Genomic DNA, 144179 nt, shown 5'->3' with positions numbered 1-144179 from the left:
TGAGTTATGCAGAGAATTTCTAACATGCAAACAAGAGCCAGGATTTCATCCAGGAAGATTACTGTTTAATCCAGGACATTCCATGCTTTATGTATAAGGGTAGTTGCCTGACAACTGAGCTGTAGCTTAAAGAGGCCACTGCAATAGAAACCTCCCTTCAGCAACAGATGTGACATATTACCACTTCAGCACCTAAGATGACTCAACATATGACTAATAAAATGTGTTCTGATGCTTGCTGCCTCAGGGCCTAGGTGCCTTGTGATCATTGATGGAATAGTGAATTCTAATGTGGATCAAAACATTCTACAATAGAATGTAAGGACATCAGACCATAGCTTCAAGCTGAAGCTTCAAGTTGGGTGATACAGCATGACAACGACCCAAAGTACACAAGTAAATCAACTAAAGAATGGCTATGCATTTTGGATAGGCCAAGACAAGAATTTCGGACTTTAACCCCATTGAGATGCTGTGTCATGACTTGAAGAGGGCTCTGCATGCAAGGCATCCCAGAAATATTGATAAACTTAAACACATTTGCAGGGAGGAATGGTCTAATATGCTGTTACATTCGTGCAGAGTGCAGCCACAATGCCCTCCACGAACATTACCAACATGTCACACCATGATGCAATAATACCATAAAGGACCAACATATGCACATATAACATCACCAAAACAAGGGACACACCAAAAGACAGGAATGGAAATGCTATCCCTAACCAACATCAGCTTGGAAGTCCCTGCCTAAAAGCAGGGTGTTTCCCTTGATAGGAACAGCCCCACATCGGGAACCTAGCCGGTCTCTGAACGGAGGATAGGGAAAGATATACATATAATAGATGGAAATATTAAAGAGCTAGGAAAAGGTATATAACAGGCAGGAGTCCTCAGACACAACAAACATGGCATGATTCGGGTGCCCATACACCAATGGACGGAGAAAATTCAGGCTTCCGCACACCAAATGATAATTCAGACAGGGTGTGTGTGTATATATATATATATATATATATATATATATATATATACACACATACACACATACATATACATACACATATACATACATACATACACATATCAGATGTCCAGCCACCACCAGATGGAGGAAACAGAACTAAACTGAGGGGTCCGACCACCATTGGACAGGTGGAACAGACAAGACAGAACTCAGGTATCCAACACCAGGCAAATGTCTGAACAGCAAAATAACCAGCACTAAGGCTGCCTGTGGATGGGCGGAAATTCCACAGCGGGATTTCCCGCGGAATTTCTGCCCCTGGAAGCTGCCATAGGATTGCGTTAACAAACGCAATCCTATGCAGACGGCCACGATTTGGCCATGCGAAATCTCACGTGGCAAACAAATCGCGGCATGCTCTACATCACTCACCTGCCGCCGGCCCGCTTTGCTCTCTGCTGACGCTCGGGTCAAGTCCCGCTGCGAGAATTCTGCAGGCGGCCTAATGCTGGGGTGTCCCGGAATAAGTATGCACCAGTTATGGCTAATTGGCCAGCTAGGGGAAACACCTCCCTGTCGGCCAATCAGTCTACACACCACAGCAGATATTGAAGCAGAAAAGAACATTACACACCTGATTATTCCCAACAGAGGACTCCCAAGGGAACCTCTGCAATGATGGGATACACTGAGGGATTCCCAACAGACAACTCCCAAGGGAACCTCTGCAATGATGGGATACACTGAAGGATTCCAAAGAGATAACTCCCAAGGGAACCTCTGCAATGATGGGATACACTGAAGGATTCCAAAGAGATAACTCCCAAGGGAACCTCTGGAATAATGGGATACACTGAAGGATTCCCAACAGACAACTCCCAAGGGAACCTCTACAATGGTGGGATACACTGAGGGATTCCCAACAGACGACTACCAAGGGAACCTCTGCAATAAGGGGATACACTGAGGGATTCCCAACAGACGATTCCCAAGGGAACCTCTGCAATAATGGGATATACTGAGGGATTCCCAACAGATAACTCCCAAGGGAACCTCTACAATAATAGAATACACTGAGGGATTCCCAACAGACGACTCCCAAGGGAACCTCTGCAATCATGGGATACACAGAGGGATTCCCAACAGATGACTCCCAAGGGAACCTCTGCAATGATGGGATGCACTGAGGGATTTCCAACAGACGACTCCCAAGGAAACCTCTGCAATCATGGGATACACTGAGGGATTCGCAACAGACGACTCCCAAGGGAACCTCTGCAATGATGGGATACACTGAGGGATTCCAAACAGACAACTCCCAAGGGAACCTCTGCAATGATGGGATACACTGAGGGATTCCCAACAGATAACTCCCAAGGGAACCTCTGCAATAATGGGATACACTGAGGGATTCCCAACAGACAACTCCCAAGGGAACCTCTACAATGATGGGATACACTGAGGGATTCCCAACAGATGACTCCCAAGGGAACCTCTGCAATGATGGGATACACTGAGGGATTCCAAACAGATAACTTCCAAGGGAACCTCTGCAATAATGGGATACACTGAGGGATTCCCAACAGATGACTCCCAAGGGAACCTCTGCAATGATGGGATACACTGAGGGATTCCCAACAGACAACTCCCAAGGGAACCTCTACAATGATGGGATACACTGAGGGATTCCCAACAGATGACTCCCAAGGGAACCTCTGCAATGATGGGATACACTGAGGGATTCCCAACAGACGACTCCCAAGGGAACCTCTGCAATCATGGGATACACTGAGGGATTCCCAACAGACAACTCCCAAGGGAACCTCTGCAATGATGGGATACACTGAGGGATTCCCAACAGACAACTCCCAAGGGAACCTCTGCAATGACGGAATACACTGAGGGATTCCCAACAGACAACTCCCTGGGGGAACTTCTGCAATGATGGGATACACTGAGGGATTCCCGACAGACAACTCCCAAGGGAACCTCCGCAATGACAGGACACCCAGAGGGATTTCTGACAGACAATACCTAAAGGACCTTATGCAGTAACAGGAAAGAGGCATTCAAAAGTGCCCAAGGGGTGGTCATGTGATCCGAGCTGACGTAGAGATGCCATCTTGGTTCCACTTCCTGACTGCGGCTAACACGCTGCAACAGATTTCTCTTCAACGTTGTGCAAATCTTATTTGCAACTACAAGAAACCTTTGGTGGAGACAATTGCAGTTAAATAACAGGTTATTGGATTCAAAGTTTCATTTACATTTTCTCCCTGCATCGTGGTTGTTTAGGCCCCTGTACACGGGCGTTGCAAAGTCCCACAGCGAATTTCCGCCATGGGAGCCACTGCCCGGGAGCAGGAGCCTGCAGACGAATCTCCGCCGGTCAGCCTATCTGACAGATAAGCATGCGGCGAATTGTCGGCCACGAGTGGAGAATCGTAACGATTCTCCGCCCGTGGACACGGGGACGGCGCTATCCATAGCAACGCTATAGAAGGCTTCAGACGGCTTGATTCGTAAATCGCCAGTGAAATCACGCCCGTGGACAGGGGGCCTTACTCAACGTGCTGAAAAAAATGCATGGACAGTGCAATTGTATGTGTGTTATTAGATTAAGCCGAATGCACACGGCTGGGTCAGATTCTGCATGCGGGATCCCGCAGCGGAATCCGACCCAGTGCCAGGCCAGAGACCCTTGCTTACCTGTTCGGATCGCGCAGTTCCGTGCCGTCGCTAGGCGATGATGTGGATTCGGTGGCCAGTCCACAGTTTCAGCTGCGAACAAGCCATGCATCGGACAGCTTCGATTGACTTCAATGGAAGCCGGCCATGCGGAATCGGCACTCAAATAGAGCATGCTGCAATTTTCCATCCGTGACGGGAAAATCGCTTTTGGTTTCCACTCATGGACATGGAAAAGCAATTTTTAATAATATACTAAAAATCACAGAAAGTGGCCATACTTACTGATACAAGAGGGTAGGCATATAATCCACATATCCCTCAAACAGGCAGAGGCCAGACTGCTATATGGAGGAGCCAAAAGCAGACACATTTGAGGACACTGATTAGACAACCACTCACAACGCTCTTAATAATGTAAGCCCGCAACCCAAGTCACGGGTCCTCGCTTCTTGTGGGCCCCTACACTAACAGTATTCCAGCTAAATATTAGCTAATTCCTCGCATTTATAAGTGCTTATCTATAACATGCAGTGCGGCTTTGATTGAGAGAAAGTAGAATGGAACAATTTGCAGTTTTTCCGTATTTTGTACGCACTCCTGGTTTTGGCTCACAAAAAAGTGAACATAAAAACTGTTGTGTCAAAGCGCCGTAAGTATGGCCGCTCTCTGTGACTTCTGTAATTTTAATAGCATGCTATGGGCAGTATTCACTGCGGAATCCAGAAGCGGCCACCTGCTCCAGATTCTGCAATGCAAATACGCCCACGTGCATTAGGCCTTAGTTAGATTGTATTTGTCTATAGTTGTGACTTGGATAGCAATTAAATAACATCTTATTAGTCATCAATGCAGAAATCAAAGTCATTTCAAAGGATTCACTTACTTTTACTTGTAACTGTAAGGCTGGGTTCACACGGGGCGGATTTGCCGCGGAATTTCTATACGGAAATTTGCTGCGACGAATCCGCCTGTGGCCGCTATCCCAGGGTTAGCCAGCCATGTGGACGAGATTTGTCAAAGATCTTGTCCACACGAGGCGTTGAATCCGTCGCAGCACAGCCAGCAGAAGACAGCGCTGCGGCATGGATTCCCGGGATGCAGCATGTTCATTCTTTTTTTTTTTTCTGCTGCGGCCACGCTCTCCTCTGGGAATGCCGACCGCAACAGAAAAGCATGTGGCGAAGCCGCTGCAAAACCCGCAGCTAAGTCCACGGGTTTTGAAGCTGCGCTTTCCCGGTTCAAGTCTCACATTTTTTGAGAGCGTGAGATTTCCGCTGAGAATACGATCCGTGTGACCCCAGGGTATATGTTACACAGTTGTCAGGTACACAAAGTCTTGAGAATAAGCTTTACCCTGGGGAAAAAACAAGGTATCATGGGATAATGCTAAAATGAAGAATTCTAGTTAACAGAAAGAGGGGAATTTATCATCACAAGAATTTTTGCGCTACTTTTCTGATGTGCTGTTTTTCCCCCTCTCCAATGCAAAACGCGACCAATTTATCATATTGTCGTCTAATGTGATAGGTTTGTCACATCTTCATAGGAAACCTGTCAACCAGCTTTATGCTGCTGAAACCACAGGCGGAATGAACTCGGGACAGGTACAGTACTTTGTAAAAACTTTAGGAGTATTAGTGCATCTTGACGCCACCAGGTTAACCTGGTGGAGCCAAGACTGACCAGGGGGCGACGCCCCCTGCACCTGATTGGCTGTAGTGGCTGCTTGCCAGCAGGTCCTGCAAGCTAAGTAAAGAAGAAGCAGAAACATATTATACACCCGCCGCCAGCGCTGCATGGACGAAGCACCCCTCAGCAACTTCGTTATGTGGCGCTACAGCCGCCGGCAGAGCTGCATCAACCAACACCCCCTGAGCAAGTTACTTACCCGGCGGTGGTGGCACAGTAGCTGACAAGGCCGAAACCCCCCCTTTGACAGCAGACAAGGTGCGCCCTGTCTCCAAACTCACAGGCCGCCGTAATGGACATTACTGCCGCAGGACGCGAGGGAAATGCTGCAGGGAACTTAGTACTTGAGCGGCCACCATGCGACACTCGTGACACGGGCGGCGGCACGGAGACATCAGTGACACCGGCCGTGAGGGAGCCCACACTGAAAACGGAGAGGTAAGCGGATGGCCTTGTACACTGCATGGTACAATACCATCCAGGACGGAGGAAAGAGGCTACAGCGTCACCATACATTGTCTGAGCAGTGCAGTCTTTGCCTGAGGGTTCATATACTTCTTACGCTTACATTATCAGATGAAAATGCTGCCATCTTACAACTGTAACATTGCAGCATTTACAGGTAACGTAAGCTTAAGAACTTTTGTAACACTCAGCCCAAGGCATCAGCGCTGGGACAATGTATGTGCACTGTGCAGCTAGGACCTACCAGCATTGACCCTATCAGGAGCTGGGGGTGTGACAGGGGCGTTCCTCCTGTCAAACCCCTACCTTCTGGTGGCGTCAAGATACGCTAATACCAGTTTTAGGCAGGTGTGGAAAATTTCTAAAAAGTAAGAATGCTTTAAAAAAAAAAGAACAGTTAATAGTTTTTCATCAATTGACAAAATACAAAGTGAATGAAAAATCTAAATCAAATCAATATTTGGTGGGACGCCCTGAGCTTTCAAAACAGCATCAATTCTTCTTGGGACACTTATACTCAGTTTGTAGGAACTCGGCAGGGAGGTTGTTCCAAACATCTTGTAGAACTAACTGCAGATCTTCTGTGGATGTAGCTTGCTCAAATCCTTCTGTCTCTTCACGTAATCCCAGACATGATTGGATGATGATGAAGTCAGGGCTCTGTGGGGGCCATATCATCAATTCATCAGAATAGAATAAATAAGATGAAATCACGTATTTCCATAGCATGCTATGGGGCCAGTGTTTGCTGCAAATCCCAGGGGCAGACGCCCACTATGAACTCGGCAATGCAAATCTGCCCTCTTGCAGGAGGCCTTAGGCTTTAGGGCTCTTTCACACGGAGACTGCGATTTTTGTCTGGCTCTGTCATGGCCACAGTGCAACTGAAAATTACATGACTTGGTCACGGCTGCATCCCCTGTTTATGCGTCCTTTCAGACGTCCGAGTGCGGCGAGTATACGCTGCACCCGGAATACCATAAAGCGGAGGGAGACAGTTTAGCTCTGCTAAACTCACTCCCCCTCTCTGCCCCTTGCCGGCTGTCTGCAATGGGAGGGGGCGGGATGGTGCAGGAGCTAGTGTGTTAATATCCCACCCCCTCCCTTTGCCGACAGCCAGCAAGGGGCGGAGAGGGGAAGGGAGTTTAGCAGACACACTGCTAAACTCCCTACGACCTACCTTTTCTGGCAGCTCTCATAGGCTCACCTAGGAGTCTATGGACCGGCAATCATATTCCGTCCGGAAAAGAAAGATCCAGAACTATCTTTTCTGGCTAGCTTAGAAATGGCCGACCAGAATGCGCACTGTATTCGCTATCTTTGCCAGCCAGCCATTTTTACGCACCGGCAAAACGGCGATCTGAACTGAGGCATTGGAAACCATTGCCTCGGATGGGTAGCGTGTATCTGCGGTTTGTAAAAACATGGCCGATATATGCTCATGTGAATGAAGCCTTACTCACATGAGCATACATAAATAAGATTTTCAGCCGGCGTTTTATCATGGCAAAATCGCCACGATAAAACGTTCGCATAAGTGAAGCCTTATTCACACAAGCGGGGATTTCACCATGATAAAACATTGGCCGATAATCGCGACCATCTGAAGCTTTGGATTCCAATGTATTTGTCCAGACGGGCGATTTTCCAGTGTGTAAAATCAGCCAGTTGGAAAATATAGGTTTTGTCCTATCTTCTACCGGAATACGCCGGCCATTCCCAGAGACTCCTATAGGAGCCTATGAGAACCATTACAAAAGGGTAGCTTGAGGGAGTTTAGCAGCGGCTCGTGCTGTTAAAGTCCCACCCCTTGCCGGCAGCTCCCATAGGCTGCGGAGGGGAGGGAGTTCAGCATGACTAGCTTTGCTAAGCTCCCGCCCTTTCCCCTTGCTGGCAGCCATTAGGGGCCGGGGAGGAAAGAGAAGGGGGGAGGGAGTTTAGCAGAGCTTAACTCTCTCCCCCCGGCCGACGGTATTCCGGGTTGCGGTGTATATACGCTGCACTTGGCCATCTGAATAGGTGAGGAAACAGAAAATTAAGCAGAAACTGGGTTGTGGCTGCCTCTCATTCATGCAATTTTCAGCAGGGATTCGAGCGGCCAAAAATCGCAGTACCCTTGTGAAAGAGCCCTTAGGCTGCATTCACACTTGGCGTTTTTTTGTTGCATTTTTCAAATAGGGTGCATTCACACGGCATATGTATATTTCAGTTGGTGAATACTTAGCGTATTCACAGGTCAAATCGCATAAATATGCAGCGAATACGCAGGCCTCCTGTGTATTTGGTGCATATCTATACACACCCATTAATATCAGTGGAATCCTACTGCGCATAATCAGGATAGGACGTGCCGTGTATTTTTTTCACATCTGGAACTCATTTCAATCAGTGCGTCTTTAACGTGTCCTGTAGGCTCAAAAAGTACAGCAAAATACGTCTATGTGTGCACAAAAAAGTAAGTATGTTCTGCAAAAACGCTACGCTCAGGCTCTTGCAAATACAGCGCAAGAATCCGCTCTTTTCTCACCGTAGACACGCTAAAAACACTCACTGTTGTCCCCATCCACTCTCGGCTCGATTATTGCAACTTGTTGCTGATCAGCCTCCCGCGCGCCAGACTCTCCCCTCTCCAGTCCATCCTGAATGCGGCAGCCAGGCTTAACTTCCTGTCCAGTCGATTCTCGGACACCTCTGCCCTGTGCCGGTCACTGCACTGGCTGCCCGTCAAATACAAAATACAATTTAAACTCACTACCTTCATCCATAAAGCTCTCCACAGTGCAGCACCCCCCTATATTGCCTCCCTCATCTCAATCCATCACCCAGCCCGAGCTCTCCGCTCTGCTAACGAAACTAGACTGCGCGCCCCTCTAATAAGAACTTCTCATTCCAGCCTCCAAGACTTCTCCAGAGCAGCACCGGTCCTCTGGAATGCACTACCATAGGATACCCGGGCAATCCAGGACTCACAAAACATCAGATGTGCTCTAAAAACGCACCCCTTCAGGGAGGCATACCACATTCCCTAAACAAACCCGTCTGTACTCCGCCTGATAACATGCTCCCTGACCTACTGACTGCAATCCCTGCTAGCCATCATAAACCGCTCCTGCAGTCATACTGTTTCTGCCGTCACACGGCTAAATGTCTGACCATTGTCTATGTGTATAGAATATCTCACTCTCCACCTCGCCATACCGTGCACATCTCCAGGCCCTTTACCTTCTGTATCACCCCATTACTTGTAGTATGTAAGCTCGTTGGAGCAGGACCCTCACCCCTATTGTTTCCATCAACTGATTACTATGTAACCGTAGTTCTGTAAGTTTTGTCTTTCTGTATTCCCCCTGTCTTTGTAAGCTCTGCGAAATATGTTGGCGCTATACAAATAAAGATTATTATTATTAAATACGCCTACACTCGTGTGAAGGGGGCCTAAGAGTAACAGATTAGGGGCCCCAGCAGCTAAGACCAGGGTCCTCAAAATGTTAAAAAGTGAAAACCAGAGAACCATATTCAACCCTCAGCCAAAGTCAAACCGGTCAAAAGCAGAGCGGGTCTACATCTGCTGCGTGGCGTTATATTTATGCGTTTTTGATATTTCCGTATGATAACATATTATGTTGCAGTGTAATAAACCTACCTAGAAGCGTTCTGAATCCCGAACAACATTGTAAAGGAAGGGGTTAACCTTCCCACTGATGTTTCCACCTTCACCTCCTAGCAGAATGATCTTAGGAAACAATGTAATTATACTTCTGTCCACTTGATGCTACTGTTGCTCCAAATAAGAACATTTCTTTCCACTGAGGCAGCTTCCTCCCTTGTCCGGGCCTGGAGGTTTCACTGGCTGGTCTAATAATCCAGTAATCACCTCTTCGTAATGGAAGGGTTTTTTCCATCCAGATTGTCACTTGTGATTACTGTTCCTTGCAGCTCTTTACAATTCATTCATCCTGACAGGTGCTGCTCAAAATGTAACACCTGGAACGGTGCGAGGCACGGCTAGCCAAGTATATTACATGCAAGCTGCTGGAATTACCGCTGACAGCATATGCCAATTACCGTAGCGTGCATTCATTTCCACAGCAACAGCTCTGGCCAAATACAAGGTGCCAATTACACCTCTGTGCTATACTTTTAAAGGGTTTCTGTGGTTAGGACAAAAAATTTGCAGATTCCAAAGTCCCAGTTAACATGCTGATTGTGAGGGTCCCACTACTGGAGCCCCGACAGTCTTCAGGGGGACTATTTGTAAACGGTACTCAAAGAGCATTAAATATCCAGAGCCAAGATACAGAGACCTGATCAATTAGCTCAATATATCTTAATAGGATATCTACTAAGGCCCCTTTACACGCAAGGATTATCGCTCAAAAGTTGCTCAAAAGCCATCTTTTGAGCGATAATCATTGTGTGTTATAAGAATGAATCCCATTCCAGAAGATTTCACTGGTTTGCTCCAGATTGGTTACAATGATAAGCTTCATGCATGAATATATGTATTGGAACTGACGGATGTTATCCGTCAGCCCCCAATACTCTTCTGCTTTATTCAAAGGAAATACAATACAGATATACTGAATATGACACACCAATTACATGCACACCCCCCCCCCCCACATCATAACAACTCATGATTGGCGTAGTATGTAACAACGCTAATGATTAACATATGCCCTAGGTGTATGTCGCTATGTGCACACGTAATTCCTATATACCCAAGTAGCATAGACTTTATTAACCCTTTCCAATCCACTGTCTGACGTCTAAAGACATTCCGATTGAAGACTGCACAGCTTCCGATGTCGGAAAATATCCGGCAGGGTATTCTTACTGTATATTAGTGGCCGCTCTGTTGTCGGGGGCCTCTCCAGCATGTCCACTACCACAGTACTGGCTCTAGCTAGTAGGTGGTGCCATTGTATAATGGCAGAATGAGAAAACCCCCTAGGAAACCCTGAATCCAAAATTGGATTGCAAAGGGTCAATATTCCAATCTGCACCACAGGAACTTCTCATAGATAAGACGTTCCTCCCCTTGATAGCTAGCACTGAGAACCATACGTGGGAGGTTTAGCTTCAACTTGTACATACCAGGGTATAATATTGAGCTTGTTAACCATTTAACTGCTAGCTATTTCCTATGAAGGTGGATATATGAATATATATATATATATATGTTTGCCTAGACTGATTTAAGTAACACGTTTATATTATTATTACTACAACATGTGTAAATGTGTGCCCATCGTGCACTTTTCATCCATCGCTGCCTTCAGGTCAGCATGAAATCCATTGTCCCTGATAGGAGGGACCGCAAACCGAGTTCTCCATGGGCAGAGCTGATAACATTCTTCTTTAACAGATGCTGTCCTGCTGGAGAACAATAGTGATGTATTTAGAGAACAGACCACCTGCTGTTCTCTACATACATGCAAATGAAGTACTAAAAGCCTGATTAACCCATTAGTACCTAAGCAAAATGATCGCTAAAAACTGTTGAATTTCGAGCGATCATCTGTGTGTGTAAATGCACCTTAAGGCATTGGTTATACAACCACATCTGCTGGTCAGTGTAATAGTCAGTGTCCAGAGCATAGCAGATGCTTTGTAGTCAATGGTGCATACAGTGTCCAGTTTCTGTACCAAGTGAACACCACAGTTGTAATCACTGTTCTCATGCCCGATCTTTGGCGGTGTGGTTCATGTATGGTAGAGCGTGAAAGTTTTAAAAAAGTTAGAAAGGTGCAGCAGCCCGGGGTGTTGTTTTCAGTCTGCTTTGGACGAATGTCTGTGATTTCCTAGTAGTGAACATGCATGTGGGGAGATGCTGCCGGACGGTCCAAACCTGTGAAAACGGTTAAAATCTGGCATAGCTCTCCAAGTTGAAGTAGTAATAGGAGTATCATTTAAACTTCTATCGCCACTCCTTCTTGGCGCGCTGCCCCTGGTGTCAGATTGTAACCAGTTTCCACATGTCTGTACTGTAGAGGCAGCATCCCTGATCGTTGCAAAATAAGTTAGCATCAGGAAACCAATTGTCTTATGTAAAAGTTATGCAAGTTATCCAACTTTCAACCAAAGGATATAATTTACAGCAGTTTGCACATGGGTTCCACTTATCAAGGCGTTAAATGTATTCTTTAAAAGCAGCGATATCCTGAAGTCTCTGGTGATCAGCTGTAGTTGCTGGTAGAAGTTTTGTTGAGGCATACTTTGGGGGTATTTGTTAGGATTCTGGTCCCTGGCGTAACTATAAGGGATGCAGGGGATGCGGTTGCACCCGGGCCCAGAAGCCTTAGGGGGACATTAAGGCCTCTCTTCTGGGAGCCCAGTACTATGTATAAAGCATTATAGTTGGAGGCCCTGTTACAGGTTTTGCATTGGGGTCCAGGACCTTCAAATTACGCCTCTGCATTAACGGGTTAAGAGAAGGTGGGCAGCCCCAAGATAAACCTTTGCATCAGGGCCCATGAGCCTTTAGCGACGCCCCTGAACATGAGTTGAACCCACTGTGCCACTATCAGATTTAGCTCAGGGTTAAAGTGACAAAATTCAGTCTTGGGACCGGAGGAGGAGGTATATTAACTGCAGTTGATCTTCTCTGCCGTCCCTCTGATTCGCTGGTTCCAGCTCGTGATTTCAACCATAAAAGATGGCTCACATAATCTTCAGACTTCCTCAATTTCCACAGTGCATTCATTGGTAGAGTTGGACTACCAACGCACTATAGCTGTTTTCTGACTGGCCAGAGCTGTTCATGTGATCAGCCATTCAGAGAGCAGTGCATAGCGTGCACTAGGTAGTTAGAAAATTGCTGCAGCCATCTTGGACGGAAGAAAACGGATCTGAAGCTGGCAGATCGGAAGGATGGGAGTCAAGAACAACTGCAGGTAATATGCCACCCTTACCTTCCTGTCCAGGGACAGAATTTTATCTCGAAACTGGAGAGTCACTTTAAATCTGCAGGGAGGAGGGGGCAACACCTTAAAAGCATCCCTTATTTGCATAGGGATAGCAAGAGACTACAAGGAATCACCAGTAGAGATGAGCGAACGTACTCGTCCGAGCTTGATGCTCGTTCGAGTATTAGTGTGTTCGAGATGCTCGTTACTTGAGACGAGTACCACGCGATGTTCGAGTTACTTTCACTTTCATCTCTGAGACGTTAGCGCGCTTTTCTGGTCAATAGAAAGACAGGGAAGGCATTACAACTTCCCCCTGCGACGTTCAAGCCCTATACCACCCCCCTGCAGTGAGTGGCTGGCGAGATCAGGTGTCACCCGAGTATATAAATTGTCCCCTCCCGCGGCTCGCCACAGATGCATTCTGACAGAGATCAGGGAAAGTGCTGCTCATGCTGCTGCTGCTATAGGGAGAGCGTTAGGAGTTATTTTAGGCTTGAAGAACCCCAACAGTCCTTCTTAGGGCCACATCTGACCGTGTGCAGTACTGTTGAGGCTGCTTTTAGCAGTGTTGCACAATTTTTTTTTTTTGTATATTGGGCATGCAGAGCATTGCGTCCTCAGTCTGCAGTAATTTTACATAGTATAGGGCCAGTACTGGTGAGGCAGGGACAGTGGGAAAGGTGAAAGAGATATACTGTCTATATAGGCAGTGGGCTTTTTCAAACAAATTTGGGAAAAATACTATCTTTGGGCTGCCTGTGACCGTCTTGAGTGTACTGCGTGTTTGCTGGGGGTACTAGTCCTAATTAATACGCAGCTAAGTGTTACAGCAGGCTTGCGCAAAATTGTTTCCTGGCTCTGCGTTGCCCGTTACATCACCGCCGTCATCCCGTCCAGAGGGAAACAGTCTGCAGTAATTTTACATAGTATAGGGCCAGTACTGCAGAGGCAGGGACAGTGGGAAAGGTGAAAGAGATATACTGTCTATATAGGCAGTGGGCTTTTTCAAACAAATTTGGGAAAAATACTATCTTTGGGCTGCCTGTGACCGTCTTGAGTGTACTGCGTGTCTGCTGGGGGTAGTGGTCCTAATTAATACGCAGCTAAGTGTTACAGCAGGCTTGCGCAAAATTGTTTCCTGGCTCTGCGTTGCCCATTACATCACCGCCATCATCCCGTCCAGAGGGAAACAGTATACATATATACGCTGCCTACAGTATCTGTCTGCTGTATCAGCTCAGCCTTTAAAAAAATAGAAGCAAAATACTTAAGGCCTACTAGTGGCCTTTGGACACTTGACTACTTCTGTGCTGTGAATTCCACTAGCTCAGTCATACGCACCTACGTCTCACTACAGGCTTGCGCAAAATTCTTTCCTGGCTCTGCTGTGCGTTCCGTAAGCGAAGTCAGCCTCCAACCACAGGCCAATAAGCGGCACATTTAATTACAGCGTTCTGTTTCTGCACTACTGGTAATACACCATGCTGAGGGGTAGGGGTAGGCCTAGAGGACATGGACGCGGGCGAGGACGCGGAGGCCCAAGTCAGGGTGTGGGCACAGGCCGAGCTCCTGATCCAGGTGTATCGCAGCCGACTGCTGCGGGATTAGGAGAGAGGCACGTTTCTGGCGTCCCCAGATTAATCTCACAATTAATGGGTCCACACGGTAGACCTTTATTAGAAAATGAGCAGTGTGAGCAGGTCCTGTCGTGGATGGCAGAAAGTGCATCCAGCAATCTATCGACCACCCAGAGTTCTGCGCCGTCCACTGCTGCAACTCTGAATCCTCTGGCTGCTACTCCTCCTTCCTCCCAGCCTCCTCACTCCATTACAATGACACATTCTGAGGAGCAGGCAGACTCCCAGGAACTGTTCTCAGGCCCCTGCCCAGAATGGGCAGCAATGGTTCCTATCCCACTGGAGGAGTTTGTCGTGACCGATGCCCAACCTTTGGAAAGTTCCCGGGGTCCGGGGGATGAGGCTGGGGACTTCCGGCAACTGTCTCAAGAGCTTTCAGTGGGTGAGGAGGATGACGACGATGAGACACAGCTGTCTATCACTCAGGTAGTAGTAATTGCAGTAAGTCCGAGGAAGGAGCGCACAGAGGATTCGGAGGAAGAGCAGCAGGACGATGAGGTGACTGACCCCACCTGGTTTGCTAAGCCTACTGAGGACAGGTCTTCAGAGGGGGAGGCAAGTGCAGCAGCAGGGCAGGTTGGAAGAGGCAGTGCGGTGGCCAGGGGTAGAGGCAGGGCCAGACCGAATAATCCACCAACTGTTTCCCAAAGCGCCCCCTCGCGCCATGCCACCCTGCAGAGGCCGAGGTGCTCAAAGGTGTGGCAGGTTTTCACTCAGAGTGCAGACGACGGACGAACAGTGGTGTGCAACCTTTGTCGCGCCAAGATCAGCCGGGGAGCCACCACCACCAGCCTCACCACCACCAGCATGCGCAGGCATATGATGGCCAAGCACTCCACCAGGTGGGACGAAGGCCGTTCACCGCCTCCGGTTTGCACCACTGACTTTCCCCCTGTGCCCCAACCTGCCACTGAGATCCAACCCCCCTCTCAGGACACAGGCACGACCATTTCCCGGCCTGCACCCACACCCTCACCTCCGCTGTGCTCGGCCCCATCCACCAATGTCTCTTAGCGCACCGTCCAGCCGTTGCTAGCGCAAGTGTTTGAGCGCAAGTACGCTGCCACGCACCCGCACGCTCAAGCGTTAAACGTCCACATAGCCAAATTGATCAGCCTGGAGATGCTGCCGTATAGGCTTGTGGAAACGGAGGCTTTCAAAAACATGATGGCGGCGGCGGCCCCGCGCTATTCGGTTCCCAGTCGCCATTACTTTTCCCGATGTGCCGTCCCAGCCCTGCACGACCACGTCTCCCGCAACATTGTACGCGCCCTCACCAACGAGGTTACTGCCAAGGTCCACTTAACAACGGACACGTGGACAAGCACAGGCAGGCAGGGCCACTATATCTCCCTGACGGCACATTGGGTGAATTTAGTGGAGGCTGGGACCGAGTCAGAGCCTGGGACCGCTCATGTCCTACCCACCCCAAGAATTGCGGGCCCCAGCTCGGTGGTGGTATCTGCGGCGGTATATGCTTCCTCCACTAAACCCCCCTCCTCCTCCTCCTCCTCCTACGCAACCTCTGTCTCGCAATCAAGATGTGTCAGCAGCAGCACGTCGCCAGCAGTCGGTGTCGCGCGGCGTGGCAGCACAGCGGTGGGCAAGCGTCAGCAGGCCGTGCTGAAACTACTCAGCTTAGGAGAGAAGAGGCACACGGCCCACGAACTGCTGCAGGGTCTGACAGAGCAGACCGACCGCTGGCTTTCGCCGCTGAGCCTCCAACCGGGCATGGTCGTGTGTGACAACGGCTGTAACCTGGTGGCGGCTCTGCAGCCTCATGCACGTGCCATGCCTGGCCCACGTCTTTAATTTGGTGGTTCAGCGCTTTCTGAAAAGCTACCCTCGCTTGTCAGACCTGCTCGGAAAGGTGCGCCGGCTCAGCGCACATTTCCGCAAGTCCAACACGGACGCTGCCACCCTGCGCACCCTGCAACATCGGTTTAATCTGCCAGTGCACCGACTGCTGTGCGACGTGCCCACACGGTGGAACTCTACGCTCCACATGTTGGCCAGGCTGTATGAGCAGCGTAGAGCTATAGTGGAATACCAACTCCAACATGGGCAGCGTAGTGGGAGTCAGCCTCCTCAATTCTTTACAGAAGAGTGGGCCTGGTTGGCAGACATCTGCCAGGTCCTTGGAAACTTCAAGGAGTCTACCCAGATGGTGAGCGGCGATGCTGCAATCATTAGCGTCACCATTCCTCTGCTATGCATCTTGAGAAGTTCCCTGCAAACCATAAAGGCAGCCGCTTTGCGCTCGGAAACAGAGCCGGGGGAAGACAGTATGTCGCTGGATAGTCAGAGCACCCTCCTGTCTATTTCTCAGCGCGTACAGGAGGAGGAGGAGGAGCATGAGGAGGATGAGGAGGAGGGGGAAGAGACAGCTTGGCCCGCTGCTGACGGTACACCGGCTGATTGCCTGTCATCCTTTCAGCGTGTATGGCCTGAGGAGGAGGAGGAGGAGGAGGATCCTGAAAGTGATCTTCCTAGTGAAGACAGCCATGTGTTGCGTACAGGTACCCTGGCACACATGGCTGACTTCATGTTAGGATGCCTTTCTCGTGACCCTCGCGTTGCACGCATTCTGGCCACAACGGATTACTGGGTGTACACACTGCTCAACCCACGCTATAAGGAGAACCTTCCCAGTCTCATTCCCGAAGAGGAAAGGGGTTCGAGAGTGTTGCTATACCACAGGACCCTTGCGGACAAGCTGATGGTAAAATTCCCAGCCGACAGCGCTAGTGGCAGAAGGCGCAGTACCGAGGGCAAGGTAGCAGGGGAGGTGCAGAGATCAGGCAGCAAGTACAGCGCAGGCAGGGGACCATTATCCAAGGCCTTTGCCAGCTTTCTGGCTCCCCAGCAAGACTGTGTCACCGCTCCCCAGTCAAGGCTGAGTTGGCGGGAGCACTGTAAAAGGATGGTGAGGGAGTACGTAGCCGATCGCACGACCGTCCTCGGTGACGCCTCTGCCCCCTACAACTACTGGGTGTCGAAGCTGGACACGTGGCCTGAACTCGCGCTGTATGCCCTGGAGGTGCTTGCTTGTCCTGTGGCTAGCGTCTTGTCGGAGAGGGTGTTTAGTGCGGCTGGGGGAATCATCACGGATAAGCGTACCCGCCTGTCAACCGACAGTGCCGACAGGCTTACACTCATAAAGATGAACAAAGCCTGGATTTCCCCAGACTTCTCTTCTCCACCAGCGGACAACAGCGGTACCTAAACAATATGTAGGCTGCACCCGCGGATGGAAGCATTGTTTTCTATCACCATCAAAAACGGGGACCTTTTAGCTTCATCAATCTGTGTATTATATTCCTCCTCCTCCTGCTCCTCCTCCTGAAATCTCACGTAATCACGCCGAACGGGCAATTTTTCTTAGGCCCACAAGGCTCAGTCATATAACTTTTGTAAACAATGTTTATACGTTTCAATTCTCAATTCAATAAAGCGTTGAAACTTGCACCTGAACCAACTTTTATTTTAACTGGGCCGCCTACAGGCCTAGTTACAAATTAAGCCACATTAACCAAAGTGATTAATGGGTTTCACCTGCCCTCTTGGTTGGGCATGGGCAATTTTTCTGAAGTAGATTTGTACTGTTGGTACACCAATTTTTTTGGGCCCTCGCCTACATTGTAATCCTAGTAATTTTTAGCCCACCTGCATTAAAGCTGACGTTACCTCAGCTGTGCTGGGCACTGCAATGGGATATATTTATGTACCGCCGGTGGGTTCCAGGGAGCCACCCATGCTGTGTGTCCACAGGGACTTCACATTAAGGATTTGTACCTGCCAGTGTCTATGTATTAAAAACCCCGGTCAGACTGGGGCATGCAGTGTGGGCCGAAGACCACCTGCATGTAATCGGACGTTACCTCAGCTGTGATGGGCAATGCAATGGGATATATTTATGTATCGCCGGTGGCTTCCTGGGACCCACCCATGCTGTCGGTCCACACGGAGTTGTAACTCCATGTGTCCACTTCTAAAGAACCCCAGTCTGACTGGGGCATGCAGTGTGGGCCGAAGCCCACCTGCATTAAACCTGATGTTACCTCAGCTGTGATGGGCACTGCAATGGGATATATTTATGTACCGCCGGTGGGTTCCAGGGAGCCACCCATGCTGTGGGTGCACACAGAATTCCCATTGCGGAGTTGTACCTGCCTGTGACTATTTATAAAACCCCCCGGTCTGACTGGTGCATGCAGACACCTTTACAGAATGAATACTGTGTGGCACATGGGTTCCCCATTGCATGCCCACGTGTGCAGCTCCTGATGGAGGTGGCACAGGATTGGATTTCTCATTGCTTCTGTACAGCATTATGGGCTATCGCCCCGCCCCTTTTAAAGAGGGTCGCTGCCTGGCCCTGCCAACCCTCTGCAGTGTGTGCCTGCAGTTCCTCCTCATGGCAGATGCACTTATAAATAAACATGAGGGTGGTGTGGCTGTGAGGCCAGCGTGTGGCACGAGGGCAGCTGAAGGCTGCGCAGGGACACTTTTGTGTGCGCTGTGGACACTGGGTCGTGCGGGGGGGGGTTGGGCAGCATGTAACCCAGGAGAAGTGGCAGCGGAGTGTCATGCAGGCAGTGATTGTGCTTTGTTGGAGGTAGTGTGGTGCTTAGCTAAGGTATGCATTGCTAATGAGGGTTTTTCAGAAGTAAAAATTGTTGGGGGGGGGGCACTCTTGCCGCTATTGTGGCTTAATAGTGGGACCTGGGAACTTGAGATGCAGCCCAACATGTAGCCCCTCGCCTGGCCTATCCGTTGCTGTGTCGTCCCCATCACTTTCTTGAATTGCCCAGATTTTCACAAATGAAAACCTTAGCGAGCATCGGCGTTATACAAAAATGCTCGGGTCGCCCATTGACTTCAATGGGGTTCGTTACTCGAAACGAACCCTCGAGCATCGCGAAAATGTCGTCTCGAGTAACGAGCACCCGAGCATTTTGGTGCTCGCTCATCTCTAATCACTAGTAGTCTCCGATAGCAATGAATGACGGATTGCAGACTGTATTTCTGAAGCGTAATACAAAATTGTAAGGCAGAAGTGTGGTTGTACAAATCTGAAGTCAGGACAGGCAGAGTGCAATCAGTATGAATACACAGATATGTGTCAGGGCGGCCATCAGTAAGTCAAAGTCATATACAGTCTTGGTCAATCCCAGTGAAATCACATCTGTACAATCAAGTAGAGATCTTGAAACCTTAGGCAAGGTGAAGGTAGTACGGGCGAGTTTGAAGAGGACCTATCGTCCTTATATCAGCAGGACCGGCTCCATAACTTTAACTCACTGACTTCAACAATGTTTTTCTTTAATACAGATGGGTTATGCTTGACTCCATGCGTGACGTGATATCGGGGTAGTTCATTTACAGTTTGAGGAACTTTGCAATAAGTTTTGTTGTGTTACGATAAGAGAACAATTGGCTTCTAATGGGTAACGTTCTAAAAAGATAACTTTCTACTCTGTGATATCATAATCAAGGTAAAATGTGTCACATCTGCATACAAACCCCCTCATTCACCTGTATGAGCTCTAATTCAATTCGGCATTGTGAATGTGACAAGTAGGCAGTCCCCACAACTCACTGTCATTCAAGTCTAATGTCACCCATTGACTGTGAGAGGTGGGAATTGCTCAATTGACCCTGACACATTAACTCTGCAGGAAGCTGAAACTAAAGTCCCTTTTACACACAACGATTATCGCTGAAAATTCGCTCAAAAGCCGTCTTTTGAGCAATAATAGTTGCATGTAAATGTGCCCATCTTTCACTTTTCTGCTGAACGATGATCTTATGTTAGGCATAAAATCCATCGTTCGGCAGAAGCGCTGATAGCAGGGACTTCATGCTGTGTTCTCCGCGGGGAGCGCTGATAACATTGTCTCAGCTGTCAGCCCCATGGCAGAATAAAGGAAATGTATTCAGAGAACAGACCAGCCGCTGTTCTCTGAATATAGCTCCCGGCGGCTCACACACATTAAAAGCTACTAATTAGCATTAGTACCAATTAGTAGTTTATGCAAAATAATTGCTCAAAAGTCACCTTTTGAGTGATCATCTTTTTGTGCAAAAGGGCCTTAAAGCCCCATTTACACGCAAAGATGATCACTCAAATTTCGTTCAAAGGACAGCTTGAATGACAGTTTGAGCGATCATTTTACATAAACTACTAATGGACACTAATGCCAATTAGTAGCTTATTAGCTTGATTTGCATGTAAATGAAGCTCCCTTCGCTGCATGCAGATAACAGCAGGTGATCTGTTATCTGCATACAGCTCTATTGTTCTTTTGAGGGACAGCAGCTGAAAGCAATGTTATCAGCGCTCCCGGTTAGAATCCCAGCGTGCAGTCCCTGCTATCAGCTGGCTGTCCGAACGATGGTTTTTATGCTGAACTAAAAATCATCACTCGGCAGAAAAGCAAACGATGCCGGCATTTACACGCAACGATTATCACTCAGTAGACATCGTTTGAACAAATTTTGAGAGATAATTGTTGCTTGTAAATGGGTCTTAGGGAGAATGATGCAAAAGTAAAGCTGATTTCCTCATACATGAATTGACCTACAACAGCCAGAATGGCATGAAAAGATGGAAGAACTCTTTGCATTTTTAATGCACCTTCAAGATGTTTGATGTTGATGTTATTAGTGACACTAGACGACCTAAAACAGCGCATCTCCAATGTAATGGGATAGATAACAGAATATGCTGGGAATCATCTGGGCAGAACTGGACTGCCAACTAGATATCTGCCATATCACCAACAGCGCCCACATCAAACATCGGTAAGGAGCATAAAAAACTTGAAGAGTTCTTCTGTCTTTTCATGTCATTCTGTCTGCTGTATGTCAGGTAACGAATGAAGGAATCAGCTTTACTTTTGTAGCATTCCTATTGAATCCCCCTGTATAACATCCCGGAGAAAATCCCCAACAATCCCCCATAAAATGTAAGCAGTTCCTGGAGATAACTATGCACGGTTCATTTCATCAGGCAGCTATTTTTCTGGCATTTGAAAACATTAGAAGAATCTAGAATTTCGCAAAAAAAATATTTTGTTATTAAATTGGCCTGAGGCCAGAACACCTGATCATTGTCAGCCACTTTCTGAATATTGAAAAACACGGAGAACTCCCCGTATTGAGCAATTTGTTTTTGCCAAATTTTTCACTGCCCACTTACTGCCAGCTGCCAAATGTAAAACAGATTCACAGTCACATCTACTGAACATCACCTTTATTAATATCCCGATGTATTAGTCCTGACTAGAGATGAGCGAGCACCAAAATGCTCGGGTGCTCGTTACTCGGGATGAAAATTTCGCGATGCTCGAGGGTTCGTTTCAAGTAACGAACCCCATTGAAGTCAATGGGCGACCCGAGCATTTTTGTATTTCGCCGATGCTCGCTAAGGTTTCCATTTGTGAAAATCTGGGCAATTCAAGAAAGTGATGGGAACGACACAGCAACGGATAGGGCAGGCGAGGGGCTACATGTTGGGCTGCATCTCAAGTTTCCAGGTCCCACTATTAAGCCACAATAGCGGCAAGAGTGGGCCCCCCCCTCCCAACAATTTTTACTTCTGAAAAGCCCTCATTAGCAATGCATACCTTAGCTAAGCACCACACTACCTCCAACAAAGCACAATCACTGCCTGCATGACACTCCACTGCCACTTCTCCTGGGTTACATGCTGCCCAACCCCCCCCTGCACGACCCAGTGTCCACAGCACACACCAAATTGTCCCTGCGCAGCCTTCAGCTGCCCTCATGCCACGCCACCCTCATATCTATTTATAAGTGCGTCTGCCATGAGGAGGAACTGCAGGCACACACTGCAGAGGGTTGGCACGGCTAGGCTGCGACCCTCTTTAAAAGGGGCGGGGCGATAGCCCACAATGCTGTACAGAAGCAATGAGAAATATAATCCTGTGCCACCGCCATCAGGAGCTGCACACGTGGGCATAGCAATGGGGAACCTATGTGCCACACACTATTCATTCTGTCAAGGTGTCTGCATGCCCCAGTCAGACCGCGGTTTTTTATAAATAGTCACAGGCAGGTACAACTCCACAATGGGAATTCCGTGTGCACCCACAGCATGGGTGGCTCCCTGGAACCCACCGGCTGTACATAAATGTATCCCATTGCAGTGCCCTGGACAGCAGAGCTAACGTCAGATTAAATGCAGGTGGGCTTCGGCCCACACTGCATGTCCCAACCTGACCGGGGTTTTTAATTCATAGACACAGGCAGGTACAACTCACTATTGTGAAGTCCCTGTGGACCCACAGCATGGGTGGCTCCCTGGAACCCACCGGCGGTACGTAAATATATCCCATTGCAGTGCCCATCACAGCTGAGGTAATGTCATGTTTAATGCAGGTGGGCTTCGGCCCACACTGCATGCCCCAGTCAGACTGGGGTTCTTTAGAAGTGGACACATGCAGTTACAACTCCGTGTGGACCGACAGCATGGGTGGGTCCCAGGAAGCCACCGGCGGTACATAAATATATCCCATTGCAGTGCCCTGTACAGCAAAGCTAACGTCAGGTTTAATGCAGGTGGGCTTCGGCCCACACTGCATGCCCCAGTCAGACTGGGGTTCTTTAGAAGTAGACACATGCAGTTACAACTCCGTATGGACCGACAGCATGGGTGGGTCCCTGGAACCCACCGGCAGTACATAAATATATCCCATTGCAGTGCCCAGCACAGCTGAGGTAATGTCAGGTTTAATGCAGGTGGGCAAAAAATTAATTGGATTACACTGTAGGCGAGGGCCCCCAAAAATTGGTGTACCAACAGTACTAATGTACCTCAGAAAAATTGCCCATGCCCAACCAAGAGGGCAGGTGAAACCTATTAATTGCTTTGGTTAATGTGGCTTAATTTGTAACTAGGCCTGGAGGCAGCCCAGTTAAAATAAAAATTGGTTCAGGCGCAAGTTTCAACGCTTTAATGAGCATTGAAACGTATAAAAATTGTTTACAAAAATTATATGATTGAGCCTTGTCGGCCTAAGAAAAATTGCCCGTTCGGCGTGATTACGTCAGGTTTCAGGAGGAGGAGCAGGAGGAGGAGGAGGAATATAATACACAGATTGATGAAGCTAAAAGGTCCTTGTTTTTTATGGTGATAGAGAACGATTCTTCCATCCGAGGGTGCAGCCTACGTATTGTTTAGGTATCGCTGCTGTCCGCTGGTGGAGAAGAGAAGTCTGGGGAAATCCAGGCTTTGTTGATCTTTATGAGTGTAAGCCTGTCGGCACTGTCGGTTGACAGGCGGGTACGCTTATCCGTGATGATTCCCCCAGCCGCACTAAACACCCTCTCTGACAAGACGCTAGCCGCAGGACAAGCAAGCACCTCCAGGGCATACAGCGCGAGTTTAGGCCACGTGTCCAGCTTCGACACCCAGTAGTTGTAGGGGGCAGAGGCGTCACGAAGGACAGTCGTGCGATCGGCTACGTACTCCCTCACCATCCTTTTACGGTGCCCCCGCCAACTCAGCCTTGACTGGGGAGCGGTGACACAGTCTTGCTGGTGAGCCAGAAAGCTGTCAAAGGCCTTAGAGAGTGTTCCCCTGCCTGTGCTGTACATGCTGCCTGATCTTCGCGCCTCCCCTGCTACCAGGCCCTCGGAACTCTGCCTTCTGCCACTAGCGCTGTCGGATGGGAATTTTACCATCAACTTGTCCGCCAGGGTCCTGTGGTATAGCATCACTCTCGAACCCCTTTCCTCTTCGGGTATGAGAGTGGAAAGGTTCTCCTTATACCGTGGGTCGAGCAGTGTGTACACCCAGTAATCCGTAGTGGCCAGAATGCGTGTAACGCGAGGGTCACGAGAAAGGCATCCTAACATAAAGTCAGCCATGTGTGCCAGGGTACCTGTATGCAACACATGGCTGTCCTCACTAGGAAGATCACTTTCGGGATCCTCCTCCTCCTCCTCCTCAGGCCATACACGCTGAAAGGATGACAGACAAGCAGCATGGGTACCCTCAGCAGTGGGCCAAGCTGTCTCTTCCCCCTCCTCTTCATGCTCCTCCACCTCCTCCTCCTCAATGCGCTGAGATATAGACAGGAGGGTGCTCTGACTATCCAGCGACATACTGTCTTCCCCCGCCTCCGTTTCCGAGCGCAAAGCGTCTGCCTTTATGCTTTGCAGGGAACTTCTCAAGAGGCATAGCAGAGGAATGGTGACGCTAATGATTGCAGCATTGCCGCTCACCATCTGGGTAGACTCCTCAAAGTTTCCAAGGACCTGGCAGATTTCTGCCAACCAGGCGCACTCTTCTGTAACGAATTGCGGAGGCTGACTCCCACTACGCCACCCATGTTGGAGTTGGTATTCCACTATAGCTCTACGCTGCTCATAGAGCCTGGCCAACATGTGGAGCGTAGAGTTCCACCGTGTGGGCACGTCGCACAGCAGTTGGTGCACTGGCAGATTAAACCGATGTTGCAGGGTGCGCAGGGTGGCAGTGTCCGTGTGGGACTTGCGGAATTGTGCGCTGAGCCGGCGCACCTTTCCGAGCAGGTCTGACAAGCGTAGGTAGCTTTTCAGAAACCGCTGAACCACCAAATTAAAGACGTGGGCCAGGCATGGCACGTGCGTGAGGCTGCCGAGCTGCAGAGCCGCCACCCGGTTACGGCCGTTGTCACACACGACCATGCCCGGTTGGAGGCTCAGCGGCGCAAGCCAGCGGTCGGTCTGCTCTGTCAGACCCTGCAGCAGTTCATGGTTCGTGTGCCTCTTCTCTCCTAAGCTGAGTAGTTTCAGCACGGCCTGCTGACGCTTGCCCACCGCTGTGCTGCCACGCCGCGCGACACCGACTGCTGGCGGCGTGCTGCTGCTGACACATCTTGATTGCGAGACAGAGGTTGCGTAGGAGGAGGAGGAGGAGGAGGGTGGTTTAGTGGAGGAAGCATACACCGCCGCAGATACCAGAACCGAGCTGGGGCCCGCAATTCTGGGGGTGGGTAGGACGTGAGCGGTCCCAGGCTCTGACTCTGTCCCAGCCTCCACTAAATTCACCCAATGTGCCGTCAGGGAGATATAGTGGCCCTGCCCGCCTGTGCTTGTCCACGTGTCCGTTGTTAAGTGGACCTTGGCAGTAACCGCGTTGGTGAGGGCGCGTACAATGTTGCAGGAGACGTGGTCGTGCAGGGCTGGGACGGCACATCGGGAAAAGTAGTGGCGACTGGGAACCGAGTAGCGCGGGGCCGCCGCCGCCATCAAGCCTCCGTTTCCACAAGCCTATACGGCAGCATCTCCAGGCTGATCAATTTGGCTATGTGCACGTTTAACGCTTGAGCGTGCGGGTGCGTGGCGACGTACTTGCGCTTGCGCTCCAACACTTGCGCTAGCGACGGCTGGACGGTGCGCTGAAAGACATTGGTGGATGGGGCCGAGGACAGCGGAGGTGAGGGTGTGGGTGCAGGCCAGGAGACGGTAGTGCCTGTGCCCTGAGAGGGGTGTTGGATCTCAGTGGCAGGTTGGGGCACAGGGGGAGAGGCAGCGGTGCAAACCGGAGGCACTGAACGGCCTTCGTCCCACCTTGTGGGGTGCTTGGCCATCATATGTCTGCGCATGCTGGTGGTAGTGAGGCTGGTGGTGGCTCCCCGGCTGATCTTGGCGTGACAAAGGTTGCACACCACTGTTCTTTGGTCGTCTGCACTCTCAGTGAAAAACTGACAGACCTTTGAGCACCTCGGCCTCTGCAGGGTGGCATGGCGCGAGGGGGCGCTTTGGTAAACAGTTGGTAGATTATTTGGTCTGGCCCGGCCTCTACCCCTGGCCACCGCACTGCCTTTTCCAACCTGCCCTGCTGCTGCACTTGCCTCCCCCTCTGAAGACCTGTCCTCAGTAGGCTTAGCAAACCAGGTGGGGTCAGTCACCTCATCGTCCTGCTGCTCTTCCTCCGAATCCTCTTTGCGCTCCTCCCTCGGACTTACTGCAATTACTACTACCTGAGTGATAGACAACTGTGTCTCATCGTCGTCGTCCTCCTCACCCACTGAAAGCTCTTGAGACAGTTGCCGGAAGTCCCCAGCCTCAACCCCCGGAGCCCGGGAACTTTTCAAAGGTGGGGCATCGGTCACGACAAACTCCTCCGGTGGGATAGGAACCATTGCTGCCCATTCTGGGCAGGGGCCCGAGAACAGTTCCTGGGAGTCTGCCTGCTCCTCAGAATGTGTCATTGTAATGGAGTGAGGAGGCTGGGAGGAAGGAGGAGCAGCAGCCAGAGGATTCAGAGTTGCAGCAGTGGACGGCGCAGAACTCTGGGTGGTCGATAGATTGCTGGATGCACTTTCTGCCATCCACAACAGGACCTGCTCACACTGCTCATTTTCTAATAAAGGTCTACCGCGTGGACCCATTAATTGTGAGATTAATCTTGGGACGCCAGAAACGTGCCTCTCTCCTAATCCAACAGCAGTCAGCTGCGATACACCTGGATCAGGAGCTCGGCCTGTGCCCACACCCTGACTTGGGCCTCCGCGTCCTCGCCCACGTCCACGTCCTCTAGGCCTACCCCTACCCCTCAGCATGGTGTATTACCAGTAGTGCAGAAACAGAATGCTGTAATTAAATGTGCCGCTTATTGGCCTGTTGTTGGAGGCTGACTTCACTTACGGAACGCACAGCAGAGCCAGGAAAGAATTTTGCGCAAGCCTGTAGTGAGACATAGGTGCGTATGACTGAGCTAATGGAATTCACAGCGCAGAAGCAGTCAAGTGTCCAAAGGCCACTAGTAGGCCTTAAGTGTTTTGCTTCTATTTTTTTAAAGGCTGAGCTGAGACAGCAGACAGATACTGTAGGCAGCGTATATATGTATACTGTTTCCCTCTGGACGGGATGACGGCGGTGATGTAACGGGCAACGCAGAGCCAGGAAAGAATTTTGCGCAAGCCTGCTGTAACACTTAGCTGCGTATTAATTAGGACTACTACCCCCAGCAGACACGCAGTACACTGAGGACGGTCACAGGCAGCCCAAATATATTTTTTTTCCCCAAATTTTTTTGAAAAAGCCCACTGCCTATATAGACAGTATATCTCTTTCACCTTTCCCACTGTCCCTCCCTCACCACTACTGGCCCTATACTATGTAAAATTACTGCAGACTGTTTCCCTCTGGACGGGATGACGGCGGTGATGTAACGGGCAACGCAGAGCCAGGAAACGCTTTTGCGCAAGCCTGCTGTAACACTTAACTGCGTATTAATTAGGACCCAGCAGAGACGCAGTACACTGAGGACGGTCACAGGCAGCCGAAATATTTTATTTTTTTGAAAAAGCCCACTGCCTATATAGACAGTATATCTCTTTCACCTTTCCCACTGTCCCTGCCTCACCACTACTGGCCCTATACTATGTAAAATTATTGCAGACTGAGGACGCAATGCTCTGCACGGCCGATATACAAAAAAAAAAACTAAGTGTAACACTGCTAAAAGCAGCCTCAACAGTACTGCACACGGTCAGATGTGGCCCCAAGAAGGACCGTTGGGGTTCTTGAAGCCTAAAATAACTCCTAACACTCTCCCTATAGCAGCTCCAGCATCAGCAGCACTTTCCCTGATCTATGTCAGAATGCATCTGTGGCGAGCCGCGGGAGGGGCCGATTTAAATACTCGGGTGACACCTGATCTCGCCAGCCACTCACTGCAGGGGGGTGGTATAGGGCTTGAACGTCGCAGGGGGAAGTTGTAATGCCTTCCCTGTCTTTCCATTGGCCAGAAAAGCGCGCTAACGTCTCAGAGATGAAAGTGAAAGTAACTCGAACATCGCGTGGTGCTCGCCTCGAGTAACGAGCATCTCGAACACGCTAATACTCGAACGAGTATCAAGCTCGGACGAGTACGTTCGCTCATCTCTAGTCCTGACGGAGCTGAATCCACCTCTGCAGACCATTTCAGTTGTTATAGAGTATTGCATTTTCTTATGTTAATGACATCAAAGAATAAGGAGTTATCTTGGGGAGAGAGGAAAGATAGTTTACGTTAGTGTTCTTATTGTTGTGCATCTTAACCCTTTCCAATCCACTGTCTGACGTCTAAAGACATTATGATTTAGGACTGTACAGCTCCGATGTTGGAAGACGTCTGTCGGGGTTCTCTTACTGTATATTGCCAGCCTCTCTGCTGTCGGAGCCTATCCAATGTATCACCTCATGCAGTACTGGCTTTAGCCTGCAGATAGCGCTGTTGTATAACTGCAGAAAAAGAGTAAGCCCCCTAGGAAAATCAGAATACAAATTGGATTGGAAAGGGTTAAGAGCCTGTAGGCACAACATGTTTTCCAGTAAGATGCCGATTAGCCATTTTAAATGTAACAGAAATAGAGCCAGTACTCAATGGATACTCAAGCTTTTTCTAGAGGTAGCCAATAACATGAAGATGTATTGTGTGACACATTGACTGAAAACTACTTCAAGAAATATAATCTGACCCTGAGGACCAGGCGCTCTTTTCCACAATACCGACCATAGTCATCAGGCCCCTTGTGCCTGATGGGAAATCATAGCTCTGGTTGTGAATACTACTGCTTTTGATGACTACTAAAAGTGCGCATCTACAAGAGCAATCCCCTGACACTGTATAATTTATTACTATGGTCTATCAGCATACAATATAAATTGGATCCAGGATGACCATTATATGTTGAAAATATTGTATTTGTAAACCATAATTCTATGGAAAACCGGTAACTGGTTCCACAGCCCCTGAGATATCAATCGAAAGTAATACAAAATGAAGATTAAAGAAGATTAAGCAGGTAACCAATACTAATAAAACACATATAACAGTAACAGCTGCTGGAAGCTGTAAATCACTTTCTATGTGAGTACAGCAGCTTCTCCAGAGTCCGGTACAGCACAATGAGGGTACTGGAAAATTAATATGGAGCTGCCCTCACCTGGCGTCCAAAGGAGCAGCTCATCCTGGCACAGATAAAGCGAACTACAGGTAATATAGTACCAAACTATACTGTAGAAAGACACTACTAGACCACCAATCAGTGCACGCATTGCAGTAATACATGGGTTTTACCAGTGAAATGCCGATGCTGGAGGCTGCATTTTCCATCAAAGCGCATGTGCTATAGATCCAGACTGTCTGACATTGTATGTTGACTCTGGTTTCTAGTTATAATGGCCGAGAAGACCACTATATGTTGGAAATATTGTATCCTGTGGCCACTTTTATCTTGATGGATCACTGCATATATTTGTGTTGAGAAGTATAGATGGATGAACACATTTTTGCGTATTTGTTGTTTGCCCACTTCTGATCCAACACAACAGTTACTACAGAACAATATAGCTTGACTTGAAGTATTCTAGGACAGCTTGTAGATCATTTCCATTGATTTGAATATTTTCTAAACTATATGAATAATTTAAACCCTTAAAGGGGTTTTCCATGGAAATACTATCGATGACCTATCATCAGAATAGGTCATCAATAGTTGATCAGCTGAGGTCCGTCGCTTGGGACCCCGACCGATCAGCTATGCAGGCGCAAGCTGTCAGTGCCGTAATAACACAGGGGTTGGAGTGGAACCCTACGTGCCGACCTCTGTGTAGTGGCTGGCGCTTGTAACTGCAGGCACGGCTCTCATTGAAATAAAGTCCTAGCCGCTACACAGAGGCCAACCTCTGTGTTACTACGGCGCTGACAGCTTGCGCCCTCACAGCTGATCGGTCGGGTCCCGAGCGACCGACCCCAGCCGATCAACTATTGATGACCTATTTCCATGGAAAACCCCTTTAAACTTTATTCTATTTTTATCTATTTTTTATCATTACTTATGTTAACAGGGGACATGTTTGCCTTTTACGAAGCCTTGAAGGGAGTTCAGGGAATTAAAATTTCTATGGGCCTATTGTAATGCCATTTTCTCCCCTTCCGAAGTCTGTCTGGTCTGCCGTGACATAATTGCAATGGGCAAGTAGTATGGTACAGAGATGGTGCAGGGAATGTGCATGAACTAGGAACAGTGAAAAACAAAAAACCCAGTGCTGCTCAGAGACACAACCAGGTTGTAGAGATTTGTTCCAAAATTTCAGCAAAACCAGTATGGGAGATATGTGTCATCATCGGTCTTGACAAGCAGACTGCAATCCCAATACTTAGCATATTGGTGCTTGGGAGTCCATTGGGCTGTCCACACTAATACAGGGAAGGCTGTCAATCACTGAAAAGGACCACCCACTGGACTCCTAAATCCAGAATGAGCTGAGATTTAGCTCAATAAGTGATAAGTTACAATAAACCTTTTCTCACCAATCTATAAATCCCTCTGCTCACTTACTTCTGGTCTACAACCTACAACAGATAGGACTGCATGTACAACATGACAGGTTCTCTCTAAGCTGGCATCCACAATACACTTTCTGTTCTCGCGATATTCAGCAATATCATGTTAATAGGCAAGTAGAAAAACTTTTCTGAATGATTTAAACTTTCGGGTTCAGTCTAAAGGCATCCTCCTGCTTAATTATTAATGCTTGCATTAATCAAGATGGAAGGTGGGAGTTGTTGGTAACCTTTGCACACAACCAGATCTTCTTCATTCAGGTTATTAGAGCAGCCGGTCTTATTTATTGACCTCACGTCAGTGTGCAGGGAATTCTTCAAACAGATTTTCCATTACACCAGGGTCAGGATATGGAAGAGGAAGCAATGGATTTCTAATCAATATAAATTACCTTCTTGAAACTGTCATAATATTAAAAGTATTCAGATTCATTCGACATATATGGGAAACAGTCTATTATTACCCCTTCATTGTAAGAGATTGTATTTCCAGTAAGGTTCAGTTTTTACATTTTATGACCTCAGTAACCCTATATATTTCTACAGAATCTCTATAAGGTTAGGTTCACACTTGCCGTATTCCCATCGGAAATCTCGCGGTTTGGCCGCAGCAAAAACCGCGAGATTTCCGCCGGGAGAACCGCAGCGGATTAGCCGTCCCGTGTGGACGAGGTTTCTGAGAAACCTCGTCCACATGGCTGGCTAATCCCGAGATTAGCGGCCGCGGGCGGTTTTGCCGCGTGCGGATCTGCTGCAGCAGAACCATGGCAAATCCGCCCTGTGTGAACCTAGCCTTAGCCATTACTTACAGTGAGTCCGGAAAGTTTTTAGACCCTTTCACTTTCTTACATTTTGTTATGTTGTGGCTTGAAAATTAAAAAAAAAAGTTGTTCCCCATCATTCTACACTCAATAACCCATAATGACAGTAAAAGCACAACGTTAGACATCTTTGTACATATTTTAAAAATAAAAACTAACATTTTGCATTGACATAACTATTCAGACCCTTTGGTATAACAATGGAAATTTAGCTCTGGAGGCCTCCCATTTCTCTTGGTCATCATTGAAATGTTTCTACACCTTGGTTCCAGTCCACATGGGGTAAAATCAGTGGATTGCACATAATTTTAAAAGACACACCCCTGTCTATATAAGGACTCATGGCTTGGTTTTTGTCATATCAGAGCCGAAACCAAGCCATGAGGAGGATAGAACTGCCTGTAGAGCTCAGAGACAGGATTGTGTGGAGGCACAGATCTAGAGAAGGCTACAAAAGATTTCTGCTGCACCGAAAGTTCCAAGAGCCCAGTGGCCTCCATAATACTTAAATAGAAAAACCAGGACTTTTCCCAGAGCTGCCGACCCACCGAACTAAGTAATCAGAAGAGAAGGGACTTGGTAAGAGAGCTGACCAAGAACCCAATGTTGAGCTCTAAAGATCCTGTGCTTTCAGAAGGTTAACTATTACTGCAACACTCTGGGCTTTATGGTAGACTAGTCAATAAGAAGCATCTCCTCACTAAAATACACATGAAAGCCCTCCTGAAGCTTGTCAAAGAGCTCCTTAAGGATTGTCAGACTGTGAGAAATAGGATTCTCTAGTCTGATAAAACCAAGATTAAACTTTTCTGCCTCAATTCTAAGTATTATGTCTGAAGGAAACTGCTCATCACCTGCCCAATATCATCCCTATAATGAAGCATGGTGGTGGCAGCATCATGCTGTGGGGGTGTTTTTCAGTGACTGGGACAGGGAGACTGGTCAGGGTTGATGGAAAACTGAATGGAGCAAAGTACAGAAATATTCTTAAGGAAAACTTGATCCAGAGCATAAGGGATCTCAGACTGGTCAAAAGGTTCACCTTCCTGTAATACAATGACCCTAAGCACACAGCCAAGACAACACAGGAGTGACTTACGGACAACTCTGTGAATATCCTTGAGTGGCCCAGCCCGAGCCCTGATTTGAACTCAACACAACATCTCTAGAGAGACCTGAAAATGGCTTTCTACAGACAGCCCGCATCCAACCTGATTGAACTTAAGAGAATCTACAGCATCCGGTAGGGTGACCCCAGACATAGGGCATATATTGAGGAGTGGAGAAGGTAAGATGCTGGCTTGTCATGGCGGCAGTTACCATGCTCCCTCCTGGAGGGACGCAAGTAGCCATGGCCAGGGCAGCGCTGGGCCTCTTCCGGACACCTCTGGAGAGAGATGCCCAATAAATTGTAGAACAGGGATAGTAGTTGTCACGGGTGATGCCACCGTTCCGATACACACCAGAATGACCTTTGGTGGGTAATAAATGACCGGCTGACAGATATAACGTCCTCAGGTCCCTGGGAATGGTCAGGGCCTTAAACAACTTTACTTCAACTCCAGCAGTACAAGGCTAAGTAGACAACTTTCCAAGTGCAGGCATTTAGACAGAATTGATTAGGAGTACCTCCACACGGCGATCCCAGGCTTCAGGACGCTCGTGTGTGAACATTTGAAGACGCATACCACGACCCAGCGGTCGCAGACTTAAGGACACTTGGGCGTGAACAATTGAAGAAGAGTACCTTCACCCGGCGGTCCCAGACTTCAGGATGCTTGAGTGTGAACAATTGATGAGAGTACCTCTGCACTGGGCCTTGGGGAAAACTTCACTTACTTCTCTCTCACACTCCCTAATTGGGCCTCACTCCTCTCTCATTCTAGATCAGGCAATCAAGGTAACCTCTTCTCCTCTTCCATTCTTTACTACATGAGGGTTAAAGGTACCCTCATGTAGCTGGCACTCTTTATCAGAAACCCAGAAGACATGGACCTCTTCCTGCTCTCACACACTCCTATTTATAGCTTCACTCATACCACGTGACAGGGCATAAATTGATATATTCGCAGGCAATCTGCAGGCTCTTGCAAGCACTTAACCCATCACACGCTGCAGCTGTGCAATACACATAACAGAATGACTAGACAGATTTGCACAGCGCACCAACACAAGACATGACATGTATGACATTATAGAGGAAAGCATGTACTGTGCCACTACAGATCTACAGAGGAGAATGGCAGGATTTCCAAAACCTGGTGTCTGAACCTTGTGGCAACATACCCACGAAGACTGGAGGCTGTAATCACTGCCAAACATGCTTTAACTAAGTATTGTCTACGGGGTGTGAATACTTACATCAATGCAAAATGGTAGTCTTTCAAAAAAAAAAAAATGACAAAGATTTCTAACATGTTTTAACTTTGTCATTGTGGCTTATTAAGTGCAGAATGATGGGAGAAACTTGAAATTTGCACCAGACTACAACATAATGAAATGTAAAAAAATAAAAGGGTCTGAAGACTTTCCAGACCCATTGTACATACAGCATATGTGCATTAACTGTCTGCAGTGTTTTTCTTGTAAGCTTAGACCTTCAACAAGTGCTTCTTGTTGGCCATAACACCGCTAACATTTCTAAAGATAGGGAGAATGACAGTTTGAGTGATCATTTTGCATAAACTGCTAATTAGCGGCTTATTAGCTTCATTTGCATGTAAATGAGCCTCCTTTAGCTGTATGCAGAGAACAGCAGGTGATCTGTTATCTGCATACAGCCCCTTTGTTCTGACATGGGACTGCAGCTGAATACAATGTTATTAGCGCTCCCATGGAGAATCACACTGTGTGGTCCCTGTATCATCTCTCTGTCCGAACAATGGATTTTAAGCTCAACTAAAAATCCTCAAAGAAAAGCAGATGTTTATCAAATGGTCAAACATAGATCATGTCTCCCAACTGTCCTGGGTTTGGCAAGACAGTTTGAGATTTTGGAGGCTGTACGCCATCCCAAGAAACAAAAGACATCCCGCAGAGGCAGCCAGAAATGAAGTAAAATAAAAAAACAGTTTATACTCACCCCTTTCTGTTTCCTCACCACTTTGGTTCCCTGCTCATATTTGAGAAGCAAGATCACGTACCGTCAAGCGCATGATTGCTGTGCCAATTCACACATGTAATAAGTGGGGTGTGGAGCAATGCAGACCAGAGTGGTGGGGAAGCTTAAATGGTGAGTATAGACTTTTTAAAAAAAATTCTGTATAAAAGGAGGCAGCATTACTGAGGGGCTGCATGTATGGACATTATTAAGGTGGCTTCACACTGGCGAGGGAATCGCACGATTTCCCAGTGCTGCGAGGCTGTGAGAAATCGCAACATTATGAAGTGAATAGCTTCAAATAGCTCCATGCACATGTGCGATTTTTTTAACACTTGCAATGCAGCGTTGAAACAAAATCGCAGCATGTCCATTCTTTTTACAATTCTGCCCATTCATTTCAATGGGACCGGCAGCGGCAGCCCCATTGAAATGACGGGGAGATGCTCGCGGACCTCTGCCACTGCTGTGACAGCAGTGGCAGGGGACTTCCTGTGATGAGAATTTTTTTTGGGGGGGGGGGGCTTGAAATATAAGCCTCCCTCGAAAATAATACATGACTGTTGGGAAAAAAATACTAATACATCACTTGGGAAGCGCTGTCATCTCTGGCGCATCTTCTTGCAGGTGCTGGCACTCTTCTTCTCCTTGTCTTCTGGCTGGGGATTTAAAAATTCCCCGCCTCCTGAAAGCGCTGCCTCTGATTGGTTGAGCGCTGTGACCAATCAGAGGCAGTGCTCATTCAATGAATGACAGCTGTGCGCTGCCTCTGATTGGTCATAGCGCTCAGCCAATAAGAGGCAGTGCTTTAAGGGGGCGGGGATTTTTAAATCCCTGGCCAGAAGACAAGGAGAAGAAGAGTGCCGACACCTGAAAGAAAACGCACCAGAGATGAAAGCGCTTCCCAAGTGATGAATTAGTATTTTTTTTTCCAACAGTCATGTATTATTTTTAGGGGAGGCTTATATTTCGGGCCCACCCCCCCAAAAATTCTCACCACGGGGAGTCTCCTGCTACTGCTGTCACAGCAGTGGCAGAGGACCGCGAGTATCTCCCATTCATCTCAATAGGGCTGCCGCTGGCCCCACTGAAATGGTTGGGAGGAGATTACTATCTCCTACCGCAGATGTCACAGCCACGGCAGGAGATTCCTTCAGGATTGCGAGAGCGATATTGGGGCGTCAATCACATCCCGATATCGCTCTCGCCAGTGTGCAGGAGCCCTTACTCTGAGGGGGCTTTTGAGGGACACTATTATGGTAAGCAAATAACTAATGGACTCTACTAGTGTGAGGCGACAAAAAGGGCATGGCTTAGCATTAAAGGTATGTGGCTTACCATTAAAAATAAACCAACTGTGGCGCACTTCTCATCCCGCTAGAGTTGTCCCACTGTTCCCTCTTAAAACCCTGGAAGGCACACAACCTTACAAGTCTGTTGTCTGCACGTTAACACTCCTGGATCAATCTCCTCCTTTCAATGTTCCATTGCAGCTAATCACTGCAAGACAATTTTCCCATCTCTTTCGCAGGTAGGACCCAATAATTCTATGCCTGTAGGGGTCCTTTTACATCAAGAAATCATTCAAGTCATTTAAAATGAAGTCAGTTTGAACATGCAGATAATTATTTACATTTTATTATTCCCCCCCCCCCCCCCCTTCCCGAGCCTGCTCAGACGAGAATGCAGTTACTCGAGAAGAGTGATGCTGGCTCGAGTAACTACCTTATCTGAGCATGCTCACTCATCTCTAATTATAAGTAAAGACAAAAGCTAGCATGACATCATCAGAATTCTATACAGCCAATACAACATAAATTACAAATAAAGGCCCAAGCTGGTGTGACATCATCAGAATTCTATACAGCCAATACAACACAGGTTATAGAGGCACCAGCTAGTATGACATCATCAGAATTCTACATAGCCAATACAACATAGATTACAAATAAAGGCCCAAGCTAGTATGACATCATCAGAATTCTATACAGCCAATACAACACAGGTTATAGAGGCACCAGCTAGTGTGACATCATCAGAATTCTACATAGCCAATACAACACAGGTTATAAATAAAGGCACAAGCTGGTATGACATCATCAGAATTCTACACAGCAAATACAACACAGGTTATAAATGAAGGCACCAGCTAGTATAAAATCATAAGGATTCTATGCAGCAAATACAACAGAGGTTACAAATAAAGGCACAAGCTAGTATGACATTATCACAATTCTACAGAGCCAGTACAACACAGATTCTAAGTAAAGACACAAGCCAGTATGACATCATCGGAATTCTACACAGCAAATACAACACAGGTTACAAATAAAGGCACAAGCTAGTATGACATCATCAGAATTCTATACTGACAATACAATACAGGTTGCAAATAAAGGCACAAGATAGTATGACATCATCAGAATAGAACAATGATGTGAAATAAAGAGAAATGCTGTTGGGACACAATACAGCACACGTGAATAGAGTGTATAGCAATGACAGGCACACTATATGTAGCTGCAAAAATACCCCATAGGAAATGGGCCCAACATAATTGTAATTGCCAATTAAAATTCTTCCTTGTGTCTACTAGATTGCAGTTAAGGGATTGTTAAGGGATAATGCAGCGTGTTGACAATCGTGGTTGTAAATGCTACATCTGTACTTAGGGTGTATAGGCTGAATAGATCCAGAGAGCCTTGTAGACTCAACAGTTGGCAAAAGAGTGTCCTTCTGGCATCCACCAGGCTGGTATAGGTTGGTATACCATATAACGGAGTTGAAAAAAATTATTCAGAGCCGCATGCACCAAGGGTTTTCCGTATAAATGTCAATGTAGCCTAATAGCATTTCTAATACACTTTTGTGTGAATATGTATCATATTTGTGTCCCCATTTATACGTTGTGATGCAATAACCAATGCCAGTCAGCTGCTGCAAAGGCAAATAAAGTCTTGGGGTGCATTAAAAGAGGTATAGGGGCGAAGGACGAGAACATTATCCTCCCACTATATAAGGCACTTGTCAGGCCACACATGGAATACTGCGTACAGTTCTGCGTACTGCGCTCAGGAAAGATGTCACAGTGCTGGAGGGGGTTCAAAGAAGGGCAACTAAACTAATACATGGAATGAAGAGACTGGAATACCCAGAGAGGCATCAAAATTGGGACTATTTACCCTGGAAAAAAAGACGGCTAAGGGGCGACCAAATAACTATGTATAAATACATTAGGGGACAATACAAGGATCTCTCCCAGGATCTGTTTACACCCAGGACTGCGAGGGTAACAAGAGGGCATCCGCTACGATTAGAGGAAAGCAGGTTTCATCACCAACATAGAAGGGGATTCTTTACTGTAAGAGCAGTGAGACTGTGGAACTCTCTGCCGGAGGAAGTGGTGATGGCAAAATCCATAGAGGAGTTTAAAAGGGGACTTGATGTCTTTCTGGAGCGGAAGGATATTACAGGATATAAATCTTAGATTAACTGTTAATCCGGGTATACAGAAGGTAGGAACTATTAGGGTTTGATCGAGGGATTACTCTGATTGCCATTAGGGAGTCGGGAAGGAATTTTTTTCCCAAAAGGGCCAATTGGCTTCTGCTCTTGGGGTTTTTTGCCTTCCTCTGGATCAACAAGACAGGAGGATAGACAGGCTGGACTAGATGGACATTGTCTTCATTCGGCCTAACGAACTATGTTACTATGTAATAAAGACATTGGGACAGATTTATCAATACTAGTGCAAAGGAAAAGGAGAGTAGTTGCCCCAGCAACCAATCAGATTTAGGCTTTAAATTTACAGAGAGTCTCTGCAAAATAACAGATGGATTCTGATTGGTTGCTACAGGTCACCTGTGCACTAGTTTTAGCAAACCTCCCATTATGTTATTGCTCTCAGTAAGGGCCCATTCACATGAGCATATTTTCAGTGACTAAATGTGGACATAATACAGACCTACTGTATTAACCCTTTCATAACCAAGGGTCACTGATGCTCCTGTGCAGAGGTGTAACCTGAAGCTCCTGGGCCCCAATGCCTGTAACAGGGCCCCCAACTAAAATGCTTTATTCCTAGTACTGGGCTTCCTATATGGAGAAGAGAGGCCTTATGGGCCCCCTAAGGCTCCTGGGCCCGGGTGTAACCGTATCCCCTGCATCCCCTATAGTTACTCCAGTGCTCCTGTGTACATGTCTTTATGGATCAGTACGAGTGCAACAATACCAAATGTATATAGTTTTTTTTATATAGTAATAATTAAACAAAAAAAATACCTTTTTGGAAAAAAAATTAAAAAATTGCTTTCTGCCTCCATCTTTTGACAGACACAACTTTTTTATTTTTTCATAGATGGGGCAGTATAAGAGCTCGTTTTTTGCAGGGCTACCTGTAGTTTATATTGGCACCCATACAACTTTTTAATAGCATTTTATTCGATTTTTTTCTTTAAGACTAAAAATTTGCCATTCTGTCACTGCATATTTTTTTCTGCAGGATTAAAGGGGTTGTCCCGCGCTGAAACGGGGTTGTTTTTTTTTCAATAGGCCCCCCGTTCGGCGCGAGACAAACCCAATGCATGTGTTAAAAAAAAACAAACGTTTAGTACTTACCTGAATCCCCGCGCTGCGGCGACTTCTTCCTTACCTTAGCAAGATGGCCACCGGGATCTTCACCCACGATGCACCGCGGGTCTTCTCCCATGGTGCACCGTGGGCTCTGTGCGGTCCATTGCCGATTCCAGCCTCCTGATTGGCTGGAATCGGCACACGTGACGGGGCGGAGCTACGAGGACCAGCTCTCCGGCACGAGCGGCCCCATTCACCAGGGAGAAGACCGGACTGCGCAAGCGCGTCTAAAAACGCCAGAAGAAAGCGAAATTAGACGGAGCCATGGAGACGAGGACGCCAGCAACGGAACAGGTAAGTGAATAACTTCTGTATGGCTCATAATTAATGCACGATGTACATTACAAAGTGCATTAATATGGCCATACAGAAGTGCTGAACCCCACTTGCTGCCGCGAGACAACCCCTTTAACAATATTATATTTTAATAAAATGCAGCTTTAGGGCTTTCACCAACTAGCTTTTTTTTAATGCTGCGATATTGCTGCGTTTTTTTTACTGCAAATGTCAATGGGACTTTCTAATGGTAAAATCGCAAGTTTGCTCTTCTGCGATTTTTGTGCGATGCAATTTTATCATTAGAAAGTCCCATTGACATTTGCAGTAAAAAAAACGCAGCGATATCGCAGCGTTAGGGCTATTTCAGACGACCGTATATCGGCATCGATAAACGGTGTCCTTGTCTGCAGGGGGAGAAGGATGGAAGAGCCAGGAGCAGGAACTGAGCTCCCGCCCCCTCTCCACCCCTCTCCACTATTTGCAATAGGAGGGGGCGAGACGGGGGCAGGGCTAAGTACCGGCGCTTAGCTCTGCCCCCGTCCCGCCCCCTCCCATTGCAAATAGTGACAAGGGGCGGGAGCTCAGTTCCTGCTCCTGGCTCTTCCATCCTCCTCCCCCCTCCCTGCAGACAAGGACACCGTATATAGCTCGGCGTCAAAACCGAGCTGATATATGGTCGTCTAAATAAGCCCTTAAAAAAATGCTAGTGGGTAAAAGCCCTCAGGGTTCCTGCACACTTGTGTTTTTCTTGTGTTTTTTTTTTACACGCGATATCGCTGCGTTTTTTTTAGTGTGATTGTCAATAGGACTTTCTAATGCTAAAAACACATCACACAAAAATCTCAAAGCACAAACTTGTGATTTTTTGTGCGATGCGTTTTTTTAACATTAGAAAGTCCCACTGACATTCGCGTTAAAAAACGCAGCGATATCGCGTGGAAAAAATATGCAAGAAAAACAAAAGCGTGAAAGAGCCCTTACAGATGTAGCAAGACCAATTTTTTTATTTTTTAGATGCAACAACTGGAAAAACTTTTTTTTCTTTTACTTTTAATACTTTTATAATAATTAAAAGAAATCTTTATTTCACTTATTTTTACTTTTTCCCACAGGGGACTTGACCTTGCGATTATTTGATCGCTTATACAGTATAATGCAATACTATGGTATTGCATTATACTGTATTTTAACGGGCTGCCAATTAAAGACCTGCCACATGAACTGGTGTCTGTATGCTGATTGAGGTGAAGCTACTTGGGTGTAACTCGCCCGCACAAGATTAGTTGGTTCTGTTGTTTAAGGGCTCACTCACAGGGGCTTATTTTTTATGATCATAGTATGCAGTTCGCATAACATACGCATGTAACATACGTATTTACTGTATAGTCTAGACAAAAACAGTCCTGCTTGGAGGACTTTTTCATCCAGTAAAATGCTGGACGACCGAACGGACCCCATTATAGCCAACGTTCGGTTCGGTCATAAAACGGGTGCGTTCAGCCGGGGGATTCCTGTTTTCCTGCTTCCATAATAGAGCATATAAACGGAACGTAACACAAATGTAAACATATCCTAAACATATCTTTTTTTACACGGCAACGAAAATCGTGAATAGAGGCGGAGTGCGCCAGATATCTCTTCTGCTTGCCTGCCTCCATTCACTGCAGGCAGGCGCTCAAAAACTGAGCGACTCCTGTTTACACCGACTAAGAAGTCGCTCGCTTTTCGCCTTGCTTAAGTGAGCTGAAACGAAATGACTACTGAATGCTTTCTCGCCCAGCGCCCCGCCAGCGGCAGTTCGTACACGGGGTGCATAGGCACACGAGACAAGTACCGCCAAAAATCGCTGTTTCAAGCAAAGTTACCTTAACACCGTACCAAACTTTTCTCTTTTTACCAAATGAAGCCATATAAGACTTGTGTGATGTAACACGCGCTATACGGTATAATGTCACCGGGGGGCTCACACAACGGCCCCCGATTCCGTCGCTGCTAGACTTTTGTCCGTTCAGCTGTTTTAGTAAAGTTCACAAAGAAAAAAAAAATGGATGTCAGTAAGTGAGGCTGTCAGGGGCGGGCAGCAGGAAGGAGGGGATGTCAGGCTGGGAGTGGAAGGCTGAGCAGTGACTGTTGTGTGGAGTTGCGGTTTAGTAGCAGTCAGCGAGCAGTCATGGACAGTACAGAGCAAGGTAAGCCATGCCGCTCTCTTACTTCTATGCTCTGGGCAGGAAAGAGTTAAAAGAACATTATTCTACTAACTCCATGCGGGATAATTGTTCTTACTGTCTGCTGGGGGTGGAATTGTTAACTCTATCATTTCCAGTCCACCTGAAGCTCTGTACTGGTGGCTCCCTTATGTGTTATTATAGCAGTACTTCGCTTACCTCCCTGGGGGGTATTAACTACTTATATCCTATAATGCGGCAGGTGATCCTGATTTAAAGTTGCGTGCAGTATTTTGCATCATGTGTATCCTATGTTGTTACGTGTGACTTATGTATGCGTTAGCGTATCCGGCTCATCATAAATGAAGGGTCTATGTGTTTGTTTGTTTTTGCTTGTGTATTTACTCAAAGTTACTTCATCCTTGATACACAGACTGGATTATCTGCTGGGGGGGATGTAGTTCGGTGCATACTTGCTCACTCCCTATTTTTTAACCCTTTTATCACCTTGCACCTGTCTTCTTCATCCATTCCCTCCAGCACATGGCTTGGGATGTGTGTCTGCTGACAGCTGTGGGCATAGACAGGGTTCAGACCCAGCTGCCTCCTGGGGAATGCCAGTGTCTGGCACAGCGCTGCGGATCGTGTTTGCGGAGTGAGTCGTCTGGTTTATATGCAGGATTCTTGCAGTTATGGGGTTTGTTAGTAACCATTTCCCCTGTCTGTGTGAGGTCGCTACTTTGTACAGAACTGATTTGTTACAGTATCAAACTCCACTTGTGCTTTAATGTTCAGATTCTGTTACTAAGTTGTATCCAAGACCCAGGATATATAATGACTCCAGTCAGGAGCCCGCAGAATCCTGTGTGCATTGGAGCATATGTTGGCTGTTATAGACTAAATTAACATAGGGTCATCCTCGGCTATGGGTAGCGCTGTGTTGCTTGGCAGCCCAGGCTTGAAAATACACAGAAAAGAGGTTTCCCGGTCTCAGCAAATTTAAGCACACAGATTAAAGAGTTGTTCAATTGTATACTGATAGCCTATCCTGGTGATACACCATCAATAACAGAACAGCTGGGGACTTCCACCGATCAGATGTTTGCTGGGTGAGTGTGTTCATACACGTAGGTGATTTCAGCAGGATGCAGGCAGCTCTGTTCCCACTGCAGTGGTCAGGCATGGTATTGCAGTCCAAGTTCACTTTAGTGCGAGCTGGGCCTGCAATACCGAGCCTGTCCACTGCAGTGAGAACGGAGCTGTCTGCATCCTGCTGAAATCAGCTCAGTGCACAAGCAGGCAGTCTCAGAAAACAACTGATTGTTTGGGGTCCTTGGCAATAGAACCCCGTTGATCTACTATCCTGCTGATAGGCCATTAGTAGTTTACAACCAGGCAATGGCAGAAAAAGACACCCTAGTCCATGAAGTCGTCCCTTATACTTTTATTGTATTCCTCTGTTAGGATAGATATATACTTATCCCAGGCATGCTGGGTTCACATGGGACCGAAATCCCGTGTAAATCTATCTATAGGAAAAGCCTCTGGGTGCAATAGGCCCTGTGCTATCTACAGATGAGGGATTTTGCTCTTATTCTCTCTTCAGATTTTGTTCACATCGGTGCTGCAGATTTCCATTAAGATCTAGGATGAAATGATGAGGCTGCAGCTCTACTTTGTCCTGGAAAATGCCAAAGGGTATAATGAAATTCGGACAAACCCCATTATAGTCAATGGGGTTTGTCTGGCATGTGCTGGACCTGGTACTTCTGATTTTACTGTTGGCTTCTAGGACCGAGTTGAAAGTGGAATGGCACAGCGCCAGTGTGAACGTGCCCTTACCTTTTTAGAGTTAGTATTTTCAAATTAAAGGAGTATGCCCGAGGCGGGACTTTTCTTTTCTTCATGTTTTCACACATGGATCAAAACTGATTGGTGGGGGTCTGATTGCTGGGACCTCCACCGATCCCAATAATGGTGGTCCTATTTCCTCATTCTACCTGACTTCTGCTTGGCTTCTCCGACCTGCAGTGATATCATTCAATGGTGCGCTGGGTGTCCAGGCACCATTCCATTCATTTCAGTGGGGCTGTTGGAAATGGCTGATCGCTTTGTACTCTGTTCTCTCCGATAGTCCGTTTTGTAAAAGAATGGAGTGGCACTGTATATGTGTGATTGCTGCACCATCCAATCTCCGCACTTCAAGCCTGCAGTAAGAAGAAATGGGAAAACAGCCCCCCCCCCTCCTCATTCTCGGGATTGATGGTGGTCCCCGTGGCCGAACCCCCACTGATTATTGAGTTTTCATCTATCCAATGGTTGGGTGAAAACCTGAAAAAAGGTCCTATCTCTGGAATACCCTTTCAATGTAGTTGATGGCACTAACTATTATCAGTCATGATACATTTGTTCTGATTTGGTGGTCTTCTCAATAATTGCAACAGGAAATGATGAAATTTAATTCATGATTAATCTGCCTGGAATGTTCTTCCTTTTATCTTCTAATGTCTAATCTTTCACTATGGTCCCCTGCTGTGATATATTTGCTGTTATGCGATCGATACATGGCCTTTAGGATCTTACGGTATGTTTGGCTGCAGGAGTGGTGGCACTTGTTCTCAAGAACTATCACTTACAACCAGAGGCGTAACTTGAAGCTCCCGGGCCCCAATGCAAAACCTGTAACAGGGCCCTCAACTATAATGCTTTATTCATAGTACTGGGCTCCCTATATGGAGAGGAGAGGCCTTATGGGCCCCCTAAGGCTCCTGGGCCCGGGTGCAACCGCATCCCCTGCATCCTCTATAGTTACACCCCTGTTTACAACTAGAATGACAATTCACAAATGCCTGTAATATGAGTATAACTGAAAACTGAGTGCTGCACCAAATATTTGGGTCAAGGTTAGAAGTAATGGCAGAATCAACTGCAAACCCTTCACTTGGTTGAATGAGCTACAGGATATGAGACCGATCTGGTCATATCCTGAAGAAGAGACTGCTATAGTTGATCAGGTGTGTGAAGGTCCCACCAAAGAAGTCCCAATATTTCAGCTTCCTGGGCACCTGTAAATGTCTAAATGGGATGCTGTGATTAACCTCAGTGTAGAACTGGAAGTACTGTATGGACCTATAGACTTTCATGGTCTCTCTAGTGAAGATCCATGTTGCACAGATCCTGATTCGGAGGGCCAACATGAGTCTTGAGGCTAAAAAGCAGTGTGTGCTGTGTAGTACGGGCACGTGTTCATTTGGGCGTTGGTTGCATTTCTTATTATTGTAGCAGGTGGTTGTTGCTGTCAGTGAAAGGATAAGGATTATCTGAGATTACCTGAAACCTTTCTCAGTCTTCACTGTCTAACTAGTTAATGTGTACCTGTATCCTACACCAGTGCAAGAAGTCATGTTTTGGATTTTGCATTAAGGCTGGAAGGAAGGCTATATGTATGTGAAGGGATATATAGTATTTTACAGATATCAACTCTTAGAAACACAATTGACACATAAATGTGCAATTTGATGGACTTTTTTCATTTCAGATCATTTTTTAGTTGTCAGAACTGAGATCTCCCTTAGATTCAAAACATGATGTGTTAACAGCAGATTTCTAGATGCCTTGGTCATGGGGCTCTGGAGTTGTCCATCCCAAACTTATCAAATTCTCCTTGTATTTAGCTACATATAACTATCTACAGCTAAACACCAGTTTTTGTAGTCTTTCATAGATCAGCTGTAATAGATAGGGGGATCGAGTTGTAAGTATTCAATTTCCCTATAGCTCCCCCACAGGAGAAACGGAGCATTACATAGGGGTGTTGAAAATTAATGGGCTTTCCATGTAATGAATGACTGTCCCAGACCTTGTAGATTGAGAAACACTTCTTGTAAACACATTGACTACTTCATGAGGGTCTTGAGTTGCCTCTTTTAACTTAAAATTCCCTTGTTAAGTATTTGAAAATGGGTTTTCTAAATTGGACAACCCTGTTAAATTCACTTAATGGCTGTTCTCTTGAGCTTGTGAATTTTTCACACCAATAAGTCCTACTGTTTTGCTTCTACATCTTGAAACTGACTGAATATATTAGTCATCAGCTTTTCCCATAACACAACATACAAGAAAGTGATGCATGTTGGACCATATTTAGCATTCAGAGTGAGGTTTTCCATTCACAGGTATTTCCCCTCAAAATGTCTTAATCGTTTCTGGACTTTTCTCTTATAAAGTCTGGCAGGTCATTTATTGTAACACAAAGGTGATATTCAAATAGTCAAAAGTGGGAACTTTTTGCTTTTTTTTTTCTGTAGAATTTTGCCAGTAGTGCTAGACTTCTGCTTTCTGTTAATAGAGAATATTGTATTAATGAGGGACTGTACCTCAACAGCAAGAAAACAAAGCTTATGACCCCGGTAGGCAATGGTAAAGTGAGAATAACCGTTAACAATGAAGTCGTTGAGTTTCCCCAAGATTTCATCTTCATTGGATCCAAAATCGATCGCAACAGACAATCTGGACCTGAGATCAGGACACGGATTACACTTGGTAGGATCGCAATGCAAGAAATGGAAAAGATCTGGAAAAGCAAGGATATTAGCATTGCAACAAAAACCAGACCGGTCAATGCAATCGTCTTTCCCATAATGATGTATGGTTGCGAAAGTTGGACGCTCAGAAAAACACAGAAGAAAAATTGATGCATTCAAATTATGGTGCTGTAGGAGAATGCTACGGATACCTTGGACCACCATGCCAACGAACAACGTAGTGTTAGATCGTATCACTGTATACCTATAATAGTGCATTGAGCCCCGTCAATGTACTGTTGAGCAATGGAAGAACATTCAATGGCGTGACAAATAGCCCTACTCCATCTGCAAATTAGATGGACATGCCCGAGAGTGGCGGATGCCTGGGGAACACATTTTGCCGTGTGTGTGTGTGTGTTGCCAACAATTAAGTACAGCAGAGGTTCTGTTATATTCAGGCAAGGTCTCAGACCAATGGTTGCAGTGGCAGGAACCATGAGCACAGAGGTGTACCTTTACATCCTAGACCAGTGTTTCCCAACTCTAGTCCTCAAGGCACACCAACAGGCCATGTTTTCTGTACTTCCTTGGTAATACACAAGTGATATAATTGTCGGGGCCTCAGACATTGCCACAGGTGATCTTACTATAGGAACATATGGTACCAAAATTCAAAAAGAAGTCAAAAAGTGAACCTAGAAACTACAGACCAGTAAGTCTTACTTCTATTGGGGGTAAAATGTTCGGATTTCTAAGAGATGCTATCCTGGAGTACTTCAAGAAAAATAGCTGTATAACTCTGTATTAGCATGTGTTTATGAAAGATCACTCCTGGCAAACCAATCTGATCAGCTTCTACAAGGAGGTAAGTTCTTTTGATACTGTGCCACATAAAAGGTTGGTATATAAAATGAGAATGCTTGGTCTGGGTGAAAATCATACCTTTTTAATGGCTAACAAAAATACATGATAATATGGCCGCCTGCAGACGGTGAACCCGAACAGCTGGAGAGACCTGCAGCTCACCAGTTCCTGGCGTCTTCCCTTTCCTGCTATGTGCCTGCTGCCAGCCAGCCGGCGCATGCGCAGAGCGGAGCCGACCCGTCACCACTGACATTTCTGTGCAGGCCTCAGCGAGACCCGCATAGAAATAGAACGTGTCACGATTTGTTTTCCGCGTGTATTTTCACACGGATAAATTGCGGCCATCTGCCTAGGATTGCGTTTTGTAATGCAGGCGGGCACGGGTGGAAATTCTGCGGGAAATCCCGCCCTGGAATTTCCGCCCGTGTGCAGGGGGCCAAAAGCGAGCCTTCCAACTTGCGCAGGGTTCTTGCTCAGGCTTAAATGGAATAGATCAGTCTGAGGAAGAACCCTGTGTGGGTTTGAAAGCTCACTATAACATCATGTATTTTTGTTAGCCTTTAAAAGGTATCATATCTACAAGATTACTTGGTTTCTCTCACTGAGAACAATCACATTTTGCTCTACTGGCTAACACGGTACTAAACTTTTTTGGGTAAGTAACTGGCTTAGTGATAGACAGTAGAGGGTGGTTACAAATGGTACATACAATGTCAGATGAGATGCAGAGTGATAAAGTAAACTCTCTACTAAATGTCCCTAGTCTAACCCAGAAAGTGCAGAGCCGGCCTAAAAAGATTAAAATGGACAAATCACGGGGTCCCGATGGCGTACACCCCTGGATTTTTAAGGGAATTAAGTGATGTGATACACAGACCCTCGTTTCTTATATTTTAAGGACTCTATAGTGATGGGGTCTGTTCCACTGGATTGGTGCATAGCCAATGTGGTGCCGATATTCAAAAAGGGGTCGAATAGTGAACCTGGAAATTACAGGCCGGTAAGTCTGACTTCTATTGTGGGTAAAATGCTAGAAGTATTTCTAACAGATACCATGCTGGAGGACCTCAAGGAAAATAGCTGTATAACTCCATATCAGCATGGGTTTGTGCGACATCACTCTTGTCAAACCAACCTGATCAGCTTCTATGAAGAGGTAAGTCCTAGATTGGACCGGGGAGTCACTGGATCTTGTGTACCTGGACTTTTCCAAAGCGTTTGATCCTGTGCCACATAAAAGGTTGGTATATGACATGAGAATGCTTGGTCTGGGTGAGAATGTGTGTGAGTGGGTAAGTAACTGGTCAGTGAGAGAAAGCAGAGGGGGGTTATTAGTGGTACATACTCTGATTGGGTCACCGTTACTTGTGGGGTACCACAGGGGGCAGTACTGGACCCTATTTTTTAAATATATTTATTAATGAGCTGGTAGATGGATTATACAGTGAAATATCTATTTGCAGATGATGCAAAACTATGTAAAGTAATTTACACGAGGACAGAATGCGATTGCAAGAGGATCTGTATAAATTGAGGAATTGTGCAGAAAAGTGACAAATGAGGTTTAGCACTACTAAATGTAGGGTTCTGCACATGTAAGCTTAACTGGAGCAACCAGTGTCAGGCAGCTGCTGCCAAGGCAAATAGGATCATGGGCTGCATCAAAAGAGGTCCAGGGGCACATGACGAGAACCTTGTTCTTCCTCTTTACAAGTCACTAGTTAGACCACTCATGGAATATTGTGGACAGTTTTGGGCATCGGAACTCAAGAAGGACATATCAGAGCTTGAGCGGGTACAAAGGCGGGCAACTAAAGTAATAAATGTAATGGACGCACTACAATACCCAGAGAGGTGAGCAAAATTGGCGTTATTTAGTTTAGAAAAAGACGTTTGAGGGGCGACCTAATAACTATGTATAAATACATGAGGGGACAATCCAGAGATCTCTCATTATCTGTTTATACCCAGGACTGTGACTGTAACAAGGGGGCATCCTCTGCGTTTAGAGGGTAGGAGGTTTCATCACCAACACAGAAGAGGGCTCTTTACTGTAAGAGCAGTGAGACTGTGGAACTCTCTGCCTGAGGAAGTGGTGATGGCAAATTTAAGTACAAGAGGGGCCTGGATCCTTTTCTTGAGCATAACAATATTACATGTTCTAATCACTGATTACTTCAGAAGGGTCAGTGATCCAGGGATTATTCTGATTGCCAGATTAGAGTCAGGACAGATTTTTTTTTTTTCCCCTTTAAATGAGGGAAATAGTTTTTTTTGCCTTCCTCTGTATCTACATTGGCAAAGTAATAGGCTGAACTGGACGGGCAATGTCTTTTTTTTTTCAGCCTAACATACTAATGTTACTGTGACATCCCGAAAATGTGGCCTATTGGGATACCTTGAGGACTGGAGTTGGGAAATGCTGTCCTTGATATGAATGTGCTGCCAACAATGTATCAATACTCTGGGAATGGTCAGCAATACTTCTAACAAGACAACACATCTTGTCACAAATCCAATGCTGTCTTGCATTGGTTTGAGGATAAGGATATTCCACAATTGGACTGGCTGCCCTCCTGAACATCTTTGAGATGAACTGGCTTTTTGGGTCAGGAAAAATGAACAGCGTAACTCTTCTTTGAGAAAACTCACCAGATGTTTGCTGGATGAATTGAGGGAAATGCTGTCTGAAGTGTATCAGATGGTAGATAGTGGGGCCACCTTGAGCCCTAAGGTCACTAAATACTAAGTATTAACATATGTAAATAAATACCACTTTTGATTCTTTCTCAGGTGGTTAATAACCCTTGTTATCCTGTTGTGGCCTCCGCTGAGCAGTTCTACATAAACGCTGGACTCGTCCATGTGAGAACATATTGCTAATATATACCAGTGTTCTGCAGAAGAAGCAATGAAGTGCGATCCTGATGGAGGTTCATATATGAATGCCTCCACGTGTGACTCGGTATATAATACATTTTTGAGCGTGTTGTCTTGGAAACTGAAGTTTGCAATTAGAAATCTGTTCATTTAACAAAAAAAAGTCATCTGTATTCTGACATTGAATAGCTTAGTCAAGGAATCCTTCTAGTCCTTGTATCGCACCGCAGCAGCCAGAACTCGTACATCATACTGATGATAAAGCATAATGAGGAATGAGACCCCGTGGACCACATGGAAGAGTAATAACTCCAAGTTACGCTTATCTTTTAGAAATGGTCTTCTGTAGATCCCTCATGCGCATGGATTTCTGCTTAGGACCTATATCAAGACCAATGTATTTGGACAATGCCTCTTACAGTAGAGATTGAAATGTGTCTTTTCTACATACCACCAATTCTGTATTTAGACGTAACGATTCAAAAAAAATTGTTAAAATGACTCAAAGTGAACAAATTGTTTGGTTTAACCCCGTCCCGCCCTATGGCGTAAGGGTACGTCATGGCAGGCTGGTACTTCGCGCAAAATGACGTACCTTTACGTCATCGGGGTAGAGCGAGATCATGACTGACCTCGCGCTATCCCGCAGCGGGAGCCGGCTGTCAGTGATAGCCGGCCTCCAGCTGCAACAGCGGAGGGGCATCAGAGATGCCCCCCCCTTCCGCTGTTAACCCCTTCCCTGCCACGATCTAAGTAGATTGTGGCAGGGAAAGAGTTCACAGAGGTCATAAGTACAATGCTGCAAGTCCCTCAGAGGGACTCAAATTGTGTTAAAAAAAAAAAAGTTAAAAAAAATTTAAATAGCACATATTTGGTATTGACACGTCCGTAACGATGTGTACAAAAAGCTGAACACACTTTTTATTTTGTACAGCAAAAATCGTTTAAAAAAAAAACAGGCAAAATGCTAATTCTTAGCATTTTGCCTTCCAAAAATTGCAATAAAGTGATAAAAAAAAACGTATATTCCCCAAAATGGTACCAATAAAAACTACCGCTCGTCTCGCAAAAAATAAGCCCTCATAGAGCTCAGTACATAAAAAGATAAAAAAGTTACAGGGCTTTGAATGCAGCGATAGAGAAAAAATTTTTTCCAAAAAAAGGTAAACTAAAAATCTAAAAAAAATATAAGAATTTTGGTATCGTTGTAACCATACCGACCCGCATAAAAAATGTATTGGGTCATTTCTGCTGCATGATTAACGCTGTAAAAAAATCTATGGCAGAATTCATGCGTTTTCTCTCCCTGTTATCATAAAAAAAATAATAAAAGTTTTACGATATAGTCTATGTACCCAAAAGTTGCACCTATAAAAACTACAGTTCGCCAGGCGAAAAACAAGACCTTATACGGCCGCGGCGACGGACAAATAAAAAAGTTATGGCTTTTGAAAAATGGAGATGAAAATCCGCCAAAAATCGTTGCATCCTTAAGCCCAAAATAGGCCGTGTCATTTAGGGGGTTAAACATGAGCCAATGACCAAACAACTTTTTCGTTCATTTTCAGCAGGCCTAAAAGTCATCGTTGGCTCACTCATGTATCGCGTTTAAACAGTCCCTGCTCGGTTTTTCATGTAGGAATGTGAAACCCTGAATGAGAAGTGAGCGATTCTCAACGATGATCTGTCTAAACAGGCTGAATGAGCGCGAATGAAATTGTGGTGACATCATTCACTTGTCCAAACGAGAATTGGCACGTCTAAAAGGGGCATAAGCTAGCTGCTAGCGGGTCCTTGCATCTGGGTCTAGCCCCTCAGATCCCCGTGTCTACGGAGACGTGGCATTATCACAGGAAGTGTTTGAAGCGAGCGTCCTGTAGGGTATTGCTGTCTCTAAGTAATTCAGATAATTCTGCTATTTGGCCATAGCTCACTAGGAGATGCCTTCACTTTAGGGTCGCTGGGTTCTGACCTCCTCACCATTGCTGCATAGGGGTGTTCTAGGCTACTAATTTAGCACTGTAGCCCATTCGTTCTCAGGATTAGTGATGGTCCCAGAGGCCTGAAACCACCGATGATGAAGTGATGGCATAGGATATGATAATTTTGGAGCAGAGAAATGGAAAGAAATGTTACCTTTTTTCCCTCATTGATTTTCAAAGAAGGAAAGGTTTCTGTTTGCTGCCATTCTGTTACCACGTTTCCCTGAAAATAAGACTTTGTTCTATATTAATTTTTTTTCCCCAAAGAGGCGCTAGGTCTTCTTTTCGGGGATGTCTTTATTATACTTGCCTAGCAGGCTCAGACCGGGTCCTGCCGAGCTCCGAAGTGCTGAGCTGTGGCATCGATAGGCCAATTCATAAATCCCGCCTCCATACGTGATGGCTGTAATTGGTTCTTTGACCGCTGCTCAGGCAATCCATGCAGAACTCGATGAACCAATCACAGCCATCGCATTGGTTCATCAGGCGCTGCATTGATTGGCTGAGCAGCACTCGAGAATCAATTAGAGCCATCGCTTCCTGGAGGTGGGATTTATGAATCCCGTAACTGGGAAGTGATCTTCTGTGGGCGAACGAGCACTGCAAGATGTGTGGCAGAGCTCCGGAGAGCAGCAGCAGGAGGACCCGGACTGACCCTGCTAGGTAAGTACGCCTTTTTTTTCTTAATGTAATGGGGCTAGGGCTTATTTTCGGGGTAAGACTTGCATTTTAAGCCTGCCCCAAAAAATCAGGGTAGGTCTTATTTTTGGAGAAATGGGGTATGGCTCTGCTTTTTTTAACAGAACAAATAGATGAACCCCAATACCAGAAATGGTACATGGACAAGAGCGTATTGTTTTTGAAAAACAAAAACTTTAGAAAAAAAAAATCTCAGATAACTCCTTTTAAAAGTGTGAATTTTCTGTTCTGAACCTTCATCTCTTAGCCAGACCATCTGTTGCTCTGGAGGACCCAGCAACAACCAGCATCTCTTGCTCTGGAGGTGCAGTGATCGAAACACAAGGCCCATGCTGAGGAGCTGGTGGGGGTAGAGATGGCACTTGTCATGGTCACTCTACCAAACTCTCCTCTGGAGAGATGCACAGAACCTTGGCCAAGACACCGCTAGGCCACTTCCAGGCAACGCTGGGACAGCGGTTACCTGTATAGATGTGTAGTGAACAGTAGAAGTTGCCACTCGTGACGCCACCGTTCCTTCACACCATTGATTCTCCGGTGGTAGAAAATGAGTCAACACACAGTTTAACTTGGAAACTCAATCACTGGGAACGGGCAGTGATCGGGAAACTTTACTTTTCAAGATACAGCTTTACTCATCAGTGCACAAAGACAGTTTAGCAGACGGTCAGGGAGGAAGAACACAGAGTGAAACCAGGTCTACAGTTGAGCTTTGAGCATCACTCCGGGATGCAGGAGAACACCGGAGGGGGACACAACGCCCCGCAGACACTGACTTGACATTTATTAATTGCTGCACAATGGACTCTTTCTCTTATCTAACACTCCTCACAGGCAGTTCCTGGAATTGGGGACCTCAGGATACCTCTCTTCTGCTTCCATCCCTTCACCACATGAGGGCTGAAGGTACCCCCATGTGACTGGCACTTCACTCCTATCACAACCGTTGAAGATGACAGAAGACGGCACCTAACTCTCAATCACTCATGTATATATTCACACAACATCATGTGACTAGACAAACTTGTTACATTTTCCAGACATATCCCAGCCACTTTCAGACATGAACCTGTTACATGCTACAGTTGTGCAATATACATAACTAGAGACAAGACAATCTACACTGAAGACATGACATGTGTGACAATTATGGAGGGGCCAGATATATACAATTTGGGGCACTACAGAGGACCGGCAACAACCAGCATCTCTTGCTATGGAGTTCCTGGCATGTCCCGATATTGATTTCAGTTGGAACTGTGCAATGCAAAAGTCCACCACGGACTCGCAGATTAGAGCTGATCATTGTGGATTACAGCAGCAGGACAACCTGTTCGCAGCTATGGACCCTTCTACCAATGAGAACTTGTTCTACTAAGACAAGCCCTTTAGGTATTTAGCCGGCGTATGCTTACCGCGTATTACGTGGTGAATGGAGTCAATGAAAGTACATTGATTGTCATTAACCCATTCACTGTGTATCATACACATGCAAAAAAGAATGCAGCATATTTTATTTTGCCGCGTATTACGTGCAGTAGAGCCCATTGTTCTCTACGGGTGCGTAATCAAAGCCACCCATACACAATTATATTGCGTATGGGTGGTGTTTATACGCATCATTGCGAAGCAACAGTGTGCTCGGCCTAAAGCATCTTGTCCACAGGCGGCTCTTTGCTGTGGAATCCGTAGCAGGCGTTCTGCTCCAGATTGCGCAGCAATGACCCTCTATAGCATGCTATGGAAAAGTAATTTTTGATGTACACGAGCGGAAAACAATTGTGGTTTCCGCTTGCAGATGAAAAATCGCAGCATGCTCCATTTTGCTGCGGTTCTCGCACAGACGGTTTCAATTGAAGTCAATGGAATCCGAACCAAATCCGCAGTGGACGTTGCGGACGGCTTGCGGATTCCGCGGGAAGAGCAGGAGATAAAAAAAAAAGGTACTGCGCATGTGCGCCTGTTGACACTTCCACACACCTCTGCAGTACAGAACTTAAATGACACAGGCAGGTAAACGGGGTCGCCGGCTGCGTGCACGAGCGGATTCTGTGCGGGATTCTCCATGCGTGCCTGTGGACATGAGGCCTTAATGTGAAGCTGCATTACCCATTTTATTTTTAAAATTAAATAAAGATTTTATTTCTTGGGCCCCGATGCAAAATCTGCAACTGGGCCCCTTACCTGCCATGTGCTATTTATAATATTGGTGTTTTCTTATGGTGGTGGTGGGGGGAGCGGTAGGAGCCTCTGGGCCCCCTAAGGCTACAGGGTCTGGTAGCAACTCCTACCCCTGCGCTCCCCTAAAGCTAAGCCCTTGATTGTGAATATTTGGCAAATCGTAGATCGCCTGTGCTCGGTAGCATTACCGGACCTACCATCGATGGAATTACCTTTAGTGTGAACCTTGGGGCTGCTGCCTGTCTTTTGTAAGAGATTGAGTCACTAATTGTTGTGTATTTATTATGAAATGCCGCCGCGGTTGCGTAACGTTCCATGTGATGTCAAACGGATGCAACACAAATACAGAGCAGCTCAAGAAGAATGCTGCTAAAGTAAAGCAGACTCCTTCACACACGAATTGATATACAACAGCCAGAACGACCTGAAGAGAGAGAGAGAACGGCTTGATGCCCCTTAGGGTGCGTCACATGGCTGATAGCGAGATGAGCCCGGGATTCTTGGGCACGACTCGCATCGCATAAGACCCGGACACGACGTCTGTGCGATATGCGGCCGTCATTTTACTATGAACCCAACGCGTTCTTCATAACACAATGGTGATTGAAGACCAGAGTTGTAATGCAGCCAAAGTTCAAGACTTGAATAACAAGTCTACCCAGCAGGTACCAGGAAATGACCGAGCAGATCCTACTTTCCCCTCTAATATCCCTATTGGGAGAATAACCCCCTGTGTTCCTAAACGTTGTGCGATGGACAAGGGTGTTTGTTGAGCCGCCTCTCATCGGGCAGTCATGTGAGAGCTGTGGGCTTAGTAGACGTGTCTCCGCTCTTGCTGAATACATGGGGTAGGTGGAGTTGGCAGGAGCTTTTCGGCTGCTGCCAGTTGTCGTCTGGCCTTGGCTCTCTTGCATGAGTGGTCAAGTGCATCCTTCTGGTTTCAGTTCTCCCTTTATAGTGAATGTTGCTGTGATCATTACTTCTCGCTCAACCAGCCATCTTGCAAAATTTTTAGTGGATGCATAAAATCTAATATGCTCACTGTCCTCGCTCCATATTTACCCACAAGACTCCCTTGTTTAATTGCCTTCTTGTTTTCATGGATAGTGAAGTTGATCCAGTGTTATATGGAGGTGTATTATTACAAAGTTTTAGGCGGCAGCCCTGGCCATTGGATAAAATGTCTGCTGCAGGCTCTTTGGCATGTACTACCCCCCCCCCCCCCCCCCCCCAGTAATAATGTTTAGCTGATAGAAGGACGTGCCGTACAGCCATCACCAGAGAATCACTCCAGGAACGAAAATTCAGTGTGGCTAATCCCCTTTTCTATTACATCAAAGGGGGTCTGATGAGGTCTGCTGCCAGTGCAGTAACCATGAAGCTTCATAGCAAAACACGGAAAGTGGCCCAACTCCACCTTCTTCTTTAGAAGCAAGTCCAGAACATGAAAATCCCTGGTTTATGTTGTTTATTGCGCAGGGATTATGCATAAAATGATGTCAAAGCATGAAGAGAATACAGCCAGTATTGTCACAGTAAAGGAATTGTGCGCCTTGTAATGTCACAGTACTGATAAAATGTGTCACGAGTGGTGGTGCTGCAATGCAGGATTCAGGATACGATGCAGCAGGTGGAGTAACAAAAAATGATTTATTTGCGAACAATGGAATGGAAGTGAACACGGTTGTGACGATCATTCGGCAATTAAAATGTTCCCTTTAAATCACTGGTTGCTAGCTTTGGTTACCTAGATCCTAGGAATAGTAGTACTCTGTGTGCAATATTAGTAAATAGCGGTACCTACTGGAGAACAATATCATTAATGCTGTACAAAGATCAGTCCTGTAGAACAGGAATACAAGTTTTGTAACACAGTTTGTCTTTAAAAGGGTTAACTCTATTTTTTTCAACAGTGTCTATTCAGAAACAAAGTTCAAAATCCTAAGTAGGCCCGTGCCCCTGTATCATCATCATAGTCGATCACCACAAGCAATCGAACCCAGTTGAAAATGTCTCTAAGTGCAGCTCATACACTGCTCCCTCTGTATATTTGCCCAGCCGAAAGTGGCAGTGCACAGAACGGTAGTTTATTCAACAGTTTAATCTCCTCATTGCAGCCCCGCTTGTCTTCTGCGTCTTCTGTTCGGAGAGTTCGCCTGTATAACAGCCGGGCGTTCCGAGCAGAGAACAGCTGGATGCAGAAGAGAAGCAGGACTACCTCACTTGTCCTCTGCTTGGAGTGTCCGGCTATATTACAGCCGAGTGCTCTGAGCGGAGAACAGCTTAATGCAGAAGACAAGCGGGGTGACTCCACTTGTCTTCTGCATCCTCTGCTCGGAGCGCTCGGCTGTATAACAGCCGGGTACTCCGAGCGGGGAACAGCTGGATGCAGAAGACAAGCAGCCCCGCTTGTCCTCTGCATCTTCAACGTTTGAACGATCACCTTGCACTGTAAGGCCTTGGTCAGACGGGCGTTTTTTCGCGCGATTTGCACATGCGTCCGGCGATTTTATAAAACCATTGCTTTGCAATGGTATCGGACACATGAGCGCTTTTTATGCACTCGTCCGATAAATTATAGAACAGAAATCGCAGATCGCACCTATCTGCAATCTGCGATTCCTGTTCTTTTCTCTATATGCGCCCAATGGGGCCAGCGGCAGCAGCGCCGACCCCCATTGAGAACATATAGAAGACAAATCATTCTTCTCTGCCACAGCTGTAACAGCTGTGGCAGAGAAGAACGATGTTTGCCAATTGAATTCAATGGAGCCAGCAATACAGCCGGCTCCATTGAAAGCAATGGGATGCCGGCGATCGCACGATGAATTTTCGGGAAGGGCTTAAAAATATAAGCCCTTACCTGAAAATCATCCAGAAATGTGTAAAAACAAAAAATATATATATATATACTCACCTGGTCCCGGCAGACAGAGTTCAGCGTGGCCGGCTGCAGTCCTCCTGAACTGCTCTGAACAGCTGTGAGTAGTATTCAGCAGGTGGGGATTTAAAATCCCCGCCTGCTGAATGAGCTGCCTCTGATTGGTCACAGCCTCCCCAATCAGAGGTAGCTCTCACTGATTGGCTCAGTGCAGGGACCAATCAGGGGCAGCTGAATACTACTCAGAGCAGCTCAGGAGAACTGCCGGCTGGCCGCGGCTGAAGTGTGTGCGTGTAATTTATTTATTTTTTTTTTTGAATGCATTTCTGGATGAATTTCAGGGAAGGGCTTATATATTTAAGCCCTTCCCGAAAATTCATCCTGAGATCACCCGCAGCGCATTCCTTTCAATGCACTGGGCAGCGCTGCACTGCTCCGGCCCGTTTCTGTTGAAACATGGCTAGGAGCAGTTTTTTCGGGCTTTTTTTTTTTTTTTTTTTTCTTCCCCGGTCACGCGATTTGCGGATACGCATCCGTCATGCGATCCGCAAATTGCGGGAAAAAACGCCCGTGTGACCGAGGCCTTAAAGGAACACCACGATTATCGCTCAAAAGATTTTTTCGAGTGATTAATCGTTATGTCTAAACCAGCCTTTACCGTTTACTGCAACATTTCTGCCATCGCTAATTATCTGACCAGTTTGAGGGGGTTTTCCTACAAATCCTTATGAAAATTAGCTTTAAAAGATACTTTGGGTTATAAAATATACTAGTTTATGGTGTATATATGTATGTAATTATTGCTACATGTGATAAATGTGCTTTTAACAATAACCCCCGACATTCTGGTTTCTGTATTGAGAGTTCCAATTAGGCGGGTAAATGGCAGAATGCAAGCGCATTCATACCGAAGGGCTTTCTGTCGGGCAGACCATTCGTAAGCGTCTATTCGGTACAGGCATTTGTTTTGGTTCCTCCTTGTAAATTGTTGTTTATCCTTCTCTCTGGGGCTTCATTTACTTGTTGTTGCTCTGCAGCCAGGAAGTCTGCGAGCTGCAAGATATTAAATTCATGAAAACTGTTCCTCGATGTGCGTTCTTCATGTGCGAAGGCTTTTATGTCTGGTTTATGCTTTAAAACTGACAAACCTGTTCAACAGCTTTAGTTAACTGCTACGATGTGGCTGCCGATTCTATTAACCGCGGCTTGTAATTAGAGACTGTTGTCTTATAAAATACCTTTTTATAGCTGCTGCAAAAAAGGACTTGTCTGTTTTCCTGACTGTCTTAGTAAAAGCTGCTTTCCCTCATGAAATAACCGTTCTGGAGCATTTTTTCTTAGAACTCAGTGTTGTACTGTTCCTCTGTTATTCCTGTTGGAAATGTGTGAATAAATTTGACAACTGTGTGTTTATCATTCCATCTGTCAAATGGGTGTGTCCTTCACAGTCTGATACTGGGAACACTGATGTTGGAACATCTGACAGTCATCCCAGCAAGAGATAGTCCATCGGTGAATGCAGGTGGAGCCACCAGAGATTTTTCGGCCAACCGTCTTCATTCACTGTAAACCAGGGTTCCCCAACTTCAGTCCTCAGGGACCGCCAACAGGTCATGTTTTCAGGATTTCCTCTGTGTTGCACAGGTGATGTAATTATTGTCGGTGCCTCAGACATTGCCACAGGTGTTCTTACTATAGGATATCCTGAAAACATGACCTTTTGGTGGTCCCTAAGGACTGGAGTTGGGGACCCCTGCTGTAAACGACTTCTTGCTTACACTGGGCCAGAAGTCGCTCACTAGTCATTTAGCTTCAATGAGCTGAAACAAAGCAGCTAATGAGTGATTTCTTGCTCAGTACTCTGTCAAGTCCTGCATTTACATGGGGGAACTCTCTTAAAATCCCCTTTTTTTTTTTTTTATTGATTTTTTTTTTTTTTTTGTCTCTAATTGGCAAAGTATCCTTAAAGTGGTTGTACCAAGATTGACTTTTATCACCTATCCACAGGATAGGTGGTAACTCTGATTGGTGGGGGTATCACCACTGATACCCACTTCCTCCCTGCTGTGGGCTGACTGAACCCACACTCCCACAGGGAGGAGGAGATTGAATGGAGCAATGAAGTATGCACGATGCCCCTCCAGTCAGTTTTAATGGAAATGCCATAAATAATGTACAACCACCCGGCTATTTGTCAGCCCCATTGAAATTAATGGAAGTGGGACCACTGCTCTCAGGATTAATGGGCCTCTAGGCAGGGAGACTATCACCAATCAGACTTTTATCACCTATCCAGTGGATAGGTGATAAGTCTATATTTTTACAACTCCTTTAAAGGAGGTTGCCCCATCTAATCAACCATGCCCATAGCTTTTGTCTCCTTTTGACTTCAAACTGTGCATGGTCACAGAAAAGGGAACTTGAGGTTTGCAAGTAGTGCCCATCGCAATAGGAAATGTCTCAACAAGTGATTACTCCAGAGCTCACCTTCTGTGGCGTAATAAAAGAAAACCTCAACATGAATAACTTATATATGGTAGTAGTGCACCCCAAATGGACTTGCTAATGCTTCCTGTAGTCACGGCCTTCATCTATCTGTTTCTGGGAAGTTCATTCAAAACGGACGACCAGTATGGCTGCACTTCCTGTTGGGATTCGGAAAGAATGGCCATCACAGCTGAGTAGAAAAATGACCAAAGTATATGGACAGTATTATATCGATCTCTCGATCTCTCTAAAAATTAGTGGGGGGGGGGGGGGGGGGGGAGTATTTAGTCAGATACCAAATTGTACAAGTTCTCCCACTTAAAAAAGATGACATCATAAATAGACCTCAACTATGAGAGACAACATGAGAAAACACATCCAGAAAATCACATTGTCAGATTTTTAATGAATTTATTTGCAAATTATGGTGGAAAATAAGTATTTGATCCCCTACAATCAAGCAAGATTTCTGGGTCTCACAGACCTGTAATTTCTTCTTTAAGAAGCTCCTCTGTCCTCCACTCATTACCTGTGGTAATGGCACCTGTTTGAACTTATCAGTATAAAAGACAACTATCCACAACCTCAAGCAGTCACACTCCAAACTCCACTATGGTGAAGACCAAAGAGCTGTCGAAGGACACCAGAAACAAAATTGTAGCCCTGCACCAGACTGGGAAGACTGAATCTGCAATAGGCAAGCAGCTTGGTGTGAAGAAATCAACTGTGGGAGCAATAATTAGAAAATGGAAGAGATACAAGACCACTGATAATCTCCCTCGATCTGGGGCTCCACACAAGATCTCACCCCGTGGGGTCAAAATGATCACAAGAACAGTAAGCAAAAGTCCCAGAACCATATGGCGGAACCTAGTGAATGACCTGCAGAGAGCTGGGACCAACGTAACAAAGGCTACCATCAGTAACACACTACGCCGCCAGGGACTCAGATCCTGAAGTGCCAGACGTGTCCCCCTGCTTAAGCCAGTACATGTCCGGGGCCGACTGAAGTTTGCTAGAGAGCATTTGGATGATCCAGAAGAGTAGTGGCAGAATGTCATATGGTTAGATGAAACCAAAGTAGAACTGTTTGGCAGAAACACAACTCGTTGTGTTTGGAGGAGAAAGAATGCTGAGTTGCATTCAACGAACACCATACCCACTGTGAAGCATGGGGGTGGCAACATCATGCTTTGGGTTTGTTTCCCTGCAAAGGGACCAGGACGACTGATCCGTATACATGAAAGAATGAATGGGGCCATGTATCGTTAGATTTTGAGTGCAAACCTCCTTCCATCAGCAAGGGCACTGAAGATGAAACGTGGGTGGGTCTTTCAGCATGACAATGAATCCAAGCACACCACCAGGGCAAAGAAGGAGTGGCTTCCTAAGAAGCATTTCAAGGTCCTGGAGTGGCCTAGCCAGTCTCCAGATCTCAACCCTATAGAAAACCTTTGGAGAGAGTTGAAAGTCCGTGTTGCCCAGCAACAGCCCCAAAACATCACTGCTCTTGAGGAGATCTGCATGGAGGAATGAGCCAACATACCAGCAACAGTGTGTGCCAACCTTGTGAGGACTTACAGAAAACGTTTGACCTCTGTCATTGCCAATAAAGGATATTTAACAAAGTATTGAGATGAACTTTTGTTATTGACCAAATACTTATTTTCCACCATAATCGGCAAATAAATTTGTTAAAAATCAGACAATGTAATTTTCTGGATGTGTTTCCTCATGTTGTCTCTCATAGTTGAGGTCTACCTATGATGTCAATTACAGGCCACTCATCTTTTTTAAGTGGTATCTTGTACAATTTGGTATCTGACTAAATACTTTTTCCCCCACTGTGTGTGTGTGTGTGTGTGTGTGTGTGTGTATATATGTATAATATATATATATATATATATATATATATATAAATAATATGGTCAGGTTCCAAAAGAACCTCTTCTTATTAATTATTTCTTCATTAAAACATCATGATAAAGTGGCAGCTAATGTCTCTGTACTTATTTAAAGCAGGCATACTGGCTGTTTTAGTTCTAGCGGTGCGCATACCTGGTGGTTTTACTGAGGCTGACCTCACTTACAGATGAACTCTCATGTTTTCTCTCTGTGTCCTTAATAATGTTGGTCAGCTCATTCCCCGCTCAGTTATAAACGCCTCAGCTCTCTGCACATAATTTTAGGCCTCTGCAGCATACGCATTTCAAAGCTCTGAGGTCACTCTCGCGGTGTTTGTAAAGACACCTCATTTGAAATGCTGCATTTTACAGCGTTTTTAGAATAGCATTATTAAACGTGTTTGACAGTGTTTTTAACACATCCTATCATTGCAATGGGTGATGCGGTGCGTAAAAAAGTGCTGCAATGCCGAAAAATAGAACATGCAGCTTTCGATTTAGCGCACGTTAGAAACTCTGTGGTAAAAAACTCGTCTGAGAAGCCCCATTGAAATCAATGGAGGCTTGTACAGCGTTTTTAGTGGACATTTCAAATGCCCACTAAACGCTGTAAAAATGACGTCTGTGTGAGAGTGGCCTAAGGCATCTTGATCACAGTATGGTAGGCAAAAATATCAGTTCCATCAAAAATCCCATTTCAACAGGGTATAACTTCTATTAGTGTATGGCAGTACTTTTCTAACACTCATGTTCACTGGATACCGTGTCTGGAGTTTTTAATGGAACTGTGATGTTTTTGCCCACAATGCTGTGATGAAGAAGCCTTGGGCCTCATGCCCACGGCCGGGTCGAATTCAGACTGCGAAATCTAGCAAGCTGAATACAATCCTGTGCCCCCCGCAGTGACCCCTGTCCAGCGCTGCAGCCTTTGTGCTGCAGATGTGCTGGCCGGTGCTCCGCCACGCTTGCGCAGTAGGCGCTGGGCTATGACGTGTATTCCCGCGACACTTCCGCAGTACTCACTTTGAAGTGCCGTGGGTCGGACAGCTTCCACTGACTTTAATGTAAGCCATCCAGGTGGAAATCCACACAGAATAGAGTATGCTATGATTTTCCTCTCACCAGTGGAAAATCGCTGTTAATTTCCGCTCGTGGCAAGGGAAAAGCGTATTTTTTTTTTTCCCCCTCCATAGCATGCTATGGGCAGTATTTGCTGTGGGATCCGGAGGCGGACGCCCGCTCTGGATCCTGCAGTGTAAATACAGCCACGGGCATTCGGCCTTAGAGTTTTGAAAAGCGTATGCTTCAGGAGCATAAAATAATGTGTGGATACATTTTATCATGATGGTTTAACAAAAGAACCCCCACAAATGACCCCATTTTGAAAACTAGACCCCTTAACTAATTCATCTAGGGGTGTACTGCGTATTTTGACGCCAACGTTTTTGAAGAAGCGTTGGGGTCAAACTAATCGCATCTAAGCAAAGCAGAAGGAAAGAAATTACAGTTTTCATTTTTTTTTGCAATTTGTCATTTTAAAAACAGGTGTTTTTTTTTTTTTGGGGGGGGGGGGGGGTGTACAGCGCACACATGAATGAAGACTTTCACCCCCAAATGGATGCCCCCCTTTGTCCCGTGTTCAGAAACCTACCCATTGTTGCCCCAATCCACTGACAGGACACATGGCAAGGCCTATAATGGAGGGAACACCCGTTGGATTTCGGGGCACAACTGAATACATTCAAGGCTCCATTGTGCAGAAACAAAATTGACTCCCTAAAAATAATCCGGACCCCCACCCCACCCTTCCCACCCTTTTAGGCATTCCCTAAATCTTAGATAAAAGTAATAATGTAAACTTTTGTGGTAGGTCTAAAGACAGGGATGACTGCGGAGGTCGGTTGGGATGAGCACATGGGGCAATAAAATCGGGCATCCCCCATCCTGCCATGCTTGCTGCAAAATCAACACTTTTTTGGAGAATATTTCTTGACCTCAGTGGCAGGGATCGGGTTTAAAAAGTGGCGCTCTGTGAGGCTTCGTAAGCTTGCTGAGGTGCGGCGGCCTCACACAGAAGGCGTTCAATAAACTGCTCCTGGAACTGCAGGAAGGCAGGCGAGCGTTGCCGGGGCTTCTTGTAAGTTACATAGGCATTACAGGTAGTGATCTGTATAATGCCGGGCTCACACGGCTGTATGTGGAATCCGCTTGCTGTGAGCCCGGCGTGGCCCTGCGTACGGCCGCATAATGTACTGCACATAACTGCGTACATACACAGGCCGTCATGCGCAGTACACCTTTTTTTGTTTGTTTATATTTCCCGCGCCGTCGCTTAGTGATGACATTGGGACCCGCAACCCGTACGCACTGTAATTACATATCCGCCATCATAAAACACAATAGGCTCTATGTTGCGGATATCAGCGGTAATATAGAACATGCTGCGTTCTGTTTTCTGCGAGTAGTTTATGTAATTCTGCCCCGCTAATTTAAGCGCAATTGTGTAATCTAATGCATTTGATTAATCTGCTTCATGCGGAATCCGCAATTCCTATCCGGTCATGTGAGACCGGACTAAAGTAGATCGCTACTCTTTTATCCCATGACTAGGGAGTGTTCAACAAGGCCTCCGGCTATTGCTCCAGGCTCTCGGTTACCTTTGGTAGCCGAGAGGAAGGAGATTTTAAATTTCCCAGGCCCTCCCTAGCTCCTGCTCATCTGTCCATCATTTTGCCAACTGGCGCATGCACAGAAATCAGGAAATGTCCGTGGAGGAGGATCGCATCGGGGTTCAAATGCGGAGGCCTACGGTAAGAAGTTTCATCTCCCCTCACCAATCGCATCCGTGAGAGGAGATTAAATTTTAAAGTTTTTTTTATTTTTTTATTTTTATTTTTTTAAACTTTTACGTGATCGCCAATATCCATTGGTGCTTGGTCTCTGCTCCAGACTCTGGGATACATTTTAGTAGCCAGGATCAAGGAGATTTTAAATTTCCTGTGCCCTACCCAGCTTCTGCACTTGTGTCCGCCATTTTGTTGACAAATGCATGTGCAGAAACCAGGGAAAGGTCTGTGGATAAAGATTCCTTCGGGGACATCCCTGGAGGCTTTAGGTAAGTAATTTAACCTCCCTTCATGGATCCGATCCATGACTGGAGGTAAAACTTTGACTTTTTTTTAACTTTACATGGTTTTTGTGCATGGGTTAAGGTCCACGGATAAATCCAGGGACCTTAGGTACGTAACTTCATCTCCTTACTTGGGTAAGTAATTTAACCTCCCTTCACAGATCATACTGAATTTTATTTTTTTTTTACACTTTTTTTTTTTTTCACCTTTACATGATTGCTGTTATCCATTTGTGAGCCAGGAGCAGGAAGATTTCAAATTTCCTGGGCTCCCCGGCCTTCTGTGCATGTGCCCGACATTTTACGTTTCGCGCACATGTGCATAAAATGGAGTCAGGTCCTTTTAAGGACCAGAACACTGCGGGACATCGCGGAGGAAGGAGGCGAGTAGTTTCATCTCTCCTCACTGATCCGGTCAGTGAGGAGAGATGAAACTTTGGCTTTATTTAACTTTTTTTGAACTTTTATAAGTTATAAGCACACCGCGACCCCTGATGTCAGCTCCAGGCGATCCGTAACCTCTGGCAGCCAATAGCAGGGAGCTGTCACCTTCCTAGACCCCTGGGTTTTACTCTGCAGGGTGAGTGTGTTTTTACGGCCCTGTAGAATAAAGCCCAGACACCCAGGATGTGAAAGCACATATGGTTGGTCACTTAGGAATTAATAAAACAAAATGTAACAAAATGCTAGGTTTGATACTTTATATGCAATGTGTGACAAGCAGGAATAGGTTTGCACTCTTTTAGTAGTTTTTAAGGAGTGGCTGAGAAGCCATGTTACAGTGGCAGTGAGCGCAGTGCGTTCTATGTAATCTTATGCACAGATGACGGTAAATAACAGGATATGGACGACTAATGGAATTAAATGAACGTGATGCCAGTGCCTGACTTAAAAGATCTTGGTAGCGAAATAAGACTAACACACGTCTTTGAGTAAACCACAGGCACACCGTTTACTGTTGACTTTGGCAGTCTGCAAAAATATTAAACAGTAGAACTTACATATACAGTTTAAACCTTGATACCCAGATAAACAAGCCCTGGGGAAGGCAGCACCTGAGATATGGGGAAGCTATAGAGAGACTGATGAGGGCTAAACAAAACCCCTATCATCTGAGTAACGGTAAATTACCAACCATGAAACATGAGCTAAGCTTCTCCAGTATTCACTCCATGGGATTCTCTGGAGATTTTGGGGTATTTGCAGCCTGTGATGCTGTGACTGTGTTGACTGTTTGGTGGAAGCACGGCTTGAAAGGATTGCAGGTCTTGATGACAAACACATGCTTCTCTTAGCATCATGCATGATTGATCAGCTGCACACAGGGTTCTTGAAGTTGAAAGTAGCTTCTCTAATTACAGAACAAGTGGAGAAACCAGTAAGACTGCTTCCCCTTGCTGCAAGCATTCTCCCTCTTCCTCTTTCAACTGTCTCCGACTCCTTCCCCGTGTCTAAACACTTTTATAACTATCTACTATGCCACAAATTAGAGAAACAGAAAATTCCCTTTCCTTCTCCAGCCTAGTCCACTCAGGTAACTTGCTTTAATTTGGCTGCGGTTAGCTCCACCTCTCGACCAATCAGGGAACTTCTTCCTTCTTCTGGGTCATATGATCTATGACAGTGGCAGGTCTTCTCAGTCCTTCAGCACTTGTAGTAACATAAAAATGACTAAGCTAAATTTAACGATTTAGTTCCCTATCCTGACTCCCTCTTCTTATTTAACGAAACTCAGCATCACTACCCTCTGCTAAATGAGTTGTTGTTAGGACAGTTACTTTTGACTTTCAGTTAAGTACTTTTACTGCAGTGTCAAACTTTAGGTCACTACATGTGCACAAGCAGAAGCAATATGAGCAAAACCGTACCACTAATGCTGTTCAAAGATCAGTCTTGTAAACCAGAAAAACTAATCTCGTAATGTTAGACTCAGTTTCTCTCTGAAGGATTAACAATTCACTTACCACAAAACAGGAAATTCAGAACGCAATTGAGATAAACCCCGGTATCAATGTCTCTGAGATTGAAGGCTCAACTCTTATCAGTAGAGCTATCTTAATCCAATCCTGAACGTTCATGTCCAGAAGTTGAATGCTCGCTTATGTCTCAGTCCTCATTTTCAGCAAGCCCACTGGCTAACTGTTTTATCTTTAGTAGTGAGCACACCTGATGGTTCTCCTGAGGCTGACCTCACTTACAACTTGTTGTAGATGAACTCTGATGCTTTCTCCTTGATGATGTTGGTCAACTTTCCCCCACTCATAGCCATCCTCTATCAAAAGCCTGACTCCTTGATCAGCTCAACTCTGCAGTTTCTCTGCTTAGGCTCGCTCTCTGTCAGCAGCCCCTCCTCTGTGTCTCGCTTCTCTGCTGCAGCTTTCTGCAGCCTCCAGCCACACTCAGGCAGTACCTCTGCTCACTCACTTGGTCCATGCGCTCCAGCTGTGGTGCAGCAAGAATTATTTTTTATACTGGGAGTCTCAGCCAGTCAGTGATTCTGCACAAGGCATGCTCAGCCCTACTCTGCTGGAATAGGGCACAATTTCTGGTGCACACTGTTATTTGATGCAAACCTTGGTGCATGTCTCAGTCCATAATCATAGCTATTTCATCCTTTAGGACAGCCCTATACACCATTTCACTGGTTCTCTATTGTGCCTCATAGAAGAGGGTTGCGAGCGGGGACCCCATATATGATGTCCATATGTCTGAAAAGCTAAATGGACAGGAAGTGACTTCATGGTACAATCCATGATAGAAAAACAATGCTGCAGCCATTACAGAGGATTAGGTGGCTCAGGGTATCTTGCGTTATGGATTCTGGGGATTTCTATGTGGTATTCTTCTCTGAATAATGCAGTCAGCCATGCGCCACATAATTAAGATCAGTCTGCTTAATAAGTGCTTCTTGCCAGTGTTTGGTTACAACTTGTGCAAAGTTGGCAAGGCTCGCTGGAATCTAAACATACACTTGTTGTTGTTCCTCCTCATAAACCTGGCAGGATGCGCAATTTTACTTTCACGTTTGTAATCCGGAGACTTTTCTGCATCTCTTCTGCCTTCTCTTCATTGGTAAATTCATCATTTAGATTTCCGCAGTTCTCTTATGATACCACTGAGCAGGGCCATATTTTCAGCTCATGCTGCACTAGGCTGGATTACGCCTGATTAAGCTTTTAACGACTGCCCATAAGTGCTTTTGCAGTGGTTACGAAAGAGATCTAAACTTCCCCACATGTGTATGGTGGGGTTTCTTTTTTTTTTTTTATGGCGTGGCAGGATTATCTAAGTCCTATGCCAAGGGGAGCCCGTTTCTTTTTGTTTTTTTTACCCTTTTGGATGTATCTAAGTGGATTCAGAGGGAGGGAGCTCCCTCTGTCACCCATTGGCAAACTCCACAATGTGATCACAGGGTGCTAGTGGGTGGCCTTGGTTAATAATGGCTCCTGAGTCTACCATAAACTCAAGAGCACGGTTTAATAGCTTGCCTTTAACAATTGCAATACGCTGCACTATATAACTAGTGTTTTATATTATTTGTATGTAAAAGACTCCGCGTGCTTCTAAAGGATGGTGTAAAAAAAGTTAGTTTAATGAAAAACACGTTTTTTTTTTCTATTTATCTTAGGAAATAATAAAAAAAGCTAAAAAACACACATAATAGGTATTATCATATCTCTAATTACCAAAACTGTAACAACATGATGTCCTGCATGGCGAGCAATGTAAAAAAAAAACAAATAAAAATAGTGCCATATGTCCCTCTTGCAGACTGCGATTTTAATTTTATTTTTTCAATTTAATGTGTACCGTAGTTAAATTGAAGAAATAAAATTAATCGCAGTCTGCAAGAGGGACATGTGGCACTATTTTTACGTATCTTTTGTGTGTGTATATATAACTGCGTAATTATGCATGCATTTAAAAAAAACCTTAAAAAAACATTGCTGTAAAATTAGAAAAAAGTTAATCTACATAAAACTTCTGGTGCTTTATCACAGATGTCATAACGCAATTCGGTCTCTTTGGTCAGCTTATATTATTAGGTCAGATGTCATCGGTTTTAAGTGAATTGAAGCTGTTCTGTAACTTGGCTCTGCCCATGGCCGGGTCGGATTTTGACTGCAAAATATTGCAGTAGAATCGGATCCCGTGATCAGCCGATCGAGGGTGCATACTGTTGCGCAAGATGCATGCACGTTGCAAATTTAGAAGCCCAAATTCTGGATCTAAATGGGCAACTGGCAACACTGAGAGCCATTGACATCATGGAAAGGAGTTTGGTGCTCACTGAGCAGACACTCGCTGGGGTAGAGGCGGGGGCGGATGGTAGTACGGAAGAGCAGGGGGCACAGGCAGTCAGCTGGGTGACAGAAAGAAGGAGGGGTAGAGGGAAGAGAACCAGGGAGGCTAGTCCTGAACTGGCACAACCCAACAAGTCTGCACGATTGGCAGATGAGGGGGATGCCATTACAGAGCCAGCACCGCTGCAGCACGACACGCCCTCTGAACGCCAGGGGGATGACTGCTCCAGTGAGACGGGGACGGGGAGCGCAGGGCAGGCTAGACAGGTTCTAGTGGTGGGGGACTCAATTATTAGGGGGACAGAGAGGGCAATCTGCCATAAAGACCGGGATCGTCGAACGGTGTGTTGTCTTCCTGGCGCTCGAGTTCGACACATCGCGGATCGGATTGACAGGTTACTGGGAGGGGCTGGTGAGGATCCAGCAGTCATGGTGCACGTTGGCACCAATGAACAAATTAGAGGTCAATGGAGGGCCCTCAAAAATGATTTCAGGGACTTAGGGTCCAAGCTCAGGGCGCGGACCTCCAGGGTAGTTTTCTCGGAAATACTACCTGTACCTAAAGCCACACTAGAAAGGCAGCAGGACCTTAGGGAGGTAAACAAGTGGCTCCGGAGTTGGTGCAAGAAGGAGGGATTTGGGTTCCTGGAGAACTGGGCTGACTTTGCGGTCGGCTACAGGCTCTACCGTAGGGACGGGCTGCATCTAAATGGGGAGGGTGCAGCTGTGCTGGGGGAAAAGATGGCTAGAAGGATGGAGGAGTGTTTAAACTAGGGACTGGGGGGGAGGGTAAAATGAGAAATAGTGGGGTAGCCAGTGTAATTAGTGATCTGGGCCCAAGCAAAGGGAATGGGGGACGAGCAGGGGGTGGGGTTAGTACAGTTAGAACTGACAGATCAGCCATAAGTACGAATAGCAACAAAACAAATTTAAAAAACAAAAAAAATGAAATAAATTGTATGATCACGAATGCACGAAGTCTGATCGGTAAAGTGGGCGAGCTTGAAGCGAGAATGACTGATGAAAACTATGATATGGTCGGAATTACTGAAACATGGCTTGATGATAAGTGCGATTGGGCGGTGAATTTGCAGGGGTACAATCTCTTCAGAAGAGACCGAAGGAACCAGAAAGGGGGAGGGGTGTGTCTGTACGTCAAATCGAACTTGAAGCCGAGGCTACGGGAGGATATAGGGGTAGGAGACGAACAGGTGGAATCTCTGTGGGTAGAAATACAGGGGGGAAAAAACAACAAAATCCTGATAGGGGTCTTTTATCGACCACCAAAAGCAACAGCAGAAACTGAAGACTTACTACTAAGGCAGATAGAGGAGGTGTCAAAACGAAACGAAGTAATTATCATGGGGGACTTTAATTACCCAGATATAACATGGGAGAACGAAACCTGCAAATCTCACAGGGGTGATAAGTTCTTGAGAGTAATTAAAGACAATTACCTGAACCAACTTGTGCAGGAACCAACAAGAGGGAAAGCCATTCTGGACCTAGTGCTAACTAACAAACCGGAACGTATAAAGGGGGTGCAGGTTGAGGGGCACTTGGGGAACAGCGACCACAATATAATCAACTTCCAGCTGTCAATCAATAGGATGCCTTATCAAGGAGTAACAAAGAAACTAAACTTTAGTAAAGCAAAATTTGATGAGCTTAGAACTACTATCGGTAACATTAATTGGGACAACATCCTCAAAAATATCAGTACGGAGGAAAAATGGGAAAAGTTCAAAAGGATCCTAATCGCCTCATGTGAGCAGTTCATTCCCTTCAAAAATAAAAGTAACTCAGCTAAAAGGAAACCAATGTGGCTCGACAAGACGGTAAGCGGGGCAATAAACAAAAAGAAGAAAGCGTTCAAACTACTAAAGCAAGAAGGCAGCGAAGAAGCGCTAAAATCATACAGGGAAAAAAACAAAATATGCAAAGATACGATTAAAACTGCCAAAGAGGAAGCGGAAAGACGGATCGCAAAAGAGAGCAGAAACAACCCGAAGCTATTTTTCAACTACATAAACAGCAAAAGGATTTGCAGGGAGAGCGCTGGCCCTTTAAAAAACAATGCAGGAGAAATCATTGATGATGACGAAGGGAAAGCAAATCTACTAAACAGCTTCTTCTCAAGTGTGTTCACCAAAGAAAAGGAAATGCCACACGAGGAGCAGGGGAATAAAACGAACCCCTCACAAAATATCTCATACCTAACGCAGGAGGAGGTGCGGAAGCGTCTAAAGAAAACTAAAATTGATAAATCACCGGGCCCTGATGGATTACACCCAAGGATACTAAAGGAACTAAGTGACGAGATAGCTAGGCCGCTATACCTTATATTTCTAGACACTATCAAGACCGGAGTAGTACCATTGGACTGGCGCATTGCCAACGTGGTTCCAATCTACAAAAAAGGGAGCAAAAGTGAGCCTGGTAACTACAGGCCAGTAAGTCTCACTTCAGTAACGGGAAAAATTTTCGAGGGGATTCTGAGAGACGCCATCGATGAGTACCTCAAGGAGATTAAGGGAATAACTCCTCACCAGCATGGATTCATGAAGGGTCGCTCATGTCAGACAAATCTGATCAGTTTCTATGATGAAGTAAGCTCTAAGCTGGACCAGGGAGAATCTATTGATCTTGTATATCTGGACTTCTCTAAAGCCTTTGACACCGTGCCACATAATAGGCTAATATACAAAATGAGGCAGCTCGGACTGGGCGAAAACGTGTGTAAGTGGGTAAAAAATTGGCTCAACGATAGAAAGCAGAGGGTGGTAATAAATGGTTCGTACTCTGATTGGACCACAGTCGCTAGCGGGGTGCCACAGGGTTCAGTATTAGGCCCCACTCTGTTCAACATATTTATTAATGACCTGATAGAGGGGCTGCACAGCAAAATATCAATATTTGCAGATGACACAAAATTATACAATGTAGTTAATGCAACGGAGGACAATATGTGGCTACAAACGGACCTGGATAAGCTGGGGGCTTGGGCAGAAAAATGGCAAATGAAGTTCAATGTTGAAAAATGTAAGACTATGCACATGGGCAAGAGGAACGGATGTCACGAATATTCACTTAATGGGGTACCACTAGGGAAAAGTGATATGGAAAAGGATCTGGGGGTATTAGTGGATAATAGACTAAACTGGAGTAACCAATGCCAGTCAGCCGCTGCAAAGGCAAATAAAGTCTTGGGGTGCATCAAAAGAGGAATAGGGGCGAAGGACGAGAACATTATCCTCCCACTATATAAGGCACTTGTCAGACCTCACATGGAATACTGCGTACAATTCTGGACACCGGTGCTCAGGAAAGATGTCACAGTGCTTGAGGGGGTTCAAAGAAGAGCGACTAAACTAATACATGGAATGACGGGACTGGAATACCCAGAGAGGCTATCCAAATTGGGACTATTTACTCTAGAAAAAAGAAGGTTAAGAGGTGACCAAATAACCATGTATAAGTACATGAGGGGACAACACATGGATCTCTCCCGCGATCTGTTTACACCCAGGACCACGACGGTAACAAGAGGACATCCGCTACGATTAGAGGAAAGTAGGTTTCATCACCAACACAGAAAGGGGTTCTTTACTGTAAGAGCAGTTAGACTGTGGAACTCTCTACCGGAGGAAGTGGTGGTGGCAAAATCCATAGAGGAGTTTAAAAGGGGACTTGATGTCTTTCTGGAGAAGAAGGATATTACAGGATATAAATATTAGGTTAAGTGTCAATCCTGGTATATAGGCAGGTAGGAACTATTAGGGGTTGATCCAGGGAACAGTCTGATTGCCATTAGGGAGTCGGGAAGGAATTTTTTTCCCCAAAAGGGCTAATTGACTTCTGGCCTTGGGGTTTTTTGCCTTCCTCTGGATCAACACAGTAGGATAGACAGGCTGGACTAGATGGACAATGTCTTCATTCGGCCTTACATACTATGTTACTATGTTACTATGTTACAAGTCCAACAGGTAAGTAAATTGTTACTGAAGCTTCTTCCACGCTGCTCCCCATCCCCAAAAAGTGGAGAAGGACATTTCCCCTTTATTCTCATTTTTCTGCTTTGGTGTTTGGCAGGCTGCAGCACGAGGATGGAATCTTGTAAACGGGAGTAGCTAAAGCCTTCCTTGTTGAAGAGTTCAAGTTGGACCTTTCCAGCTACGACTTATCCATAGATTTGAACTGCATTATTGGGTGTCTCAAGTGACCCATCGATGGAGCTCTAGCAGTAAGGAGTGTTGCTAAAGTTTTAAACCCTTCCCGAATGCATAAAGTAAATATTCGTCATGCGGTTGGGAGCTGTCAGCTGTTTTTGACAGCTGCTGGCAACCGCTGTGATCAAAGCTAATGCTGATTAAGTTAGCTGTTTAGATGCCATGGTCAAAGCTGACTACGCGTCTAAACAGCAGGAGGGGGGAAACCAATCTAGAATTGGTACAACAGGGTACTAGAGCCTCGTTTCAAGGGACCAGTTTTCCACAATAAATTCTCCTTTTGCTCTGGGATTGTTTCTGCAATGAGTGTATTATATCAGCACCTATTCTTCCAACTGCTTGATATATACTACTACAAATTTTTGGCTCGCTATGGTTCACCCTGGCGAAATTGGCTGTTTACAGGAGCTCACAAGAGATGGAACCACATTGATGAGTTGAGTGTTGTCATAGCTCCTATAGAAAAGGTAAGAGACAAGCCCTCAGTTTTGATACCTTTTGATTGGCTAACTGAATAGCGGATGACAAACGGCAAGATTTAGAGGCTAATTGGGTCCCTTCATCAGGCAGGGTGTAGGATAAAATCTGAATTTCATGTTAAGCCTGCCTGATGAAGAGATCCATGCAGTCTTGAAAGCTTGCCATTGGTCATCTTTTTGTTAAAGGGTATCAACAACTAAAGACTCTAATTTTTAATCTTTTCTATGTACTGACTAACCTGGTACAAAGTTATTTTGATGAGACGACCTCCTTAAAGGGTTTGTAGCAAGATTAGATCCTATACACAGGATAGGAAATGACTCCAATCAGCTTAGAGTCTCACCGCTGAGACCACCAACTGGGGTCTTATGTCCTCTTCTGCCTGTCAGGCCGGGCTCACATGACTGTATGGTAATACATTGTGTGTAGTAACCTTGCAGTGATGAGGATGGGGGACATAGAACCGCCATTCTCGAGATCATTGGGTGTCTTAGCAGTGAGACACCCTCAATCAGCAACTTATCCCCTATACTCTGGATGGGGGATAACTAGTAATCTTTGCTACAACCCCTTTAATGTGTTATAGAACTAGAGCCTGTTCACATCACATTATGGCCCTGTGCTTGGCATATATACCGGGAAACGCTCTGTACATGGCAGATATATTCATAGGGCTCTATTCACCCAGTGGAGGTTAAAACATTATTTTCGCCTCTTTTGGGCCAGTAAACTGTATTAAATCCTTCTTACTGTTTAGAAAAACTTGGACTACATTTTTCTATGCCGTGGCAACCGTCAGAAAAAAAGTCATATATAGCACGGTCTTTTACAATGGGAGCTTTTCCCAGCACATATTTGTAAAATAAAGGGACGTTCACATTACGTTTTCAACCTCTTTTTGACAAAGGGGCGGAGAGCAGCCTATAGCCTGGAGGCCAAGTAGTAGTTTATGGCAACCAGTGGTCTGTCATTGGTGATCAATAAAGGTCATCATGAAAAATCTTCTACTTTTTTCCATGTTATGGTTATCAAGTGAATATTAGCCGGCACTAGAGGTAAGAATGATTGTATGTGGCGGCTGTAAGCTGCTCCCACTCCTATGCCTTTTGGGCTTAGAACTGCTGAGTATAAATCACATATTTCCCTTTTATAAGACAGCTAAAATTTCATACTGACTTCGGGCCAAACAAGCTGCTGCCTGCTGGTGGTTTCCATCAGAAGGGTTTTATCTCCTGATTAATGGGCAGAATGTTCTGCATGTACCAGCGCGCTCAGGTATCTAGAAATCAGGCTGCCAAACTCTTAGAAGTTCTAAAAACCCAAGACTATCAACACTTTAATTAATACACATCATATGGCATAACTTTGTAGGAAACCTGTCATCAGCTATAAGCATCATAAAGCATGAAGTGTTTCAGAGCTTATTGGACGGAGTCCGGGGGTGACTTTTTATACTTGCCTCGCTCCCTTGCTGTCATCCCTGGAAATTGATGTTTCCTTTTGCCCCCAATCAACAATAATGCCTTTTCTTGCTCCCCTTTACATGTAACGCCACCTGTTGCGTTATGTAATCACGTGACACACGTGATCACTGTGGCCATTCTCCTTATTTATCATTCAGATTTTAAAGTTAAAATTGGGGAATGAATTCTTGGGGCAGGCAAATTAAATCCACCTCCCCCACCACACCCCAATCTTCCGCTCCCTCATACAGTAACCCTTCACCCAGCTCTCACACCACCACCCTTTTTGGTCTTTTTTTTTTTTCTAATCTCTCTTCTCTTCCTCTTCTATCTCTTTGTAGATCTCTCTTTTGTTCTACTTTTTTTTGCATATACAGGGACGGGTTATTGCTAAATGTCTTAAAAGGTTTTATAATATTTCGTGCGACATCGATGTGCGAGGAGATTACGGATAATATGCTGGAGTTAATGTTTGTTCTACGAGCAAAAGAGAGACTATTGAGGACCACCCTCTATGACTACAGACCAAAGTAGTCCACAGATACCGAAATGTAGTCCGATCTTATATGTATGTCGGTGGCGGCGTGAAAATTTCTGTTTATTCTATAAGAGGGGTTATGTAAGAAAACACTTCACTAAATGTTGTATGATGATGCTAGTCAACGCTAATAAACAGATTAAATTGGTGGGCCTGACTGCTGTGCTGAACCAGCAGCCTGAGCCCCCTTCCCCTCCTGTGGCATTGTGCCCCCCCCCCCTCCCCGTTTGCCAGGCCCTACCTACTTGCAGTCGGTGTGCATGTGCACTTTTATACAGAACAGTAGGGGGGGGGGGATTTATCAAAGCTATTGTGCCTGGATTTTGTCCTAAAATGTAACTTTTTTTGGTTTAGTTACCGTGTGCATGATTTATGAACTTCGTGCGCCTGTTTTTTGCTCTGTACGACAGGTCACACTACTTTCATTTTAGCTCCAGTTTGTAGGTGTGATTTAGGTGGTTTATGGTGCTTATAGGTATTGATGGATTCCCTTTTTAAAGGGGTCATTGGAGAGCAAAAACAAAAAAAATTCTCTACCAAGTAATGAGCTAAAATAAAAATACAGCATACTCGCCTGCAAGATGTACGCTCCCCGCTGTGACGGTAGTGCACCATTCATTGTACACATAACTACTTAGCCAATCACTGTCTTCAGCAAGTGCCCCCCGAAGCCTGGCTGAGCAGTCACATGTACAATAAAGGGCATGACAGAGCAGCATTGACTCGAGGCAGCAGGCACTGGGGTATTGGCACTGGACCGGAAAGGCCCCTGTCAGGTGAGTTTTGCTACTTATTAGTGATAATTATTATTTGTTAGCTCTTTAGCTGCACGTTTTATCTTTCTGTCTTTTTAAAAGTTCATGTAGAACCCAAAATTCCAGTTTCCATATCTTGAACCCAGTCACTTGGTTTCAGTCCTCCATTCATGTCTACCTATACTCAAACCATACGCTTTGTACATGAAATTCATAGAAATGAGCAGGGTTTAGTATTTATATGTACATAGTTTTAACCCGGGATATATCGTGTCTCCCCGAAAATAAGACCCTGTCTTATAATAATTTTTTTGCCCCAAAAGAGTCACTAGCTATTCTTTTCAGGGGAATGTCTTATTTCACTTAGCAGGCTCAGTCCATATCCCTCACGCCTCTCTCCAGAGGTCCGCGCTGTTTTTCAGTCCTAGCTGCTCGTGCATCATCACTTCCTGGGTAAGGGATTCATAAATCCTGCCTCCAGGAAGTGATGGCTGTGATTGGTTCTCAAGCACCGTGGCTCAGCCAATCAATTGATTGATTTAATCCAGCGCTGCATCCGTTGCTTCTTCAAGTGTTGTGACTCAGCCAATCAACAGCCATCACGTTGTGGAGGCGGGATTTATGAATTGGCTGAGCTGCAGCGGGAACAGCGTGGACCTTCGGAGAGTTACTTTAGGGACCTGGACTGCGCCTGCTAGATAATGAATGCCTTTTTTTAAATGTAGTGTAGCTAGGGCTTATTTTGGGGGTAGGGCTCCCTGAAAATCCCCAAAAATCAGGCTTATTTATGGGGAAAGATGGTAATAGTCCCCTCCCAACCCAATTATACAGTGAAGAAGATTCATGAAAGTGGTCTTTGTTGCCCAATCACAGCACAGCTTTCATGTTTCATGAGTACTACAAGAAATATAAGCTGCGCTCTGATTGGGTCTATGGGCAGTTTTTGTTTTGGACACGTTCATAAATCCGCACCTCAGTTGACGTGTTCCTTAGTTGTGACTTGTGTGTTTAACTTTTTGCACTGACATCTGGGCTGTGGAAAGTGAGATGATGAAACAACTGCGCTATTCTGTTCCGAAAACAATCGTCTGTTTGTCTGGTGTTTGCCCAACCTGCTCTCTGCTTGTCACAATACGGATCTTTTCTTTGGCACTGAAGCAGAGAATGTTTACAGTGACACAGAGATCAATGCCCGCCAGTCAGTATAAAGTTGTCTGCTCCGTCTGTCCTACCGCTGTTATTCCGGAGGAATGCTGCCTGCATACCAGGGCACTCCTATTCGTCTCCCACTCCTGGCTATGGCTGCCTGATACTTTACCAGGGGGCAAGGATTTCACTTTGTTACTAATTTTACTATGTTGTTCACTTTCATTTGCGCAGGCATGTAAAGGCGCGGGTGGTGGTGGGGGGCAGGGGGGTTGGGTTATCTTCTGCATACAACGTATGTGTGATAATTATGTTTAAAAACAATTTTGCGCATAAAGTCTTCGAGTTGGTGGTATTTTTAAATCTGCTCATTTACGGAGTCTGATCCATGGAGTAAGAGGTGTCACTTACCTGGGGGCTGTAGCCTGGGGAGGTTTGTCTTTTTGGAAGAAGTCCTGCTTGCATGGGTTATTCAGGACTGGCTGGTGCAATGGAGAGGTAAGTCGTCGGGAGTGACCACATGCTTGCGCGCACCCAGGATCATGCTTGGGACCACTTTATTAACCCCTTAAGGACCAGGCTGTTTTGTACCTAAAGAACCAGACCCTTTTTAGGGATTTTACCCATGTGGTGGTTTTACTGCCCTGTTTTCTTTTTTTTCCTTCAGCTACCAAAATTATTTTTGCTGAGTTGTTTTTTTTCTGTGACATATTGGGCTTTTTTATGGGGTAAAAAGCTAATAAAATGATATATTTTTTTAACAATAATAGTTTTTTAAAATTAGTATATTTACGCTAAAATAAAGTGTGGGAACGGGTTCTTCTTTTTGTTTAGGATGTTTTGATATATCCTATGTATAGTTTTGGATTTCAGAGCACATAAGGCGACCGTTTTAGTTGTCATCTGCTTTAGGTCATTTTTTCCTTTTCATATATATGTTTTTATTTTATTCAGTTTTTTTTTTCTTACTTATTTTTGCAGCTATTTTTTTATAGTCTATGTCCCCATGACACCCTCATATAAAACATCTAAGGGTCATTCCTATTGTCTCTTTTTTTTTTTTTTTTTTTTTTAATTTTATTTCACACTTTTCCACTGTAGCTGAGGCATACACAGGAGCTTCAATTACAGGGAAAACCTCCCCCTGTAGTGACAATAGTTACTAATAGAGCTGATCAGGGTCTGCTGGGACCCTGCAGCTCTGCTGTGCCAAGGGATCCCGGCGGTCACGTGATCGCTGGGTCACTTAGTGAAAGAAACAATTCCACTTTCACTTTTTATTACATAGCGCTCAGTGAGCGCTATATACCCTGGAAAGGAAAAGGCAGAAGTGGTTAGAAAAACACTTCTCCCTTCTCCTCCGGGTTCTCAGCTGTGACTAACAGCTGAGAACCCAACCTACTCTTGCTTGATTGCAGGAGCAGAGGCTTTAATCCTGCGCCGTATTTTTGCTATCAAGCAGGATTAAAGGGGTTGTCCCGCGGCAGCAAGTGGGTCTATACACTTCTGTATGGCCATAATAATGCACTTTGTAATGTACATTGTGCATTAATTATGAGCCATACAGAAGTTATAAAAAGTTTTATACTTACCTGCTCCGTTGCTGGCGTCCTCGTCTCCATGGTGCCGACTAATTTTCGCCCTCCGATGGCCAAATTAGCCGCGCTTGCGCAGTCCGGGTCTTCTGCAGTCTTCTATGGAGCCGCTCGTGCAGAATGCAGGCTCCGTGTAGCTCCGCCCCGTCACGTGCCGATTCCAGCCAATCAGGAGGCTGGAATCGGCAATGGACCGCACAGAAGAGCTGCGGTCCACGGAGACAGAGGATCCCGGCGGCCATCTTCAGCGGTAAGTATTGAAGTCACCGGAGCGCGGGGATTAAGGTAAGCGCTCCGGTAAGCTTTCTTTACCTCCCTGCATCGGGATTGTCTCGCGCCGACCGGGGGGGGGGTTGAAAAAAAAAAAACCCGTTTCGGCGCGGGACAACCCCTTTAAAGCCCAGGACCTGAAGGAACCTCCTTCAGAGAGCTGTACTCCTTCGACTAGTATGTGCTTAAATCTAGATTACCAAGGTGATGGTTAGGTGATAGAGGGTCCAGGGCAATTGGCCCATTTGTAATCTGGCCCTGTGTTGTAGTGTTAAGAAGGACCTTGTATGTGTTATACTTCAAGTTAAGATGACCACTTTGCAGTTGATATCATCCTAATTGCCCAGCATGGAGATTCCAATCACTGCCACCTTCTAGGCATTATGCATATATACAAATATGCCCTTATAACCAAGCTGTCATTTTCTGTAAGTGTAATGAAGGACTAAACCAACACCTTTCTTAAATGACAGACTTTGTAGGTCTGTCTTAAGTATAGTTTGCAGAAGTCTGAATCTCCACACCAGAACTGCCACTGATTGGAACCATGGGCCTTGCTATAGGAGGCACACAGGCCTGGTGTCTGAGGTGGCCCAAAAGTTCCTCTGCCTTAAACAAGGCATCAATAGTAGGTGGAGGAGGTCCTGTCACAAAATGGTCTCCACCAGGGGTGTAACTATAGGGGATTCAGTTGCACCCGAGCCCTGGAGCCTCAGGGTGCCCATAAGGCCTCTCTTCTCCATATAGGGAGCCCAGTACTAGGAATAAAGCATTATAGTTGGGGGCCCTGTTACAGATTTTGAATTGGGACCCAGTGGCTTCAAGTTACGCCTCTGGTCTTCATGTATGCATTGCTGTTGTACTATATGCCTGGTGTACATTAATCCCGTTTGCATTGCTTGAGGCTGTATGATAATATTGCAGACATGGACATGAACTAATTACAAAGCCTCCATGCGGAGGTCTAATTTACTCATGACCTGTTCAGTTGCTAACCCCAGGGTAACGAGGGCTTTATTGCAATCCGTGACTCTGTCATCTGTCATAGAAAACTCGCACCATAATCATTACCGTTCTGAAATATTCATGCCCTTGCTGCCTATAGTGACTGCAAGAATGAGAGAGGGAAAATGTAATATATCCTTTAACAGAAGATATAGTGTCCTTAAATAAGTAGGTTTATATGAATCCTCGTATATGGCAGGTACAGCAGAGGCATTAATAGAGGGTATGAAAACACATGGAGTCTGACAAAACCAGGCGCACATGCGGAGGGCGGGGGTTTAAATAAGTTAAGTGGCTGCATAGTTCGGGGAGCAGAGGAGGAGTATCCATTGGCTGAGTGGATCCGTCTTATGATGGAGCTGAACCACACTGAACAGACCCCATTGACTATAATGGGGTTCATGTTGTTTCCATTCAGCTGCCCGCCATTTTATTGGAGGACGCAGCGCTATTTTCTGTTGGGTCTGCGATGGAACCTCTGTCCAGCATAGATGTGAACACACCAGATAGTAGCATTCTGCGCTGGTTTGTATGGCATTCTTTGACAGGACCCTTGATGAAGCCTCCAATGGCGATACGAATAAAGCCTAAATCTGTAAAACATACTTGAATACTGACAATCGGGTAACAATATTCAATGAACCGTAATGGAGTGTCGGATTATCTATCTTCCTGGTATCTCTTCTGCTTCATGACACATACATGTCTAAGAGTCATAAAGTATCCTTTAGATACTGCCTAAACAAAAACACTGCTAATAAACAAAAAAAAAAAGCAAAAAATAAATAAATAAATATATATATATATATATAAAATAAAATTAAATTAGACATAAGATGAAAGCTTTATATACCAAAGACATATTTTCTTCCTGGTTTGTGATGTGAAAATGCGGATATGACAAACATTTATTTAATGGGCACATTCTACAGCAATAGTAATAATAAGAATAATGAAGCTCTTTGTATTCCTCAGTCGAGGCAAAAAGCATTGGACAGAATAATGAAATCATGAATTATCATCGTCATCACTATTATTTTATTCCACGCCTGACACTCCGAAGCAAAGCGGAAAAAACGAGAGCCATGAGGACTGTGGTCAGCTGTTATAATGGTTGCAGCAGTGGATACAAGCAGGAAATGAGTGCAATTGAATTTAGTAGGGGGAAAATTAGGTCAGGCAATGTTCTCTGGCACAGAGAGGCACGTTAACTTGTGTTTCTGTCCTATATATCCTATGTTGACTCTACGCACAATACATCACAATTGTTTTCTATGGAGACATTTCAATAGAAGCATAATACTTGACACTAGTCGGGGGGGGGGGGGGGGGTGAAAGTAGAGGCCCCCATACATATGAGGACGGGCAATAAAAAGAATGTGTATGTTGGAAACCTAAATATGATCCATTTCTAATATGCTTCTACTGTAATGCCTTCTGCCTATATGAACGCATAGACCTAATGTTGCCCATGTCACTACATGCAAAGCCCCAAATGATGGACTAGAATTATCCATTGATATGGGATTTTCCAGATAAATCTCTTACAGGACTTGGTTGTGATTTGCAGTAGAATATTGCAGGAAAGTCACGACCTCGACAGTCTTTAAAACTTCACTTATTGATTTGAGCATTCGAAACATCAAATAGTCTGAAACTCCATTAGCCAGCATGTCGCCAGTCCCGGCAGTGTAAGGGTAGCAGGCTTCTACTGTATCATCTTGTAATGTTGAATAGATGTTTCCTTTGGGCATTAAATCATACTTTATTAGGCACCGTCCTCAATTATCGGGTCATCGAAGATACATTTATATGTAATTTCTGGCCGGTGACTCATGGTACCGTTGGGTTTTCACTGCAGTGGTTGAAGTTGTTAACCGGCTGTCCACCTCGACTGAAGGCTGATGGACCTGAATACAATAAATTAATATATAATACAATGGGTCCAGAAAGTCTTTCCCTTTTTTCACATTTTATGTTTATATTGAGGCCTTGTGCAAATTGAAAAAAGTAAATTCATGTTTCCTCCCCATCATCCTGCACCCAATACCCCATAATGACAACGTGAAAACAGAATTATTAGTTATTTTTTAGTAATGAAAAACTGCTATTTTGCATTCACAGACACTGTATTTAGTTGAATCCCCTGTTTGCAGTGATTACAGCCCTCAGCCTTCTTGGGTAGGATGCCACAAGGTTTTCAAACCAGGATTTGGGGATTTTCTGTCATTCTTCTCTGTAGATCCTCTTTAGCTCTGTCAGGTTGGATTGGGACGTTCTGCAGACAGCCATTATAAGATCTCTGTAGAGATGTTTGATTGGGTTCAGGGCTCCAGGCGGCCACTCAAGGACATTCTCAGCGTTGTCCGTAAGCCACCCCTGTGTTGTCTTGGCTGTGTGTTTAGGGTCGGTGTCTTGTTGGAAGATGAATCTTCTGACCAGTCTGAGGTCCCTTGTGCTCTGGATCACGTTTTCATTTAAGAATATCTTTGTACTTTGCTCCATTCAGCTTTCCATGAACCATGACCAGTCTCTCTGTCCCAGCTACTGAAAAAACACCCCCACAGCATGATGCTGCCACCACCAGGCTTCACTGTAGGGATGGTATTGCTCAGGTTTGGTTCCTCCAAACATAATGCTTAGAATTGAGGCCAAAGAGTTCAATCTTGGTTTCATCAGACCAGAGAATCTTGTTTATCACAGTTAGAGAGTCCTTTAGGGGCATTTTGGTAAACTCCAGTTGGGCTACCATGTGTCTATTACTAAAGGCCCTTTTAGACAGGACGAATGTCAGGCAAACTGATCGCTCATCGTTCAGTGTAAATAGCAGCCGTTCAGTATTGAATGGCTGCTATGTTAAGTCAATGGAGAGGGGTGGGGGAGTGAGAGGAGAGAAATCTCCTGCAGCCTCCCGCCCTCCTGCTGGCTGCTCTGTTAGTGAGCCAGCGATACTAGCTCCCATGCAACAGCACAGGAGCAAGGACACAGGGATGAATGTCGGGCATCGTTTGCCCGACATTCGTCCTGTCTAAATGGACCCTAAGGAGAGGCTTTTTTCTGGCCACTCTGCCATAAAGCCCAGATTGATGGAGAGCTGCAGTGGTGGTTGATCTTTTGGAAGTTTATTCCATTTGCACACAGGATTTGGAGCTCAGCCAGAGTGACCATTGGGTTTTTGTTCACCTCTCCTCTTACCAAGGCCCTTTCAGATTACTTAGTTTAGTGGATCTACACTCTAGGAAGAGTCATGGTTGTTACAAATTTTTTGAATTAAAGAATTCTGGAGGCCGCTGGGCTCTTGGGAACTTTTAGTGGACATTTTTGGTAACTTTCTCCAGATCTGTGCCTCCACACAATCCTGTGTCTGATCTCTGCAGGCAGTTTTTCCTCCTCATTCCTTGGTTTTGGCTCTGATATACATTGTGAGCTGTGAGACCTTATTTAGGCAGGGGTGTATCTTTTTAAAGTTATGTCCAATCAACTGATTGGACTCCATAGTGTATAAACCTCACAAAGAGGATCAAGAGAAATGGGAGCTAAATTTCAGTAACCGTACCAAAAGGTAAATACTTGTCAATGCAAAATGGTAGTTTTTCATTAAAAAAAAATACATAAATTTCTAATATCCTGGTTTCACTTTGTCATTTTAGGGTATTGGGTTCAGAATGATGGGAATTTTTTTTTTAATCTGTGAAAGGCCAAAACATAACACATTGTAAAAAGTGACAGGATCTGAAGACTTTCTGGACCCACAGTATATAAACTGTATCACCAGTACAATGCTCTACATGCATGTGCAAAATGCAATATTTGTTCAATATTGATTCCGATTTGCCTTCCAAGGAGACTTTCAAGCACTTTGCAGTCCAAGCAGTTTTAATAGCAAAGATACTCACTCTGATGTAGTATGTATGATTTCACCAATCTTCAGCAACCCCTTTTAAAGTGACAATGTCCCAAAAAATATTAATTGAAACCAAAGAGAAAATAAAAACAAAATTAGAACAATGGAAAATGTTTCTCGGATTGTAAAATTGTTTTATTCTATTGTCTGTACGTGACTATGAGGGCGGCCCTCTTGCTTGAGCTACTTTTAATAGCATCTAGAGATATGCTTTACAGCAGCTTCATGGGCCATTCGTACAATACAGGAGGGGACCAATTGACTTGTATGGGAAACTACTTTAGGCATGTCCTGTAACCTGTGCTGAGGTCTTTTTGCAGGGAGGGGAGTAGATGGTCACAACTGATCAGCTATTGTGAATGGTTGATCCAGGGTTATCTACATATAGGTGTTAACAATATTAGTGTATAGTGACGCCACCGGAAGCTAGGGGTTTGACAGGAGGAACGCCCCTGTCACACCCCTAGCTCCCAATAGGGTCAGTAGCAGAAGGTCCTACAAGTAGCTACAGTGGCCTGGCTCCCTGTGTGTTAGGCGGCACTGTGCTGCACCTCAATTCCCAAAGCTAGCCATTTGTCCCCCGGGGCCGACGTACCCGGCTCTCCCCCGGCCCTGTCACTGTGCCCTCCCTGGTGTCGGCGCCGGTTGACGATCACTCATTCGCCCTGTGCTGTTGTGTCCCTGCTGTCATCCAGGCAGTGGGGGACGCATGTAATGGTGTGTCCCGCTCGCTGCTGTTCTCCTGTCATTGTGCGGCCAGCGTGTGTCACTGCCGTGCTGTCCTCCCTTGGTGCCGACGGCGCTCTGAACACCACCTTGTTGGGGGGGGGTCTCCTTGTGCTACGGCGCCGGCAAAGGCGCTTCACATCAGTGCGGCCTCTGTCATGCCGACCCCGCTCTGCGCTGAAAAACACAGAGGGGGCTGGCGGCTTCTGGAGCGCCGACGGGGAAGCCCCTTTCAGGCCAGTCAATGTGTGCCTAAGGTGGGGGCTGGTGATGGCAAGCTATGGAGCAGCAGGATTACCTTTGTGGCCTGCCAGGACCTGCAGCCCAGGCAGCTCATCAGCCAATCAGGTATAGGGGGCGTCACCCCCCCCCCCCCCCTGTCAATCTTGACTCCCCCACTTGTTCATGGTGGAGCCAAGATACACTAATACCAGTGTTACCTTTCAGTGTAATCCTGCTGTGCTGATAATTAAAAAAATATATATCAAATTCTCAAATATGATTTATAAAAACAGGTCATTTTCTGGTGATACTTTTTTCTTTAAGGATTTTGATTTTATGAGGGGAACATCCTAGTTAAATAAAGAAGCTTCTGTGCTGCACTAAACCTCCCATAACCACAGTTATTGTAGTACGGCTTCACAATTATTTATTTTTATGAAATGTTAAACTGTTAGAATTTATTATAATTTTGGACGGTAACAAGAGACCTTCTTTCACTGTTTTTTTTTTTTTTTGCTTCTGTAAAAAAAAATGATCTTAAGCTTCTGGTAAGGTTTGGGCTTCTTCCAAATGACTCACAATCTCCCAACCTGCTGCCATTACGTGACATACAGCTTTGCTTAAGCGGAGTAAAAACTGGGATGATCAGAGATGACGTTTTTAGAACAAACCTGGATGATTTTGTATATTTAATCAGTCGGAGATATTGTTTTTGGCTGATTACTCACAAATCATGATTATTGGGAGATCAATCATGCCTTTTGGTAGACATTTTAAAGGGGTTGTGCCAAGATGGCATTCCCTGTTCATGTATCCCATTAAGACATATATGATAGGCCGTGGTCTCAGGATGCCTTATGTCACAGAGCCACTCGGTAAGAGCAGCTTCTGTCATTGTGAACATTCTGCTGTTCTGCTATTATAGGACGATTCTGTGAATGGCCATCATTCTCAACAGGGTTGGAAATCCTGCCTCAACCCCCTTTTTAAACATGTTTCCTTTATTTAGATAGCACCAATTTATTTTTTGGCACTACTTGGAGACTCCACCACCTACTTGTTAGCTAAGCTCATGAGCTAACCGTAGGTAATCCACTGAGTCTGGTGATGTAAGTGTTATATCTCCCCCCTCCATCGTTCCTTTGGTGTCTGAGCTGAAAGCCTCTGCTGCAGTTCATTGAACGGTGCTGATAAGTAATCTGCCCATTATATAATTAGAAGAGGCGTACTACGTAACGCAACGCTCAATGCGTTGAGCCGCGACTTTCCGTGCTGGAACCAGGGAAATGATGGGAAAGGCAAGTATAACAGTCAGTATAACATCAGTTCTTCATCTAATTTCCCTAACTCAAACATCAGCCATTTCCAAGATATTGAAGGAAAGCCACAGAAAGGGTTGAAGAACATACAAATCTTTTGCAAATATTCACCCTAGATTGATTCATTCTTGAATCCCCACTGATGAAGGCCCGTTGGTTTGACTTAATCAGAAAAGCAAGTTACAGGCTCGCACGGGGCTTGAGTCAATCACAGAAAACAATAACAAGGAGACAACTTGCAGTTTTTGGTCATGTTGCACGCTTGCCTGAAGCTGTTCCGGCCCACGGTGCTCTAACCGCAGCAATTGCTAGGAAAATCGAGAGACGGCCCCCGTGCTGGATGGTGGAGGCCTCCTGGTCATCCGCAGCACTCGTGGGTGCAACAGATGGGCAACGGTACCTCCTCCGACATCTACACTGAATGGAAAAATGCTCTTGGTCATGGTCATTCTAGGGAGGCGCTACGGACCATTGTCATCCAAGCGAGATAACTAACTATGAGTACAAGGCCGGGCTCACAAAAACACCTTTGCATTTTGTATTGCGTGCAATGTATGCGCACATACTACACGGTAAATGGCGTAGAGGAAAGTACATGGATTTTGATTGCTCTTCCCACATTTGCGTATATATTTATGGCATATATTATGCATGTAAAAAGCGCAGCATGTTCTATTTTTACTGCATACATTCGAAGCAACGTGCATGCGCAATTACATTGCATATGTGCGGCGGTTTTTACACATATTGCTAGATAACATGAGATGGAAATAATTTTTAAAAAAAACAACCAACCAGGTCAACATGGGCATTTTTAGCCATTTTTTTTTTTTTTTACTCATCGGCCCTCATGTGACGGGATGTGCGGTGTCTGCTAGGAATGACTATACTGAAAACGAATCAGTCGTGTCTCTTCTATGTTGTGTTAGTTCTCTTTGGTGTAGTACAACTCGGCTGGTTTCACATGAGGGTAATGTGGGCATGTTTTTGTGCATCTCTTACGGCTTTAAGTCTTGAGCAATTTGTAGGTGTAGCAAAGCGCATGCTGAACCACCACGGGCTTACGACTGTGGGTCGGTGATGGTCCCACTGGTCAGAATTAGAGATGAGCGAGCATACTCGCTAAGGCAAACTACTCGAGCGAGTAGTGCCTTATGAGAGTACCTGCCCGCTCGTCTCTAAAGAATCGGCTGCCGGCGGGGGGCAGGAAGCAGCGGGGAGGAACGGAGGGGAGATCTCTCTCTCTCTCTTACTCTTCCCTCTCCCCCCCCCCCCCCCCTTCCTGCTCCCCCCTGCTCACTCCCGCAACTCACCGCTCACCCGCGCTGGCAGCCGAATCTTTAGAGACAAGCGGGCAGGTACTCGAATAAGGCACTACTCACTCAAGTAGTTTGCCTTAGCGAGTATGCTCGCTCATCTCTAGTCAGAATCCCACCAGTCTAACACTTATCACCTATCCAGTAGATAGGTGATAAATGATTTACACTGGAATACCCAATAGGTTATTGATCAGGGATATCTTCTGACTACGAGATTTGGAGTCTGGTAAGCAAAGTTGTCTTGTACCTCGTGGGGTGGGGAGGAAGAGAGGGAGTGTTTAGCCTTCCTCTGGATCAACATTGAAGAATAGGCTGAACTGAATGGATGAATGTCTTTTTCAGCCACCCAAATTGTTACGGTTACCCCCTTTAAAATGAAATCCTATTTAAAAGCAGAACAGATTTTTACTGCTTGTCTATGAAATGTTCTCGGAGCAAGAATGATGCCTCTTCTATTGGTGCCCGTTGTATTATGATTTATAAATGAAGTTTAAACAATGCAATGAATTCCTAAAACGGCAATGAAAATGTAACAATACGTTACTATGACCTCTAATAAAATGCTCAAAATGCAAGATGTCTGCCAGATGTGCCCTTCAGTCAGGGAGCTGCGCCCTGTGATATAGATGTATTATTCATGAGGCCATACTAATAAAATCACCTCTCCCAGCCACAACCTCAATGTATATAAAGCCTTCTATCCAAAGCGTTGGGTCTTTCATTATTAATGAGCTGGGCTGAAGACAATGCAGCCTATATTCTGTCTATTCCAGCTGTGCCTTTTTGCAAATAAGACGTGGGTCATCTAAACCTGCAGAAGATGTATGCATCGCTAATACGCTCAGGCAAATTAATTCTACTAAGGGTTTTAGACTGAAGATAAAATCCAAGAGGGACGCAGAGCCCCCCAGAGCCCCCCAGAGCCCCCGGCCCTATAGAACCTCACAATGGACAATTAAATATTTACATGTCTCCTTTCTCTCTGGCAATACCGAATAAAAGGGTTTATGGTGTTGCGGGTGGGTGGTATCGTGACGGGTGGGTGGTATCGTGACGAAGATTCGGGATATGATGCTGCAGAAAGAGTTTCAAAACAATGCAAACGAAGGCATGAAAGTTTAAAAATGTTAGAATAACAAATAGGCAGTTTTAGGCCCAATGCCCACGGCCGTATTTGCACTGCGGCATCCGGAGTGAGAGTTCGCGCCCGGATCCTGCATCAAATACTGCCCATAGGACATGCTATGGAAAATGCTTTACCGTGCCCACGAGCGGAAATCAACTGTGATTTTTCCATTCATGGGGGAATGTCCTACTCTAGTGCAAGCCTCGCACAGATGGCTTCCATTGCAGTCAATAGAAGCTGTCAGTTCCACGGCGAGTTTCAGCGGGTCTGCGCCATCGCGACTCTCTGCACTGCATGTGCGGTGGTGTGCCAGTCGATGCATCCACAGAGCAGAAAGAAGACTTCAAGACAGGTACGCAGGGGTCAATGCCGCTGCACAGGGTCTGAATCAGCTGTGAGATTTTGCAGTCTGTATCTGACCCGGCCGTGGGCATTCGGCCTAACTTGTACTGTAGTTTTACCTAATGCTAAATATGGTAACAAAGTCCTAGGTTGAATACGTAATGGACTGTATGAAATAACAACAATGCAGAAACCAGTAAGCCCTGCTCTAGTCAGCTGCAAGGCAGCATCTGTATACCTTCCACTGCTTGTAGTACCAAGTAATGTTCCCATGTCCCTGTTACTAGAGGACAAATGCCTAACAGGCAGTGCATTACAAAGGAGCAGTAAGGGAGACCCCTAGTGGCAGGTACTCCATATGTTACTTTCAATGGAGATATATATGTGCGTGTGCACATACATCCTGCATGCAGAATGCGCCCTGGCTGTGTGCATTCAGCATATATTCGGCTTTCCCTGAAAAATCAGCTGTGTGCCCGGAGTGCTGACAATGCAGAAAAATCCTAGCAATTCCTCCCTTGATCTCCAGATTTCCTTTTGCTCATATTTTTATATATTGAAATTAATGCTGAAAAAACTAAAAAAAATATCTCCAGTCTCCCAGGGGCTCAGATGTGTCCTCGCTGCTCAGATGTGTCCCCGCTGCTCCTCAACTGTCCTGCTCGTAAGACATCTGGCTGCAGCAGGAGCCTCCCCCCTCTGCCCTGTCCATGTTATATGCCTGCTTTTATACCCACAACTTGACCCGCTTATTGCATTGCACCATCATATCTGCTGCCGAAGACCAATTTTGACATCTGGATTCCAAACTCTTCTTACATAAGAATTTTGAAGCTGTTTGTATTAAAAATTAACCAGTTCTATCTTTGCACACTTTCTCCGCAGCACTTTCACCCTGATTCAGCATCCCTGACAATTCTCCAGATAATGCAAAACATGTAACCCATTACACACTGCGACTAGAAAAAGAGAACAGTTATGTAAAGCCGAGTCCACCAGCTACATTCACTCTGTAGAGCAATGGTCTCCAACCTGCAGCTATCTGTAACATGGCAGGCTGGGAGTTGTAGTTTTACAACCGCTGGGAGCCGCAGGTTGGAGACCACTGCTGTATAGCCATCAGGTAAATATATGTAAGGATATAGGGGCACATCCATTATGTTAAATGGAAGATGACACACATGGAGCATAGTGCATTGGCTCAGGAGGAGAGACCTATACAGTTGCAAGAAAAAGTAAGTGAACCCTTTAAAATTACCTTCCAGACTTTCAATTTTATCCCCTTTTATTGAAACAGCTTTTATCAATTAGCTGTCAGAAATGTCATTAACGGAAGTTCACTTTATCTCCCTGGACTGTAGATGATTACTCAGTAAGGTAGATTTACTAATGTAAGGCCTGTTTCAGACAAGAGTATCATTGATGGATTTCTGCTTCCATAATATGGACGTGTCCTGGCCTGACTGCGGGGTTTACAGATCCAATATCAGAACATTATGGGTCCCTATTAGAGATGAGTGAGTAGTGCCTTAGCTGAGTATCTCCCCGCTCGTCTCTGAAGATTTGGGGGCCGACGCGGGTGACAGGTGAGTTGCGGCTGGGAGAGAGGGAGAGAGAGATCTCCCCTCCGTTCCTCCCCGCCGGCCCCCGAATCTTTAGAGACGAGCGGGGAGATACTCGGCTAAGGCACTACTCGCTCGAGTAATGTGCCTTAGCAAGTATACTCGCTCATCTCTAGTCCCTATGATTCCCCAGAGGTCGGGTCAGTAAAACCTACAGGACACCCATCAGTATTATGGAAGGGGAAATGCATCCATAATACCCTTGTCTGAACCCAGCCTTATACCGTATTTGTACAGAAGGTGAAAAAACGTTTTCCATGCATTTGCTCTGCGCCTGTACGATTTTCATGCAATTTGCCTGCATTTTACATTGGCTTTTCACTGCTCCGCACTTCCTTGATTTTTTTTTTCTAACTCTGACTATCGCTCCGAAAGAAATGAAATGAATTAGTTCTTGTTTTTTTTTCTGTGCGAGTTCTGTCCATCTCGGAAAGACCGGTCTTACACAACTGGATTTGAATTGCGCAATTTAATCCAATACATTGAATTAGACCATTTTGCTCACATTAGTGGGTCAGAATCACGTAATCTGCTTGCGGAAAATAAAACGCTGCATGTTCTACTTTACAGCGGAATCCGCAAACATAGAGGCCATTGTGCTCTATGGTCGGGGATATACCTGCAGCTCATACGCAATTATATTACGCATTGGCTGCCGATACCCGCATCATCCCTAAGGGATGACACAGGTATAACCAAAAAACCACGGCCATATGCAATTCAGTTACAAGCTGTACATAGGGTCCCCGGCCGGGATCAGCTGCGGCCAAACGAAATTCAACCCGCTTGTGTGAGTCTGGCTAAACAGAACCTGCATGGGAAAAGTAACCCTGTGAACACATCAGGCTTCATTTAGATGGCGGATGTGAGTTACGCTTGAGATTCTCGGGTGTAACTCGCATCGGAGCTCACATGGGCACCTGTCTGCGTGCTCTCCACTCCGCACAGACAATGGACTCTGCATGTCCTATTCCTGTCCATGATATATACCAAATTAGGATATGAAGTGATTTTCACCCCCACCCACACCCCCCTCCCCCATGGACCATTGGTCAGTGTGAAAACTCAATCATGTGACTGGCCTCATAGGCTATAATGGGTCAACATACTGTCTGTGAAATATAGCCATCTAAGTTGTAATAGACAGTGCAAACCTAGACAAGATCAGGGTTCCCCTAACTCCAGTTCCCATATTCCCCCTTCCCCCAACAGGTTGGGATTTGACAATATCCCTTTTTTTTTTTTTTTGAACATTAGATTCTAATTGTACGCTCGTCTCATCTTTTATTAAAATATATTCTGTCAAATATTACAAAGTCCTAAGTAGTAGCAGAAGAAGAATTTCAATGAAAGCTTTGTAACTAATCAAACAAGTATGAAACACAGAAAATCAGAATTAGAGAATTAGAAAATCAAGGCTTAGTCAAAATACGCATGACCTTGATGAAATTGAGTGAAGCGTAGAGGGCATGTAACTGTAGGTACTCTGGGGCCGGGTCGTCCAATCATCTTCTTTTAAATCTTTTTTTATTCTATATACTTGCATTCATACCTTCCAACCAGCAACTATTGATAAATGATTTGGTTGTCTCTAGAGAGGAGCGAGTATATTCGCTAAGACACATTACTCGAGCGAGTAGTGCCTTAGCCAAGTAGCTCCCCGCTCGTCTCTAAAGATTCGGGGGCCGGCGTGGGTGACAGGTGAGTTGCGGTGGGGAGCGGGGGGGGGGGGAAGAGGGAGAGAGAGATCTCCCCTCCGTTCCTCCCCGCTCTCCCCCGCCGCTCCCCGCCCTCCGCCGGCCCCCGAATCTTTAGAGACGAGCGGGGAGATACTCGGCTAAGGCACTACTCGCTCGAGTAATGTGCCTTAGCGAGTATACTCGCTCATCTCTAGTTATCTCCGATCTAGAAGCAACAGAGCTGCCATTGTAACAGAAAGCTATGCCTGCTGTTGGAATGAGAGGATAACCAAACCAAGTTTAGAAGGCATATTAATTCTTAAAGGAGGTGGAAAAGGTTTTCATAGATAACGGATTTGGAAATATTTAAAAAGGTCTGTTTTCAGGTCCAGTTAGACGGGACGAATGTTGGGCAAACAATGCCTGACACTTGTCTCTGTGTGTCCTCGCTCTCGCTTCACGGGAGCAAGTAATGCTGGCTCACTCACAGACTGGCCAGCAGTGGGGTGGGGAGGTTGCAGGAGATTTCTCTCTTCATGCTCCCCCACCCCTCTCCATTGATACAACATTAGCGGCTGTTCAGTACTGAACGGCTGCTACTTACACTGAATGATAAGCGATGGGCTCATCGTCCATCGTTTATGCTGCATAAACAATGGATGATGAGTAGATTGCTGATCGCTCAGTGTAAATAGCAGCCTTCAGTACTGAACGGACGCTATGTTATGTCAATGGAGAGTGGAGCGAGAGGAGAGAAATCTACTTCAGCCTCCTCACCCCCCCCCCCCCCTTGCTTGCCGCTCTGTAAGTGAGCCAGCACTACTAGCTCCTGTGCAGAGGCACGGGAGCGAGGACACACAGGGACAAGTTTCGGGCATTGTTTGCCCAACATTCGTCCCGTCTAAATGGACGTTTAGGGATTTTAAATGTAGAAGTCTGTAAATGGCACAAAGCTCTCATTAAACCATGATTGGCTAATCTTGGGCTCCTTCCCTTCTCGTTCAGTGTTCACATTTAGGCTGGATTCAGACGAACGTATATCTGCTCGGTTTTCACGTCCAGCCGATATACGTCGTCTCTCTCTCTGCAGGGGGGGAGCCTGGAAGAGCCGGGAGCAGTGCTCTGAGCTCCCGCCCCCCCCCCCCTCTGCCTCCTCTCCGCCCCTCTGCATTATTTGCAATGGGGAGAGGCAGAACGGGGCAGGGCTAATTCTCGGAACTTAGCCCCACCCCTGTCCCGCCTCCTTTCATTGCAAATAGTGCAGGGGGGTGGAGAGGAGGCAGAGAGGGGGTGGGAGCTCAGTTCCTGCTCCTGGCTCTTCCATCCTCTCTCCACCCCCCTGCAGATGAGGACACCGTATATCGGCTCCGCGTGAAAACCGAGCCGATATACGGTTGTCTGAATCCACCCTTACTATGTGAAATCCTGAACGAGAAGTGTTTAAATGGAACAACAAGGGAACGAGCCAACAATGATTTTTAGTCTGTAGAAACTGAATGACGAACAAGAAGCAAACGATTCTCGTTCGTCATTTAGTCGCTGGCTCGCGTTTAGACTAGTTCGCTCACTTTCATGTGTTTGAACAATTATCATTTTGTTTAAATGCACCTTCAGTCCCGGAGCTTGTTCAATTCTAAAAAAATTTTCAACTACGGCCTCTAGTAAATCTGTTTCTGCTTTGTGTATAAGAGAGGAGATCAGTTTCTTTTTCTTTTCATTGCTTCCACCTTCCAAACATTTATAATAGAATGTAGGGTAAGGATTTTAAAAGGAATCATGGAATTAAAAAAAATTGAGCCGATAATTGAGTTTTAAAGAATGTTTGCCCAACCAGAAGTTCTCAGTGGGAATCCAGGTTTTGGTGAAATAAAAATATATCACATTTAATTCTTGGTTTCCTATTTCTACATATAAAAGATTGCAAGATAGATTTTATATTTTTGAGGTAAGAGACCGATAGCCAGATAGGAACCTTTAACCCTTTCCAATCCAATTTGTATCCTGGTTTTCCTAGGGGGCTTACTCTTTTTCTGCTGTTATTCAAAGGCGCTATCTGCTGGCTAAAGCCAGTACTGCATGAGGTGACACGTTGGATAGGCTCCAGCAGCAGAGAGGCTGGCAATATATAGTAAGAGAACCCCGATGGACGTCTTCCAACATCAGAGCTGTACAGTCTTAAATCATAATGTCTTCAGAGGTCAGACAGTGGATTGGAAAGGGTTAAAAGAAGTATAGAACTTTATGAAGGGTCTTAATTTTAAATGCTAAGATTCTAAACAACCTAGAAATCTCATAATTTCTCGATTTTTATTAATTTCCGTTTGAATAGACAAGTTTTAAAGTGAATATCAAATAGCTTTGAAGATGGAAATGTTAAGAGTATACCCAAATAAGGAAGGCTTTCTACGAGCGATGCCATTGACTTCTTAACTCCTGCATTAAGAATTTGAGATTTTGCCATATTAGCTTTGTAATAATATACCTTGGCAAACTTTTTTTAATTGTTCGTAGCTGTTGGTAGTGAGAAGGTCAGGTTCGATAATGCCAAAATAACATCATCAGTGAATAAGCCTATCTTGTGATCTTTATTTCACACCTTGATCCCAGAAATATCCTGAGAAGATCTAAAATATTCTACAAAAAGGTTCCATTATTAATGCGAAAATTATGGGTGACGTGGGACATCCTGGTCTAGTGCCATTGCTGATGGTAGAAGGCTTAGACACAAAGCCTGAAGAATAAACACAAGCATTGGGAGTAGACTATAAGGGCATAGTTGCTGATAAAAAGCTTCCTCGAAAACCACATTTTTTAAGAGCTGTGTCCAAATACCTCCAGTACACCCTGTCTTGACGATCTACTATAGAGAGAATACCCTTGGCAATGTATGAGGCGCTGACAATAATTAGATCACTTGTGCATGACTGATGGGATCCAAAAAAAGGGCATGTTGCAGGATTGTAAGGACTGCAGTTTGGCAAACCCTCGATTAGACGGTCTAAAAATACGACAGATATGACAGTGGCTCATTTTATTTATGATTAATAAGCAATATAAAATTAGGTTACATGGTCTAAAAAAAGATGCGTCAGATTTGTTGACTTAGTTTACACCAAAAATTTCTCTAAAAATTTTGGCAAATTTTTGGTGCATTTAGATCATGCCTCTTTTCATGAAGGTATGCCCCATGGTCAGGAAAGACCTAAAAAATTTTCTGAAAGGATCCTAAAATGTATGATAATGTGGTGCAAGCAATGTGATTTGCTCCAAAAAACTGACCAAACTTCAATAGTAAATCTGCCCTATTGTGGTCAAAAAAAGACGCGAACAGTGAATTGCCTTTTGTATGCTATTAGTTAGATTGCGTTATTCTACAATGTGATTTGGATAACGACCAGACCACATTTTATTAGTAATCCTTGCAGAAATCTTGCTAATTCCAAAGGGTTTGCTTACTTTTTTCTCCAACTGTAGTATACTTATATGGCATAGACAGACTCGCAACTACTAATTCTACCATTTTGCCACACCCTTCTACAATCTACCCTTGGTGATCGGTTGCCGACCCTCAAACTGAAAATGCTAAATAACAGGTTTACCTGACGCTACATAAATATAGAACTCATGTTTGCACCATTTTTTTTTCTAATAAATGTATTTCTTTGCCTTCAAGGCCATTGAACATTTATAGTCTAAAGAATATATGGGTATAATAAACATATTGGTACTTGTGATGAAGCCTGCGCTGTGTGACCTCACCCCCAGCTACCAGGATTTGTTTAACCTTACTGATATCCAGAGACTGCGCCTTCAAGCACCTTTAACCTCGGAAAGTGTTTGGATTCCTGTACTCATAAAGAGTCTATTCAAGACTTGCCAACGCTTCCATAGTAGGAATTTACCATCCCCCACAGGAAAAAAAAAGCTTGAGTGCCCAGGGCTGGGTCCGCACATGGGTGGAAGAGGCGGCTACCTCAGGTGACGGCCTTGCTCTGTTGAGCACCTGGCCATCTTTCAACGCTGCTTTTCTTTATCATCCTTTTGGTGTCTTCTCGAACCCTGTCATATATGTGACCCTTCTACATAGACATCTCTGACCTTTTCTCAGCCTAAACAATGATTTCTTTTTCCATTCTGTCAAGTGCTCTGCCTTCTAAACATCGTGGGATTTTGTTCCATAGTTTTCCCGAGACCTTTATTCTTGGATATTCCCAATTGTTCTTTTCTTCTAATTTGTCATTTGGCTAAAACTCGCCAAACATTTTGGATAGCTATTCCTCGCCTTACATGTGTATATATACAATGGCCCCACTATCAGGGCATTGGTCGTCTACAAATGTCAGTAGGGCAGAGGAAGCCATGATGTGTCTCCCAGGATGAAGGATTCGTAGATGGCAGTGCAGTTACCAGATGGAAGCATAGGCGACTTGGGGTGCGCAGGGCTCACATAATACCAATGCGCCGCTGTTCAAAAACTAACTTTACTGAAGAGTGAACTGCAAAACTTGTGCTTTGAACTGCACCAGTTCGCGTTCCTGCTTTTGAGACTGACAAACCTCTTTCTCCTCTTGCTACCAATCTTTAGGAATTGTCTTTTCCTTCTCCTGAGGTCCAATGCTACAACTGCACAAACTCTAGAGCCGTAGGCCTCAATCCCCTCCTACCTATCTAGCCACAATTGGGCTCTGACTCCTCCTTCTATCATGTGACGCTACTTTAGTTTTGCAATGAGACTTAATAAAGAAAACCTTATCAAGCAGAACAAGCATGGACATTAACAGAGGTTACCTCGCTCCCATTACACGTACACAGCTGCATATGTTCGGAATGGGGAGAGACGAGTAAGCTGCTGTCACCCCTCTGGTGGTGGCTTATCTCTCTGAGCAGCAGAAACTCATAAGATCCAAGTTTTGCCAATGTGTTTTGAACAGTAATATTCAACTGTATGAAACCAATCCTGTATTCCTATATGAATTGCTTCCTGTAAATATTAACCAAATTGAAGCCTTTTAAAGACGAATTCCAACAGTAGAACCCCACCAAGTCCGTGCACGAGCCTCCGACCCCTGAAGAAGCTACAGTGGTTACGTGCCATTCATTGTGTATGCAACCTTTCAGCCAATCAGGGCCTTCAGCAGTGATACTGCCATGAATGGCACATGATTGCTGAAGCCAGTGATTGGCTGAGCAGTCTTATGCGCAATAAACAGCATGTGTTCACCGCAGCTTCCTCTGGTATCTGGGCTCCTGCATTCGACCAAGGGGGAAGGAGTAGGATATATGACTGGTGAGTATTGCTTGCTAATTTATTATTTTTTAAAATTTATACAGTTTTATTTGCCCAAGAGCCCAACCCCCACCTTTGGCCTCCTCCTGATTTAATCTGAGCTCTATTGGTTTAACAGGGAAAGGACCTTACAGTATTTTTGAACCAACAAAGCTCGTTTTACTTCAAACAGCTATAGCTCTGGTTCTATGGTTGCTACAGCCACACTTTTGGTCTCATTTTAAATCCAAGACTTGTTTCTGCAGCCGCAAACTAACTGGAACTTTTTGAAGTAATAGCAGGACAGAGATGGTTCTCTGCTGCCTCATCTATGATTCTTCTGCTTCTTTCCCCTGTAAGGGGTAACATGGACTTTTATTTCATATGACGTGGCGGCGGTAGGCGGAGAGGCGATTTCACGCTATCTTCCGCTGTGCTACAATTGACTGCAATGGAAGCTGTCCGCGCGTACACCCGTGGCAAATAGAGCATGCCGCGGGGGAGGACGGGAGATTTCACGGTGCGGAATTCTGCGGTGGAATTCCGCACCGTGAGCCCTGAGCTATTAGGTTCAATAGAACCTAATAGCTGCAGGCAACGCAGCGGATTTCCACCGCGAATTACGTGGTGGAAATCCGTCCGTGGGAAGGAGCCCTTAAAGCAACGTGGTGAAGCTGAGTTTATATCTGTGTTGTGAATTCTGTTTTTTTTCTCCTGTGATAGAAGAAAAACTGAGTTTAAATTATTCTGAATCCGATAATTGCTGTGTATCGCCCGCCTTTATAACTGACTTTTATTGTGGGGTCTGTCAGATTCTGTCATGATGTCGATCATATTTTATCAGACCTTTTTCGTTAAGTGTGACAGAATGAGCCTCCCAATGAAAATGTGAACAGCCCCTGAAACTGTAATATGCTTGCAGCTTTTTAAGGTGATCTGCAAGGGATATCCGATGGTGAATATTTATATAGATGCATAATTATTAATGGGAAATAGTATTTAGTTTTATGCTTTTTTTTTTTTTCCTTCTCTCCGTCTGCATTTACGGTTAGCATATTTTCCTTAGATCTACACGGCAGCTGGTGTATGAGAGACCAGTGCCGCACAGGTGTAGTATGTCTTCACGGTGCTGTGCACTAATACAAGGACTGGCCTAAAGTAAACACAGGTAACTATTAGGAACAAATAAGGCGTTTATACAGGTCTTGGCCAAACATCATGCTGGAACTGCCCAGATCCTGCTCTGCTACAAGACACATCCGGTAATTTTCCAGCCTTACATGAAAACACTTTGCTGTGAATGAGACTGATTTATGTAATGGGGTACCGCTATCTCCCTGATTAGAAACTTTCAGTCGAAGGATACTTTCCCACTGGCCAATAGTTGCCCAATTAATCGCTCAAGAGAGCTATTACCGGTGACTGTTATCACATGTAAGCACATGAGGATCACTTACTTGTCGGAGTCACTCTGCTTTTAGCTCGACTAAACACCAAGCCACTACCATCCCATGTAAATGGGGAGTCCATCTATAAACAACTGTCTGTTTACCCTGATTGGAGACGGAAGGCTGAATGAGATCTCCGGCGTGTTGCCTCCATAATCTTTGAGATGGCTATTGGTTGCCCAGCAGTCGTTCCATGTAAAAGTACCCTAATTGTTCTAATATTGCGTTAATAACAGACTTGGTTACTTTGGGAGATGATGTATGGGAGCTGTAAAGCATCTTCCTACGAGAACAGTGAGAGATAGTGTATGGAGGGGCATGCATGGCTAATGCGGGAAGCACGAAGACCAAGGAAATGAGCAGATACTCTGCGCTGACTGCTGGTCTTGGAACCGCAGGTTCGGGGAGCATCGGAGCCTCAGCTTTGCAGATATTCTGAGCAAGGGGGGCTCTGCTGGTCCAAACTGGTCTTGCTTAAAGAGACTTGTATAACTGCTCAGTCACATGCTCTGCTGATGCTGGTGAGCAATGTTGGGTTCTGCATTATCCCTTTCCAATCGACTGTCAGACCTCTTCCTACATTCTGACTGAAGCTTGTACAGCTCCAATGTCAGAAGACGTCCGACAGGGTATTCTTACCGTCTATTGCCAGCCACTCTGCTGTTGGAGCCTCTCTGGCACACACACACTGGCTTTAGCCAGCAGATGGCACTGTTGTATAACAGCAAAAAGAGAAAGCCTTTTAGGAAACCCTGAATCCAAAATTGGATTGGAAAGGGTTACATTTGGTTTGCAGGCAACCCTTATCAGAAGTGTGTGTGGTCCAGACCTATGACCACATGCCTCTGTGGGTAGCCCCTGTGACTAGTAGTTTGTCATTCCACACCCAATAGTACATTAACATGATGGTGTGGGATCCCATGTTGCTCCTTGTATGTTGCCCTCTCCACCAGTCCATCCTTGGACTGTGTGTCATTTACACAATCTAATAGTAACTAATTGATCTTAACCGTCCTTTTTCACTAAATTACTGGATCAGTCTCTGAATTTCATTCACTACATATTTTTTTTGACTGGAGTTTTCCTGAAACACAAAATTAACATAACATTATTTAAATGTCGTAGGAAAAAAAAAGGCAGAACTACAAGACCGTGCCAGAATTGCAGATTTTGTTAATCTTGCCTCCAGAGAAAAAAGTGGAATAAGTGAACAAAATGTAGTATGCTTCCACAAATTGGATAAATGGAGATTACAGCGCATCCTGCGAATAACAAGCCCTCGCAGAACTCCTTCGATGGAACAATAAAAACGTTATGGGTCTTAGAATGCGGCAAAACGAAGGCAAATCTTCTTTTTCGTGATTTTTAGTATATTAAAATGGAAAAACAGAAAAAACGGTAAAAACCCGGAATCCTGCTTACCCAGGGAATAACGTTATCGCATTATTTAATCTGCAGGCTGAACGCTGTAAAAATAAAATCTGTTATAAGTACCCCAAAATGATGACATTATAAAACAAGCCCTCATACGGCTAGACTGCTGTTGTGGTGAAAAAAAAATAACCGTTATGGCTTAAGGATGTGATGCTGAAAAATGGAAAATTGGAGCCTAGAAGCCCTTTCACACGGCAAAATTGTTGCGCAAACCACTTGTTAGATCGCACCGTTGCGCACCTAAAATTCAGCGTTGGTCTGCCGCTACAAACTAGGATGTACATTGACGTCCTGGAGCTTTGGGGTCTGTATCGAGGGGTATCTGGGTCAATACAGGCGTATTTGTCTTCATCGTTAGACTGGAAATCAAAGTCTGATTCTTGTGTCATATTGCTATCCATCAGTCTTCCATATCTTGCTAACACAAATTTGGTCGGTTTGTATTGTTACCATGGAGACACATACGTCTGCATTGGAGCTATAGATTTTTTTCTTTTTCTTAAATAAAAACTTTCTGATTTTATAAAAAATTCATCACAAGTTTAGATGTAATTTACAAATGTTTAATCTTATTGGGAAGTACATTCACAGCACCCCTTTAATCTAATATATATCATCTTCCTAATTTTATTTCACCCTTTGCAATCCAATTTTGGATTCAGGGTTTCCTAGAGGGGTTTCTCTTTCTGCCATTATACAATGGTGCCATCTGCTGGCTAGAGCCAGTACTGCGCTGTGGGACATGGACTGGCCCACGACAACAGAGCAGCCAGTAATCTACATTAAGAATACCCTGACGGACGTCTTCTGACATTGAAGCTGTACAGCCTTCAATCAGAATGTCTTTAGACATCAGACAGTGGATTGGAAAGGGTTAATGGCTGTAAAACAAACAAAACCTTGTTAGGCTCTGGATTTCTAAGTAGAATCTATAACGCAGTCTTGCAGTCCTTTTAAGATGACTCGATCTGAGTTTAGATGAGAAGTGCTGACTGCCAAGATTAGTGCTAGTTTAACCCTTTGCAATCCAATTTTGAATTCAGGGTTTCCTAGGGGGCTTTCTCTTTCTGCCATTATACAATGGCGCCATCTGCTGGCTAAAGCCAGTACTGCGGTATGGGACATGCTTGAAAGGCCCCTGACAACAGAGCGGCCAGTAATATACAGTAAGAATACCCTGCCGGACGTCTTCCGACATCGGAGCTGTACAGGCTTCAATCAGAATGTCTTTAGATGTCAGACAGTGGATTGGAAAGGGTTAAATGGCCTTGACACAGGCCAATCCAGGTTGAATGAGGAAGAAATATACTCTATCTTATCAAAAGTATTTAGTTGCCTGAACAAGAATCAAAAGTAGTATTATTTATATATGTTAATACTTAGTGGGGCTCCTTTTGGCCCTAATGACATTGGATATACTAGGTGACATTTGTTGTTTATTCGTTCAGTCGCTTCCAACTCTTTGTGACCTTGTAGACCAACCTACACCAGAGCTTCCTGACAGCTGTCACCACCCCCAACTCCACCAAGGTCCAGTGACCTACTGTCTGACATACTATGTGACATACTTTCTGCTAATGTCTGGTACACTTCAGCTGATATTCCCCTTCATTCATCCTGCAAACATCTGGTGAGTTTTCTCAAAGAAGATAGACGCTGTTCATATTTCCTGATCCGGCGGTCCAGCCTGTCCCAAAGATGTTCAGGTTTGGTCTCTATGCAGCCAGTCCAATCGTGGAACATCCATTTCCTCAAATCAACGTAAAACAGTATTGGATTTGTTACAAGTGCGTTGTCTTGTTGAAAGTATTGCTGACTATTCCCAGAGTATTGTCACATTGTGAGCAGCACATTATTGTCTAGAACAGTGGTGGCGAACCTACGGCACGCTTGCCAGAGCTGGCACGTGGAGCTTTTCCTACTGGCACGTGTCATCTTCGGACGCTCACCACTTGTGAATACCGACAGGGTCCGCGGCTTCCCTGCCAGCATTTACTCAGTGTGATGCTAGCCGCGGTGATCCCGGCGCACACTGTGACATCAGTGTGCAGCTGAGATCCTCCCCCCTCCCCCGATGTCTCCTCTTAAGTTCCATGAGAGCAGGGGGGAGATCAGCGCCAGCAGCAACACCAAGCAGAGGAGGACCAGAGCTTCCATGAGGAGGAAGGGGTAAGTATGTGGATCTCAGGGGGCTGTCACACTGGGGGCCACTGTGCGGTGTCGCTGTCAAACTGGGGGCCGCTGGGGGGGGGGGGTCGCTATTACCGCTGGGGTATGTTTACATGTGGCAGAAATGGGCAGGGCTATTTCAAAATAGACAGCGTGCAGATTTTGACTGCTTTTTGGATGCGGAAATGCTGCAGAATTTTCCACAAAAATTTCCTCTGAGGACATTCTGCAGTATTTTCGCATCCAAAAAGCAGTCAAAATCTGCACGCTTTCCACTTTGTAGTGGCCCTTTCCTTTTTAGAATGATGGGGGTAAAATCATACGTCGTGACATGTTGGCACTTTGCGATAAATAAGTGGGTTTTGGGTTGTAGTTTGGGCACTCGGTCTCTAAAAGGTTCGCCATCACTGGTCTAGAATGTCAAGGTACTCCTCCGTGTTCATGGTTCTTGCCACTACAACCAACGGACCGTGACTGTGCCATGTAAAACACCCCCAGACCATAACAGAACCTTCGGCGTACTTAACTGTTGGCACAACATAAGGTGTTCCCCGGACATTCTCCACACCTAGGTACGGCGATGTGATGTGAAGATTGAGTAGTGTGATTTTTCTCTCTGTAGAACATTCTTCCATTGCTCAACTGTCCAGTGACAATGCTCCTTGTACCATTGTAGATGGTCTGATACCTTGCGATTTGTGATGGATGGCTTGTATGCAGTTGTATAACCTGTAGATCCAATAGCGAGCAGTTTATGTCACAAACTATGGCGGACATCTCCGAGGGTCTGCATGTTATGTAGCATGGTGTAGGACATGTAACATGCCAACAAGACATGATCCACTCTACTGATAGGAGTGTCCAAATACTTCTGGTAGGACGGTGTAGGACTTCTCCTCACTGTATGTTTTTATCATTGTTGGCAGCACATCCACTGTTACACAGTGGTTGGTGGTACTGACAACATATATATATATATATACATTAAGCAGTAAGGAAGACTTGATGAGTTGATAAATGTTTGTTTGTTGACTTATGACTGCCTTGTTTGATCGTGATCATTGCCCGTGTGTAAAAGGGCCTTTACTTCTGTGGTTAAGTGAAAATGTAATACTCCTCATGGGTAGCAATACTCTTATCGTAGACCTGCATCCACACTGTGATGGTGATCTTCTATTTGGTCACGATATCCCTGAAGTTCACAGTTAGCAATGTTTTTACCTTGCTAGTTCCTTCCTGTTCAGCGAATGGGAAGCGAAGGACGTTCCAGAATTCCTAGTGTTTTACAGGGTCAGCTGAAAAGTAAACTACGTGACTCGAGTTGGCAAACACTGCAGTGATTGTCACGCAGCATTCCTCATAGGAAGAGGATAGAGATGGCAATGAACAAAACAACTTTAATAAAGTTTATTAAACTTTATTTAGCGCTGACCTATTCTGCAGCACTTTACAAATCAGCGGGAACGTGAACCGACAAAATCAGACGTTGTGTACAGTATCGCACTAATGAACAATAGAGGCGAGGGTCCTGCTCCCAGGAACTTACAATCTAGCAAACAAATGGCTGCAGTGGTCTCTTTGTAGAATCTATGTGTCTTGATTCTTACTCTCTTCGAGTCTTCGTAAAATATGTTGAATTGTAGCAAATCGCACCATAGACTTTTAGAAATTACCATAAACATTTGTTTTTAGTGACTATAAATTCATAAGGATTGCAAACATACAAATAATAATCAGGGAAGCGGCAACGTTTTGGACACACTTTGGTCCTTCATCAGGATTGGACTGCCAACTGGATAGGAGAAGAGGTTGGGATGGGAGAATCCATCCTGGTGCACAACTCCATATAACGCGAGGTGGGCTTCTCTGAGTCTCCACTCTCTCTATAAACCTACATATTAGGAGCTTGCAATTGAAGATAAAATTGGGAAGACACATGAGGTACAAGCCCTTGTTCTGTACTATGCTGGTCTGGCCATCTTTCATATAATATACGTAAAGCTGCCTAACCAGCTGGTATCTGTGTATAGACTGATATGAAGTGCAATAGGATATAAGAGGTGTGGAGGATGCAGAGGAATGAAGGAAGCGAGGTCTCAGATTCTGAATGTAGAAGTTGAGTAAATGGAGAAACATTAGATTCTTTTCGAATAACATTAAATGGATTGTACCAAGATTACAAGTTATCCCCTTACCCTGGCCGTGCAAGCGTGCTGATGCGCCATTCACTTTCAATGGGACTGCCAAGCTAGCCGAGGGGCAAGCGCTCTGGTATTTCTGTAAGCCCCATTGAAATGAATGGAATGCTAACTATGAATGCTCGTCCAGAACTCTATTCATTCTGATGTCACTGTGGGGTTAGTAGTGACCCCGGTAATGACAGGCAGAAGGGGACACAGGACCCCCATTTTCGAGATTGGTGGGGGTCTCGTCACAATAAGCAAGTTTTTCCCTGGATAGGGAATAACTTGTAACCTTGGCACAACCTCCTTTTAAGATAAAACATCTTCATTGCATGTGTTTAGAACAAGAGTGTACAATAGGCAATTACCATAAATGCAGGGTTGGCTACTCAAAAAATGGCCCACCTCTGATCCTGGCACCACAATGTTATGAAAATAGTCTAAAAAGAAATCGGTCTTTGCTGTCAATAACAACCAATCACGGCACAGCTTTCATTTTACCTCAGAAATCTGTACTGTGATTGGTTGCTCTGGGCAGCAAAGACCGATTCTTCCTTAATACAGCTGTCATAAATCGGCCCCTGGTATTCTTCCTGCAACAGCCAATAGTTATTCTGAAGGCTACATATGAAGTGGGTCAATTAAGGACATGCAAGAGGCCTTTGCCCACAAGTACCCCAGTATAAAACACCTGCTAAATGTTGTATTCAGCTCCTGGTTCAGAAATGGTGCCAACCTGGGTCTGTCACAAACGTGTAGAAACAGAGGTCCTCCATCAGCCCAGATGGCCTAAGTCGTCCGTTACATTCAGCAGAGGATAGCAAATAGTCCTTTAAAATCAACTCTGTGACTGTCTCAGCAAGTTTGTGCATCACGAAGTGTATCGCCCCAATGAACTTATTGTACGTATGGCCCGGAGGCCTAGTCCTTGTCACGTGACACCAGCACTCTATCTGGACCCTTGGGGTGGTATGCCGCAAAAATAGCAGAGTCAAGTCCAGTAATAGTTTAGCAATCTGAGAGTGTGCAGATTTTCTAATTTTGAAATTAGCAGTAACAACTTAAATACACAGTTCTCTGTAAAAACATATTTGAAGTTGGTACACCAAGATGCAGCACTAAGCAGGCAGTTGGAGTACAACAAGAAGATACAGTGGTAATGAATTGAAGATACTCTGACTTCAACGCTCTCTCACTTCCTTTCCTGTAGATTATTTAGTAAGACAATTTCCCCACTAGTAGATTTGGATTTTAGTGAAGCATTTTTTAAGCGGCGGGACCAGTGGCTGTAATGCTAATCCTTGCATTGACTTCACCGGGTAACTATGACTCACTGTTTATAGAAGATAGACTTTAGAAAGGTTCTCCTTTTCCTGCACTGCGGGGCCAAGGGAGTGGGTTTTCACCTCACTCTACCTTGGGTGACAAATGTGCTGTAACTGACCCCCTCCTCTCTGACAACTGAACTGCAACCCCTCCTCTCACACCTGGCTGAGTCTATCTAACTGCTTGTAGTCACTTCCTTTTATCACCTCTCTTTCCTACCCCCACTTACTGGACTCCTCCCACTCTTGCATAGTGACTTGTATGTTTGTTTCCTGTCCTTGAGGCTCTGCACCAGTGAATTTAAACCTGACTCTCAGCCAATGGGAGACCAGCTGACATCCTTGTTAAGCTCTAGATTTAAGGAAGAAGGGGAGATGCAGGGTCTCTCCCACTGACGTCACCTTCTGCATCCATGAATGGCATACAGACAAGTGTGGCAGGACAAGTGTGCTGTGCGTGTTCTGTAGAACCCCACTGGTCACTACAGAAGCACATGTAGGTGAATGCTGAAATCTCTGAACCTAAAACCATACCGAATAACATGCAGGAGCTGAAAGGGCTTAATAGAGCTGAACATGTAGATTATTGTACATGGTTGTTGATTATGATTGCCAGAAGACTTTTGGAGCCATTGCTGTACATTATGACAGATGAAGTATTGTTTCACTTATTGGGTCACATGAATTCACAGAATATGAGCTGTTGGCCTACTGCAAATCCTGATCTGACTCATGAACACCACTGCACAACCAGAAAATTGGCATTTGGTGCACAGGGTCAGGAACACTAATAGTGGGCCCAATATTATTTGAATCCATTGTGAATATCACAGTTTATCAACATTTTTGAACAGTTTTATGACCTACTAACACCACAAGAAAGAACAAGATGGGGCAACATGCCACACCTCCCATAACTCCATGGCACCGGTTCATGAACTGTTTACGGAAGCGTAAACTGTAAGCAAGGGCCTATGGTCACCACATTACCTGGACTTCTGCATGAGATTTTTATCTATGGAGAAATTGAAAACCGAAAGTGCCAATAATCTGCATACCCTGGATGAACCCAAGGAAAACCTCACTAACATTATATGCAGCATCACCGTTGAAGAGCTGCAGGCAGTATCAGCCAACCAGTTGCGATGTTCCCAGAGTTGGATAGAAGTGAATAGGGACCACTTCCAGCATCTGTTGTCATATGGGTAAGGCCCAATGTCCACTTGCACGCACAGATTCCACTGCTGAATCCCGCAGTGGAATCCATCCATGCCCGCTGACATGGACAGGAAAATAAATTTTCTTACCTGTCCAAATCCAGCGCGACTCTCCTCTGTGCCGTCTGGATCTTTTTTCTACAGCACAGCGGATGCGTCCTGACGGGCTGGTGGCGTTCCAGATGCATGCGCACTTCAATTTTTTATTTAAAATCTCCTGCTTTTTGTTCTTTGTTTCTCTTTTTGAAGTAGTGCCAGATGCACTACTTTTTCATGGTCCACCCTGCATAATACAAGAGAGAGCTGCACCATATGTGACCCTTTTTTTGCATTTTTTTTTTACCTACATTATTGCATTTTGCTTGCCAGACCACCACAGGCATCCACAGGCTTTACTAAGAGAAATGGTGTCCAACGCGAACACTTTTATGTTCCGGAAGCAAGAACAAGTGCTAATGTGCTAATCGTATTTATTAGAGCGCTGAAAGGTTATTGAAAACCGAGTGAAGGTGCAGGGAACGCACACGTGTTACCACTTGCCTCCATATGTTCTCCATTTACTATTGTTTACGCTGATCATGGCCTGTACTGCAGCTCCTCCAAGTGGCCTAGAAAACCAGGTCATGAGCTAATGGCTGTCACCTAACACCGCTGAGCATTATCTGCAGGGCTCCAGCATAAGAGACAGATCATTCCCAAGGCTCTGAGGTTTGCAGCCCAGGATGCATTAAGTAATGCATTGATTGAAAAGCACTTTGCTCTTGGCCATCCGGTGTATGTCCTTGCTGGAAATTGGTTTGTAGCTATTTCTGTGAACACGCTAGTATTTGGAGGACAGTGAAGAACGCAGAGGGTTCGCACATGTCCCCAGCAAGCGGCTGACTATTAGAGCACAGATGGTGCGCACCAAACAATATCGCCCAGTAATCTGTTTGTGCCCTAGAAGATTAACAAGGTCCTGGTTCTGCATGCGACATCCGCTGATATATTTTTACTAAATTAAATGTCTGCAGGGTCTCCTCCTGAATCATTGCTCCAAGTTGGCCGAAGAACATACAGAGAAGATGTAGCCCAATGTTACATATCAGAAGTAAAAGAGAAAGTAGGTTTTTTTTTTGTTTTTTTTTTCTTCTTCTCTTCCGCTGTGCCAGGACAATTGGGGCAGATGTTTTACCTTTAGACCGACTAAGCCAAGCCCTGTCTAGGCAGGACAGCTCCGGGAAGTAACTGATTAAACATCTTGGTCATGTGAACTGCATGGATCTTCAGTTCTATCACAGAGGCCTTGTTCAATAGGCAAAGACAAGTCTTTCTGTGACGGCAGAAGAGAACTCGCTGGAAGACACGTGAAGGAAAGGGTTATTCTATTCTGTACTCTCCAACAATGGTGCTCTGAGTCAATCTGCCCTAATGGAGTCCAAAGATTTTGACCTACAAGATGACTACAAGTCCCCTTTCAATTTTGACTGTGGAGTCAATAGGAATTATCTTTTTCTATCCCCTCGGCTGAGTAACACTCCTCCGGATTCACCAACTCGGATTAGTACGGGTAACATATCACTTTTTCTCTTTGACACCTATGAAGCTGCCAGGAGCTTTTAATGTCTGGATGTGTACGTGGCATCTCGCCCATGCGCTGGCTTCTGATAGGATCTTGAAGACGGTGTGGGAATTTGTGAGATTTTCTTAAAGGAGCTGTAAATTTATCTGATTTTTAGGATCTGCTTTTCTGTGCAAATGAATGGAATCTATACCGATTTTGTAACGTCTGGCTTGTTCTAGGATGGGATGACAGCCAGAAACATGTCTGACCCCATAATCTCTTCTTGATCTAAAATATCAATAGTTCTAATACCCTCCAGATATAGTAACAGGTTTATGAAGGGTATTGACAGCTCTTTATTATTACGAGCGGCGTAGTTTACGGCTAGTAATCCTTTTAAGATACTAGTTTGTTATAGGATCCCTAATCAACATATGGTGGGTATCAAAAATATTTTGCAACCCGATTTCAAGAGGTTGATACAGTTCTGAATTATATCATGATGTTGAGATTCTCGTAAGCTAGATGGGTCATTGGTCATTTTTGAAAAAATGTAAATGCCCTCAGTTTACACACACAGATTTTTTAAAAATTTTTTTGGCATTCGCTCATTCATTTGATCATTGGTCTTTCAGGGGAGTGTGCCAGGAAATAGAAATGACTAAACTATTACTTTTTACACAACTGACTTTTATGCATAAAATGAGGGACTAAGCTAAGCGAATAACGTCTCGTTTGCCGTTCAGTCGTTAATCGTGTTTACACTGAAGGATTATTGCTCAGTTTTGCATAATCCAACAAATTTTTAATTTTAGTTATGATAGTAGTTCTGTGCAATAGGGAACTTAGAGGGCCAATACCTAAGGCGGCAAATTGTTAGTATTGACAAATGCTCATACGTACAATACAAGTTTTAGGAGACTTCTGGAATTATCACTGAGGATGTTTATCAGATGCACAAATCACAGCCTGTTGGAAACTGTGCAGTAAGTCGTTTTAAATTTTGCGCTCCTGACCTCTTCAGCATTTCATTATATATTGTATTTTGGGATCTTTTGAATGCATGATTTGATTATTTAAGGGTCCTTGTCGATTGTCGAATGCAGATGCGTCTGACCGTTGACCCAGCAACAACCGATCAGGAGTGAAGATTGATCAGTGAATGGAGGTGGAACAGGCCACAGATCACTTTGGCCACCTGCCTCCATTCATAATAAATAGGCAGTCGCTCCTAGATTAACGACTGCCTGTTTAAACGGGCCGAGTTTTTAAAAAATTTTTTTTAGCTGAGCTAAAAATCAAGCGACAACCAGAAGTGAATGATTGATTGATTCTTGCTCAGTTGCCCTGTTGGCCTCCATGATTATGGGGTATGACAGTTGCCTCTAATTGCTCTTTTGAGCAATTACTCTGGATACTATTGGCCTGTGTAAAAGTATCCTTAGGCTTTTTCTGTTTTTTTTTTACCAGATTAGGTATATATTGATAAAATACTTTAACCCAACACAGGGGTTAATCCTAAACTCCTTCATGACTATTTTCTCCTCATTATGGATTTGTGCTTTAAACACTCCTATGACATGATCTCATTCTAGATCGCTGCATTTGCATTTCTTAATTATACTCTCCCCAATTATAACCTGCTTGGTCAATGATTAGCACAGAAAACCTGTTTGGGCAATGGGTCTGCAATTTATTAGTCTGTTTAGCAATCTATACACCTCAACAAATTCCGCCCTGTCCTTTTTCCTTCGGCTCCTTCTAAAATATGGAAAGTTATCAGTTGATGTATAAACTTTCTATAACTTGTAACTCTGGAAGTGTTACGAATCATCGCACATCCCTGGAATGTTCAGAAGTGTTCACTGCGAATGCCATAATTAACCCGGGGTTTGCTCCAGGAATTCATTATAAAATCTGGTCCTCCAGTGATTTACTTTTTCTGTATAATTCATGAATATCTGCACAAGGCAGTAATCACGTTTATGTTCAGCCGCCTTTTGTTTATGGTTGGGTAGACTGTGTCTGGCATTACTGATACTTTCTTATGTTTATTTATTATCTAATGCAAGCGATGACTTGGCTGTAGATCAACTTTGATACTTTTGTGTTCTACATGTTATATTTTAAAATTCTATACTTGTTTCTAGATGTTACAAAGGGTTTGTGAATTGATGGGGATTTGATATGATTTTCACACTTTGGAAACCCTTTATCTTGTATTTGTGTGTATAACATGGTCTCTGAGGGGTGGAGAATGCAAGAAACCTTTATTTATTGCTTTCCGGATACTTTTAAAACAGTAAGGCTGGGTTCACACAGGGCGGATTTGCTGCGGTTTTGCCGCAGAAGAAATGCTTCTGCGGCAAAACTGCTTCACAGGTTAATTTTGGCTTGCGGATTTTCCTGCGGATTTTTAGGATCCGCAAGCGTTTTTTCCGCAGCGTTTTTTACTTTTTGCCGTGGATTTTGCTGCGTCCATAGAGGTCTATGGACGAAAAAGCGCTGCAGAAAAGACAGAAGAATGGACATGCTACATCCTTGAAAACTGCGCCGCTGCTGCATTTCCGCACTGCGGCTGTGCGGAAAAAATCCGCCCTGTGAGAACAGCTTTTTTGCAAAACTCATTTGTGCTGCATTGCACTGCAAACGCAGCGGTTTTGCCGCAGTGCGGATATACAATGGCAATCCGCGGCAAAACCGCGGCAAATCCGCCCTGTGTGACCCCAGGCTAAAACTTCTATATGTCCTAAAAACATCCTATAACAATATAATAATCACTGCCACATAAGAAACGTACACACATATGATATACTGTTTCAGTTATACTAATTATTTTCTACATTTATGTTAATAGATCTACTGAAACCTGAAACTATACCAGAGGGAGAAGATGCAGCTGCTACAATAACAGACACCTTGTCAGAGGAGGAACAGGAATTCTTACGAAAAGAGCTTGAGAAGGTAAAAATAGGTGTATCCACCTATCGGGGGTCTAGGATGAAATTTCTAGTTCTCCATATTGTGCTACTGAGGTGGGAGTTGGGACTGGCTCCCAAACTTCCCAACTTAGAGTACCTGCACTTTCACCTTTGGAGTGTTTCTGCTCTGTCGACTGTTTTTAGCTCCTTCTGGCAACGGAAGACAGACCCATAAAGCGCTTATATAGCACTATATGGGGCCATTTTCAGCTGCTGGAGGGATATAAAAATGGGCAACTGAGTAGGAGTGCTCCAAAGTGAAGCACTTTAACATGGGAAAGAGGAGATCAGCCATGAAAATCAAACCCATTAAATTTAACTTTGATTCCCCCACATGCTCAATACTGGGCAAATGAGAAGACAAAGCAATGCCTCTGTAGGGCCACCTATTGGAAGGCAGCATTACTGCAAATCAATGCCATACCTTCTAACAAGTCTCTTAACAATGACTGGGAATATAAGTCAAAGCCAGGGTCTTCTCTAGAAGAAAAAGCTATCCATGTACAGACAGGCTGTTGGGGGGGGTTTGCCCCTCATCAGTATACAGTAGGTTTGCTAGGGAAGAGTCCTATGATGTAGATTGGGAAGGGTTTTGTTTCTCTTTAGGGAGAGCGCTTAGTGGGGAGACTTAGAGAAATGTCTCTACAGCTCCAACTATTGGCATAGGCCTCTCACCTACCCAAGCCAGCAAACCTACTGCACACCAATGAGGGGCAAACCCCCTAAAACAGCCTGTCAGTACATGGTTTATTTTTTTCTTCCAGAGAAGACCCTGGCTTTGGCTTGTATTCCAAGTCATTGCTACAAGGCTTGTTAAAAGGTCTGGCATTGACTTTCAGTAATGCTGCCTTCCAATAAGTGGTGCTGTAGGAGCATTGTTCCAACTTTGCATTTGCATAAATGTTAGAGGAGCAGGAATGGCCCTATAAGTATCCTCACTATGTGCTTTCCTTAAGGAGAAACCATACCCTTCCTGACCTACATCATAGGCCAATAACTAGCCAGGCCAGCAACATATTTCACACTGATGAGGGGCCAAAACCTTGAAACAGTCTGTCTATGCATGGAGGTTTCCTTCTGGAGAATCGTAGAATCATAGAATAGTAGAGTTGGAAGGGACCTCCAGGGTCATCAGGTCCAACCCCCTGCTCAGTGCAGGATTTACTAAATCATCCCAGACAGATATTTGTCCAACCTTTGTTTGAACACTTCCATTGAAGGAGAACTCCCCACCTCCTGTGGCAACCTGTTCCACTCATTGATCACCTCGCTGTCTAATATCTAATCTGTGTCTCCTTCCTTCCAGTTTCATCCCATTGCTTCTAGTCTTTTCTCGTGCAAGAAGTGAAAGACTTCTCGTTCATTGTTCAGTGTAAATGCATGCACCGAATGAACGATTATTGTTCAGATTCTCACTGGATCGCAGGAATCTGAATGATCGTTTGTGTAAAAGCAGCTTTAACAGCATTCAGAGTTGTCCTTTACAGCAGCCATATGATGACTCATTGATTTTCATAGGTTTACCAGGCATGCTCTGTGACCTGTACAGAGGTCATTGTGCAGGGAGGGGGAGGAAGTGAGCTGTTACTATTACCTATTATGAATGGTGGATCCTATGTTATCTATATGTAGGTGTAACCTTGCATTATATTTAGCTATTCAGACTGATTCATTTTGTAAAAAGTCTGGTTGGCAAAGGGAAGCTGTTGGCCACTAGGAAGCATTAATAAGACTCGGGTGACCTAATTTGCATGCAACCTATTGAATTTTTCAGTGACTCGCTCCCCTTTTTAATGGCATACATTTACTAGTATGTATCATTAATAATCTTGTACCTCATTATACATTCTTTTTGTTTTAGGTAGAAGAAGAGATACAAACACTCAGTCAAGTGCTAGCCGCAAAGGAGCGGCATCTAGCGGAAATCAAAAGGAAACTTGGAGTAACCCCGCTGGCGGAGCTGAAGCAAAATATTTCTAAAGGATTGCAGGATGTGGCCTCCACCAATGTGTATGTTCAGTTGGGGCAATCCCTTCATGTTTATCCCTAGTAACCAAATGAATTTGATGGAAAATAGGAGCTAGACTCTATAGTTCGTTCACTGCCTGCTGGCAGCTGTGTTGTCTTTCCGGAGCAGTGACCATATAATAGACACATAAATTGACTTGAGTTGTCCCATAAGTTACTATTATTTTTCTCTTAGATCTGACAAATCTAATTTTTCAACTGCAGCCATGCAAAAAAAAAAAAACGATGGAAGTAAATTTATTGTGCAACTTGCACCAGTTTTCTGGCATAAAGTCAGAAATCTTTGCACAAATCTGACGTGCACCAAAAATTTTTGACTTTTTTTTTTCTTGCTTATACATGCTACCTATCTGATGCATTGGTTTCCAATGAATCAGTTCAGATGAGCGTATTCCCCATGCGTAAAAACGTCCGGCCAGCAAAGATAGCACATATGGTTCGCATTGCGTTCGGTTGTTTTTACGCTGGCCAGAATAGATAGTTCTGGGGCTATCTTTGGCTGGAATACCGCGCCCGCTGCCGTAGACTCCTATGGGAGCCTATGACCGCTCCTAGAGAAGGGAGGTGGGAGAGAGTTTAGCAGCGTGACTGCTAAACTCCCTCTCCATCCCTTGCCGGCTGTCTGCAATGGGAGGGGACAGGACGTGGCGGGAGCTAGTGTGCTAAAGTTTTACCCCTTCCCCTTGCCGGCAGCTCCCATCCTCTCGGCCGACTGTATCCCGGGACTGTGGCATAGAAGTGCCTTGGGCGTCCGAACGGGTGTTAAAACAGGGGTTGTAGCATTGACTTGGTCACAGCTGCTTCTCATTCACATGATTTTCGGCCGCGCTATGGCTATGACACGGCCGGCTGAAAATCGTTGCGGCCGTGTGTATGAAGCCTTAAATTGCCTGTCTCACTTCTAGCTGTTTTGCGCAGGAAGTGAACAGCTCTGTACATTGTGCAGTGGATTGGTTTGGTACTGCGGGATCTTTTCATTCACTTCAATAGGCCACTGCGCAATATACAGAGTTGTCCTCTACTTGCAGCAAAACAACTAGAAGTGGGACAACCCCTTTAAGAGACGTCTGTACAACCCAGTGATCAGGCAAAAATGTCCATTTGCCTGATAATAGGGCTGTATGAAGGTGCCTCCAATCATTAAATTAACACTCATCCAATTGTTAGGTGATTGTATCTTTCATGCATCACCTAAAATCATCGCTGACAACAATTCATCTCACCATGTACGGTATATGGAGGGTGTACTGCTGACACCAATGAAACAGTATGGGGGACAAACTTTTTTTTGTCCCCTGTAAGCCGCCTACAGACGGCCGGGTCAGATCCGCCGTGAGAATTCTCGCAGCGGGTTCCGTCCCACGTCCCTGCAGGGACCAGTGCGACTCTCACCTGCTCCTGCGGCTCTGTGATGTGCTGGCTGCCGCCCAGCCGCGCATGTGCAGAGCGTAGCAGGCGTGCCGGGAGTAACCTTTCTGTGCGGGCCTCTGCGAGACCCACACAAAAATAGAAAATGCCGCAATTTGTTTTCCGTGTGTATATTCACGCGGACAAATCGCGGCCGTCTGCATAGGATTACGTTTTGTAATGCGATCCTATGTAGGCGGGCACAGCCGGAAATTCTGCGAGAAATCCCGCTGCGGAATTTCCGCCTGTGTGCAGGGGGCCGTACTGTCTGAATTGCTCTGTGTGAAGGCCAGACAAATGAGCGCCAATCTTGTGGATTGACGCTTGTTACATGGCCCAAGTTGTTTAATAGGACCCTGCCATTTGCAATGCTGCAATTTTTTTTTCTCCATTTAAGACAAATTTTTTTTTGGACAGATTGCCTCAGTTGGGTATAAAACCAAAGTAATGTCATCAGCAAACAACCAGTTTGCTGATGGTCTCCAGGCACCAACATGGGATTACCTGAACACAGCATTGTATTACAATGATGCCGGATTTTACATTTACTGTATAGCTAGTGCTAACCTGTGGGTTTAATTTACCTTTTTTGCCTTAATTTGGGCAAAATTTCTGCAAAAATCGCAACAAAACTGTCACAACTGGCACATATGAAGAGGACCTAACTGTATGCCGTCTGTTTATGTGTAAGTGGCATCAATGCCCTGCAGGGGATTTACGGTAATTTGATTTTGCTGTTTGATTCATCAGATCAGTCTGTTAATTTTCCAGTCTCGCTGTCTCGTCAGCATTGTGGGACTGCAGTAATTGGTTAACGAGCTCGTGGTGGAACAAGACCACATGAGCTGAAATCATTACTCTTATTGGCCGAGAGCTGGGAAGCCTTACTGCTCATTTCTATATCATGTCTCCTGTAATTGCGGTATATACCTGGAGGCACATGGGGGTTAGTTACTAGTACAGAGCTGCTGATCAAAAGTGCAGTAAATGGACAGATGGGTGGAAATACTATTTAAAAGAAGTGAAAATGCATTTTTGTTTGATACAACGTGGGGGGAGGGAGAATTGAAAAAGCACTTACATAGTCCAAGATACATCCCCAATAAGGGATCATGATGCAATTTAATCCTTATGTACGCACCCGGACTTATCAACATTGTTTCGCCAGTACCTATGTGCGTTACAGCTGCTCTAGAACATGTAAACAGATAGAATTCGGGGGTCATGCATACACTCTCGCTCGGAGAAGACTGTGAGTGACGGCTGTTTTTCACGTGTAAACGGGCTCTCTGACAGAGATACAGGTATTTATTGTAATAGTTTTCTCCCGTTTTTACTGAAATTAGCTTTTAAAATCTTTCCTTTGTCATTTTGATATTACAACTAAGTAAGGGAGGTTACTAAAGGCCCATTTACACACACACCACTTTCAAAAGATTGAAAGATCAGCAATCGTGTTGCATAAAGTACTAATAGGTACTAAGTGCTATTAGTACTTTATTAGCTTCATTTGCATGCAAATGAGCTTCTGGGTGCTGTTGCAGAACTCAGCAGGAGGTCTGAGCTCTGTAATTGGCTCCATTTTTAGCCACGAGCTCCCCGTGGAGAATTCAGCACCATGGACAGCAGACACAGCCTGCAGTCCTGCTTATCAGCTGTTCTGCAGCCAACTGAGAACAGCTGTAACAATATTATCAGCTGTAATCAGCTCTCTGCAGGCAGAATACAGCATGCGGTCCTGCTTATCAGCTGTTCTGCTGAACGGTTTTCAAGCAGAACTGAAAACCATAGTTCGGCCGAGCAGTGAAAGATGGACACATTTAGACACAAAGATTATCACTCAGAAGATGGCTTTTGAGCAAATTTTGAGCGATTAATTGTTGTGTCTAAATGGGACTTAAGGGAGGTTAGTAAGGGAGGTTGCATTTATTCTTCAATGTTCTAACAATAGTTCGAATGTTATCAATGTTAGCTAGATATATCGCGCATCGGCATACAAATAGGCGGCCATTAGCCTTTTTTTTACAACATTGTCGACATTGCGAGTTTAGCCGCATACATTATTTATTACGAAAACAATAAAATGATTCCAAAGAGAACTAACCAAAGACTGCTTTTCTTGAGACAGTTGAGTGAAGATCGTGCAGTACCAATAATTAAAGATCATTCTGAAAATCAACAAGTTATCAGACATTATGAAACCAAATTGGCAGTTTTGGGCGTTCTTGGTCGATCGATTTCCACGGTTTCACTACCTTCAACATCTCCGTCACAGTTAGATCGAACTGGTTGAAAAGTTGTGGTTGGTTCTTGCCACGTTTGCTATCAACCAACTATCAGAAACAATCTTAAGCGAATTGTAGTAAACCCGCGTGCGACGGACACGCCGTAACTACAACAAAATGTATCCTCTGCGACAATGTTACTCAATAAGCATGTAATTAGTAATTATAATTAAATAATTGAAATGAACGTTACATATTCTCATTAAAAAATGTTTATAAATGTTTATTTTAATATTCTTACCATTTAAGAAAGCTAAAAATTCATTCTTAATATAAAAATACGCCCGGTTACCCCGGGTGCGACTGGGGTGGGGGAGTTTCAACTCCATTTTTTAAAATGATTACATGTAGAGATGAGTGAGCACGCTCGGTAAAGGCAGATACTCGAGCGAGCATCGCTCTTCTTGAGTATACTCTGCATACTCATCCGAGCACATGCCGGGGTGAGTGTGTGGGAACGGGGGGGGGGGGGAAGAGGGCGAGAGGCGTGTGGGAGCGAGGGGGGGGGATCGAGAGGCGTGTGGGAGCGGGGGGGAGCGAGACGCGTGTGGGAGCGGGGGAGGGGCGAGAGGCTGGGGGGCGGGGGGGCAGAGGCGTGTGGGAGCAGGGGGGAGCGAGAGATCTCTCACTCTCCCCCCTCACTCCCACCCGCCCCACGCCGCCCCCTGCACATACTCGAGAAGAGCGATTCTCGCTCGAGTATCTGCCTTTACCGAGCATCCTCGTTCATCTCTAATTACATGCTTTAAAAATTCTGGTAAAACAATATTTCCATCAAAAAAAGGTCAAATCATGAGGATCTAGAGCTGCTTGAAGAAATCTTTGCACAAACAATAGAAAAATCCTGAATAAGCGGCTAGTGGGTACCCGGGTGCGGACAGAAGGTTTAATAAAGCATTACTCATAAATGCATAAATTGCTCACTAAGGGTGTAAGGGTTTAGTCACATGTCTGGGGCACACAGATGAAAAAATAGAACTTGTGAATCGTGTTACTAACGTGTGTCACAGTAGTTAGCCATGGTAATCCGACCAGTGCCTATCACATCATCTGGACTGCACCTTAAAGGGTGAGGCAGCGCGGCGTTATATTGTGGCATCATTTTGCCATGGTTTTTCCAAATGTAATGCCATCACCTAAGTGGTACATTACGCCTGGTCACACCTTTAAAAAAGAGTGTCCTTTTTATCTACCGAGGCAGATATGTGAGCCGGCAGGATTAAGGAAACATTCCAAATGTTGTTGCCAGCATAATAATGGCCACCGCCATGAGCATTAACTCATTCCAATCCAATTTTGGATTCAGGGTCTTCTAAAAGGCTCTCTTTTTGCTGTTATACAATGATGTCATCTGCTGGCTAAAGCCAGTGTGTGCGCACCAGAGAGGCTCCAACAGCAGAGTGGCTGGCAACAAGACGGTAAGAATACCCTGTCGGACGTCTTCTGACCATTGGAGCTGTACAAGTTTCAATCAGAATGTAGGAAGACGTCAGACAGTGGATTGGAAAGGTTTAAGATGTAGGAGTGTAGCAACATTTACAATGCATTTGCCTTGAGTGTGGCAAGAATCATTGCAAGGAAACTCTTCTTCTTTGATGAAAATGCCCATTTTATACCCGGAACATTTAGCCATCTGTTTACCAGTCTTGTAGTTATACACTGCAATTGCCCCTTATATTATGTAACTCGTGCACACCGTGCGCATCTGTCGATATCCGTTCCTTTTAAACCTGAAACAATGGGAGAAATTTATTTAGCCGGGATATACAGCACCAGTCTAAGTATAGACTTGCACACAGAGAGGCACACACCTCCTAAAGGGGCTGTCCCACACTTGGCTGTTTTGCTGCAGGAAGCAGACAGCACTATACATTGTTCAGTGGCTCAGGTTGGTACTGCAGGCTAAGTCCCATTCACCAACCTGGGCCACTATGCATTGTATGCTGCTGTCTGCTTCCTACAGCAAAAAGGTTAAAAGTGGGACAGCCCTTTTAATATACTTGGTGCATGTCTGGCCAGTCTGCTTGCCAGACTCAAATCTATACAACCTACGAGCAGTTTCTGATGTTTATTTATTGGAAATCTAATGGGCTTGTGAGGTGGTGTTACCTTTTATACTCCCTTTTGGAGAAGTAGTGAGCAGGGTGCAAAAAAACGAAAAAAGTTGCACATTTTTGCGCTAATGGGACTTCTTGTATGACAGAAATCTATGGGGTTGTTAAATTCTGCCCAATGTTTTAGATAGTCTCCATTCAGGTTATTGTCCATTTTTATATTGGCAAATGGACACTAATCTAATACATGGAAGGAAACCCCAAACCGTACGTGCGCAGTCTTCATCCGTGTTAATTGTTGTGAATAATGATGATTTCCTGCCTTTTAGGTACAGGAGGACCTCGGAAACCCTGAGCCATGCGGGACAGAAGGCTTCAGCTGCCATTTCCACAGTTGGATCAGTTATCACGAGAAAGTTAGAGGATGTAAAGTAAGTTATGCAGCAGCTGTAAAGCCCGTCAATAATGTAGAAGTACTCTATCCACATTTAAGTTTTATCAATCTGTCCTTTTAAGGTACGGAAAACTGGAATTAAAGAATGAGTAAGACCTCATTCAGACGGATGTAGTGCGCTTCAAGTCTTGGGCCAACTGCAGGTCCGATGACCTGAATCAATAGCATTGCAGATCCATTTACTACTGTTAGTCCATCGGGTCATTAGATCCGTGGTCGGATCGTGACTTGCATTATGGACGTCGGCAGGGCACAAAAACATGGGAGCAAATGAAGAGCTGTATGATTTATGCCTATTCCTTAGTTGGCTGCTGTTTTTATGTAGGTCATGTATATTTTTGGTGTTTTTAATTTTTCATGTCACTGTCCCAAAAGGACATCTCCTGTCCGTATGCCTATACATCATACTGGTTTGGTAATCCCTTCTGTTAGCCGGTGCAGAGACCCATGACCGTATATATTTCAGGAGACAATATTCAAATAGACACTATACAATGTTTTTTTTTTTTTAAATGGCTTTTTATAGTGTTGCTTTTTTCTTTTTGTGTAATTTTGAATGTTTCTTGTCAATTTTAAAGGGGTGGTCTCGCGAAACCAAGTGGGGTTATACACTTCCGTATGGCCATATTAATGCACTTTGTAATATACATCGTGCATTAATTATGAGCCATACAGAAGTTATTCACTTACCTGCTCCGTTGCTAGCGTCCTCATCTCCATGGTTCCGTCTAAATTCGCTGGCAGCTTGCTTTTTTAGACGCGCTTGCGCAGTCCGGTCTTCTCCTTTCAGCACGAGCCGCTTCAGTGTGCTCCCCGCTACAGCTCTTCTGCGCATGCGCAGACGAGCTGTCACTGCTCGGGAGCGCGCTGGAGCGGCAATTCTGTACATTCCTCTGTTAGAGGAAGGTGCAGAGCTGCCGAGCTGTCCGGAGAAGCCGCCCAGCTGTCCCGGTAAGTGATGGGCCGGGGGGGCTGCCGCTGCGCCGGGGGGGGGGGCTGCCGCTGCGATGGGGGGGCTGTCGCTGCGATGGGGGGGGGGGGCTGTCGCTGCGCCGGGGGAACTAGCGCTGGGCCGGGGGGGGGGGGGGCTGTCGCTGCGCCGGGGGAACTAGCGCTGGGCCGGGGGGGGGGCTGTCGCTGCGCCGGGGGAACTAGCGCTGGGCCGGGGGGGGCTGTCGCTGGGTCGGGGGAACTAGCGCTGGGCCGGGGGGGGCTGTCGCTGGGCCGGGGGAACTAGCGCTGGGCCGGGGGGGGGGCTTTCGCTGGGCCGGGGGGGGGGCTGCCGCTGTGATGGGGGGGGGGGGCTGCGCCGGTTACCTTCTGCCTGGCGGTGGGTGACTGGTCGGCCGTGTTCACTCCAGGGGTCCGGTCGGTGGCTGTGGGGCGTCTGGTTGCCATGGAGACACAGCTGGTAGTGTCTCGGGAGCGCGCACGTCGGGCTACAGCAAGCGATGCGAAAAGAGCCGGCGGCCATCTTGGGAAAAAGTTTTATAAGTTGCTGAAACGGTAAGTAGAAACCAGCTAGGAAAGTCATTTACAGGGGTAATTAGTAATGTATGTTTAATTAGGGGGACTGGGCAAAAAAAAAAATTCACTGCTTCCTCGAGACATCTCCTTTTAAGTCCTATGGAGAAGCTTAGGGAGGAAAAAGTCCAGACCCAGAGTATGCTGCATTTAAAAAAAAAAAAAAAAAGCAATAAGCTACTGACCCCAAAACCTCACAATTAAGGTGCTTTATACGTACTGCATTCTATATTTTAATATACCCATTCACAGAAAAAGTGCCCTAAAATTAAATCTTTGTTTATGTAATTCTGAAAGCTCTGGACTAACAAGACAAACAGACAGGATACCACACATGTGGATCAGAGTAGACTACACCGTGGTCTATCCAGACAGGATAGAAACGTCCAGAAAGATGAAAATGCTAGTTATGCGCCCCTTATTATATAGGGTAATGCCATCCAGTGCAACCAGAGCCCCCTCATTTAGACCATTTGGTTGGACTGACTTCAACCTAAAGATCCACTCAGATTCTTTCTGTGGAAGTCTTGAACCCATGTCTCCGCATCTACCATAACTCCTAAACAGCTCAAGTCCTTGGAATTTCAGGTCTTTCAGATTGCCACATATGATTCGCAAGCGGGGTGTTTTCTCTTCTTCTGATGTTTCCAATGTGCGCCTGGATGTGCCTCCTCAGTTGTTGTGAGGTCTTCCCTACGTAGTTCATGGGGCAGGTGCATGTGGCCATATAGACAACATTGTCCGTTTTGCAATTGATGAATTCTCTATTCTGAAAAACAGTTTTGTAACTGCACTTACAAAGGATGAGCTTTTTTGAACAAACTCGCAAGCTGAGCAGTCGAAGCATTGGAAGGTGACTTTTGTTGAACTTCTACCCAGCCACATTTGATTGGAGTGCCGGGGAGAGGTGGCTCTTCACAAGTCTATCCTTAATATTTCTTCCTCTGTGAAATGTGATCGCTGGGGTGCTGGGAATCCAATCCTTAACATCCTCGTAATGTCTGAGGATGTTCCAATATCTCTGACGGACTTCCCTGACCCTTGTGACACCAGTATCATAAGTGCCGATTACTCAGATAACTTCAGTCACGTCCCTTTTCCGAGGGACGAGTAGGTCCGCCCTATCCTGTCTATACGCATAAAGGAAGGCTTCCTCCACGATCTCCTTAGAGTACTTCCTTCGGATAAACTCCTGAAATGAGACGTCATCACTCGCCCAAAGAATTAGGATGTCATCAATATATCTCAGCCATAGGCCGCCTGCAGATGGCCGGGTCGGATCTGGCAGCGAGAATTCTTGCCGCGGGACCCGACCCGAGCGCCTGCAGAAAGCAGCACGTACTCACCCGCGCCCCGCAGCTCCGGATCTGTCATGTGCCGGCTGCTGGGCAGCCGGCGCATGCGCACACCGGAGACAGTGGCGGGTGAGTGACATTTCTGTGCGGGGCTCTGCGAGCCCCGCACAGAAATAGAGCATGCCGCGGTTTGTTTGCCACATGAGATATCGTGTGCCCAAACCGTGGCACGCAATCCTATGCAGGCTTCCAGCGGCGGAAATCCCGTGGGAAATCCCGCCGTGGAATTTCCACCCATCTGCAGGCGGCCATAGTAAGATCTTCTCAGTCCAGAGAGTGTTGGTGTCCGAGAAAACAAGTTGTTCTTCCCTCCAGCCCAGGCACAGGTTGGCATAGGTGGGGGCACATGGGCTCCCCATTTCTGTACCTCTGAGCTGGTGGAAGAATTGACCACAGAACAGAAAATAATTGTGTGTCAGAATGAACAGCACAAAATCATTTTGCATGTCACAATGCACACCCTGGTGGCATAAATAGAATTCAACAGCCCTGATACACAGTTCGATTCCTCATATAGGGGATAAGGCCTCTGTCGAGGCAGGCCATGCCTCGTGTGGGTCCACTTTGCTTTCCAGGTGGCGGAGGACATCTATAGTGTCCCTAACATAAGATGGTAAGGCTGTCACAAAGGAGCATAAAACCCTATCCAAATAGATACTGGCGTTCTGTGTAACACTATCTATGCCGGATGCAATGGGGCAACCCTTAAGGGGGTCAGTGCCCTTGTGGATTTTGGGAAGTGCATAAAACATGGCGATCCGGGGATGTTGAGGTGGCGACCCCCTCTACTGACATCAGTGCATCCCACAAAAGCTTATTGGCCCAATGGGGGGGCGGGCTTGCCGCTGGGGAGTTCTCCCAGGAAGCTAATAAGCCAATAGATGTTCTTCAGTAGGTGTTTACATGGATAGAAGCTTTTGGGTTACCATGGTGACGGACACTGATTTGGAGTTTTCCCCATAGGGCACGGGCTTGCTGACACCACGAACATCCGCCTTTGCGGCGGGACTCAACATTGTCTGAGCTTAACATAGTCTGGTCTATTTAAGACTGGATCAACTCCAGCTCTGGTATATGACCGCCACTCCACCATCAGGACTGGCGGTCTTGCTAGTGATATTTTATCACTGCCGTGGACAGGTGGCCTTATAGTCCCACTCCAGATGAGAGGTTGTATTTGGTCGTGGGTTCTAATAATTAGGCAACCGGGACAGCAGCCTAGGAGGCTCTGGTTGCACTGGCTGGCATTACCCGTATATAATAAAAGGCGCATAACTAGCATTTCCATCTTTCTGGATGTTTTTATCCTGTCTGGAAAGACCACGGTGTAGTCTACTCTGATCCACGTGTGGTATCCTGTCTGCTTGTCTTGTTAGCCCATAGGGTTTTGGAGCGGTTCGGCTGCCAGTATTCCGTTGCAGATTTTCTCCCCATAGAGAGGAGTGAGGCGGCAATGGAAAAAAAAAAGAATTGACATGTTGCGGCTGTCAATTTCGCGCCGCATTGACGGTTCCGCCGGGCTTTGCCGTGACTGATTGGCCGCCCCATGTGGACGAGATTTTTACAAAATCTCGTCCACATGGCTGGCTAATCCCAGGATTAGGAGCCGCGGGCGGATTTGCCACACAGAAATTCTGCACTGAATTTCCGCGACAAATCCGTCCTGTGTTGAACCCAGGGTTAAACACACTTATCCCCTACCACCGCTTAGCTACCTCCTTCCGTCGCATAGAAGTGAATGGAGCGGCAGTCATGCATGCACACGACCGCTCTATTCACATGGGACTTTTGAGGTCTGCCATTCTCAGGATCTCACTGGTCAGACACCAGCGATCGGACAATCATTCCCTATCCTGTTTAGTAGAAAAAAACCCTTTTGGCTGCAGCATTTTTTTTCAGCCCATATTCTGGGACATTTATAATTTGTTTTCTACTAATGACCAACAGGGATTCACTGCTCAGATCCCCACCAATCACCTGATTCCTGGGGCCGCTTTCACTGTGGTCAGAGCTGGAAGCAGAAGGTGCAGACCATGTTGCAGCAGTCCAGGTTGGTACTGCAGGCGCAGCTGCCATTGAAGTCAATGGGAGCTGCACCTGCACTACCAACCCCTGTGCTGACTGCAGTGACAGCGGCCCTAGAAATGAGCTGATTGGTGGAGATTAGAGTGTACCCGTACCCGACCTGTCGATCAGAAGTACAAAGTATTTAAAAAAAAGACAACAACCCAGAATACCTTTTTTTTAAAGAAACTATGAAAATGCCACAAAACATTGTGTATTTTTCATAAGAACGTTGTGTGTGAGCGCAGTATAAATGTGATCTGTAACCTCTCGGCTTCCTCCATTCCCATGCCCTTCCTGGCACTCCCACACCCTGTGAGACATGTGCTTTGTACCATAATCTCTTACTAATTAGATTTCTACAGTTTGTCTTTGGAATGCTTATTAACGCACATTCTTCATTTAGTATGCAGGATGTCATGTTCTGCTTGCAGTCTCCCTCGCGGAGTACCGGAGCATCGGGCTAGGCAGAAGATGTTATATAAAATGTTTAGAAACATATGTAGGATTAAGGTGGAGCTCACACGGGCGTATAGTCATTGCACGTCACGGGCGCAGTTTTCGCGCATACAACATGCGATGCCGATAGCCAACTGATTTCTATTGGGCCCCTCACATCTGTATGCATATTAGTCTATTGGCTAATGTTTTGGAAAAAAAAGTTTGATATTGATTATTAACGATATGGGTCTGCATTTGATGGAGACTGTGTGGGATCATTGCCTAGTTTGGGGAGAATACTAATATACGCCTACAGGAGGACTCTGGAGAAATAGCGGAAAAGATCCAAGTCAGGATAGGGGCGAGCTCCCGCCAAAATAGTTTATAGAAAGTGGGTGTGAGGCTGTCTGGCCCTGGGCTTTTTCATGCTGGGGTAGATTTAATGGCCGCCTCCACTTCCTCCCCCTGTGATATCTGTCTCCAGTGTCTCTCTAGTCAGTGTCTAGATTCGGCAGGGCAGTCTCTGCAATGTATTTAGAGTTACGCTCCTGTAAAGTAGATGGATTTATATTTGCAAATTGTCCCCTAAGATCATATAGTTGAAAATAAGAAGTCTGAAATATGTCAAAGATCTCTGCAGGGTTATGGGTGTACAAACCGGCTGAGATCTTAATCCGAGGGATATAGGTATATATGCAGCTTGTGGATGTAACATAGTATCTAAGGCCGAATGAAGACAATGTCCATCTAGTCCAGCCTGTCTATCCTCCTGTGTTGTTGATCCAGAGGAAGGCAAAAAAAACCAAGAGGCAGCAGCCAATTAGCCCTTTTGGGGAAAAAATTCCTTCCCGACTCCCTAATGGCAATCAGACTGTTCCCTGGATCATATCCGATTAGATAGGGGCCTACCTGCTTTGTTGGAATATCCATAGTGAAAGCACTTCAACTGATCTTTAAAATGCAAATCATTTTTTGTCTAGCTTTGATTGAAGTTCATTTCTGGCCTGGATCAAGTCCACCAGTGTGGTTGGAGAAAGCGTCTGTTTATGTGGGGCTTCTAGAGCGTGAATCTGCTGGAGGAGACTAGATATGGAATTAAATATAAAGTGCCCCTTTCTTAAGTCACATGCCATGTTTAACTATTATGCCCCTGAGAACACCCTTCAGTGCCTCCCACTGACTGGGCACAGATGTGCTATCTGAAGCGTGGCTCGTCGTGAAGGGATTGAGTATGCTCCTTTATTTTGCACATCCTTATAGTGTGTTATCATTTAACCGCCATGTCCACTGACTATCCATGTGGTCCACCCAAGCAATCCCCAGAACCCATTAAAAACCACCTAAGTCTTTCAACTAAATTAATAAATTGAATGAGAGGACTGGAATACCCAGAGAGGCTTTTAATCCTGGAAAAAAGACGGCTAAGGGGTGATCAAATAACTATGTATAAATACATGAGGGGACAATACAAGGATCTCTCCCATGATCTGTTTATATCCAGGACTGCGACGGTAACGAGAGGGCATCCGCTACGTCTAGAAGAAAAAAGGTTTCATCACCAACACAGGAGGGGGTTCTTTACTGTAAGAGCAGTGAGACTGTGGAACTTTCTGCCTGAGGAGTTTAAGAGGGGACTAGATGCCTTTCTCGAGTGGAAGGATATTACAAGATATAGACATTAGGTGACCAGCGGGTTTGTAGTTATAGGTCTTACAGTCAGGTAGGAACTATCAAAGGTTGATCCTGGGGTTATTCTGACTGCCATTAGGGAGTCGGGAAGGAATTTTCCCCCAAATGGGCTAATTGGCTTCTGCCTCTTGGGGTTTTTGCCTTCCTTTGGATCAACTAGAGGGTGGAAATAGGCTGAACTGAATGGACATTGTCTTCATTCAGCCTAACATACTATGTTACTATGTTAATGAAAGAAATGTAAACCTGATTGGAAAGCAACAATTGCAGGCAGAAAAAAAAACATTTACTTCGGTGACTCGGTTCACTTTTCTTTATTAGGCCCAGACCTTCCTGTCAGTTTCTCCCGAAGAAGTTTGCTGCCAAAACATCTTTAGCCTAGGGCAAAGCTACAATGGGTGCAGATGTAGCGGTCTCATCCGGGCCCTGAAGCCTGATGTGACCCAAGGGTCCCTTTTTCAAAAAAAGATGACACCAGTATTCTAAATGATATATGATATGATATATGATAACTGGGGGCCCTGTTGGAGATTTTTCACTAGCCCCCAGATCAGACCTATTAAGAGATTGCATAATTAAAACATCCCATAATTAAGAGACGCCAGAGCAAACCCTATAGTGAATATAGCCCTAGTCCCCTTTATAATCTCTGTTTGGGCACTGCTCCCACAGTATTGCGTATGCGTTGCGTTCAGCTGATGAAACTTCTCCAGTCCTCTGGGCTCTTCTCTGCTTGGGGCACTGTGCCGCATGCTGACACCAATGCACACTATGTCCTGCCATGAGCGGCATAACTCTATGTAGTCCTGATGCCCTGAGGAAAGCAGCACTAGCTAGAAGAGAGGAGTGGTAAGCAATATAAACATGCTCATCACTCCCTGGGAATCCTGTAGCAGTTAGTGTTTCTATCGTTGACGGGAGTGCTCATTGTATAGAATGTTAAGTGTTACCAAAATAGGTGTTACTGATAAAATTGCGTCCCACCCCATACACACCAGTGGTGAGGAGGTATCCGAGGCAGTTGCCTACTACCCCTCATCCTGACCCCGAACTAGCCCAATGATTCCCAATCTTATTACTGCAATGTTTCCAATCCAGGGGAATCCCTAATACCTCCAATATCTTGCCCCCGAAGGGGGTTGGGGTTGGTATGGGTAAAACTTTCTTCCCCAGTACAACTGGCTCAGATGTATTTACTGCTTTGCAAAACATTTTGAGCAGTTGAAATGGGCTATTGTGAAATTGACAAGTCTTACTTTTGCTCTGTCCTTTGAACTTGTGATCAGGGCTCCAGGGAGCCCCATTCGTGACAATTGATAAATGAGTCCCATAATACCGTTTCACTTATTTCACTTTTGTACAGGTTATTTATCTTTATATGTGTACATGAATCACCATCACTCTAACCTTCTCATCCTGTGCCAGATTCCTTATTGTTTGGACATCTTACACTGAGCAGATCTACTTGGTTCGACAGATGAACCTCTTGCCAAGAATTTACTTGCCGAGACAATCTAATATTTCCTTTAAAATCTGTGTGTGGCTGAAAAGTGCATTCAGTTGGAACCCTGGATGGAACCGGGCTTTCATTAGTCAAACTGAGATCACTTTGGTCTCCATTTGAACAGGGTTCTGATCCTTTCCATCATTTTTGCCGAATAGAAAAGCGTAGTCTGAGCAGGTTTCCATTCCTTTCTGGCATTTTTGCCGGACAGCATAGCGTAGCAATCCAAGTCCAAGGTTTGCACCTCTGGTTTCCATTTTGACTAATGAAAGCCCATGGCTCCATGTGAATGCTGTTTTCAGCTATTCCATTTAGTTTATGGGGTCACTTTTTAAATTCCCAAGAACCCAAAATTTTTTTTGTGCTACCCTTTGCCATTTGTTCACTTTGCCTCCTATGTACCGTATCAATATTTTACAGTATTTCATTCCTTTTATACTATATCATCATGTATTCAAGTTCCACCCTTAGTTAAACAGAATACTGTATTGGTAGGGCAGCTAGCGACCAGTAAAGATGTAATCCATTTACAGCTCCCTTGATGATGCATAGGAACTAGAAGATGATTCAATACCATAAAGAAGCTGAGATAGTTGCATTAACCATATTTAAAGGGGATGTCCAGTCATTATATAAAAAGTAATCATTGTATAAAGAAACGCTATGTAGGTTTCTGATGTGTTTCAGCTCCTCAGTGTTCAAGACCTCCGTTTGCCCTTAATGATTTGAAACATTAATGAGGAACTTCAAATCAGCCCACTCAAGTGAATGGGCTAATCCTTAGTGGCGGATACAGCCATATGTGTATGGATATCAATGTGTTGATACTACAGTGAAGACACCATTGGGCTCTCATGTAAATGCCTCCACCTTTTACCCTCAACATAAAGGTAGTGACGTGAAGGCATTGATCCCCCATGATCAGATACACTAAAGTCTGTTGTAGAACTAGAGACACAAGTTGCATTGTACTACTCCTGATTTTATTTCCATGTATTGGATGTTTCTTTCAGTAAGTATTATCTCTTATGTTAGCTCAATAACTTCTATTTACTGCAGATGAAAGAGGTTGTTGAGGACTCTATATTGTACTTGGTCAGTTTCCTTATATCTAAAGACAATCCCAAAAGTCTATATTGGATGTAACGGTCTCTTAGGATGGCCATACACATTAGAAGTACATCTGTATGGCTATTGTCTCCCTCTTAAGATAGCCATACACATTTTGCTGATTTTGGCAGACTAACTTTCACTTAAAGGGGTTTTGTCATTAAAAAAAAATATATCTAAACTTACCTATTCCTTCCCTGTCAGTCTTCTTAGCACATCTTCTCCTGGTTGAGCTTCTCCAGTGCCCCAGGTCAGCTCACTGCAGGCTGAGCCCAGCTTGTTATGAGGGCTGCTTATCACAAACTCCTTCCGGCTGGGTCAGTGAAGGTCACATCCCTGTGCTGTAGCTTCACTGCCTAGGAAGGAAGTGTAATCTATTTCAGAGACAGCTCGCATGAGCAATCTCTGAAGAAGACAGGCAGTCCTTCTGCTGGCCTGTGAGCTGTGACATAACATACATTGGCAGACTGCCTACCTAATGTACATAACCTAACAGGAAGGAGAATAATCAGGCAGCTGGAGGTGAAGTGACCCCCCTGGACTGCAGGAGACAGGAGAAGATAAGGGAGGTGAAGATCTGGTAAGTAGACTGATGGGGGAGGAATAGATAAGTAGAGCATTTTTCTTTTTTAGTGACAGAACCCCTTTAAGTGTTTGGGGATATCCGGATTCCCAGCTCTCCAAAGGCAGTTTTTTAGGGAAGAAGGATTTAGTGTGTTGATTGCAGGATGTGTGATCTTTTGGTCTCATGGGATATGTGCCATCGCCTAAGGTGTCTAGTGGCAGCTTCTTCTCCTCTCCTCTCTGAGAACACATGCATGCTCTGACAAACCCCATGTGCGTGTGTATATGGTGGCGGGAGGAAAGAACATTTGCCTGACTGCTACCGAAGGTGTTTGGCCACCTCTTATAGATTGTGATCTGTACTTTTATGTCGACTATTGTAATGTATGCAGTTATGACGTCTGATTAACTTTCGCTGTCTTTTTCCTTTAATGCTGCCACTTAGTATACGTTCTATACAGCATTCAATTAGTATGCCTGCTATGAGGTAAAGTATTAAGCAGTAATGCAATGAAATGTGCATGCCATATGTGCCTGAGTAAGGCCTCATGTCCATGGGCGGGTTGGATTCCGCATGCGGGAGCCTGCAGCAGACTTCGACCCTGCCCACGGCTGATGACCCTGCTTACCTGTCCAGATCGTCTTTTCTCTGTTCTGCAGATGTGTGCAGAGGCACCGACCAGCGTACATGCGCGGTAGAGTTTTTTTTTTTTTTTTTCAAACTCCTGCTTTCCCGTAGAATCCACGGCCCTGGATCTGATGGCTTCCATTGACGTCAATGGAAGCCGCCCATGCGAGAACCGCAGCAAAATAAAGCATGCTGCGATTCTTAATTTTTTTTATCCGCAAGCGGAAACCGTAATTGGATCATTTTACCAGAGCATGCTATGGAGGCTTATTGCTGCGGAATCTGGAGTGGAGTTCTGGATTCCACAGCAAAAAAATCTGCCTGTGGACATTGGGCCTAACGGTAAGAGGGCATCTGTCTTTAGAGAGGGCCTCCTCATTAGCAGTATATTTGCCCTAACAAGCTGCACCCACCAAACAACCCTCCAATTAGGACGCAGTTATAATGAACACGTAGTTGCTAATTTAGTAGACCTGGGCCTCTAGGGTCATCTGACTGGCAGAATGTACCTGTATAACTTGATTACCATATCATAAGCCAATTAAGTGACCCACCCAGTTGACCATGCCCTTTAAACAAGGCTTAAGAATTTCCAATCTGGTGTCACAGCAAATAATGCATTGGTGAAATGCTTAAATGGCAATTACCATGTTAACAAGAACATTTCCCTCTTAGTTGTGGTAGTCTTATTATTGCATTACTTTATATTACCAGTCACATTTTATGGTCTAGGGAGTTCAAGAGCATTCTTGGTGTCTAGACAGAGAGTTCTTCTGCTGTTTGGCTTTGGTAGTGACATCATCAGAGATGATGATCTCACCATGGCAAGGTGACAAGCAGCCAGCAAAGCTAGAGAGCTCACTAGCTGGCAGTGAAATAGAAAGCAATTCAGTTGACTGTTGGCTATAAAAGTGCAATCAAAGCACACCAATAGTTAGTTTGAATGGAGGCCTGCCTAAGTAGTGGCACCCTGGGTAACTAGCTGCTCTTTAAGGCATTGCTTGAATGCCCTTGTGGTTGGTCCTGTCAGAACTGCTTCATCTACAAAGGTTATTGTGACGTTCTTGAATTGCTATTGTGTACACTCGGCTTCATCATCCATGGAAGGATTTACAGTTTTTCCTAATATGAAAGACTAGTGCATGATCAAATCTAGATCCACATGGAAAATGTATTGGCTGTGATCCTTCTGGTTTTTGGAACTGTATATTCCCTCTAAGCATTAGGCTCCTATGGAGTATATGGCAGGGCACCTTCATGAAGCTGAAGCCGTCTTGAGTTCTGTGTGTCTACACTGGCAATATTGCAGTCATTACACTGAATAAATGTGCCTTTTTATTTTTCTAGGAATTCACCGACTTTCAAGTCATTTGAAGAAAGAGTGGAAAATCTGAAGGTTTGTGATGCTGTCTGGGGGTGTATCTATCTGTCAATGTAGCAGCGCTAGCGTACCTCATGTTAGTGCGTTACAGTGATCACCTGGCATGTCTCACCATTCAAATTGAATGGCATGCTACACAAAATGTGTTTAAACATTCGCCGTGCCAAATGAAAGTTTGCCCTAGTGATGCCACATCAATTGACATACAACAGCCAGAATGGCCTGAAAAGATAGAAGAACTCTCCAAGTTTAAATCAACCTTCCAGATGTTTGATGTGGATGCCGTTGGGGACACTAGATGACCTAAAACAGCGCATCTCCGCTGCAGTAGAATTGATAACGGAGGATGTGGTGGGATGTCTCTGGGCAGAACTGGACAACCAACTTGACATTTGCTATTTCACAATAGCATCCATATTGAGCATCCGTAAAGTGCATTCAAAACGCAGAGTTTTTCTATCTTTTCATGTCATTCTGGCTGTTGCACGTCAATTCGATTCAACTCACATTCACTTCTCTGGGAGCTACAGAGACAGCATAAGGCAGCCTATCTGGCTTTTTCCGCAACTCTTGACCACCACAGAGGTGGGGCCTGTATCTATCAATCCTTTTATGGCACATCCTCCTCTACCATTAAATGTAAGTTTGGTGAAGCGGCACTCAATTTCCGACCTGTCCAGGATTAGACAAGCACAACTGCTTTCTTCTAAAAATGGTACCAAAGGGCTGGGCAAAGCTGCAATACCACAGCCAACCAGTGGGACATGTGTGGCACTGTTTTTGCAAGAATGCAGCTTTGTTTTTCTTATTCTGGGTAACTCTTCAGTTTCTCATTCACTAATTTTGATGAAAACTTGGTCAAGTCAAAGAACATCCATGAGATGATTTTGCAAATGTTTTCACTTCTCCAGATAATGGTTTAACCAGGAGTGTCACCAGAGCAAATGAATTATATCGGAACCGTACAGCGCCAAATGGACCCTATTGACTATAATGGGGTCCGTTTGGTTTCCACTCAGCGCTGCATGCAGCGGTATTGTGTGCAGATCAGTGAGGGAACCTCCAAACTGAAGTTCCGGCGTAGATGTGAAGGCAGCCTTACAATGACCCCAAACTAGTTTCCAACTATCTATATATCGCCTACTGCACACTGATGAGGGGCAAACACCCCGAAACAGCTGTCTGTGTATAGATTCTGGCTTGGTTCCCTATCCATAAATGTTTGTCTTTCTTTCAGTCAAAAGTAAGTGGCACCAAACAACCAGCCGGAGATTTCGGAGAGGTATTGAACTCTGCAGCCAATGCCAGTGCCATAGACGACCTCACAGAAAAGGATCTTGAAACCCAGTGAGATCACCACTGTATCCAGCCAAATCTGAACGATGCTGCAGGATAAATGAAAGCACCCCTGAGCACCCTCTTGTGTTCTCCAAAGACACGTTATGTTTCCAGTGCCCTATATGTGTTGTTTTTTTTGCCTTCCGTTCGTTGTGTATCTATCACTCGCTCACAGTGCAGACGGCCATCTAGAAGCTGAATTTAGCAAGCCGCTTAATCCAGTGATATCACTGCAGCCACCAACCCTGCAAGTGACGGATACTCTTACATTAGTGACCTACGTGCATATATTTGTGGTAGAAGTCGTAAAAGAACAGTTAGCCAAATGTTTGGTGGGCGGGGGAGAGAAAGGGATTTTTATGCAAAATGTTACATGACTCCTTTACTACTGCCAATGTTTTTGTTACACACTGGATTCTTCATTTACTGTGTAGACACTAATGAAATCTGAAATAAATGTGAGTGAGAACGCTTGCACATATTCTGCATCGCTTCAGCCTGGTGACTTTACTTTCTGTTGTGTTTTAGGACGTTTTGAGTTATTTCTCACTCAGCCTTATGAGTTGCATTCAGTTACCATTTCTACTACTGCTGTATGGAAGGAAGATAACAACCTGGTTTTCCATTAAATGGTTTCTATGTTAATGAAGGAAGGTCTGGTCTTGCTTAATTTAATTAATTGCTGTAAATAAAGATACCCTCCAGTAGGGAGCTCATCTATATATATAAAGCTGAAAGCCCTCACTCACTCACTCACTGACTGACTGACTGACTCGCCAAAAGTTCTACAACTTCCCGATGTCGTAGAAACATGAATTTTTGCACGAGCATAGATTATCTCCAAAATAGGAAAAGTAATTGGGTCCCAACTCGACTATTCAATTCTAGCGCAAAAGAATTGGCGTCGAAATTTAACATACATGATCTAAATCTCTCACTTCCCAATGTAATAGAAACTTAAAACTTGGCACAGGCATTGAATATGTCATAAGTAGGAAAAGCTAATGGGTCCCAACTTGATTATTCAATTCTATACGCAAAAGAATTAGCGTCCAAATTTTACGTACGGAATCTAATTCTTTCACTTCTCGGTGTCATAGAAGCTCGAAATTTGGCACGGGCATTGATTATGTCATAAATAGGAAAAGCTAATGGGTCCCAACACCATTATTCAATTCTATGCGCAAAAGAATTAGCGTCCAAATTTTACGTACGGAATGTAATTTTTTCACTTTCCGGTGTCATAGAAACGTGAAATTTGGCACGAGCATTGATTGTCATAAATAGGAAAAGCTAAAGGGTCCCAACTCCATTATTCAATTCTATGCGCAAAAGAATTAGCGTCCACATTTTACGTATGGAATCTAATTCTCTCACTTCCTGATGTCATTTTATATAAAGGAAACGTTGCATGGTTACCTCCCGTGGAATTTCCTGGGTAACGCAGAGAACTATGCAAAATGGTGAAAATATGTTTTCCCGGTATCTCTAAAGTAACCACGACTTCATAAGATTTTCCGTGTGAACACCAGATAAACACCAGTACCAAATTAACTCGGGCGAAGCCGGGTATATCAGCTAGTATTTCATATGTAAACCAGCAATTAGAGGAGATGATTAAGGCTGCCTGTCCACGGGCGTTGTGGAGATCCGTTGCGGGATACCGCCGCCCAGGAGCAGGAGCCGGCAGACGGATCACTGCTGTCAGCCTATCTGACAGGCTGACCGCGGAGAATCACGGCAAGTCGCAGCATGCTGCGAATTGCCAGCTGCGGGCGGAGAATCACAATGATTCTCTGCTTGTGGAAAGGGCAGCTGCGCTCTCCATAGCAACGCTATGGAGAGCTTTCACTGCGTTCCCCGCGGCCGGATTATCGCCGCGAGGAACGCAATTAAAACTCGCCAGTGGACAGGCACCCTAACTGCTATTGTTTTCCTTGGTTCCCTTCTATTGGGGCTGCTAAACCAAGAGCAATGGGTGCAAGATGATAGGGGCTGATGTTTGGTAAAGTGAGGGACTGGGATCCAGGTGTGAGCAGATGGCTCACTTTATTGGCAACATGTTTTTGGGCCAGATCAGCTTCTTCTTCGGGCCAAACGATCTGACTTAGAAACGCATTACCTATAAAAACGTCTTTCTACTCCCACCAGGATCCCAGTCTTGATCAAACAGCAATGCAGATTATCTTCTACTTGCTTCACTAGATTTGGATGTCTACAGACCTGGCTGTCAGCAGTCCATCCAGAGAGGGTCGCAGCTGTTAGATGTTTGACAGCGCGGGAAAACTTCTTCTAGCTGTGACTTGTTTCTCTCACCATCCTGCTGCCATTCCTAATGCTCCTCTTAGGGTCCCCCTGCACAGTAATAGTGCCACCTTTTGTGCCCCACAGAGTACTAGTACCTCCACACACTAACTTCCCCATTGTGCTCATCACAAAGTAATAATGCCCACTTAGTGCTCCACAGTTAGTGTCCTCCTTTTGTACATTCTATAAAGTAACAATGCTCTTAGTGCCCTCACTTGATTATAATGCCTCAAGAAAGTAATGCTGCCACAAAGTGTTACCTTGTGCCCACCACAAGGTATGTGCCCTCTTAATGTCTCTTTTGTGCCCAATCAGGTATGGTGCCCTCTGTGTACCCCCACAAAGAATGAATGCCCCTTGGAGCCTTCTACCGTTTTCTTTCTGCTTCTCCCTGTATGTCCTGTTAATCATTTAACACTGACTATATTACTTACTTCTGCAAGCCATATAGCCGACAGTGTGTGAATGGTCTTGTCTTGCTTATATTCTGACACACACTGACAAAAGCAAGATTGACGATACACCTACAGCCAGCCACACAGTTCAGAGAAGTAAGGAACCTACTTGGTACAAGCAGGGAGTATCAGTGTGGCAATAGGGTTGTTGGAGACCGGTTGCAAATGCAACTGCTACAACATGAAAAAATATATGAAGAGACGCTCACCTGTTATGGAAACTGCACTTTGCCGCAGCAAACACCTCCCGAGTCCACAGAACCCGCCCAGTCCTGGCGGTCCACAGCAAAACAGTCCAAGGAAAAAAAAATCTTTTGGTAGACTCAAGAGATAGTGTGCTGCTTTATTTCATAAACATAGTGCCATAAAATCAGTACATGAGCTTAGAGAACGCGTTTCGGACTACATACGAGTCCTTGCTCACCTCCAACTGCTACACCCCCTTCAGCAATGCCACTGGCTGAGAGAAGCACTATATCTGGACTTTTTTTCAGACTCTGAAAGTAAGCAACAATCTTGCCATTCACCAGCGACAAACAGTAACTTTGTGTTTTTTTTTTTTTTTTTTTTTTAATTCTTTCCCATTTTGTAAAGTTTATTAGAAAGTTGTTTAACTCTTTATGGTACAATGATTATGCTTTTTACATAAAACCAGAAAAAAACTTTCATTTCACTCTAGCTATAAATCTATATATATAAAATTGAATGTATGCGTGTCTGTCTGTCTGTCTGTTTGTCTGTTTGTCTGTGTGTCTGTTTGTCTGTCTGTTTGTCCTTTATGCGCTACTACACCATTCATCCGATCGCCATGAAACTTTGGGAAGTTGTTGAGTACACTCCTGGGAAGATTACTGGCATAGTACATTTATGCTATGATAAATGGCATGTGTGCGAGCGTTAACAGTAACGCCCCCCCCCCCCCCACATAGATCGTTTGATTTCCATCATTGCCACTAATTCTCTCACTTCCCAATGTCGTAGAAACATGAAATTTGGCACGAGCATTGATTGTCATAAATAGGAAAAGTTAATGGGTCCCAACTCGATTATTCAATTCTAAGCGCAAAAGAATTAGCGTCCAAATTTTACGTACGGAATCTAATTTTCTCACTTCGCGATGTCATAGAAACATGAAATTTGGCACGGGTATTGATTGTCATAAACAGGAAAAGTTAATGGGTCCCAACTCGATTATTCAATTCCAAGCGCCAAAAAATTAGCATCCAAATTTTACGTACGGAATGTAATTCTCTCAGTTCCTGATGTCATCTATATATATAAATGAATGTATGTCTGTCTGTCCTTTATGCATTACTACACCATTCATCCAATCACCATGAAACTTTGGGAAGTTGTTGAGTACACTCCTGGCAAGATTATAGGCATAGTACAACTATCCTACGATAGGTGGCGCGCATGTGAGCATTATCGACAGTTATGCCCCCCAGACAAAGATCGTTTGATTTCCATCTCAAGCACGAAAGCAAAAGGCATTACGAGCAACGGGATGAGTGTTCAACTACAAAATGATGCATCCGCCGAATGTTTCGCTTGACAATTGCTGGATATTGAGAATGCTGAGGTAAAATGAAAGCTGCGCTGTGATTGGTTGCTATTTCTTACACTGCTGAGGTAAAATGAAAGCTGTGCTGTGATTGGTTGCTATTTCTTATACTGCTGAGGTAACGTGAAAGCTGTGCTGTGATTGGTTGCTATATATTATACTGCTGAGGCAACATGAAAGCTGTGCTGTGATTGGTTGATACTTATACTACTCAGGTTACATGAAAGCTGTGCTGTGATTGGTTTCTATATATTATACTGCTGAGGCAACATGAAAGCTGTGCTGTGATTGGTTGCTACTTATACTACTGAGGTTGCATGAAAGCTGCGCTGCGATTGGTTGTTATATATTATACCACTGAGGTAACATGAAAGCTGCGCTGTGATTGGTTGTTATATATTATACCACTGAGGTAACTTGAAAGCTGCGCTGTGATTGGTTGTTATCTAGATATATAAAAACAAATGTATGTCTGTCTGTCTTCGCAGCAACGCGCGACGGGTAAGCTAGTCTATCTATCTATCATATATATATATATATATAAGACGAAAGCCCTCACTGACTGACTGACTCGCCACTAATTCTCCAACTTCCCGATGTCGTAGAAACATAAAATTTGGCACGAGCATTGTTTATGCCATACATAGGAAAAGTTAATGGGTCCCAACTCGATTATTCAATTATAGTGCAAAAGAATTAGCGTCCAAACTTTACATACGGAATCTAATTCTTTCCCTTCCCGATGTAATAGAAACTTGAAATTTGGCAGGAGCATTGATTATGTCATAAATAGGGAAAGCTAATGGGTCCCAACTCGATTATTCAATTCTATGCGCAAAAGAATTAGCGTCCTACTTTTACGTACAAAATCTAATTCTCTCACTTCCCGGTGTCCTAGAAACTTGAAATTTGGCACAAGCATTGATTATGTCATAAATAGGAAAAGTTAACAGGTCCCAACTCGATTATTCAATTCTAAGCGCAAAAGAATTAGCATCCTAATTTTAAGTATGAAATCTAATTCTCTCACTTCCTGGTGTCATAGAAACTTGAAATTTGGCACGAGCATTGATTATGTCATAATTAGGAAAAGCAAATGGGTCCCAACTCGATTATTCAATTCTAAGCGCAAAAGAATTGGCGTCCAAATTTTAAGTATGTAATCTAATTCTCTCACTTCCTGATGTCATTTTATATAAAGGAAACGTTGCATGGTTACCTCCACGTGGTGTTTCCTGGGTAATGCAAAGAACCATGCAAAATGGTGAACATATTTTTTTCCTGGTATCTCTAAAGTAACCACGACTTCATAAGATTTTTCGTGTGAACACCAGATAAACACCAGTACCAAATAAACTCGGGCGAAGTCGGGTATATCAGCTAGTTACCTTATAAATCAGTCAACATTCATTCTAATATTAAGGCTTGCAAGAAAGACATCCAAGCCCTTCTTAATGAACTAGTATTCATCATATGAAATGGCAGCATTACAGTTGTACTTGACATTATGTTTATATGGTGATGGTGGCTGGACTTTGAGACGCCTTGTATTGTAATAACTAGCAAAAGTACAAATCACTTTTCCTAAAATAGTTTTTATGCTCCTCAAATTTGCTGTCCACTGCCTATTAAGTAGTGATTATCTCCAGTAATAGAGATAACCTAATGGCTTACATGAAGTGAAGGAGGATGATGAATGATGCTGCCCATAGAAGTCTATGGAGAAGTAAGGGGGGAGGAAGCTGCTGCAGAGGAAGTGGCTGCAGTTAAGGTAGGTTACACATGACCTGTACAACTACATGTATGATGCTTGGAGTTCAGGTTAGGAGACCTGCAGTCAGGTCAGGATGCACTTCCATATTACGGACACAAGCCGACTACCAAGATGCAGCAGTGTCACTGGCCTAAAAGTGTGTTACAGCTACTGAAATCCCATCTATACTGTTAGGAAGGGCTGTCCTCCATAATATTTCTCTGTGTGCTGTAGACAGGGAGCAGTGTCTGTTTTCTCCATGTGCAATCTATAGAGGACATCAAAGCAGCCGTCTCCACCCATCAGCTCAGGGAAGAGTGGAAATGATAAATGCAGAGGGGAAAAGTGCTGATAAATACAAGTCAAATAACGGCCAGACATAAGGAATACCACTATGTACGTACATGACAGCTTAATCTGAAAACTTATCTCAGAGTGTAGGTACACTTTAAAGGGGTTGTCCAGTTGTAAACTATCTGCAGAATAATCTATCCTATAAGCCATTCACAGAGCAGTGACACCTGTTTCCATTGCAGTGGCTACAATTGGTATTGCAGGCATTGAAGTGAATGAAAACTTTGCTTGTAATACCAAGCCTGGCCACTGTAGTGAGAACTTCCTGCAGAAATCAGCTTGGTGTATGAGCATGCGGACCCGGCCAATGTTGGGACTTTTTTGTTTTGGGTGATGGGACTTTTTTTGTTTTCACCCATCCACTGCTTTCTTCTACATTCCTCAAACATATATTTGGTATCGCTGAGTCCGATGTATCAAAGTAATGCGTTATTTATCCTGCCAAAATTGGGCTTTTTCGGTCACTCCGTCTTCAAGGACAAAAATGGTAATTAAAAGCAATCAAAGTTGTGCGTCCTTCAAAATAGTACCAATGGAACCCACAGGTCATCCCACAAGAAAGCGGCCCTCACACAACCACATAGACCGAGAGATAAACCAGTTATGGTGGTGAGAGGAAGCTGACAGCAGGAAATGCGTTTTTTTTTAAGATATTTTATTTTTTAAAAGCAGTACAACAAAAAAAAAAAAAAAGAAAAAATTGGTATTTTTGCAATTCTATTGAGCCACAGAATTGGGGTGCTGATAGATGGGCGATTTTCCACGCGTGATTTCTATGTGCTGAGAGATTCGCGAGAAAATAACCCATTGTTTTAAATAGGGGGCATTTACTTAAAGGAGTTCTGTCATTAAAAAAAAATTCTTTCCCTGTCAGTCTACTTACCGCATCTTCCCCTCACCTATGTTCTCCTGCAGTCCCAGGGGTCACCTCACCTCCAGCTGGCTGATTCCTCTCCTTCCTGTGACATTACGTACATTGGTTGGCATTTTTCTTCTTGACAGCCAATATATGTTACATAACAGCTCACAGGCCAGCAGGGGGAGTGCCGATCTACTGCAGAGACTGCGCATGTGCAATAGATCAGCATTCCTTCCTAGCTGGTGAACGCTACGTCACAGGGATGTGACCTTCACTGACATGCAGTAAGAGAATGCGAGGAATACAGGCTTCATAACAAGCCGGCCGGCCGGTGTGCGGTGAGCTGACCCAGGGCACTGTGTGATAAGAAGAGTGACGGGGGAGGAATAGGCGAGTATAGAATTTTTTTTTTTTTTTAAAAGACAAAATCCCTTTAAGGACCAAGCAACATAAATTTACGGCACTTGGCCCAAAGCTTTAATCCTGGCCAATGGTAAAACTATGGTGCGGGATTAAGGCCTCTCGCACACAGGTGGTTTTTTTTTTCAACGCCGGCTAAAAACTCTGCACCAAGCCTCCATTCATTTCAACAGGGCCTCTCAGACAAGCGTTTTAGCGTGCAGTAAATCGTACGCTATTTTACAGCATTGCAGGACGTTTTTGACGCCATACATCGCCAATTGTAATGAATGGGGTGCGTTAAAACCGCTGCAATACAGTTTAACAGCGTTTTTAACACTTTTATGCCACCAGGAGGGGAAATGGTGACGTCATCCGCTTACTGCGCCTGCGCTGTTACTGCACAAAATACGCGGCAGAAACACTGTAAAAGGGCGCATTCACACGTCCGTATATTGGTCGGGTTTTCACGCCGAGCCGATATCCGGTGTCCCTGTCTGCAGGGGGAGGAGGTGGGCCGAGCCAGGAGCAGTACTGAGCTCCCGCCCCTCACCACTATTTGCAATGGGAGGGGCAGGGTGGAACTTAGCTCCCTCCGCCCCATTGTAAATAGTGGTGAGGGGCAGAGAGGGGGCGGGAGCTCAGTGCACTGCTCCCGGCCCGGCCCCCCTCCTCCCCATGAAAACCCAACTGATATTGAGATGTGTGAATAAGCCCAAACACTGTGTTAAAAAAAGTGTTTTTACAAACACTTGTGTAAGAGTGGCCTAAACCTCCTGCAATATAGCAAGAGCAGGTCGGGTCCTCGGCTGCTAGTCACCGCTGAGGACCCAGGGGAGAAGGGAGAAGCTGTTGTCAGTGAGCATTATGTAGAGAATACAAAAGTGTCATGTGACTGCCATGTACCCCCTGCCAAAGCATAGCTGCAGGGTCGTAGTAGACCCTGGCCAGCTCTGCCAGTGACTGTTGTCACTGCGGCTCTATGGATGCCCCGGCTACAGTGGGAGTCAAATAAAAAAAAAAATACAGTGTGAATGACCCCCAGAGGTCTGGTATGACACCAGGGCGGGCAGAGATGGTAAAAAATAGTTATAAAAAGAAGTAAAAATAAAATAAAAATATATATATAAAAAAGAAAATGACCGAGGCCGACCAGAGCCGCCGCCGCGCCCGGTGCTCCGAGACGATACAGATTATAGATCAAACGTCTTAAAGAAAACCAGGAGCCGCGGCTCTGCTTGACTCTAGCGGAGTGTACCAAGTTCAAAAATAAACAACTAGAAATTTAAAAAAAACTCTTCTACAGCTTTTTTACCCCCAATAAAGCAGAAAAAAAAGTGAAAATGATATATAAAAATCGCCCTCTATGTCACGGGAAAAAAACGCAGCAAAGATTATTTTGGGAAGCTGAAAAAAAAAAATAGGGCAGTAAAACCCCTAAAGTGTCCGGTCCGTTAGGCCTCTGTCACGCGGGCGGCGGCGATATCGCATCTGTGTGACATTGCTGCGTTTTCTTGCGGTGATATCGCGGTTTTGTGTCGCTACAAAGCCGTGCAACTTTGCAGGGTGGTCTTGCTAGGATTTTCGGTGAGGGAAGGAGTGGTGGGGTGGAGGGAGGATGGAAATATTACCCCTTCCCCTGAAATAAGCCCTAGCTGCATAAAAAAAAACCACAACACATCAGCTAACAGCCGCTGTCCACTCCGCCGCCACACTTCTCCTCAGGTCCCTGGGACAGTTGCTTGTAGTTTTTCCCCAACGCTTCTGGGTCAGGGGTACAACCCCCTCCCCCCCCCAATATAAGCCCTAG

General features: G+C 45.1%; 1 protein-coding gene across 3 annotated transcripts; it reads left to right on the top strand.

Annotated features, from left to right (window-relative positions):
• Positions 1-41617: 41617 nt before the first annotated feature.
• On the top strand, positions 41618-135166 carry TPD52 (tumor protein D52). Of its 3 annotated transcripts, none has more exons than XM_066578612.1 (6): positions 41618-41732; positions 112729-112835; positions 114714-114862; positions 120956-121057; positions 133307-133355; positions 134578-135166. In XM_066578612.1, exons 1-6 carry the CDS (start codon positions 41714-41716, stop codon positions 134689-134691), a joined length of 540 nt encoding a protein of 179 aa, XP_066434709.1. In that variant the 5' UTR covers positions 41618-41713; the 3' UTR covers positions 134692-135166. The 3 variants fall into 3 exon arrangements, with proteins under 3 accessions (XP_066434709.1, XP_066434708.1, XP_066434707.1); XM_066578611.1 differs by lacking the exon at positions 41618-41732 and adding an exon at positions 42229-42363; XM_066578610.1 differs by lacking the exon at positions 41618-41732 and adding an exon at positions 109588-109877.
• Positions 135167-144179: the final 9013 nt, after the last annotated feature.

This window comes from Eleutherodactylus coqui, chromosome 9 (assembly GCF_035609145.1).
Source record: "Eleutherodactylus coqui strain aEleCoq1 chromosome 9, aEleCoq1.hap1, whole genome shotgun sequence".
NCBI lineage: Eukaryota > Metazoa > Chordata > Amphibia > Anura > Eleutherodactylidae > Eleutherodactylus > Eleutherodactylus coqui.
This window is presented reverse-complemented; position numbering and strand designations above follow the sequence as displayed.

Coding starts and splice junctions, on each gene's coding strand:
- TPD52 (XM_066578610.1), top strand. CDS start 109,739: ATGGAGTCCAAAGATTTTGACCTACAAGATGACTACAAGTCCCCTTTC. Junction 109,878..112,728: donor ACCAACTCGGATTAGTACGG/GTAACATATCAC, acceptor TTATGTTAATAG/ATCTACTGAAACCTGAAACT. Junction 114,863..120,955: donor GATGTGGCCTCCACCAATGT/GTATGTTCAGTT, acceptor CCTGCCTTTTAG/GTACAGGAGGACCTCGGAAA.